Source organism: Neolamprologus multifasciatus, chromosome 9 (assembly GCF_963576455.1).
Source record: "Neolamprologus multifasciatus chromosome 9, fNeoMul1.2, whole genome shotgun sequence".
Taxonomy (NCBI): domain Eukaryota; kingdom Metazoa; phylum Chordata; class Actinopteri; order Cichliformes; family Cichlidae; genus Neolamprologus; species Neolamprologus multifasciatus.
In genome coordinates, this window is record NC_140447.1 from 2,450,642 (window position 1) to 2,577,179 (window position 126,538).

The 126,538-nt window shown below is 41.1% G+C and overlaps 2 protein-coding genes across 2 annotated transcripts in view; both read right to left on the minus strand.

Annotated features, from left to right (window-relative positions):
* LOC146510768 (C-C chemokine receptor type 3-like) overlaps positions 1 to 3,706 on the minus strand; it is a 16,099-nt gene extending 12,393 nt beyond the window's left edge. The window contains exons 1-2 of the mRNA XM_085173111.1: positions 3,594 to 3,706; positions 2,942 to 3,135 (exon numbers count right to left, since the gene is read on the minus strand). Coding sequence (XP_085029237.1) covers positions 2,942 to 3,108 — 167 coding nt within the window. The 5' untranslated portion in view covers positions 3,109 to 3,135; positions 3,594 to 3,706. The remainder of the gene's footprint in view (positions 1 to 2,941; positions 3,136 to 3,593) is intronic.
* Positions 3,707 to 19,261: 15,555 nt separating this feature from the next.
* Positions 19,262 to 118,080, minus strand: LOC146510769 (uncharacterized). Its single transcript, XM_085173117.1, has 32 exons — positions 116,831 to 118,080; positions 107,354 to 107,466; positions 107,106 to 107,242; positions 106,851 to 106,970; positions 104,294 to 104,410; positions 103,864 to 104,050; positions 103,594 to 103,759; positions 103,276 to 103,498; positions 100,210 to 100,383; positions 96,051 to 96,128; positions 95,903 to 95,914; positions 95,713 to 95,784; positions 94,707 to 94,760; positions 94,580 to 94,633; positions 93,425 to 93,478; positions 93,288 to 93,341; positions 92,115 to 92,168; positions 91,729 to 91,782; positions 69,849 to 69,902; positions 60,752 to 60,796; positions 60,614 to 60,667; positions 55,953 to 56,006; positions 53,832 to 53,885; positions 49,270 to 49,341; positions 48,802 to 48,837; positions 44,477 to 44,521; positions 39,177 to 39,209; positions 36,774 to 36,929; positions 36,458 to 36,512; positions 34,123 to 34,317; positions 31,487 to 31,564; positions 19,262 to 30,538 (listed from the first exon to the last, which is right to left on the minus strand). Exons 2-32 carry the CDS (start codon positions 107,430 to 107,432, stop codon positions 30,351 to 30,353), a joined length of 2,808 nt encoding a protein of 935 aa, XP_085029243.1. The 5' UTR covers positions 107,433 to 107,466; positions 116,831 to 118,080; the 3' UTR covers positions 19,262 to 30,350.
* Between the last annotated feature and the right edge of the window lie 8,458 nt (positions 118,081 to 126,538).

Here is a 126,538-nt window from a genome sequence, read left to right on the forward strand (position 1 = left end):
GAATCTTTTTCCTCCCCTGATATATTCCAACAATGTCATCATTCATTATCCCTGATAAGGATCAGCAGATGGATGGATCTGAAGAAGTGTTTCATGAGATGTTGTTGTCATGCATGGATGGTCCACCGTGTAGTCAAAGGTGCATCATCACCAACAAAAGATCTTGGCATAAATAAAGGTGACACTGCTGAAACGTATGGAAACAATACGACACCAAATACATGCCGACAGAGCTAAAGGTTGGCTAATACTCTAAGTTTTACTGATTTTGACTGAAAACATAAATTTAAAAGAAGAGCAAGGCACACTTATCACACATTTTTAAAGCTATTAAAATTATGACCGCTTAATTTGACTGGTTAATATATTTGGTTTGGTTGCTGTTGGATTCCACTGTAAGCCTCTACGACAAAGCAGGTAGGTGAAATCATTTTAGAGTTAATCTTGAGGTTTCAGTGTTACAAAGGCAGTTTGCTGTTTACTGGTGTCGAACACGTTTGGTCTGCAGGTGTTTGTTGACCTAATTTGAGATTTGCAAATAGTCTGCGTCTTTGAGTTTTGGTTTTACATTCATTAGTTTTTGCTGTCCAAATGTTAACCACCACTCGGGCTGCAGCTGAGCTCAACAATGCCAAAACGTTCTTACGTACACAATCAAATGTTAACTCAATGAAATAAGCAATGGTTATTTGGCACTGTGGCCTTATAGTGATAGAACTGTCCATCCATCCATTCACTTGCGCTTATCCTTTTCAGGGGGCGCTGGAGCCTATACCAGCTGTCATAGGGCGAGAGGCGGGGTACACCCTGGACAGGTCGCCAGTCTGTCGCAGGGCCAACACACAGGGACAGACAACCATTCACACTCGGGGAGAACCCACGCAAACACGGGGAGAACATGCAAACTCCACACAGAAAGACCTGATGGTGGAATTGAACTCAGGACCTTCTTGCTGTGCGGCAACAGTGCTAACCACCGTGCCACCGTGTTGCCCTGTAATACAGCACGGTGGCACGGTGTAATACTGGTTAATACTGGTTACTAGTTAATAGGCTTATTAACTAGTCTATTCTTGCTACCTTTCCTTTCTCGCTTCAGATACATTTAAATACTTTTCCACTCACACAAAGAGCTGCCGCTTTGCCTTTAAAGCCTCGTACAGCAAATACCTGCATTCTTGTTTAACATTGTATTTAGGCTTTGATTTACTGGGAGCTCTATTTTGTATTTTATGTTTAAGTCAGCTCCTTTTTAGTGTAAATCTTTCACTTTCCAAGATGTTTTGTACAATGTTATTGCATGAATAACATTGTGTATATATATATATATATATATATATATATATATATATATATATATACACAATGTTATTGCATGAATAACATTGTGTATATACATATACATACATATATATATATATATATATATATATACACAATGTTATTGCATGAATAACATTGTGTATATATATATATATATATATACACAATGTTATTGCATGAATAACATTGTGTATATACATATACATACATATATATATATATATATATATATGTATATATATATATATATATATATATATATATATATATATATATATATATATATATATATGTATATCTTATCTTACCGTCTTAAAATCAGTTACACTGCTAGATCTATTTATGTACCTAATTAGTCAGAATGTCCCACCTTTCATATGAACGTGTTCACAGATCAGGACTGATTAATTAAGCTGATGTTGAATTAGTTTTACTGTAGTACAGATCCGATATCTCCACTGGGTTCATTTTATTTTCACACCTATAACTTTCATGAAATGGTGCAAGAAGCCACTTTTAACTTGCACTGAAGCATAACCATCACAGACTTGTCATATTTTTACATTGTTGTTTTCATGAACTCACTCTACAGTACTGTGGCTGTACTCTAAGACACGGCAACTCTTTTCCCTCGTGCATATGAAGAACCCAATCGAGAACTTTACCAGAATAAACCACAGGTGTTGCTAAATCAGTCGGCATTACCATCTTAGGAATTACAGCTTAAATTTTCACCTAAAAGTAATGTGAGTCACAGCAGGGATGGGAATTCCAGCTCGTTTTAGAGCAGCGGTCCCCAACCCCCGGGCCTCGGACCGGTACCGGTCCGTGAGTCGTTTGGTACCGGGCCGCGAGAGTTGAGGTTCAGGTGTGAAATGTATAGTTTTCAGGGTTTTTATCGGTTTTCAGCGTTATTTTGTTATCGTTTTTATCGTTAACTCGGTCTTCCTGGGTCTTTTCACGTGTGTTATAAATAAATCTTCCTTTTTTCGGTACCAGTACTAGTTTTATTTTGTTGTATTTATCCGCGACACCTTAAAGGCCGGTCCGTGAAAATATAGTCGGGCATAAACCGGTCCGTGGCGCAAAAAAGGTTGTTTTAGAGAACCGGCTCTCTCGCTAAAAACAGCCGGCTCTTTCGGCTCCCAAGCGGCTCAATAAGTTGTTTTGTTGCTTGAATTAATTTATTATCAACAACAATATAAAATAGAATCCAGTGCACGAATAAACTTCCTGAATCCTTTATCATCCACAACTGAAAACGCTTGGATATCATTGGCGGGTCTTCATTCACTGAGTTCTCACAGAGTCTCATAGAGCTCTGGGTTGGTTTAGGTGGTCGTGGTGGTGTATGCATGATGCTGTAGATACTGCAGCAAAAGCAGCAGCAACGGTTGCAGTTCACACACTGGCACCTTCATTACTGACTGATTAACTGACTGTGTTTTATCGTCCCATTGCACTGACGGGTGGACAGTTCTCAGGTGCCTGTGCAGGTTGAGAGAGGGGGACCGACCCGTCACAAGTCTCAAGAGTTAAATCATTAGAAATTTCCATCTTTTATTTAATGCCAACACTGCAGAGAACAAAATAATCCAGCTTTGTTAGACTAACTTACCGATGGATGATGACGAGGACTACCCCGTTGCAAGTGACACTGAAGGCAAACATGAAGTAGTAAAGGATGGACAGCAGCGCTCCCAGTTTGTTGTCATTGTCCCTGGTGCATTGTTCAACTACTGTGTATTGGCTGTAGTCATATCCATATTCAGTCGTATTTTCCATCTTTGTGTCGAATGCTTGAAGGAAAGTCTGTGACAAACAGAAATGTAAGAAAACACCGTTTACAATACATTCAGCCAAAATGACGTGAAAATTAGAAAAAGTCTTAACCCTTGAAAAAAAAGCCAGAAAATCCTGATTTTTTTGGAACTGAGATGTTTATTAACCCTTATAACAAAATCCACAAACTTATTTTTGCTAGATCGTGTTATGTATGATATATTTTTATTATATATTTTTTGTATCGCATGTGAGACATTGGGGGGGGTTTGCAACTTTTATTTAGCATTGCTGTTAACAAAGTTTTGTCCGAAACATTTTGAAACAGTTTGATGAGATATATGTCTCAGAAACTCATGCACCAAATATGATACAGAGGGCATTACAGGGTTAACACTATTTGGAATGATACAAGAAGGTGAAGCTTTAAAAATAAAAAGACAGGAAGCCTGAAGAATGAAAGCAAATGTAAGCATGAACTGACTTACTGTCTGTCCTATTTCTTCTGCTGCTGTCTGACTCTGATGATAGATTTTGGTTATCTGTGTTTAAGTTACCAACACCAGAGGAAGTTACATCCTCTGCCTTCAGGGAGGAGCTGTTGTCAATTGTGCTCAAAGCAGCAAAGCAGGGTGTTCTGTTTATGACGTGACATGAAAGCCACAGCAGTGACTGAGAAACTTCAAAGCATCGGGTCATGAGGTGGTAAAATGATCAAGCTTGTTTGATATACAACTGGTGACCCACACAAGGTTGTGGCCTTGAGAGCAGAGCAGTGTTCTAATGAGACTCTGCTAATGTGTGTTCAAGAAGCTCCTGTACTTTGGAACAATTCCCATTGTTAGCACTTCTCCTGTGTTTAGACTAAGAACTGCACTGCAATAACACAATGCATGTGAGCTGCACTGGTGATGTAATTTTGCTTCAGGAACCTTGGAGTAAAGTACGATTAATTGTAACCCTGGTCCCACGTAGCTAGGGATGGGTATCGTTTAGGTTTTATCCGATACCGGTGCCGGTGCTTAAACGGTGCTCAAACCGGTGCTTAAAGAATGGAGAACACAAACTTTGTCCAAAAACCTCTCATGTTCAGCTGTTTTTTTGTAAAAAGATAACAATGTTAGCCTTTTCTGCAGCTATGGGGCATATATGGTATCACTCTTGGCTGGAAGCAGTGCTTAAACAATGGAAAAAACACAAACTTTGTCCAAAAACCTCTCATGTTTAACTGTTTTCCACTTTTTCTTTGGTCATTTTAGCCTTTTTGGCCAGGGTGAAGGGAGTATCTGACATCAAACAAGAAGACAGCCGCATGTAGCTATGATGGTGTTTGCTAGTTCACCTTACGTGCATTAATGTAATAACGTGGTTAGCCTACTCAACGTAAATTACACACGAACAACATTAAGCTACTCACGCAGAGAAGAACGGCTGCTGCTGCATCCTCATCCTCATCACTTCTGCTACACTGGCAGGTATCCGGTGCCATGATGGCACCGGATACCGGTACCCATCCCTACACGTAGCTATGGTCAAAGCTAGACTGCGACAATGAGACTGGGCCTGGGTTCGTTATACTACTATATATGAATACCAATCCCTTCTATAAATAAAGGCCACCACAGCTGTTTCTTACACAAATTGCTCCCCTATAAGCATTTATTTGGGAAAAGAAAAACACATAAACGTAATGTCAAAGCACACACTGTCCTTTACCTCTTGCAGATCACAAATATATAAGATCAGGACCACAGGTAGTCGACCTCAATCACGCAAACTTCTACCAGAGGTGTCACTCTCTCGTGGATGATGATGTGCTCTGGAGTGAACTCCAACCCAAGCTTCACTGGTCTGTTTCCCAACATGTGGATCCTTGCAGACGTATATGTTCAATCAAACCAAACTTAAACTCAACCAAGTAATTTTCTGTGCCTAAATCTGATCAAACAGTAAGTGAAAAGTGAGCGAAATAAAAATGTCATCTTTCACCTTTTTAAGAGGTTTCAATAAACTGTGATGTCAGGATATGTGAATGACAGCAATTTAAGTCAGGTGCAGCTGAGTAACCCCCATCAACCCACCCCCACCTGTTTTGTTTTTGCTTATTTTCCTGAAGTGGTTTGTGGTTTATTTTTATCCACCACATTTTCATTTTGCATGAAATGGAAACGTTATAATTTTAGAAATACTTCAAAGTCTTGCAAAGGTTTGCGCTGCGGAAGAACAACATGTGACAAAATGGAAACAGACTGTGAAGGGACATGTGCACAGCTAATAACAGACCTGAAACATGAAAATCACGTGTTCATTCAGCGATAAGGAGTGTTTTACACATTCTTTTTCATATCCTACTGTCTGCTAATTGCACTCAATCTCATTATAGCCTCTTCTCCTGCATTTTCTCTTCAGTCAGGTTTCGTCTGCACCAAAATTAGTCCCATCTGTGCTTTACTTCAATAAACCAGCTATAAATCTGCACAGAGATGGTTTGGGTGGACATATATAGATAGATATAGATCTATCTATCTATCTACATATATATTAGTATACATAATAGGTGCGTAGCTGTTGGTATGCAGTGTGTTTCTGCAGGTGCTTCTCACATATTTGTCGCAAACTTCCCACAACAACCACAGAACAACAACCACGGGAAATGCTGAGCTGGTTAGTATCATTTCAACTAAAATCTCCGGGTCTTTGTGACTAACTTTTTTCTTTACCAGGACCAAGTTTTTACTGTTGCTGTGAAATTCTTAGAAAGTCTCAAAGGTCTACAATAGTTTTTTCAGGATTTCAAAGCATCTAATTGTACGGAAACTCATGTACGGGTTCATCTACGTCAGAGTTTTTTTGTTTGTTTTTTTCAATCACCCATTAACCACAAGTGCGTTGCATGTCCTATGGAGGAGAAGAAGACAGTGTTTTACTCCAAGTATCTGTTGAACTGAAAATCTTTGACTAACACTTTGCAGCTTTGACTTTTAGTGGGCAGCACTGTGTGTAAATTTAAAATGACTGCAGCCGTCATGCGTCACATGTATTTAGAGTAAGCTGTCAAAATAGCACATGAATTATGAGCATATATAAAGTATATTTAAAGCTGTGATAGATCAGTGGAAGTAATATTCACAAAAAGAAGTCCAACAAAACGCAAAACACATTTAAAGAAGTCTTTAAAATGATTGTGTTTCGTGACACTGGTCGGCCCCTCGTTTGTACCCCAATCATTCTGACATCATTTCCTGTTGCTCGTGCTGTCTTTGACAGCAGCTGCACAGAGACCTGTAACATATTATTTATCCAACATATTGGATAAGAAGTGATCTCCAAGTGCTCTTAACCAATTTTGTACCACACAGTAGGACATATTATTATTTTTTATTAAAATATCACAAACAGTTGGAGAGATCGGCACTAATTAGTGGAGTTAAGCCCATATTGACCTGTTAATCAAAGTATGTCCCTAACTCCAGTCTACAATTCTCATAAAGGTGGCAGCTTTCCATAAACATGCCTGGATTACTAAGTTACTCAGTCCTGGATGCTTTTTAAACATGTAGGTCTAAGAGATTAACTTGCCTCAGTATTGGCCACAGTTGTGACCAAGTGACCAATACAGGAAATGACCTTTTTTTATTTGTGCACTGGCTTCACTTGCCCTGAGCATGGAGGAAACTGAGCTTATTTTTTATTATGGCACATCCTGTCAGACTGACTCAAACACACACAGTAAATTTGTGCTTTGTCAAGACAAGGAATAATTTAATTCAAGAAAACCTGTTTAAGCATAAGCACCTTATACTCTATGCTCCTTTAGTTTTTCATTTAAGCTCTCTTCAACTTTCAGATATTTATGATTAAATTTGATATTTAAAATGATCTAATCTTTACTGTAGGAGTAAATTCTTAGAAAAAAGCTTTGCCGTAGAATTTTGATTAATTTAATTTCATCCCAAACTGACCCAATAAAATACAGTTGGTACAAAATTGAAAAATCCTTCATTTTAAAAAGTAAATATTCTGTCTACCACCTGTGGCTGAGGTTGTAGACTTGTAGGTGAAGACAAACTGCACAGTGTCCATCCATTCATTCTCTTCTGCTTATCCAATTCAGGGTTACAGGGGTGCTGGAGCCTATCTGAGCTACCACAGGGCGAAAGGCAGAGTATACCCTAGAAAGGTTGCCAGTGTTTGTAGGGCAACAAACAAACAACTATTCACACTAACATTCACACCTACAGGTAACGTAGAATCACCAGCTTACCTGCCCCTACTAAGTGCATGACTTCCCAAAGAGAACCAATGCAAACAGGAGTAAACTCCACACAGAAAGATCCCAGTGGCTCCAATACCTTCTTGCTGTGAGGCAACAGTGCTAACCACCATGTGACCATGCTTCCCAAAATTGCACACTGTCACCAGAATATTCATTCAACAACAGAAGCAAACTAGAAAAAGTTGTGTTTCTTCTGAAAATGCCAGGTGAAAGCCGTGTAATGGAAATTCCGAAAACAGCTGAAGAAGCAGAACTATCTGCTAAAAAGAGGCAAAACCTGAAGGGTCACAGGTGGGATCCCGCACCGCCCGCTATTAGAGCACCTGCTCATCTGAACTTGTCTGCTGACAAATTTTTTGCTATGGGTAAAATTCGAACTCGCCTCCCGCTCTCAGAACGCCTGCTCATATCAGTGAGCTAAAATGCAACTCACCGCAGTGAGCTAAACTGGCGGCCACACTTGTAGTGTGGTCCAGTTCATTTCAATGGGACAAAAATATGGAAAAAGCGTAATATTTTAAAATGTATAAAAGTAATAAACACCGAAAGATATAGGTTGCAAGAGCAGAAATAGAGTATTTTAAAATTTGAATGGTGAAAATAGCACAAAAACTGTGGGAGTAGTTAACCCTTTAAGACCTACCATACAACCAAGTCCGCCAGAGCTTATATTATATCTTTACATGCTGTGGAGCCATTTTTGGGAGCATTTCAAGTTGCTGTACATCAATACAACCATTATAGCCTAAATCTTAATAATATGTCTGCATTAAGTTCATAGTAATTACATAAATTGCAAAAAAGTGCAATAAACTACAAAAAACTTGAAAATCGTTTTTGTTTTTTAACATATATTTCTAGTTAGAGAAATTTAAGAGGCTTATCCCTCAAAACTGTAAATACAAAAAAGTTGCACAAAATAGTTTCCCACCACAGGAAATTTATTTTGAGTGTCTTCATAGTTTTATTTTTGAAATACACCAATTTTTATACACTGCAGGAAAAACGAAAATAAATATTATAGTGCAAATTTGCAAAAAAGCAGCATATGCATCAAAATAAACTATTTCCAGCAGAGCAATATGAGTCCTAAGCATCCCAGAAACCACACAGAAAGTCATAAAGTCAAACATAACTTTTAAAAACACCAGTATAGGCTCATAAGGCACCGATGGTAAAAAAAACTACATTTCCGCAAAAATGACGTCACTTCCGGTTTCGGGCAGGTCATGTTGGACATGCGATAGTTCGTGCTGATGGACTGGAATATTATGTTTGTGTTCCTGCAAACGCTTTTTATGCAGTTTTTGCAAAGCTTTATGTGGAAGGAAACCGTGACCGAGGACAAGCTGATGGCATAAGATGTAAGTACAACTCCTTACGGAGAAAGAAACGGAGCAACTAGAGTAATAAGGTAGAAGAACAAATATTAAAGAGAAACAGGAACTCAATAGTGTGACGGCATTCACACCATTACACACTATTTATGTGAATGCCTACGGCATGCACACATACTGGACAGCTGCTTAGACTCAGTGTGAAAGCAACATGGAGCATACACCCATGGTGGATACTCAGTGTTGAGAAGGTTACTTTTAAAATGTATTCCACTACAGATTACAGATTACATGCCCCGAAATATATTGTGTAAGTATTTCATTACATTGCAGATTGAGACGCAGGCATTAGAGCATCTTAATGTGTGTTTTGTTTGGGTTTCCATGCAGGTGGAAATATAGAGAGAGAGGGCATAGCCGAACATATGAAACAGGAAAAGGCCGCCGTGTAATCCCTTTATTTCAACTATGTAACGGTAACAGAATACAGTCACTCGTATTTTTTATCTCAAATACGTAACGGCGGTACATGTACCCTGTTACTCCCCCAACGCTGTGGATACTGCAATATTATTTCACGCCCACTTGTCTGCATGAAGCCACGTGTGACAGGTTGTGGTTGATTATAAACTTTGTCAGTTTTGTTTAAGTGCTCAGACTAAATTCCCCATCCCTGCCACCCACAGATTTCACACACTGTGGTTTTTTAGTATTTAGTCAAAAATATAAATAAAATATAAATAAAATAAAATACATTCGTTCCATGTTTTCTAAACAGAATGATGACGGATCATGTTCACATAGGGTTTCTTCTTCATCATTTGTGGACAGCACAGTGAGCAGTCTTTGCAGACAGTGGTTTGTGGAGATGTTCTTGAGACTTCACAGTAATTTCCATGACATAATCACACCTTTTAAAAACCTTTTTTTGCGCCGAGAGCCCGAAGAACAAAAGCATCTAACTCTGATTTCTGCTCTTGCGCACAGAGATGTCTGCAGACAATTGGTGCAGAACCCAGGTGATATTATAAACTGAAATTGGTGAGATATTCACAGTCGTCAAACTTTTATATTGTGGATGATTTCTCTCAAATTGTTCTACAGTTTGTTGATGCACTTTTTATGCAGGTAAGTGAACCCCTCCTCATCTTCAGAGAAATCTTAGCTTCTCTACGATGATTTCTTTATAAATAAATTTTATTAACAAACTTTTTCCTTACATACAGTATTTCCACAAATGTTTCCTCATATCTCGATAAATCACTGCACCTATTTCACATTTTCTTGAAATAATGGAGGCTCAAGATTTTTGCACAATAATGTTTGTCTTTAGTTTTGCACCATTTCTTCTTTTCTTGAACAAGCCCTCTTATCTGTAGCAGGACCGTGTCTCTACTAAGTGAAGTTCTTAGACAGAAATCATCATAGTCAGAACTGACTACAGCACCACATCTGCCTCAGGTTTTAGCCTGATTGAATAAAATACACCTGGATTGGCTCAGGCTCAGACCTCAATCATCTTTTTTTTAAAAAAACAAAAAAAATAGATATAACAATAAAAAAATGCTCATGTATAGTATCTTCATGTTCTTATTATGGGAAAACCTCTGGTATTCTGCCTCTTTCCCCTAACTCACACAGCAGATGACTGCTCCTCCCTGAGTCTGGTCGTGCTGCATCATCCTAACATTCTGCTTCTGTCTAGTATTGCAGAGTTTTCACCTTAAAATATAAAATGGAACTCGGGATGGACCGTACCGAAGTACAGCCTGTTTTTCATTCAGCTTTATTGCATTCTGACACTCAGTGCTCCAAACATAGAAAGAAGACTTTTGATTCTTAGGGACGGCGTGAAAATACTCCGAATCTGTCACGGACCCGGCTCTGGAGGACTCAGGGGTCCGTGAGTAGGATGGATTATTATTATTATTATTATTATTATTATTATTATTATTATTATTATTATTATTAGTGTTGTTATTATTGTTGTTGTTATTTGGGGATGTGTGTTTTTCTGCACTATGCTGTGTTTGGTGTTCCACTCATATGTAGAGGCAGGGTGTGGGTGTGTACATGTGTGGCTGGAGGACAGCCACATGCAGGCCTGATGGGTGTGGCCCTGCAGGAGGACTGGCCACACCTGAAGTTCCTGCCACACACCTGTTGGTGATCAGGGCTCGTTGGGGGAGCTACTTAGGAGAGTGTTGGCGCTCCCACCGGCGCAGGATCATTAAGCCAAGACTCCAAGTCAGTGTGTGTAGTAGGAGGAAGTGCGGATCGTGTGTGCGCGTGGGTTCAGTGTTTAACGGCTGCTTCTGTTATTGACCTGCAGGTGGAACGAGGGACCAGAAGGGCAGCACGCACAGGGTGTGCAGAAACACGACTGCCGGGAGCACGAGCACGGACGTCGGAGGGGAACACACACACGGGAGTCTAGGGAGCAAAGGGGATTTATTGTGCATCTGTTACCTTCACTGTAAATAAAGTGCACTGTTTGCATCGCAGAACCATGCGTTTTGGGTCCTCATTCCCCCATATCCCCACGGTCTGCCAGCCAGACCGTGACAGAATGATTGACTCATTGAAACAGAATCACTGAGACAGCTCAGTTTGTGACGTGGGGTGTGATGTTCTATTTACTAGCTTGCTAGCCTGAGTTGCACACCCAGCGTCCCAGTACAGCTCCTCATGTTGAGCATGAAATCAATATACTGTAAGGCAATACATATGCCATGCAGCCTTACTAACCACTCACTGAAGGAGAAATGTTAGGAATAAGTTTACAAAGTAGAAACAGACTTATCACGCTGCTGCGTCCCCACTTAATCTTAAGTGTATGCAATAGCGGTTTTAATACTTCTAATAATAAAATTCACTGCTGTAGAATATCTTCATGATATTACAACCACTTGTCTATTGTTGGCAGATTACAGCACTCACTTGCTGACATTTCCCGTAGCATAGTTGGTACTTTAGCAACATTGTTACATTTGTACAAAAGTCATTATGCTGAATCAAATTCTAGATATGGGTACATAAAGTAAATGTTAGGCCCCACTTATATTCATGAAAGCTACGACTTTGTGCGAAAAGGGAAAAAGAAATTAGTCTTGACGACATATATGACACATACAGAAAAGATACCTTTCACCTACATACCAAAATCTTTGGTGGTGAGAGCGGTGGCAGGCTGGGATGGAATATAAACGAGGACTTCCTACAATAACTGAAAAAGAAATGATGTTGTAAAGCAGAAACAGACTTATCGCACTGCTTTGTCCCAACTTTATCAGAGTACGTTTAACAGTAGTTTGTTGTGGATTTACAGACAAAGTATCTACACTGACAGCAAATATCAGAGAAAAAAGAGGAAATCAATAGGGGATTTGTGTGTGTGTGTGTGTGTGTGTGTTATTGAAAAAGTTCTGTGGAGCAGGCCGACATTCGAGGGTTTCTTTGGCATGACAACATTGTCATTCTTTAAAAAAAGCACGTTATTCGTATTTGTAGTCCACAGGAACACACGAATGTTTTTCCACTTTTTCCAATAAGTTTTGAAAATGTTGGAGCTTGGTGTCCTGTAGTGCTGACCAACGTGTGTAATGTTAGTTTAACACAAAGAAAATTCAGGGGTGAAAATAACATTTCTAGCTTTTGAAAATGTTTGCTAATAAGAGAGAGCACCGCACCAACAGCTTTTTGTGGTCAAAAGCAGTTTTGCACTCTGTGCAGAATGTCTCGACAGCCAGTGTGCGTGCTACTTGAACTTAGTGTCATTTTTCACCATATTAATAAAACACACAGACGCAGATATATAACTCAAGCTTGCAGGAAAAAGGCCACCTGCAGGGTAAGTGGGGATTTTTTTAAACCACTTATTCATTAAGGTTTGAATGAAGGTTGAGTGTCAGTCTGACTTTTGATATATGAAACACTATTACTCTCGGCATCACTTACGGTAAATCCACAACTAACAACACTAGAGCAAACTATGATTAAGCTTGTGCAGTGCAGTGTGGTAAGGCTCTCTGATTTAGAGAGTTAGTGGGTGATTCCATGGAAAACCAGTGAGTGCCTCCCACCTCAGGTGTTTTTGGAGTTTGGGTTTTTTGGTTTTTTTTTTGTTAAACTGGTGATGAACATTACAAGGCCATTACGACACAACAAATTCTCTCACAAGCCCCAAAAGTAACAATGGCTGACAGCTGATTTCTTCCATTGGACTTGAAACCTACAAATAACACAAGCGAGCAAGACAGCTTAATCAATAGATTTGAGAAATGACTTATATATAGTTTGCACATGCTGAATATGATGTTCCTTAAGGAAGTGTTCACAATAAATCTTTCCTTCATTTTAATTCTCACTGCTTTGTAGACGCTACGAACAATTTTATAATAAAGTTTCACTTATTTAAAAACAAACGTCTTTTTATGGTTACAGAACATTTGTTTTCCAGGATAATTGTTACAATTTGGAATTATTGCCTAGATTAGAACATTTGTCTCGACTCTATTAACTTTTCAACAATATTACTTTACTACACATCTACTTTCAATTTCACAGTGCTGTTGAATTATTTGCCCAGAAAATTTTATGCAGAGCGGTGAAACCCCCACCCACCACCACTTCCACACAGAGATACACTCTTTATAATTAAATGTAATCTTCCATTGATGTGCACACCAACTCATTCAGGCCTTTCTTTAGTCATTTTATAAAGGATCTGAAACAAACAACAGGACAGAACAATTTCTTTGGGCCTTGATACACCAAAATAAATAGTTCAGGTTCAGGTTCCAGTTGCTAAGGATGCTACAGTATTTCTGATGCTACTGATTTTATTTTTGAGGTCTGACCATTCATTATTTTTATATACGGCATCCAGGTGTGAATGTTTGAGTTTCACCCGTCAGCTGTGCATTCACACCCTGACATTGTTGCATGCATTTACATCTTTGGGTGGTACGCTCTAGCGATGTGGTGCTGTCACAAAACAAAAAACACAGAATAAAGTACGTCTAATGACAGTTAATACACGCAATCACATGAATCCTATAAATAGAGTTCACAAAAATGTTCTGTTTCCTGTTGCTGCACAGCGCACGCAAGGGGGTTTAGACAGCAGTTTCCTCTGAGGAAATGGTGATGAAGTTTGACAGAAAGTTTCCCCAGCCTTCTACCTTATCTCACGACACAACATTGGCTTTGAATGATACAGATAAACAGCTGCAACAGGGAAATGGTTACTGTCGCTCACACAAGTAGTACATCTTTAGCTTCAGCTGGACTTCATATTAATGGCTGTTGTTTGAAAATGAAGGTTCATAATTATGTTTGATAACTGCTGAATTGAATGGTAAATGGACTGGTTCTTATAAAGTGCTTTTCTACTCAAAGCGCTTTACACAAGCACATTTTTCTAGGTGCGTTCTAAGTAACATTCACACTCCGATGGATGCATCGGAGAGCAACTTGGGGTTAGTATCTTCGCCAAGGATATTTGGCATGCAGACTAGGGGAAGCCAGGAATCGAACCACCAACCTTCCGATCAGTAGATGACCTGCTTTACCGCCTGAGCTACAGCCACCCCAAATTGAATGTTTATAAGTTGTGTCGAGAGAATCTATGAGTTCTTATCCCTCTGGGGTCCAGGGTATAATTGGCTGTTGTTGACTACTTTTGATTTTACCTCTATATTTCACCTTTAAAATGTGTTTTTCTTGTATTGTTTGGTATCATTGTTTTCAGCACAACCTCAAATATCTGAAATTTGAGCTATTTTTTCATTTTGGTATTCTATATTAGCACAGTTGATCTAAATTCAGACAAAAAATTCAAAATCCGAGTAGAAAAAAGTTATATTTTTTACTGTAAAACCCACAAACATGTTTAACAAATCATTTTCATAACTTGAAATGCAAATAGAAATTGTACATTTCTAAAAATTATGCACAAGTTTTGCAAACAACAAAGTTATATGGTACTATTTACTTAAAAATGCAGCCAAGACCTCAGGCGTTTTTTGTATAACCATTTAAATCTATTTACAGACAATCAGCTGTGCTGCATCAAATAAGAAAGCACACAAATTATTTGTGCCAGTCCAAAACTGTAGTTTGTGTTCAGTATAAGACAGAGGAGAACAGCACAGGCCTAAACCTGCAGGTCTGACAGCAGGAGGTGCATCAGTCCAGTTTTCCATGTGGGAACAGCGTTTACACTGGAATCTGCCTTTGACGGCTTTTTTAGAGCAAATATGAAATTCAGCAGTTTAACTGACACACAATACAAGACAATAACTACACAACAAACTAACTACAGCCTCCAAACACGCTAAACGTCACTAATGTCTCACATATGAAAACTCGCTCTCTCTCTTTCTTTCGCTCGCCCGCTTTCCGTCGCGGGTGTCACTCCTAAAAACTTCCCCTTCTCCCTAAACAACCAAATGTCACATGTTGCCATATCATTTTTTGATTGGCTGACATGGTAAACTCTAACACCAATAGGGAAGGGGTGTTTTTTCTTTTTCTTTTTTCACTGGCAAAGGGCGTGTTTGCTAGCGCTGTCTGTAGAAAACCGTTTTTACCACTGTTTGTTCAGAAAAAAACATCGCGTGTATTTTTAATCATAACTCTGGTTTTACGTGGCCCATCGACACAATTCAAAAACTGGTATAAGGTTTGAAGTCCGCACTTTCGACCAAAGTTAAAATGGAAACTCTGAATCGCTGCATCTTGTAGCTGTGTCCTCTTAAATTGGTCATGTGATTTTGACGAGGGTTAATGTTTGTCACGACCAGTCACGTGATGATTCTTTGTCCCCACAGAGCACAATCATGTTAGATGCAACAAGATTAAGAAGATTAAAATGATTCTTTTCAGTTTGAGGTGAACTATTGGGGGGATTAATTTGGGGCAATTCGAAGGAATTTGTAGTGGCATTAAATGTCACTACAAAAGTACATGAACTGTCTTAAATGGGGGCAAAAGAAATTCACGGGACTGAGACCAGCAGCCTTTCTCCATGTCACTACTCTTACTTAGATAAAACCTCCACATAATGGAATGAATAGTACACGATTGTGCTTTACTCATAGTGACTGCAGATATTACATGACCTGATTTCAGTTTTGATTGGTGTATCTCATACAAAAATCATTTTTATTGAAAAGCTCTATTGGACACAAATCCTGAGGCCCAAGAGCACTATAAGCATCCAAAGCCTGAAGCGATCTTTAACTGATCTTTGACATTGACCTTTAATTTTCAGTTGAACTTAAACATGCAAAAAGATTCACAATTGTTTCCAAGATTGGCAAAATATTTTTAGAGTCACAAATGACAACAGAATCATGAAAAATTGGGGTGATTTGGTGCTGTAAGGACTTCAAGATCAGATGTGGAAGGATTTTAAATTTGATTCAAGGATTCAAGGAGCTTTATTGTCATTCGCATCACATGTTTACATGAGGTGGAAGGAAATTATGTGCACACGGTCCCGGAGTGAAAGGAAACAGAATAAGGAAGAAACAGAATTTTAAAAAGGAAATACATAAATATTTTATGAAAAAACAAAACAGAATAACAAGTAATAAATTAATACAAATAAATAGAGTGCAACAACCTGAGTCCCAGTATGGAGTATGGATATAGAAAGCAGCAAAGGGCATGATGACCAGCACTGATAAAGTGACGTGTCAGTAAGTGTCAGTAGTGACAGAAGCAGTTCTTGTCCATTATGCACTGAGGAGTCTCACAGCTTCTGCAGTGAAGCTTTTTCTCAGTCTGCTGCTTTTGCATTTAATGCTCCTCAGCCTCCTGCCTGAGGGGAGCGGGACAAAGAGTGCTGGGTGAGTGGGGTCCTTCATGATACAGGTGGCCCTCTGCCTGCATCTGGAGGTGTATGTGTCTGTGACGGTTGGGAGGCTGCCTCCGACCACTCTCTGTGCAGCCTTCACCGCCCTCTGTAGAGCTTTCCTCTCTGCCACAGTGCAGTTTCTGTGCCACACGTTGATGCCAGAGTACAGAACACTCTCCACCGCACATCTGTAAAAGGAGATGAGGACTGAGCTCTCAAGTCCCGCACATCCGCCTCAAGAAGTAGAGCCTCTGGTGAGCCCTCCTGATCAGGCTGGAATTGTTTTTCCAGGTGAGGTTGCTATCCAGGTACATACCCAGGTACCTGTAGCTGGGTACTACTTCGACTGCAGAATCTCCGACGTGCATGGGTGTGTGTGTGTGTGTGTCTCTGTGTGTGTGTGTCTTCCCCTGCTAAAGTCCACAATCATCTCCTTCATCTTCTTCTCATTTAAACAGAGATTGTATTTTCTGCACCAGTCCTCCAAGTGTTCCACCTCCTTCCTGCAGCCGGTCTCATCATTGTTTGTGATGCATCCAACCACAGCTATGTTGTCGCCAAACTTCACAATATGACAGCCTGGATGGTTGGGTGAGCAGTCAATTCAATTCAATTTTATTTATATAGCGCCAAATCACAACAAAAGTCGCCTCAAGGCGCTTCATAGATACAGAGAAAAGCCCAACAATCATATGACCCCTATGAGCAGCACTTTGGCGACAGTGGGAAGGAAAAACTCCCTTTTAACAGGAAGAAACCTCCAGCAGAACCAGGCTCAGGGAGGGGCGGGGCCATCTGCTGCGACCGGTTGGGGTGAGTCATATGTAAGTAGCGTGAACAGGAGGGGCTTAGCACACAGCCCTGAGGGGAGCCAGTGCTGAGGACTCTGGAAGATGAGGAGACGTTGTGGATCCTCACAGACTGCGGTTTGTTGGTCAGGAAGTCCAGGACCCAGTTACAAAGAGAGGAGCTCAGTCCAAGAGTCGGTAATTTACCAACGAGTGTCTGGGGGATCGTTGTGTTGAGGGCAGAGTCCACGAAGAGCAAACGGACGTAAGAATTCTCGTGTCTCTTACTGTTAGTTGTCTATGTCCCATAGTCATTGCCACAGCAAAGGTCATAGTTTGATATCTCAGTGCGAGTCGAGTCACAGTTCAGTTTTGTTCCTGTAATCATTCAGCAGCTAAATAAAGGATTTGCTTTTGGTTCGTACCTCTGCTCCGTTTCCCTCTGCCTGCGTTCGGATCCACACCTCACTCTCATGACACTCATGACAGGGTTAGAAGAGAAGGAGAGAAGAAGGAGAGACCTAATGGTTAATAATCCACCTTTCACTGTTTCACTCTTTTATGTAGATGTGGATATTGTGTTGTTCTGACTTTGTGATTCTATTTTGAATGTTTAAATTGTTTTCTGCTGATTTTTGATTAGTTTTGTGTTGGTTTAGAAGCAGATGCACTCTCTAAGGCAGGAGTGTCAAACTCAAATACACAGTGGGCCAAAATTCAAAACTGGAACAAAGTCACGGGCTAACGTTAATATTTATTGAAATATATTTATTCCTCCAGATATAAGAATGAATCTTTTCTTATGGACTCAAACACGTTTTGCTGAAAAACTGAATATGGAACAAGCAAAGCTTAATACTAAACAATATATATATTAGCTGTATAATACCAGTAGGCCAGCTCTAATAATAATTTGGTATGGTATTACTTTTAAAATGTATTCCATTACAGATTACAGAATAAATGCCCCAAAATGTATTCTGTAACGTATTCCGTTACGTTACTCAATGAGAGTAACGTATTCTGAATACTTTGGATTACTTAATATATTATCATGCTGTTTACAACTACATGAATGTACTATTGCTGTGATTTATTACTGTTACTGAAGGTCCGCGGCTCCGAACCGTAGTAAAGGGACCTCTGGCTAATACGGTGGGTTCTGTGTCGGCTCGTAGCTGAAAACTAGCTTTACTTTGTTGTCTGGGTCAACTTTGCTAGCAGAGACAGAGAGAGGCGTTGAAAGGCTGCTCCAACAGAACTTATTGTTTTTGGAGGAAAACACGAACACGGTGTACAGTCGAGTCTTAATAGCTTACTTACAGCTGGGCTCGTCAGGCTCTCTTCTTGGCTGCAGTGGTTATTATTATATTTACATGCTTCCAGCTCCCGTTTTTGCTCGATGACAGCTCGTACTTTTCCTTTTTCTCCCTCCCTCGCTCACAGACACATAACGTGTATGGCAGTCCATTCTCCCTGCAGCACGGACTACACTGCCTATGATGCTACATTCTTTAGAGCTATACCTGTAGCATTCTGCCTGTTAGCTTAGCACAACAACAACAGGCGCTATCTCACCCAGGAAACACACAGAGAGAGCGTCACCCTGTAACCATGGCAACCGCAACGCTGCCGCCTGGAACAACAGAACGTAGCTGTCAAACAAAACCCAAACAGTCCTGACCCGCCACGATATGAAACAGGGAAGTACCGCCGTGTAATCCATTTATTTCAACAAAGTAACTGTATTCTAAATACCACCTTTTTAAACGGTAACTGTAACGGAATACAGTTACTCATATTTTGTATTTTAAATAGGTAACGGCGGTACATGTATTCCGTTACTCCCCAACACTGCTATTCAATATTAATTTTAGTGACCTCCGGTTCATGTAACCGAGTTTCATTACTGCTGATGTGAATTACTGTTTGGCAGAATTTATGCTTCTCTTTAGCCAGCAGTGCTTCAGTATTGACCTCTGCAAGACAATACACCATAGTTGTTGAAGTATCTCGCTTTCTCGCTGAATAAATACTGTGAATATAATTACAATATGACAATATGAAATAAGACATTTTCTAAAAGCTTTTAATGAAATGGGCTGTACAAAAAAGCTACACAAACACACCACTGTGTATTGCAACAGAAACAGGAAGTGATACTGCACCACAAAGAGTGCCAACACTAAGTGAGAGCATTCGTACAGGAATGTGAAAATGGTTTTTTGTTTCAAATCGGATTTCTCACACTGCAAACACATTTGTGGCACATTCTCCTGCAATATGCATTGTGTGGTCTGTGCACTGGCAATGTTGTTACATTGATACAATCAGCTGTTAGATGTTTTCACTAATCTATGACACACTTATATTAGGAGCCTCATCACCATAAAATAAAAAAGTACAACTTTATTTGAGCTTATCTTCTATATTTTATTACATTTATTCATTTATTTGCATATTTTCACAGATTTCTTTATTTACAGGATGCTTTAAGTGCAGTATCGATTCTCTTGTTAAACCGCATCTTACTAATGTCACAAATGGCATCCAGCACTTCTGAGGTAAATGCACTCATGCACAACAAACAAAACGTAAACATACTTTAATTAAGTTTGAACAGAGCTGTCTGATAAGGCTCTCTCTGCTTCAGAGAGTTAGTGGGGGGTTCCATGGAAAATCAGTAAATACCTCCCACATCATCTGGTGATAAACATCTCCTTTATGAAGCTTAAAAAATTTGTTGAAAACCCCAAACTAACAAACTAATTTGCATGAGACCAGCTTTTACTAGTTGTCTGTACCCACTTCACATCATTTTATAATTCTATCATTCATCTGATTTTAACAGTGCATCACTTACATGTGAGGCGAGTGAGCAGCTTAAATAAATAGATGTGAAATGGCTTGATTTGTTTTGTACATTCTGAAGGAAGTGTTTAAAGTCCTATTCACATTACATCGCTTCCTGGAAGGAACATTGTTGTCATTATGTCAAATCTCACTGCTTTGCAGATGATACACAACTTTATATTTGTCTTTTACCAAATATCTAATAATGAAATTCCTTTTTTAACAGGTTCAGGTCACAGTGTATGAAGCTGAAGCATTATCGGTACATCATGTGTTTCATAAACAAATAAGCTTTTACACATTTAGTGAAGATATGAAGGTAACACAATTTTATTAGGGTGTAAATTACCTTGTTTTTGCTGAAACAATGTAACACTTCCCCTCACTGACAGTGTTGCTGCACTGGGTGACATAAAGAACTGATCAGCATTATGTAGGTTAATGAGATTATTAGCATCACTTCATTATAAATCTGTCAAGTTACCTAAATGGAATCAATCACAGAATACCATGAAAAGTTTAGTTGATTTTAATGTCAATAAAAAAAATACAGCTGGGTTTGCAAGATATGCTGTTCAGGAAGTTAAGCAACCAAAACTCTTCGCAGGTTAAAACTAAGCAAGTGAGCTGGTAGTTAAACCACCGAGACTTTGAGCGGATGGTTTACATACTGTCACGATAAGGGCTCACTGTGTTTCCTGAGAAGGTGAGTTAACGTGAACAAAGCTCTCTCATACCTTCCTACCATTTGCTTACATGAGACAAGTCATTTTCCCGCATGCAAAGTCAAAGTGGGATAGGCAGATGATGTTCTTCCTAAACAGAGGAAATGAAAGGTGGGTGGGTGTTCCACAGTATAAACTCGAACAAACAGTCTGTAACTAAAGGCCTGAACAACCATCCTGCTAGAGCAGGTTAATGATCTGGCCATGAGCAATAGTGAAGTCGACGTTGATTGGTGGATGATAGGTGTGCTTGGTGTCCAAGGACCACACCCACGCTGGAAGAGACTGGTTGATATCCAGTCATGTCCAGAATGGCACAGACAGGGCGGAGAGAGAGAAAGGACAGCTGGTGCACCTGGAGGACAGGTGAACTATGAAAAAACAGCCTGGTTCATATGAATGATTATTATTTATAATTATTTATACATGAAAACAACTAATAATGGGTCAATAGTGTAGTATCCAGTTTATTGAAAATCACAGAACAAACAAATTTACAACAACAAAGTGAGAATAAAAGGGGTGGAGGAGCCTTTTTAGGGCCTTGCATTCTGGGTTTGGGCAGTGTGTATATTTATTTACTGTGTAGAGACACCAGTAGAAGCAGTTTCACAATTTCAAAAAAATAAAACAAATAAATACACCTAAAACAAACAACTTAAGTCAAATGGTAAAAAAGAAAAGCAGCAATATTCATAATACAGTTCACTCAAAGTCAGTGACGTTAAACAGAAACATGTTTCCTCACAGGCAGTTTGAGTGTTTCTTAGGCAGTGGTGACTTGACTTCATTCTGTCCTCAGGCTCTATAGAAACGTTGTGTGAAGCTCTAAAAAAAGGAGACATTTCATATTCCTGCCTGATTAATAATCCAGTCTAGTACTGATGATGAACAGACACATAATGTGCACTCACAGACTCAGATCTGCTACGTTTCTAAAAAGACAACACAAATGCTCACTTCTTCACATAAACAGAACTCTGCAAAGATGTTAAGTTCATCTAATTTAATGAATGTTTGGTTGTTGATACAAGTAATGGAAACCACGTCTGTTTAACAAGTGATATATGAAAATACAAGTATATGCGTAGTTGTTATTATTTTATTTCCAAAATAATAATATTGTCGTAACTATTAATTATATATTCTGGTTGAAAATATTTTCATAATTTATATATTTTATTTTATTGCTTACTTGTTTGTACACTAATTTGTAAAATATGTATACACACACACACGTAGAAAAACATATTTAGTATACACATCCAGTAATGCATGTACTATTATATATTGTACATATATTTATTAGTCTCAGATTTAACCATTCTTATATTTTGCTTGTTTTATGTTATTGTATTTTTGCACAACTCTGCTGCTTGTGAAGCTCGCACACAAGAATTTCACTCGCATGTGCTGTACCAGTGTACCTGCACATTTGATGTGACAATAAAAGTGATTTGATTTGATTTGATTTGAAAATACAGTAAAATGCAATATTATATACAACTGAAGATACTAGTTGTGTAACATGTGCACAGTTAAACCTTTTTAAAACACATTGTTATGTTTTATTTCAGCACGTGAAGATAATAAATAAGTCTTAGAACTGTCAGCTGTTGTCTTCGGCTCTAGCCAACTGTTTTGTGTAGCTAAGAAGATGATTTTTACATCATGAACAAAATGTTTCCTTCACAGGAATCAGAGTGCACTTCCGATACTGATAAGCACATTTGAAGATTTAAAATGATACCCACATGAATTTTATCATAATATTCTGTGGTTTACCACAAACACATAGTAGAGTTTATTTCATTTCCCAAATGGATTAAGAAACGGGGCAACCTGACAGTTGTCTTTGAAGCATCCAAACCTTCATTTTTAAAGTCAAAATAACAAATGAAAACGCAGATAAACAAGTCAGAGTGATAAAATCCAGAATTATTTTAATATATATTTGTTTTTTTACAAAAAATACAATATTGCCATTTGTAGATTTTATATATATATATGTGTGTGTGTGATACCATTGTAACATGATATTTTTCAGCATTTATGAATATTAACATTAGGTTACAAAATATATAATAAATACAGGGGAAAAAAAACATAATTCAAAATTGAACTACACAGTAAAACATACAGGTACCGGTGGTGATGTCACCGTATGCAGTGGAAAAGGTTTTCACACATACAGTACGTGCTGCACTTGCACTGAAGATGGTGAAATGATAAGACAACACTTTCAAGATAGCACCAGCAATGGTAAAAATAACCAACTCACTCATGTATAAGGTGAGAATCCTCAACACAATAACAGGAAGTTACCTATGAGCAAAAGCAAAAGTAGCATGACATTTAGGAGCCAGAGTGGGAAGTACAAAACTGGTGGCTTTTATGATAGACGTGCATCCTAACCTTAAACTTTTTTTTGCAACCTTAGTATCTTATTGCTAGATGTCAAGTTGTTTTGATCATTAAGAAGTATATTGCTATTCTTGTTTAGAGTTATAGGGTTTGGGCTATTATTAATTACATGAAGATTCGTTCTACAAAGTACACAGCCTTTCCATATTAAGGTGCTTTTTTGCGCCACGGACCGGTTTATGCCCGACAATATTTTCACGGACCGGCCTTTAAGGTGTCGCGGATAAATACAACAAAATAAAACTAGTACCGGTACCAAAAAAAGAAGATTTATTCATAACACACGTGAAAAGACCCAGGAAAACCAAGTAAACGATAAAAACGATAACAAAATAACACTGAAAACCGATAAAAACCCTGAAAACTATACATTTCACACCTGAGCCTCAACTCCAACTCAACCAAACGACTCACGGACCGGTAGTGGTCCAAGGCCCGGGGGTTGGGGACCGCTGATTAAGAGGACCCGAGGGAAGCTCGGAAAGCTCAGCTAAGACGTCGATCAAGTAGACACAGTGTGTAAACTTTGCTACAGTGTCGTAGCTGCACCACAGAGCAACACTGCAAAGTTCACTAAACATAGATGTTTACATTTATTTGTTATATTGCAAACATTTGCACTGTTATCAGTATTTGCACACTATTTTATATTATTTTTTAAAGTCATTATTCAACACATTGTTATTGTTAAATAAATATCGTCAAATAATCGAGATCTCAATTTCAGTGAAAATAATCGTGAATATTATTTTTGCCATAATCGAGCAGCCCTACTCTACACAGTTCAAAACACTGAAGCTTCTGAAGCCCCTCCCACTCTGAGACAAACCCGCCGAGGAATAACACTCTGGTTACAAGCAACTCAGGGAAACGTGAAAGTGGAGACACTAGTGAAAAGTTATAAATCACATCAGCAGTAATGATCCAGTTTGGTCAATTAGAGGTCACCAACATCAGTTTTGAGTCACTGTGCAACTTTACCAAAACAATGTTGGAGTTTGTGCCGGTTTCCTCTCAAGGTGTCTAGAAAGCTGACTGTCTATTGGGCAATTATAAGGACAAACAGCATCCACCCCGCTTTAGGGCGGAGCAGTTCTCCAGTCACAAACTGGCCAAATGTATTAAGCCCCCAAAATGTGACTATCGGGAGTTGAGACCAGGAAGCAGCGCTGCAGTCTTATACTCTCTCTAGTTATAAAACAGCTAATGTTGTCCATTTTAAAGGTACAGCACTGATACTGCTTTGAATCATATATATTCAACAGATTCAAATTTGTTTATGTAACTGGGGAGTCCTCTTCACACGTCAGGTGAATCATAGAGTTTACAAGGTTCTGTGCTGGGAGCAGTTTTTATTACTATGCAGATGATACCCAGCTTTATCCATCCAAAATTAAAGTTAATTAGAACCAAGAATGTCTTACAGACATAAAGTCCTGGATGATTTCTCATTTCTTGCTTCTAAATTCAAATAAAACTGATGTTATTGTACCCTGACCCTCAGAGGTTTTAGAAGTATGGTGCCTAACCAGATACTTACTCCGAATGGCATTACTTTGGACTACAGTAACACTGGGAGGAATCATGGAGTCCTTTTGGACCAGGATGACCTTCAATGCGTGTAGTAAACACATGCAGTAGTGTGAAAAAGCGTTTGAGCCCTTCATGATTTGTTATTTGCATTTGCACAGTATCCATAAAAACTGGAAACATTCTGTCTTGGAGTGGAAAAGCTAGTTCATGCATTTATTAGTTATAGACAGGACTATTACATCACTCTAAAAGCTCCCTGAAACGCCTTCAGCTGATATAGAACAGTGGTCCCCAACCCCCGGGCCACAGACCGGTACCGGTCCGTGAGTCATTTGGTGCCAGGCTGCGAGAGTTCAGGCTTGGGTGTGAAATTTATGGTTTTCAGGGTTTTTATCGTTAACTCGGTTTCCCTGGGTCTTTTCCCGTGTTGTAGTTGTGTGTCTTATTTTGAAAGTTTTGAAAGTTTACTGCCTCAATCTTCCCGCTCCACCACAATCAACCACACATGCAAGGCTTGGGGTGCAGGTGTTTCACCAGGGTCTGTCCTCTTCTGGCCGCCTGTGCCTCAATTTTATTCCGAAACCTAGACATCCACATGGGGGGTGGGCACGTTATACAGCGTCCAGAGGATGGTCTGTGTATTCAAACCCACCTCTGGCGCTGGTGCCTTACCCTCAATTTTAAATGCATATAGACACTGAAGGTTTTCGGGAGGAGCCGTGCTGCTCTCTGATAGGAAGCAAGTACCATGCTCTCCTGTGTTTTAAATGCACTTTAGAACAGCACGCAGCAACACTACATATGAGCGGGTGGAGGGGGGGTTGGGGTTCCTCACTCACCCCCGTTTTCTGTTAACCGTCGGGAGGTGTTGGCCGTCCGATTGGGGTCTGGGATGTGGGGCCTCTCTGCTACTGCAGATACGGGGGCGGTCTGCTTCGCTCCACCCAGGGAAAAGGGTAACATCTCCTGGGTCTAGGTGTGGTTTCCCCCTCTGGGGGCTAGGGTACCTGGACCTGGGGTATGTTTGGGGAGTGTGATTGTGTGTACAGTGTCTATTTGTGTCTTTCTCCACATCGGGTGATTGTCGAGTATTTGTATATGTGTGCATGAGGGTGGGAATGCACGTTTGTGTCTGTGTGCGCCTGTTCGTCTGTGTCTATGTGTCAGGTCGGGTCTTAGACTCCACCTCTCTGGGAACATCTCAGGCCCTCCAAGGTATGAGGGCTTATCTCCCCCCACCACACTCCCTGCCGGTGGCTTATGCCCTCAGACGTCAGTGCGTTGGTGGTTCTTGGTGTCTGGGGCTGGGTGCTCATGTATGTACTAGCTCACTCCAGGTGGCTGCTTGGCAGCACCTGGCGCCTGTGATTCAGCTGGGCCCTGGGGGGTGGGGGGCCCTCTGGCCTCTGGGCCTAGGGCTCGGTTCTCTCTGGCACAGCTGGCTGCTGGCAGAGCCCACAGGCACGTCACTGCAACCCCCTCTGGCCTCTGCTCCGTGGCTGCTGGGTGACCCCTCAACTGGGGCTCTCCTCAGCTCTTTCCAGGAGGGTGGCACGGTTGCCCCCCTGGTGGTGTCTAGATGTCTGGGGCCTGGATCTCTTTCATACCTGCTTCATGCCCTGGGGGACCGGGCTATGGCTCCCCACACTCCCTAGCAGAACGTTACATGGAGAAACCTTTTGAATACAAGTGCGCTGATCCACACGGGTGTGCACACAGGTGTCCACACAGGTGTGCACACAGGTGTCCACACAGGTGTGCACACAGGTGTGCACACAGGTGTGCACACAGGTGTTCACACAGGTGTGCACACAGGTGTTCACACAGGTGTGCACACAGGTGTTCACACAGGTGTGCACACAGGTGTCCACACAGGTGTGCACACAGGTGTCCACACAGGTGTTTACAGACACAAACTACACCCTTCTTGGCTGCTACCTCAAAGCACATTGTGTATAGCAACACAATGACAGGAAAGTTTTAGCATCTTTTTGACAGCATTGACTGCTGAAGAGAAACACACGCTTGTTAACACACATTTGTGCATTCGCATAAATACGACGGTGAAAACAGGAAATAAACTGACATTTCTGATTATACATATTCAACAATAATTACACTTTGAACAGGAACCAAACAAAGAAACAAATTCAGATGAGTGAACAGTTAATAACTATGCGCAATATAAACTTATTAACATTATGTTAATGTTTATGTCATATTACTCAGTGGAAACCAATGAATGCAAAATAGCTGCATTTAAATGTTCTAATCTGAGAAAGAGTTTCCTGATGAAAATCCCATTATTTCTACAAATAATGTTTTTCATTTTCAGGGAAATGAGGACAAACCACTTTCATATCTATTTATAGCATATACACATATTAATAGATATTGGACACTAATTTTTCTGCAAAAATGAATTTGGATGTTTTAAAAGCCGTTCATCATGGTGAAGGCACTGGTCAGAATTTTATTGCTGGGTTTTAGAAACTCAGTTTAACTGTACTCTATCCCCACTCGCAGCAGTCATATGAATCTTGCCAAGTTTATTCTGACAAGTGAAAAATTAAAAATCTTAAACAACAGACTTGTTGGGAAATTGGCTTCCTAAATTGTAAAGCCTTCCAGTCTACAAGTGATAACATGCCTTATCAATCCTAACCATACGTGGAATTGGGAATCTCTGGGAGCCGTTCCCAATGAAAACAAACACCTTGTACAAATGTTGTGTGAAAAAATAATTACCATATTGTGTCCCAGTACTTGCATTCATTGTTTCACTGATTATTCCTGTATGAGAATGCTCACTGAATTCTGTCTAGAACAGTTAGCAAGGATAAGCTGCATCATGCTAAGTCCGTCTACCTGGATCTGATAAAACTGCCCTATTAGGCTCCATCTTTCCACTCATTTCTGTACACAGCTAAGCAGAGTTGATTTTGTTAACTGTTAGCTTTCAGTTGGGTAAAGAATGGAGAGAATTTGTTAATTAAAAAACACAATAAAAGGAATATTTACATGTTAGCCTGTTAGCATTAAAATGCTATGTTTTGTACTGTATCGCAAAATCATTAACATATAATTGTAAAATGAATTTGTTCACATTGTGATCCTGCTGTAGGACGACTAAACATACTTACATTTAAGAAGGATGCCTAATTCAGTTCATTGTTCTGCACCGGGGCCTTTGTGGTGACAATTAACCAAGCGGCAGCCTGTGAACCCAAACTTGAAGTCCAAACAACTGCTGCTGCTCCAACTGAGCCTGGGACCAAAGGTTGGTCAGTTCACATATTTATAGATACTCTGCATAATGAGGTCACAGAGACATTTCCTCTTAATGCAGTATTCTGATTGTCTACAGCAGCGGTCCCCAACCCCCGGGCCTCGGACCAGTACCGGTCCGTGAGTCGTTTGGTACCGGGCCGCGAGAGCTGAGGCTCAGGTGTGAAATATATAGTTTTCAGGGTTTTTATCGGTTTTCAGCATTATTTTGTTAACGTTTTTATTGTTAACTCGGTTTTCCTGGGTCTTTTCACGTGTGTTATGAATAAATCTTCTTTTTTTCGGTACCGGTACTAGTTTTATTTTGTTGTATTTATCCGCGACACCTTAAAGGCCGGTCCGTGAAAATATTGTCGGGCATAAACCGGTCCGTGGCGCAAAAAAGGTTGGAGACTGCTGGTCTACAGTAAATGTGAGCGTTTTCTCCAAATATGAAGACATTTAAAAAAGGACATTGTATGCAGTGACAAAGTAAAACCTATTTAAAAATAACATGTTGTTTTGCTGTTTGTAAATCGCCTCCGTATCATAACTTTCTGTTCAAACGCTGTTACTCGTGTTTCATTTTTGTAAAAAAAATTCTAAATAGCAACATGTTACCAAATATATTCACTGCTGCAATAATATATCTTTGCAAACCACGATATAGACAGTACCCTGTTTTTATCAGTGCTAAATTTTGCTAACACAGTCAAGCACGACTTTCTCATTCTTAGCTTTATCATTAGGAATAGTTTGTTTTTAATTCCCAACTATAAGGGTGCGTTTGAATATTAATATTACTACAGTACTCACTACTCAGGCTCCCGTTTGTCTGAATCATATATCTGTTTTTAGTTTTTGTGTTTTCAGGTTGAAATTAATAAAACTCCACATTTCCTCCAGTAATTTCAAATTAAAAGGGGGTCTAGGATGTGATGGATTGTGCTCCGTGAGGTGTTTGGAGACTGTTAAGATAAGAAAAAAAGCTGTATAATTTTTAAAGCAGAATAAATGATTAAAAAAGGAAAGTGACTGGAGATAATTAATGATTTTAACAGTATTAAAATAGAGAATAGCAGAAACACGATGGATAATGTTGAAGACATGGATGACCTTTTCACTTGCAAGTGGCTTAAGCAGCAATATTACAATTAGAGTTTGTTTTTGAAATAAAATACACACCTGAAAGAAGAAGAAAGAACTTAATCTAAGCTTCAAATATAAAGGACTTGTTCATTGTGCAGATGAGGTTTTACAGTAATCCGCATGAACACAAAACGAATGCAAAGTGAATACATAATACTGGTAAACAAATATGACAGATTAAAAGCAGTAACAGGTTTCATGAAAACAAAAACATCTGTCACAGCTTTGGATTAGAACAAATTGTGATGCTCTGTGCACAAAACATGACATAAATATGTTTTTCCACCTTTAGTGATTACACGTACTCTGCACCTGAAGGAGGTCAAGATCTTTATCAGTCATGAACCTTTGAACTTTAGCGAACCACAACATAATCATGTGAAAATGGCGTGTTCCATTCAACAGATCCTAATTCATCATGGCGGCAGGTGCTGCACTTTTTCACCATTTGCAGATGGCATCATTTCTCAGAGGCAGAGCTGCACAGGCGACAGAAATAACCTCACCGGCTCATCCTCAGTAGAAAAGCAGAGGTTCCAAGCACAGCATACGAACTGATTCGTTTCTATTTCTTTAATATTTTAATATGCAGTTTATAGTAATTGTGCTTTTCTCACATTAGCCCACGATTTAATTAATACATGTTATACATATTTATGGAGGGTATTAATCATATTTGCCTTCTGTATCATTAACTTAAACAGTAATTCAGGTAAACGAGGAGGTAGACATATTTATTATTATTCAGATTCCTGGCCTTCTTGCCTCTTACACTGACAAAAACAATGCGACTCAGTTGCAGCTCTTGGTGTTCGTCTGACTCAATCAGGATTTAGGATTCACTATTTAAACTTCAGAAGTTTAAAGTATCTCGGACGCTAGCCAGCTTGATCCTCTTTGATCATATTCAGTGATCCTGAATCAATGCCCTCCCTATCTCTGTTCATACCAGCTCATGAGGTTACAACTGCCTTGGCTGCAGATAGCTCTGTCTTAAAGTCAAAAGCAACCTCTCTCACTCCCACGTCATCAGATGTGTGGTCCTTTGCTGTAGTGTTCCCTGAGATTGTAGGTCTGATAGCACATAGAGATGTCACAAACCCCTGGAAGTCCTGGACTACCCCTTTTACCAGGATCTCCCGGTGGACCCGGTTTGCCTGGGATTCCCTGGTTGCCCGGCTGGCCAATCCCATCAAAGCCACGGGGACCCTGAATCCCTGGAGGGAAAAGAAAAGATTGAAATAAGAACCACCTCTATTCAAGTCAGTTAGATCATAGGTTTACAAAATAATGCAACAAGTCCACAGTGGTATTATGACAGAGTGGGTGGGAACAACAAAATGAGAGAGCGGGGTCAGCAGATAGAATATCCCTTTATGTCATTGAACATGCAGTGAAATCATGGGTGCTCCAACTGTGCAGAAGTAAAACATGTATAAATATAAATAGGTACTGAAGTGCACAGTGTGCAGATGTGAACCTGCAGGTTAGCTCAAGATCACTGTAAAGAGAGCTTCATGGAGCTGGTTTCCATGGATGAGCAACTTCATCCAGCCTTACATCACCAAGCACGATGTTAGTGTTAGTGATGTAAACGATGCCGCCACTCAACTCTGGAGCAGTGGAACGGTTTCTCTGGAGTGACAAATCACAGTTTTCCGTCTGGCGAATCAATGGATGAGTCTGAGTTTGGAAGTTGCCAGGAGAGCAGTACTTGTCTGACTGCACTGTGCCATGTGGAACGTTTGGTTTTCAGGAGTTGGGCCTCTTAATTCCAGTGAAAGGAACTGTTAATGCCCACCATAACAAAACATTTTGGACAATTTCATCCTCCCAGCTTTGTGGGAACCGTTTGGGGATGGCCCACTTCCTGTTCCAACATAACTGAGCAGCAGTGAACAAAACAAGATACATAAAGACATGGAGTCCTGACCTCAGCATGACAGAGCAGAGAGTCAGGCCTTCCAGTCCAACATCAGTGTTTGACCTTATAAACGTACTTAAATGTACATTTATAAGTGTACATAAATGTGCACTATATTAAACTCCATCGATTAAGAATGGGATATCATTCAACTTCATATTCGTGGTATATTTGTGGCATTTATTAAACATCCACACTACTAAGAGCTACTAAGAGTTAATATGTGCACAATTAAACATACCTTGCTGTCCAGGTGGTCCTGGTGGTCCCTGGTCTCCATCTCCTTTTCTGCCTTTCAACCCTCTGGGTCCCATGTCACCTGGGGATATGATAGGTGTGTTTAAAAACTAACATTAGATTCAGACTGAGAGCTTCGGGAACAAAAATGCTTTCTGTAAATTTGAGTTTCGGGGACATTTTACGTCTGTTTTCCATGCAAACAAAAGGAAACGATACCAAAAGGTTTAGTGGGTCTCCTAGCAACTACAGGTTGCTAGGAGACTTCCCAGTTTTAAAAAGCTAAACTTTCTGAAATCGTTCCATCATGTTTTGTCCGACATAAAACTAACACAGCATATCAGAAAAACATCATATGAGTCCAGTATGGTGGCAGGAGTTTAATGGTCGGGTCGGCTGAATGACTGTGACATGTTGAACCCACAGGTACTGCAGCCAGGTAAGGCACTGGCTCAGATGGTGGCCGAGCATCAGCAGCAGGTGGTCGCAAATAAGCGGCAGCTGGACACCCAGGCTAAGTGACAGACTTCATCGCCTCCTGCTCTGGTGGTGCTACACCAAACAGGAAGGCAGATGACCCCCAGTCCTTCCTGGAGGTGTTTCAGGCTATGGCAGTGGGCTGCCTGCCATCTCAGGCCCAGAGAGCTTTGGCGTGACAGTATGAGCACAAAAGACAAATTACTCATAGGGCTGAAAGAGTCACACAGTGCACGGTCCATAGTTCCTGTGTATTGACTATCGCAAGGTGAACGAGGTGTCACAGTTTGATCTTTATCCCGAGGTGGTTCTCACATACCGACAACTTGTCACATCCCGAGGCGTCCCATGGGAACGCGAAAGGTGGCCGTTCCCATGATACGCGGCGGATTGTGAATGACATCGAATACAACGACACTCCCGCAGTAATACACGCTCCAGCCATGTATTCCAGCCCTAACCCTAACCTTATCCCTAATCTTAACCACCACCTTAATCGTGTTAGATAGTGTTTTCCAAAGCGATTTAAGTAAAATAAACCTACATGTGTGACTTACATATCCTGTCTTCCTTCTCTCACCCCAACCAATCACAGCAGATGGCCCCGCCCCTCCCTGAGCCTGGTTCTGCTGGAGGTTTCTTCCTGTTAAAAGGGAGTTTTTCCTTCCCACTGTCGCCAAAGTGCTGCTCATAGGGGGTCATATGATTGTTGGGTTTTTCTCTGTATCTATGAAGCGCCTTGAGGCGACTTTTGTTGTGATTTGGCGCTATATAAATAACATTGAACTGAACTGAATGTGTAGATTCATTCCAAACAGTTCTCACGTTTCCTCATTTTTCCAAACTCGTGATATAGGAAATGGACTGATTCTTATTCTTTTCTACTCTCCCGGAGTCGTCAAAGTGCTCTATAAAAAAATCTCTGAACTTACTGCTTTTTCTAACTGCATTCACACTCCAATGGACGCATCGGAGAACAACTGGGGGTTAGTATCTTGCACAAGGATACTTGACATGCAGACTGGAGGAGCCAGGGATTGAACCACCAACCTTGCGATCAGTAGGTGACCTGTCAGGTGGCCAAAGGCGTAATATACTGACGATTCGTCACCTAGCATGAAATATTACGCTTTGGGAGTGAGAACGTTTTGTTGTCCCATATCCCGGGTCAAGGAGTTCCTGGATTGGTTAGGCATAGCTGGCTTTTTTATCACTCTGCATTTAACAAAGGGCTACTGGCAGATTCAGATGTGTGCAGAGTTCAGAAGAAAAATGGCTTCTCCACTCAGTATGGTTCGTAGCAATTTGTCATACTTCTGTTTGGCTTGTTCGAAGTATTAAAATGTATTTGATGATCCGAAGTGTGCAACAAACTAGCAGAATAAACACACCGTAGCTTTGCCTCAGAAGTAATATCACACCTCCCTGTCAGAGGAACTAAACAGCTGTTTAAGTGCAAAGTGTCGCTCACACAAACTGATTCTGTGCAGGAACCCTGATTATGAACCACAGAAAAGGTTTCATCCACTACAAAGTGCCTTTGGATGACTACATTGTGAATGGGTGATACATAAATAAACTTAAAATGAATCAAACTATTACTGACAGTTGTACAATTACCTGGATATGTGCACATCCAGGGCGCAGAATTATTCAGCGTCTTCCCTTAATGTTCTCGACCAGCTCTGACTCCTCCAAAGTCGCTGCATGGCTGGCCTAACAAGCTAAAATGCTCCACAGCAGTGGAGTGGTATCTTCCACAGCTGATTAGCCGCTCTCTGTGTTGAAGTGGTGATAAATCACAGACAGCTCACTGAGATGGGTGTGGAGCATTTGTTGTCTTTTGCTCTGCTGACTTTCACTGATGTTCGCTTGTTTAATGATCTTGTTTTATGGGGTACAGTGAACATCAACACATCCAATTTGTTCATCATTGACACTGTTTTGATTTTAACTGTTGATGAAAGCGGTCGTAAATTTTGTCCCATCGCTTCTTTGTGATGCTGTGTTGTTACTTATTGCCTTGTTTTCATCAGAGTGAGGAGCCCGAATGGAGCTTTTTGTCACAGTGGGGCAGATATAACATTGGTGAGAGGAAGCTTTGTGTACAGACAACATAAACCTGTCTGAAGGTACTGGTTCATAAACTGTGTCATATCAAACCTTTGAGGCCTGCGGGGCCCTGTATTCCAGGAGGTCCTGGGTAACCGGGAGCGCCATTCCTGCCAGGGTAGCCTGGAGTTCCCATGGAGCCTTTGGGTCCCGGTGCTCCCGGCTCACCTGGAGGACCCTTCACACCCTGGCAGGGTTCACACGGAGAGTGAGGAGTCAGGCTCTGTAGCAATGCTGGCAGCTGGTCTGTAGGGCACAGCCACAACATGAGAAGAATCTGCTTTTGTTACACACTTTAACAATACACTGTATTTTGCGCACTATAAGGCGCACTTAAAATCCTTTAATCTTCTCAAAAATTAAAAATTAATCCGCCTTATGTATGAATTCTGGTTGTGCTCACTGACCTCAAACTGATTTTATGCTACACAGCGCTCAAAAATCTGTCAAAAATGTTTTAGTGCAACTTTGGTGAGTTACGCGCGAAGTAATCCATACTGTGCTTCAACTAGGGCTGCCACAAACGATTATTTTGATAGTCGACTAATCAGATCATCATCCATTGGACGTAAAACGTACAGCTTATTGCACCAGCAGCATCTGCTCTTATATAACTATCATTAGCTTACAGCTTTAAGTGTTTAAGGTAAAAGCTAAAAATAAAGACAAGATGATAGTTTATTAAATTTTAATGAAATTTGCAGATTGTTTCGGTGAAGTTTAATAAACTCCTTGCTATCTAAAATATAACAGGACACCGGAGTAAATTCTCGAGCATCTCTTTAATCTCAGCCAAACCGATTTACTCAGGAACAAATAAAATACTAAAAAAGAAAGCCAAACAATAACATTTTTAAGTTATCTAAGTGACTTATATATATTTAACCTGAGTAGCGAAAGACGGCGGTGGGTTTGAAAACGATTTGCCGGGAGTCCGGTGTGCTAGCTATCGAACTAGTGGGTAACAGACGTCTCCGAAAACGTCGGAGCGCTTTTGAAAATATGTGGTGTCTTGATAAACTGAGCAGATATTTGAGGTTTACACAGCTACATTCTCGCCTGAAAATATGTTAAACGTTTATTTTGTGACCCAGAAAGAATAATAAGAGTAATATTAAAACTAACTAGCTGCCACCATTGTTGGAGACTGAGCTGGGCCGCACTATGAATTCTGGGACACAGCTTCTTCTTCTTCGGGTTTAACGGCAGCTGGCATCCTTGTACATGCAGTGCTGCCATCTTCTGTTTCAGTCCGGTATTACACTCTTAAATCCTACTACTTATTCCTGCGTCTTTTGTGATCTTACAAAGCTTCAAACGACGCGTCGACTATTAAATCAGTCGTCGACGATTTTAATAGTCGACGTAATCGTGACAGCCCTAGCTTCAACATGATATTATAGTGTGTGTATAAGGACCATAAATGGCACCTGTTACGAGACATGCTTATGAAGCGGATTTCAAACTCAAGGCTGTTGGTCGCGCAGTAGAACATGGCAGCTGCAGAGAACTCAACATTAATGAATCTATGGTGCAGACATGGAGGAAGCACGAAGAATGAGCTGAGTAAAGTTTGACTTATCTGACTGTTTTGTTTTGCTTAATGCGTCTTATAATCTACGGCATGTAATTGCCAGCTTTGGACTCGTAGTTGCAGTTATTCAGTCTTATAATATGAATCTATAGGCAGTCTCTGTATTCTTTAGGTTTGTACTAAAAGCTTAGCCCAAAACAGCAGGACTGTGAGCAGCAGTTAAAAAGCCTGATACTACAGACAACATAAGACTTTATTCAGACAACGTGCTGAATTGTCTTAATTTTGCATTTTTGAAATGGCCACTAAGAGACAAAAAGCCTTTTGACCCTACAGAAGTCAGCAAAATACTGAAATACTCTTTTCGTTACACTGAATCCAACATTAAACCAGTTCTGAAACCTTTGGTCGTTGTGAGAGGCAGAAAAGAACATTATTGAGCTCGTGTCTATGAGTGTATGCTTTCACAGCAACATCCACGCCTCATTTGTCACATCCAGTTTCAAAACACTGACATGGCAACATTGGAAATGTCATCTCAAGGCTTCAGAACATTTTACAAACCAGCAGGTGACAGTACAGTATCCATCTTTTATATTATCTATGGGTGGGAAAAGGAGCTGCCAAAAAACATTCACTGGATTCTTCTTTACGTCGAAGGCTAAAAACAGGAAGGAGGTGATTTATTACGACTAACACGTTCATTCTGAGTTTAAGACACTTAAACTAGACTAAGCCCATTCGCCAATTTACTGCAACAAGTGGATATAGTTGAAAAGCTATTGTGTGAAATGCATGTTTGAGACAACTGCGGCTTTTTGCACCGCAGAGTGAAAACAAACAAATACTTACTACGCAGAACATCAGTGCAGAGCTTTACGAGATGTTCGTCGGAGGGAGGCTTACCCTGGAACACACAATTACACTGTGATTCAGCTGAAGCCGCTCTGGGACTTGGAAAACATGCTCTGGCTCTGCAGATTTAGAGGATCTTCTCAGCGCTCAGTTCTCCATCTTCACGTAGCTCACACACACTGACAGCAGTGTCACAGTAACTCCCAACCCTGACCTCTCCAGCTGTGGCAGCAAAGCGTCTTTTCTCCAACGTCCTTTTTTTATTCTCACTGCTATGGTTGTTGACATCAGATAAGAAAGCAGGTACACTTACAGGTTTGCCAGGATATCCCGGTTGGCCAGGTTGGCCCGGTTGACCCGGCGACCCCTCCTGTCCGGGAAATCCCCTGGGACCAATGACACCCATGTGGCCCATGTCGCCCTTCTTTCCATCGGGTCCTCTGGGGCCCGTATCACCTGTCACTCCTTTCTGCAGCAGCAACAAAAGAGCACAAAAAAGTCACACTCTACAGAGAGAAACAGTGAAACTGATGCGTATCTGCAGTTACTGACTGCTGAACACTTTGTCTTAACACTCCTGACAACTGCATAAGCAGATAAATAATAAGGCTTGTTGGAAGGTTGTGTAATAGCTAATAACAGTGGGATACTGTTACCTGTGTCAAACACAGGTTTGTCCTCATTCAAAAGCCTTTCTCTTGTAATGTAAGAATTTAAAACATCGTAGCATATCAACATTGGTGTTAGCTCGGCAGTCAGACACTGCAAACTCATCCTCAATCTACAATCATTTTTGGGGCGTCCATGAGTGACACGCGAGGTCTCTTTTGAGCTGGTGGCTTGACACACCTGTTCCAGCAGTAGTGAGGTGGGTATCCCAACTTGCCACATGTACACATGGGATGAGATTTTTTGATTTTTTTTAACATTCATGGTAGGGCTGCTCAATTAATCGAATTTTAATCTCGATTACGATCTGGGCTTTCAACGATCATTAAAAACGACTGAGCCGATTATTAGCCCCTCCCTCGTGCTTTACTCTCGCGCTGCTCCGTGTGGCAAATCGAGCGCACCTCTCTGCGTTTCGAACACGTGTCACAACAATTAAGAGCAGCGGTCTCCAACCTTTTTGCGCCACGGACCGGTTTATGCCCGACAATATTTTCACGGACCGGCCTTTAAGGTGTCGCGGATAAATACAACAAAATAAAACTAGTACTGGTACCGAAAAAAAGAAGATTTATTCATAACACACGTGAAAAGACCCAGGAAAACCGAGTAAACGATAAAAACGATAACAAAATAACGCTGAAAACCGATAAAACCCTGAAAACTATACATTTCACACCTGAGCCTCAACTCTCGCGGCCCGGTACCAAACGACTCACGGACCGGTACCGGTCCGAGGCCCGGGGGTTGGGGACCGCTGATTAAGAGGACCCGAGGGAAGCTCGGAAAGCTAAGCAGAAGTTATTTGGAGAGGAGAGTGACTGCTGTTGGTTGAAAAGAGGTAAAAAAAACTTCAGTGGTTGGAAACATTATGGGTTCATGAGTCAGACGTGGATCAAGTAGACACAGTGTGTAAACTTTGCTACAGTGTCGTAGCTGCACCACAGAGCAACACTGCAAAGTTCACTAAACACAGATGTTTACATTTATTTCTTATATTGCAAACATTTGCACTGTCATCAGTATTTGCACTATTTTATATTATTTTTGACAATCTTTAAAGTCATTATTCAACATTGTTATTGTTAAATAAATATCGTCAAATAATCGAGATGATCATTTTTGCCATAATCAAGCAGCCCTAATTCACGGTGCTGTGAGAAGACATTTGAACCAAAACCACAATATTTTGCAGAAGTTAAATAGCACTGGTGCTCTGTCATCCTTCACTCCTCTCTGCCTTGCTCCATTCAGTCCAATATTGCAGCAGCCGGTCTACGAAATCTTTGATACACCAGTGGCTCTGACAAAAACAGCCTGGGCGTGAAAACATGTTAATACAGCAACTTTCATCCACGTGGCTCGGACACACAGCTTTTACCTCAGTCTTCTGACATCTGCTATCCCAGGGTGTAATAAAACTTTTACAGCTTTCTTAGTTTAGATCAAGTCAGTTGGAAACAATAAAAGCCGAGGCGTGTTCAGCTAGCCAACTGAAACTGATCGAATCTGGTATTTCAACTGACAAAATTGGTGACAAATACAAATGCTTAGTCAGTCAAGAGAAGCTAGTTTCTGTAAACCTGCCTAAGAACAAGTACATTGACTTTATAGGCTGCTGTTGTTGTCGACCTGCAGGTGTGCCGCGCACGGGCGATAGCTTTGGCAGATACAGGTGTAGGGCAATGACAGTCTTAGTAAACAGTGAGAAACAGTGAAGCTTTGCGTATCTGCTTTTCTAATGATCAAAAAGCAGATATGTTTTGATGTCCTACAAATGGCAGCGACTGAGGGAAGTTGTATCTCCTTAAATTGTAATTCTGCAGACGGTAGAGTAAGTGTTTGATTTGCAGATGTGTGCATCTTAGAGAAAGAGCGCTTTTGTGATGTATATTTCTGCCAGGGGGCCCAGATTTCCACAGGCCTGAAGGTACTGGCTCTGTAAGTCTTTTATAGCAGCCATGCAGGCTTGACAGGCCTTCTCACTGTGGTGCAGAATAAGACAGAATGGATTATATCTAATACCGCAAAGTCTAATTCGACAAACCTCTCCTTTCCATCCCCTGGGTCCCACTTCGCCCTGACGGAAGAAGAAAAGAGAGTGGGGAGGGAGGGGAGGACGAGAGGAGGGGGGAATAGAGAAAGACAGTTAGAAACTTCTGCTTACATCAAAGACAGTATGTCAGAGAAACCACATGAGCTGCTCTGCATTGCTGATGCAGAACTGCTCTTTTCTGTCAAACCGATGACTTACAAAACATTTTAGATGGTTATTGTAAAGCATTTTATGCATTTGCACTTTCTTTTTGTTGTAATGTGATGAAAATGTGGATTTCTTAGCCCCTAAAAACACGATCCAGTGGTAACCACAGATCTATAAAGCTTCTACACTGCTGAGTACTAGGATACAGATCGGTTGGTTGTTCCATTTTCCATGAAATGCTTCCCTTTTTGCTCCAGACTTCCTCTTTCCTGACCAGGTAATTGATTTCAATCATTTTAGGAAAGAAACTCTAAGAAACCTCACTAAAGCCATAATGCCAGGAGCTTACAGCACAATCTGCCAAAGGAACTTTCTCAATCACCCGCACTGCTGATGTAACAGGAAGAAAATCAATGTGAAATTAAGGTCAAAAACCCTACAGACATCACTGCTACTCAAAGACTCGAGAATGCATCCAGCAGTGCGACACTGTTGGTGTTGGGAAATGTTCGTGCATGTTCAGCAGCCGTTTGAGTTTCTGCTCAAACAGCAGCTCTTTGTTGCTTTCTATTCAAGTCACTGTGTGGATGCACTTCACACAGAAACTGAGCTTTCCAGTCAAAGGACTCGCAGCATTTGTGGTTTCAGTTTTACAGAATTCAAGAGTTTCAGTTACCCTTCTTTGTCATTGGTCATCAATCAGTGTCCACGAGTGTTTCATAATTTTTTAGGTTAATAATATTAGACCAAACACACAAATCCATAAAGCTGATATGAACAGCCATGCAAGAGCTTGCAGCTTACATTTCTTAGAATAATTAAATTGCCTTCGATTGAATTATTCAATGAATTAATGAATAAACAGCCCATGTCTTGCGTTGTTAAAATTTAGTCCAGACGGAAGGTCTTGTTTTACGTAGGGAATGTTTTTGTAGCATGTTTAGAAGTTTAGAAAGACGGGATTGAAAACTGCAAAAAAAAAAAGCCTAACCCAACATCTTTAATTACCCCACATGTTGAGCAATGTCAAATGTTCAGCTCGGGAGACTCAATGTCCACTGCAGCGGTTAGTCAGCTCGGCAAACTGAGGTTAATGTGTTCAGGTTCCAGAAATTCTCAGCAGAATTAACCCTGTGGCTATCACGAAAACCACATACACATGTACACACATAAATATTGTGTGATTCTTTTCCTTTTTTACACTTTTGTATAATTATGGTTGCAGAAACCACTCCTGTGCATTTGTATTTTGACTTGAATCAATGCTCTAAACAAAGCTATTGAGAAATCTGACAGATAGCATTATTACTAATGTTTATTTTCTGTTGCAGTAACATCGTGTGTGTGTGTGTGTGTGTGTGTGTGTGTGTGTGCATGTGTGTGTGTGTGTGTGTGTGTGTGTGTGTGTGTGTGTGTGTGTGTGTGTAGGGTCTTACTAAAGAATTATAATTATGGATTCCAAGTAAAAAGCCAATGCTGTCAAGAGGGATAAAGGTTTTTAATTTTGCTGCTTTGTTACTTTACCTCATTGGTCTCCAGAGATGGGCAGTAACGCGTTACTTGTAATGCGTTACTGTAATCTGATTACTTTTTCAAGTAACGAGTAAAGGGATTACTATTGCAAAACGGTAATTAGATTACCGTTACTTTCCCGTAGGAACGCTGCGTTACTGCGTTACTAAAACCGTGATGTTTTTTGCGAGAATGTCTGATGACAGTGACGTAAGCGAGTGCGACGTTGGTGACAACAGCTGTGTGCAGATCAACAATGGATCATATATCGAGTGCAGAGAGAGTATGAGCGTGCAGCGTTTAAAGCGTGGAAGTACTGACCTTACTTTGAGTTTGATTCCATAAAAAGTGACAAAAACATTAGTGTCCGTTGTGCGTGGGAAGAAAACTTCTTTTTACAGCAAAAAAACCCCTAAACTTCCGAGCAAGCACCGAGTAGCTACGACGTAATGGGAAACTCACAGAGAAACTCGCGGATTCTTCCACTGACCGCTGCACACCTGCACCAGGGTAAACCTCCGCCTACCCCACTCCTGCTTTACAGGTGAAAATAGAGCAACAGGACCGCTAGTCTTTGACTTTATTTATTTTCTGCTGTGTTTTACTTGCATCTATTTGAAAGACTGAGTGTAAACACACAAAATATTTTATTTTATGTGCTGGAATGTGCAGAAAATAGGTTTAAATGTTAAACTAATTTCTTCCAGTCAGAGAATGTTGCAGATAATTAAATTTTTGCTTGATGCATAAAGTTAAAAGATTAAAACTAATAAAACAAGTTTTAAAAAGAGACTTTTCCATTTGATTACATTTTGTATGATGATTATGTAGAAAAAGTAGAATTGGGCTGAAAGATCTATCACTTTATCACCTATTCAGGTTGTAAATCGTGTTTTTAAAAAGTAACTAAGTAACTAAGTAATTAATTATCTTTGAAAATAAGTAATCAGTAAAGTAACGGGATTACTTTTTGGGGGAAGTAATCAGTAATTAGTTACTGATTACTTTTTTCAAGTAACTTGACCAACACTGCTGGTCTCTAAAAGCTTCCTCATAAATGCTAGCACTGAATGTGTGCAGTAAACTCCACAGACTGTGTGTGAAAGCTATTGTAGCCACCATGATGCCACCTGTTGGAGCATCAGTGATGGAGTTTTGGACGTCACCAGCTAACACTAGCAAGCTAATTTAGCAAGCTGTAGCCATAAAGTGCATGGGTGCAATACAGACATAATAAGGGTCAGTAACAGACTAATCAATGACATAGTGTGTTGCACAAGAAACATCCCTTAGGTACCAAAGTGACAGCTTCATCACTTCCTCTTGGGAAACAGAGGCACACCCACCCTCGTTCCCTCGAACTAAATTTATTTTAGCCAGCAGGAATTAGGAAGTGTGTCTGAAGACAAAAATGTCAAATTCATTTCAGAGGTGACACGCTTGTGATTCACCGCTGATGCATTTAGCCTACAGCGCACATCACATGGAGGCTGGGCTATTCTCGACACTAAGGAATTACAGAGTGTGAACATTAAGCTGCACGCTGAGACATTCATGCGTCTCCAGTGTGGCACGCATAACCACACAGCCGCGGCTCAGTGTGATGCAACATGGCTGCTGCAGCACACACACCTCCAAGTTTACTGTCAAATCCTTGTCTTGGAACGTGAGGGGCAATGCCTCAGGGATCAATGCCTACTGATAAACACTTCAATTACATAGATTAGGTGGAAACATTCTGATTTTTATGTTTTCTTATTGTGTTTATTGACATTCATTAAAGATGATAATTGCAATGTGCTAGTTCTATTATACTGCCCTGCTTCTCTATTCTCATTTCACCTTGTTGCCAGGAACAATCATTCCTCACTGCCAGCAGCTTGAAAATACTCCCCAACTTCAATAATTCCACCTATTCAGCATTAGTTGTTCTGTCATGTCTCTGCAGCTGTTTCTCGCCTCTCTGATGGATAACGGAGTGTTTCACAATTACATCTAATAGATTTCTTCTTATAGTAAATATCATGTAGAGCTCCGATTGTTTGTTTATTACAAACAGAGTCAGTTCTGCGTTCTTCAGCTCCTGTATCTAGCGAGCTAACACTAGCAGGCCTTCCTCTATGTCACAGCAACAAAGTAGCTAAATTATATTTATCTGCTTCAGCTTCCACATGCTGAAGTTGCTCATGTTATTAGTAATACTTCTGCTTTTTCTTCTTTGACAAGTCACAGCTGCCAACGCGAGTATGTGAACAAGCTATCTTGGTAATTAGTGACTTGTTTACATACACGTCAATATAAATTCACACGTTATTTTTGCTCGTGTGTTTTTTTAAAGATATATTTGTACATGTCGTTCTACATCTGCGGAGCATTTTACACAGAAACAAATGAACCTGAGAGAAAATAGCTGCTAACGGAGCAACGAGAGGTTTCTCCATGTATGACTGATGTTATCAGACATAGATAAAATTTAATTTAAAATTTAATTTGACCTCCCTGAGCAAATCACTCATGGCGTTATTAGACTGAGCTGTAAAATGTGTCTTTTTATTGCACTTCCAGCAGTCCCAGAGCTGCTGTCTGTCTCTCTAATCTTCACCTTCAGATTCGTTCGCCCGTTCACGCCATCGAAACCTGTAAACTGACCATTGATTTTCAGTTAAACGTCTGTATTTCAGCCTATTCTGACACGGCATCTCCTCTGGGCCCTCTTCGCTGTTGCCAAGAATCTGAACCGTGGCACTGTGATCCTCAATAATGTGGATCTTAGCTTGAGCCTGAACAACGAAGCTGGCTGGGGCTTTGCCACGAGGGCCCCTGGAGTTTGTCTCCAGGGTCCCTTATCAAGGCATATTAACTCAGCTTAGTCACCTCTCTCTGAGTGGCTGCTGAATATGTGCTTCCAGACTAGATTTTATGATTCTTTGTGTAAAGCACTGTTGCTGTTTCACTCCCCTCTTTTTCTTTTCTGTGTTTTTAACGAGTTTGATCACAAATCCATATAACACTGCTCTTACAGAGGCTTTTAAAGGTGCTTTATAAGATCACAATCAGGCAAGAAGTTTACAGCAACTCATGATGAGCATGAATGTTGTGATAATTCTCATTCTCGCCCCCTGCCGTGGTCTCTGACGCAGTATTTAGAGTTTGGTGGCTTGTTGGTGGCCAAATCAAACAATTCAAAAATCCAAAAACAATTTCAAACTTTGCACCCAATTGTTGTTTTCAGCAGCCACTAAGCATGTATGCTGTGCAATCACTCCACCGTTTGAACAGTTCAAAGAAAGCCTACAGTTACATTCATGATGGATGTGTGCAAACGTTTGACCTGATCTGTAATGACTGTAAAGGGCTCCAGTTTATTAGCTACAGATAGCTAAAGAAAAGATGCTGGTTTGGTCAAATTTCATCAATTCTCTATTTTTCCCCAACCTAAACTAGTTTAAAGTAACCTCATGATGTGAGCCTAAATTAGCTCCGTGTAAGTCCCATCCCTGTGTCCTTGTGGGGACATTTGGTTCAAGTAACTGTGCACACACACACACACAAGAAACACACATTTTGAACACAGCATTTGAAAACATAAGCTCCGCTGCCACCCAGTGGAAGCAGAAGGACTCTACACTCACCGGCACGCCGGGACTCCCCAGATCCCCGTCTCTGCCTCGCTCCCCCTGCAAAAGAGATACCTCATCATTGACTGGAGGATTGTGTGAATTTGTTTGCATGTGTGTGGGGCTGAATGTGTGTATGCACTGGTGTGTGCCTGTCAATGTCTTCATTTTATGTGTGTGTGTGTGTGTGTATGAGAGAGGGGCGGGGGGAGTGGAGAAAAGGTCATGATTACCACTAGCAGCCAATAAGGGAAAGCCAGAGTGAGCAAGGATAAGAATTGGCTGCTGGTGACCTTTAACAAACCTGACTTTTTTATCTCGTTTGTGTGGTTTTCCAACCACATCCTGCAGCAGAGGAAGCACCCAGAGGAGCTTTCTCTGTTCCTCTGGGCCATCACTCTGTCTGTCTGCCATTAGTGCATGGAAAAGCAACCAGTGCAGACAACAGTGGCTGCAGCAAAGCTGAGGTTTTACATTAAAGATCAGCTTATATTAGATGTCTTTGGCCTCTTACGCTTGCTCTAAGGAACTGGAGCTACTTAAATATACTACATACTCACTGCAGTCTAATGCAGTCATATTAGTGAAGTAATCGCTTGAATAGTTGCTGCAAACATCTTTGTCCGCTGTGTCATCCTGTCAGAACAGGGTGTTCAAAATGTTCTTATTAATATTAGAAGAACTGAGGAAACTCTACCAGTTAAAGCCTGTATCAGAGAACACTCAGTACTCATGATATTTAAAAAAGTGACAATTAGTTAATAAGCAAAAGCTCTGCTGTTGCTTGATTCAACTGCTTCAGCTCAACAAAGAACTGTCTTAACAAGTGTAGCGCTCGAAACATTAGTATAATGTCAAATATATCATCTGTAACACTGTATCTGATTTTCCTGCAGGTTCAAAATGAATTAAATTAGATGATGTCCACCTGTGTAAACCTCTGATGTCCACCTGTGTAAACCTTTGATGTCCACCTGCGTAAACCTCTGATGTCCACCTGTGTAAACCTCTGATGTCCACCTGCGTAAACCTCTGATGTCCACCTGTGTAAACCTCTGATGTCCACCTGTGTAAACCTTTGATGTCCACCTGCGTAAACCTCTGATGTCCACCTGTGTAAACCTCTGATGTCCACCTGTGTAAACCTCTGATGTCCACCTCTGTAAACCTTTGATGTCCACCTGTGTAAACCTCTGATGTCCACCTCTGTAAACCTCTGATGTCCACCTGTGTAAGCCTTTGATGTCCACCTCTGTAAACCTTTGATGTCCACCTCTGTAAACCTCTAATGTCCACCTGTGTAAACCTCTGATGTCCACCTCTGTAAACCTCTGATGTCCACCTGTGTAAACCTCTGATGTCCACCTCTGTAAACCTTTGATGTCCACCTGTGTAAACCTCTGATGTCCACCTGTGTAAACCTCTGATGTCCACCTGTGTAAACCTTTGATGTCCACCTGTGTAAACCTCTGATGTCCACCTGTGTAAACCTCTGATGTCCACCTGTGTAAACCTCTGACGTCCACCTGTGTAAACCTTTGATGTCCACCTGTGTAAACCTCTGATGTCCACCTCTGTAAACCTCTGATGTCCACCTGTGTAAACCTCTGATGTCCACCTGTGTAAACCTCTGATGTCCACCTCTGTAAACCTCTAATGTCCACCTGTGTAAACCTCTGATGTCCACCTCTGTAAACCTTTGATGTCCACCTGTGTAAACCTTTGATGTCCACCTGTGTAAACCTCTGATGTCCACCTCTGTAAACCTCTGATGTCCACCTGTGTAAACCTCTGATGTCCACCTGTGTAAACCTCTGACGTCCACCTGTGTAAACCTTTGATGTCCAGCTCTGTAAACCTCTGATGTCCACCTGTGTAAACCTCTGATGTCCACCTGTGTAAACCTCTGATGTCCACCTCTGTAAACCTCTAATGTCCACCTGTGTAAACCTCTGATGTCCACCTGTGTAAACCTCTGATGTCCACCTGTGTAAACCTCTAATGTCCACCTGTGTAAACCTCTGATGTCCACCTGTGTAAACCTCTGACGTCCACCTGTGTAAACCTTTGATGTCCAGCTCTGTAAACCTCTGATGTCCACCTGTGTAAACCTCTGACGTCCACCTGTGTAAACCTTTGATGTCCAGCTCTGTAAACCTCTGATGTCCACCTGTGTAAACCTCTGACGTCCACCTGTGTAAACCTTTGATGTCCAGCTCTGTAAACCTCTGATGTCCACCTGTGTAAACCTCTGATGTCCACCTGTGTAAACCTCTGATGTCCACCTCTGTAAACCTCTGATGTCCACCTGTGTAAATCTCTGATGTCCACCTCTGTAAACCTCTGATGTCCACCTGTGTAAACCTCTGATGTCCACCTGTGTAAACCTCTAATGTCCACCTGTGTAAACCTCTGATGTCCACCTGTGTAAACCTCTGACGTCCACCTGTGTAAACCTTTGATGTCCAGCTCTGTAAACCTCTGATGTCCACCTGTGTAAACCTCTGATGTCCACCTGTGTAAACCTCTGATGTCCACCTGTGTAAACCTTTGATGTCCACCTGTGTAAACCTCTGATGTCCACCTGTGTAAACCTTTGATGTCCACCTGTGTAAACCTTTGATGTCCACCTCTGTAAACCTCTGATGTCCACCTCTGTAAACCTCTAATCTCCACCTGTGTAAACCTCTGATGTCCACCTGTGTAAACCTCTGATGTCCACCTCTGTAAACCTCTGATGTCCTCCTGTGTAAACCTCTGACGTCCACCTGTGTAAACCTCTGATGTCCACCTGTGTAAACCTCTAATGTCCACCTGTGTAAACCTCTGACGTCCACCTGTGTAAACCTTTGATGTCCAGCTCTGTAAACCTCTGATGTCCACCTGTGTAAACCTCTGATGTCCACCTGTGTAAACCTCTGATGTCCACCTGTGTAAACCTTTGATGTCCACCTGTGTAAACCTCTGATGTCCACCTGTGTAAACCTTTGATGTCCACCTGTGTAAACCTTTGATGTCCACCTCTGTAAACCTCTGATGTCCACCTCTGTAAACCTCTAATCTCCACCTGTGTAAACCTCTGATGTCCACCTGTGTAAACCTCTGATGTCCACCTCTGTAAACCTCTGATGTCCACCTGTGTAAACCTCTGACGTCCACCTGTGTAAACCTTTGATGTCCAGCTCTGTAAACCTCTGATGTCCACCTGTGTAAACCTCTGATGTCCACCTCTGTAAACCTCTGATGTCCACCTCTGTAAACCTCTGATGTCCACCTGTGTAAACCTCTGATGTCCACCTCTGTAAACCTTTGATGTCCACCTGTGTAAACCTCTGATGTCCACCTCTGTAAACCTTTGATGTCCACCTGTGTAAACCTCTGATGTCCACCTCTGTAAACCTCTGATGTCCACCTGTGTAAACCTCTGATGTCCACCTGTGTAAACCTCTGCTAGTTGATGTTAAAAAGGAGTTTTTTCCTTGTCATCTACTGCTCAGTGGGCAAACTGTTGTTTCTCTCCAACAGTGTAAAGTCCTGACCCTGGTATGCAGCACCAGCAGTTTTCATCTGACATGATGCCACATAAGTAAAGCTGGAGATGTACCGCCGATCAACCAATCACGGGACTCACTGAGAGGTCAGGACCACTGACCAAAAACCTGACATTCCCCTTCCCAGGAACAACAGTATCACAACTGTTTGTTGTTCCCACTTCACAGCGATATGCCACGCCACAAACAAACACATGAAACCATTGTGCTAAAATCTTATTTTGAAACTGGTTTTATCATAATGCTAATGCTGTAGCCAGCGAGCTGTCGGGGTAACCTTTGCCTTTTCTCTAGTTTCATGTTTGTGGCCCCGAAGCAGAAGCAGAAGGCAGAGCGTCGCTCTCTTTGCTTTTATATTCATGTCTTGTTTAACATTTATTTGCTGAAACTCTGACTTCACATTCACATATTTGAATACTGCCCCTGGGTATTTAAGTTTGCTAAAAACTATGTTGTTATGAAACAGAATGATTAACAGGGTACCTCGCTTTTTCTGTATATTTTAATAACCCCACCGCTTCATGAATTAGCATGGCACATACAGATGTGTTTTTGTTGAAAATGATTCAAAAACATACCTCTAGGCTCTATAATGGTTGTTTGGACCTAGAACACGATCGATGGAGCGCTGCATCGCTAATGCTGTTCTTTAGTTAAGCTAAACCTACTTGTGCCGAGATGGAGCTTAGAGCCTGTGGAGTCATGATGGATCGTGTGTTCTCATGAAGCTGGTTAGTTTGGATGTGATTCCACACTGTGAATGAGTGTCGGGAAGAAAAGCCGCCGTACCTGTGCTCCTTTAGACCCAGGTTCACCTCTCTCCCCCTGATGACACAACACTGAGTGTTAGAGCACGTCCACGTTACACTGTGCTGACAGCGCGAAGACTTAACCAGAGAGAAACAACATATCCTGGGGATTGCACGCTGCGCATCAAACACAGCGGTATGTTCTGGATCAGGGCTGTTTATTGTGTCTTTATGCGTCTGGGCATCTGCTTTTGAAGTGTGAAGGACAACCTTCAGCACCATTAAAATTAATCATGTCATCTAAGCACAGTATGAATAATACATCAACAAGTATGTATTATGTTACGCTGTCAACATTTCCACAGTACAGCTTGTAAATCATGTAAGCTCCTGACAGTTAGAGTCATAAATCATTCATCAAGTGCTGCCTCTGCTGCCTTTTCAAGACTTCGTTATGGACAAATAAACCATGTTTTTTTTGTATGTAATTACAAGAGTTGACTCTCACCTTATGACCTTTGAACCCTGGCAGACCCATGGCCCCTGGCAGCCCTGGAACGCCTGGTTCTCCACTTGATCCCTGAGAGGGTGAACATTTCATTGATGTGGGAGAAAAGAAAAGTCTGTGATTGTTTGGTGTCCAGCACAGAGCCGACACGTTAAAGCCCGGATCTTTGGAAAGTGGTCAATAAATACCTCAACCTCCAGATAATCATCAGCGTAGGTAAACTTATAAAGATATCCGAGCAAAGACATTTCAAGTGTTCCTTTGCTTGTGAAATTATCATTTCTAAAATGCTGAAGCAAATTGTGCTTTGAAGGATGACACCTCGGAAATAACAAAGGTACCTGTAATTAAGCAGCGAAGACAACTTGGGTTCTTTTTTTAAACGGTTGACATTTGTGGGCGTAATTCTTCAGTAACATGTTGCTTAACGAACAAGCGACATAAAAAGTGCTGCTGTCACTCAGCAGGAAGATCCGGGCTAGTGAAATAAGTGCAGGCTGACAGCAGGAATCTGGGTTCATGCTGAATTATCAGACTGTCACCTTTATGTAGGCTGGAACTGCTGGAACTGGGAGATTGTGCAAATGTTGTAATGTTTGCTGTATCTCTGTGTTAGGCAAACACAGATGAAGCTTCACTTTATGTTGCTATTGTGTTTGAATGCTTGGGTTTAGGATTAGGAAGCAAAACGACTTGGTCAGGTTTGCTTCATGCTTCAAAAACACAAATATATTATAAACATTTTCTTGTGAATAGATTGGCCTGTTAAGTCCACAATGCTACAAGCAAAGCATGGACATGTGGATTGAGCCCTTGGTTAAAGAAAAACTGGTGAAGTCGATGTCTTGTTTTAATAATATATTCATGAACTGAATTCATTTAAACACTAAACTATTCATAGAAATGTGAGACTTAAACTGATGAAGTAATAAATACATTTAGCATTATTGTACAATTTTGAGTCCACTTGTGCCGCAGGACACACCAAAGCACATTGGAGTCCTGAACATCAGGCAGTGTGTTAATGTTTATACTCGTGCAGATCAACAGACGTCTCATCTATCATCACGTTTTTGTATTTAATCTCAGCAGGAGTCTGCAGAACAGGTCATGGGGACATGTCACGATAATAAAACAAGAAAAAGTGTTAATAGACCCAACAGCAACTAAAAAAACCAAAAAAAATAACAGAAAATGCTTAAAATGGCCTTTTTAGCAACACTAAGAATGACGTTATATGGCAGTGCTTAACAGATTTACCACCTGTCATAAAAACATTCAAGAAACCCCAAATATATTAGAAATAAAAAAGAATTGTTTAAAACTGAAAATGATATTATTTATCAGGCAAATAACAAAATGAAACAAGTAAGCAGTCCTTATTTACATATAATAACCATAAAGGTTCATATTTTACATGCCTTCCTTTGGCCTTGATAACAGCTGTCATTACTGCTGGCAGCGTTTTTATGGACTTTCGATAGTATCGTTTATTATTAAGGGCCAAATAGTTCCAGGCTGTTCCCGCACGCTGGCTTGTGTGCTATCTTTGAATCCATTGCATCTCAAATCTGTGGATTCAAGTCACACTTTGACTTGGACAGTCCATCATTTCCAGTGTTCCTTTTTATTGGTCAAATAGTACGGAGCCCCGCAGGGGACATGGGAGAAAAAAAAATTAAGACGGACTTTTGCGAGATCTCGCAAAACAAACTCGGGATCTCGCAAAAGTTTTAGCTGCATTCTTCGGGGGCCGCCAGCTCGAAGCCGACCGGGAGGTCGAGGCACGATGTGCCGGGAAAGCGGTGTTCCTCCCGGCTGTAGTAGGTCTTAACCTCCCGTTAGCTTCGAGATAGTGGGTGTCAGAGCTCCGAAAACGTCGGAGCACTTTTGCAAATATGTGATGTCTTGTTGACCGAGCAGGTATCTGACGTTTACACAACTACATTCACGCCTCAAACTATCTTAAAAGTGTATTTTGTGACCCAGAAAGAGGAAAATTACAACTAAGTAGCTGCCGCCATTGTTGGAATTCAACTTTTGCGAGATCCCGAGTTTGTTTTCCGAGATCTAGCAAAAGTCCGTCTTGATTTTTTTTCTCCCATGTCCCCTGTGGGGCTCCGTAAAATAGTCTTTGGAAAGCTTTGAAGTACGCTTGAGGTCATTGTCTTTTTGGTATATGTACCATGATGCACTGAGATGCTGTGGTAGACCTTCTGGTTCATTAACCTTCAGTTTTCACTCATTTGCTCTCACCGTTTACATAAACGGCTTTTTTGTCGACATAAGCGCGACAATGCTGACCACAGAGTTCAAACTTGAACTTGTCTATCCAGAGTACTTTCTTCCAGTCATCTACCCTCCGGTGTTGGTGCTCTCTGTTCTTCCCTTGAAGCCTTGTTCATTCAGTCATCTGCTTATGGTCATTCTGAAGACTTTCTCAGACTGATCCAGACACATTTATCTCTGCCTGAACATCAGCAGTGGTCTTCCTTCTGTCTCTGTTACTCACAGTCTTGATGGGCCTGACATCTGTTTCAGTCAGCTTTCATTTTCTGCCTCTTTCTTGGTGCATTTTCTAAGTACTTGTCTCCAAAGCATATTTGACCACACTGTGAGAACACTGTGTGTCAACGACAATCCAGGATCCAAAAGTGCTTCAGCGCAGACTTTCTCCCTTTCAGAGAGTTCTTCACACTTCCGAATAGAAAGAGAATATACTTTATTTTTACCATGATTTAGGTTTTTTCTTTCATTGTGTTTTACCAAACTGCAGTGTTTTGTCTTTAGCTCTTTGGATTTAAGCAAATCTGCCTTTCATTTGCATTAGTTTCCTTTCTTTTGGTGGAGTATTGCACTGAAATTGTGGACAAACCAAAAATAGAAACTGATTATAGGTTTGTACAATAGAAACAGCTTTACAGCTTTAGAGTCTGTACATGCATTACACTGTAAATGCAACACATGTATGAGAAGTAATCTAAGAAGGAAGAATTTAAACAGTAATTAGAGCATCCCATTGCCTGAATCTGACCTGTGATTTTGTGAGGAATTTCAAACTGAATTCACGTTTTTACTCTTGCATTTGAACGAATACACCAGACTTCTCTAAGAAGTCAGAAAATAATTTAGTATAACATTCAACAACTAACATTACTTTTTCCTTTTATGGAAAATGTAACGTTGCCCTTCACTATTTTTTACATTTCTTTTGTAAAACAGTAAATGTATTTATTTTTTCAATAAAAAAATATTTGGTAATTACGACCCTCTTGATTTAGGGCAGCTGTAATGGATAAACTTTACACTGGGTCCTGGTCCAATAAGTTTGTTAAGCACTGCAATTACATTCATGTGAATGTTTCTCCATATCCCATGAACACCACTGTTATCATCACGTGAGCTGAAGCAACTGAAAACGTTATGAGACACTCACACAACCACTGCAAACAGCTGGCAGACCAGTTTAGATACTGTATGCCTGACCTGAGCCCATAAGGACAATAAAGTTGTCACACAGATGATGAAGTAACCCATGCCTTAGTTAAGGAAGCTCCAAAACAAACTACTGGTTAACTGCTGGCTGTTAGTGTAGAAAGTAAATGTTGGTTAACTTTGGTTTGTGACGTCAAAGGAGCTTGCAAAGAAAAGCGTCTGGACTTCTTTAAGTTACTTGAAGACGTTTCACCTTCATCCAAGAAGCTTCTTCAGTTCTAAGGTCAAATGGTGGAGAGTCCCAGATATAAACCTAGTGGGAGTGTCCCCCCACAGAGGGACAAAAGGACCCCCTGATGATCCTCTAATCGCCTGAGCCAAGGTGTGAAACTGGGTGTGGGTTTATATCTGGGACTCTCCACCATTTGACCTTAGAACTGAAGAAGCTTCTTGGATGAAGGTGAAACGTCTTCAAGTAACTTAAAGAAGTCCAGACGCTTTTCTTTGCAAGCTCCTTAGACTACGATGACCTGGATGACTGAGAACCTTCACAGACATTTTGGTTTGTGTCATTACGTTGGTTTACTGTTAGCTAACATCAACATCATTAGCAATAATATGGTGATATAACATTGATATTAAATAAAATTGTGACTTTTAAAGAACCGTGAATATAACAAACTAAAGAGAAAATGTTAATATTGGTGATCAGCTCTGTTTTCTAGGATAATGTTGCTTACTGTTAAAGCTGGCACCAAAAACAGAGACTGACACATGTAACTGGGTCAAACGTCGTTGAGTTGCAGCATTACCAACTTTGTGCATATGTATGATCTCATGTCAGTAACATGCATCATGCATTCGTTGGCCTGGTTATTCTAACTTTAATGTTATAGCAGCGTCAGGGTAACGTTATTCTCTTAACTGTAACATTTTATTTAAAATATAAATGTAATGCATTTACAAAGCAATTCGGTCACTGCAGCATCTCGTGTTCTTCCATTAGTATCACATGATTAGAAAAGTTAAGCAGATGTAAGAGGAAGTAGCCACAATGCTGCCTCAGCGTTTTAATAACTGTTCAAATTGTATTAAAATGGTCAACACAAAGGTAGCCCCCCACTCACCGTCAGGCCTGGTGGACCAACAGGACCAACCACTCCTGGATCTCCACAGTTCCCCTAAATGAAACACACACAACATCCGTCTGAGCGTACTCCTGATGGTCATCTGTTACCCACATTCTCAGCTCTAGATCAAGACAGGCACAAGGGTCATGGAGGGCACATCAGTGCATGGCTGCTATTTGCATTCATTTAGCTGCAGCGCAGCACATGCTGCAAAGGAGACGAGTGAAGGTGAATATAAATCACACAGTACAGTGATTCATAATCCTCCCAGCCAGTCCCATTACTGTTCCCGTCCCTGTTAACCAGCTGTGCTAATCAGAGTAGCACATCACAAAAGTGTCTGACTAAATTTAGAGGACAGAGAGCTTTTCCAAGCACCAGCACGGCATCGCAGTCAGTGCCAATGTGGGAATTTGAGTATTGCAAACACCGAGCTGCTTGCGAGCACTATTTTAATGCTGCAGCTGGTCGATATGGAGTTGATTGCACTTACTTTTATGCCGTCTTCAATCGCAGAACTGAATTAGCTGAAAGCTTTTATGTGCTGCACCTTCTGTTTGGAAGCTTCACCAAGCAAAACTACAAAAGTCGCTTCCTTTTTAGGAGCCTTATGTGTTTTCTTAAGGATACAATGTGCATAATTTATAGGACTACATTTTCACATTGTCATCCTATGTTTAAAGAAACAGAGAGAAGTGTGATATCCAAACCTTTCTCAGAATCTTACAGTTTCCTGGTCATGTTTGTGCTTAAAATGTTGATGTATAAGAGGTGTGTGCTGTAGGCTAACAATAAAACTAGCTAACGCTAATATTGCTTACCCATTGTACCTCTACTATAGTAATCACTGCCACAACTGTGCTTGAGTACAGCACAGTAACAAATGAACTGTTTCGCTTGATTGATGAATTTAAACTTAATCTTAAACCTCGCGCTCACATCCACTGGCGCGGTTGAGAATTGCTCTGTTTTCAAGCAGAACAGTGATTTGGTTATAGTCGTCGAAGCGTTCATACTGTCACACTGTGACGAGTGAGAGACGCCTCAGACTTGTGCTGTTTGGCAGCGATTTCAAATAAAATTCAATCTTAACGTGTAAAAGTTTCTCTCAAGGATCAGTTACTACTTTAGAAACATGGCAGCGCAACATATCTGGCTTTGTGAAAGGAGAACTCAATAAATAGCTCATGCTATGCATACTTACATCTATAACAACATGGTTATGAATCTCAAACAATTTCTACTAACAGATGCCCCTGAATCAATGCAAATTAAGCAGACTGTCCAACCCCAGCTCCTCGTCTCTCATCACGTGTTCCTGGTATATTAAGAGGCAAGGAGGCCTTCACCTGCATTCACTGTGCACGTAAGCCTTTACAACAAATATACTGGGCTCAGTACAGACTGCTTTAATGATACAAGTCTAATCTCATTGACTAACGTCTATTTATGTTGCCTTACAGATAGGTTGGAATGACCACTTTATCAAGCAGCATTTTCCTGCTCAGCACAACAGCAAAGAGGCCACTTTCACCTTCATATGCATGAAATCATCTTCTACCCCTCCTTTCCTTCCATCTTTGTGCCACGCATGCTGTGCTGAGTATACAAATTCCAAAGGGCTAGGAAATATGCATTTCAAGGTCAGAGAAATATGAACGTGTCCTCGTGCCCCCTGTGCTGGTCTCTGAGAGGAGCCTCAGACTGATCTCATTTCTGAAGCTTTTTCACACAAGTTAAAAAAAAATGGTTTGTCTCTGTGAAATTATCCAACTTTACACAAGTGCAACAGCAATTAGGCTTGTGTAATTTGTGTTTAAGCACCTAAATGAGTTCATTGTGTGAAGCCTAATTTTGCACAAATGCTTTTGCTGTAAAGAAATTTGAGTATCTGCACATTAAGAGTCAAAAGTATGAACCATCTTTGGCATTTATTCAGAAACATCTACACACTGATTCCAAACAGTTTGACTCCTGCTTAGAAAAATGCACTTTTCTCCACGGGAACATCAAGAGGAGAGGAAGGGTGCAACATCAGAACGGGCTGAGACTAGCCAAGCGGCTGGGGAGTAGCAGCCCATTAGCATAATAACTAATTAAAACATTCAACACACAGACCTTGGGACCGTCTCGGCCAATCGCTCCAGGCGGCCCCCGGGGCCCTTGGGCTCCCTGGATGGAGACAAACATTAGGGGGAGGGGGAGCAGGATGGGGGTGAGGAGAGGGAGAGAGAGAGAGAATGAGATGAAAGAGACAGACACAGCGCTTTGGGCTGAATGTGACAGAGTGCGTGACGGCTTAGTCAGGAGGCACTGAGGGAGAAATGAGATGGCTCAGGTCCACTCACACCAGGAACACACACACACACAGACACACACACACACACACAGACACACACAGGGCATCTACATTTGGACAGTGGTGTGCGTAAACACACACAGAGTTTGCATATTCAACAAAGCATTCTGCTGTATCAAGAGCGCAGCTTGAAGCTGTGTGTTAGCTGCTCTATCTTCCCACATGCCTTCGCAACAGGAAATAAAAACACACAAATAAATTCTACCGTCCTGAAATATGCGAGACTGTAAGGGAGGAACAGGCAGCAGAGCTCTTTTATTAACAGTCGAGATAGGAAAAGGCAAAAAAAATACCCAATACACTTATCGCTGTTACTGCTGATTCGTGTGTGTCTGCAGATACAGGCTGCAGAAACGGAGCTGCAATTGATCTGTTCCCAACTCTGTTATGTGTTGTGCTATTCCAGTAAATATCTGTTTATTGTCAAAGAGAAATTTGATGTTTTACTTTGTATTATTTAAGTTTCTCCATATATTCTGGATCATCCACTGAATGTAAAAAGCAGCGATTGCACGTGGATATGCTGATGTCACAGGAGCAACACGTTCTCTCTCCCAAAGCGTAACATTTTACGCTAGGTGACAAATCGTCAACATATTACGTTTTCGGCTACCCACCACGTTCCTAAATGACGACGTCGGAAAAATGAGGAAATATGAGAACCGTATGGACTCAATCTACACATGTTCGCTCTTTTTCTTCAAATCACTTAGAAACACGCTATTTAACATCATTACAGTCATGGTTAAGGTCAGGAAAAAGGTTATGGTTAGGGCTAGGGATAAGGTTAGGTTTAGGACTGGAATACAGGGCTGGAACGTCTATTACCGAGGGAGCGTCATTGCACTGGATTTCAGCCATAACCCACCGCGTACCATAAGAACGCCGAAGGTCTCCTTTTGCGTTCATCAGGAACGCCGCGGGACGTGACAAAACGTCGGCATGTTACGCCTCGGGAGTGAGAACGGGCTCCACAGGAGATGGATTAAATTCACAAAACCAACTCCCAAAATGTGGGATACTTTGTAAAATGCAAACATAATGATGGGTGCATTGGGGGTGATTTTAGTTATGTCGCAATCTGCATCGGAGGGCCATCAGCTGTCAGCCCAGAGTTACTGTGTGTTTGCACACAAATATGAAAATCTAGTGTCAACCCTGCAACTCTGCTTGCAACCAGAACAAGGAGGTTTTTGGTGCAGCTCCTTCTGTGCAAAGATTTTCTCCAGCAAGCCAGCAACCTCCAAAACCAGTGCCCACCAGTCAGGGAATGACATTTTTCTTTTGGAACATCTCAAATATCATCCCCACCTGGCCAGTGGGAAAGAATGCAGGCTTAAGGTACTTCACCTGTCACAACCAGAGGCTACCTGAATGTATTTACTCATCCAGCAAGTTGGAGGAAACATGTGACTGTGCATGATATATAAGGAGCCGAAGCACAAACAGGCACATCGGAAATGCCAAATATAATGGGTGTCAGCTGGGTCAGCTAACAGTAAGCTTGAAATCTCTGTATATTTTATAATCACGAGAATGTATGTGGTTGCCTAGTTACAAGGGGTGGCTCATCCCGCCCACACACTTTCCTCCTCCCTCTTGACTCAGTGTGCGTGTATTTGTGTGTAAATGTGTTGTGCGTGTCAGATAAGTCAGAGGCCCACTGCAGGCATAACGTCATAGCTGGCTTCTGTTGCACTGACACGAATAGAAAGAGGAGGATGAAGACTCAAAGATGAAGCTGCTGCTTGTGGAAAGGTGACCTTTGTGCAGCCTCACGTTGTAGAGCAGTCTGCAAGAAACAGACCAATGCTGAACTGATACAGAAAATATCTGCCATTAATCTCATTTCTGTATCAGTTTTCTGTCCTTAGGTCTCAGCACGATTCACTGAGACCCTCCCTCACTCCAGCTGTACTGTCCCACTCTGGCCATAGGAGGGTGACAAAGCTGTGAACAACGTGTCCAGCCATCATCACTGAGCAGCGTGTGCTCTCCAGGCTCTGCTGTAATTGCATTTCTCTGTGTGTAATCTTGTTTACCAGAGGGGGGGGGGTCTCCAGGCTGTGTGTACAGCTATAACCCACAGCACATGCTGGTCTGACTTTTGGTCTACAGCAACAGGCACTTGCAGCCTTAATGATATTGCCAAATAAATCCGTGAATGGATTCATAAGGATCCGTGGCTAAATTAATGATCTCATTATGAGCTAACCGCAGGGACGGTAGTGTTCTGGAGATGGCACACATAAAACTGCACAAAGACTCATTCTGAGTCCGAAATGTTTTGTTTTGCAGACACATATGGTGAAGAAATGATGTCGGACACTGTGATTCTAAAAGCAGGAGCCCCTATAGACGAGAGAAAAGCTAAGACAAATGTTTTGCTGTGATTGCACTTTTACAAAATAAGGTCTTTTGTGTATGAATACTAAACAGCTGTTGATGTGCATCAGTTTAAATGATTAGAGCATTTATTCCCTAATTGCCAAAACTTTGGAGAACAATTTTATATATGGTGTATCTGACATCCTTGTGTTGGTGTTGTTCCTGCATCGTTTTATTAACCACCAGGGTCAACATTGCAACTAACCAATCATGTTGTTGTGTGTCGCAATTTTGCGTGAGGAAAAAAATGTGTTTATATAAAATTATCTTCTGCAACAAATGGTAAGCAATCAAGTTACTGTTGCAGGTTACATTTGTCATGCTGGTTTGCTAGTGATAGCTTTTAATAGCATTAGCTAGCTTCTTGGATAGCATTAGCTAGCTTCTTGGATAGCATTAGCTAGCTTCTGGGCTAATGCTAACTGAATACTCAGACATCTTGATTGATCAGTTGCAAAGTTGATCCAGTAGCCCATACGGAGAGGGTCATCACTGACCTTAACATGCATCAGGTTTCAAGTGAACATATTAAAGATAGCATTCAAGCTAACAGCTACCCCTTTATTTTTGTGTATTTGGCGTAGGGGTGGGCGATATAAACGATATACGATAGAAACGATATAAATTTGGCCAACGATAGAGATTTTCACTATATTGCTCTATTGCGATAGCGCATGTTGATAATGTCATCAAGCTGCGCCTGTTTTGGTCGAAAGCATCGCAGCGGCTAAAACCATCATCATCTGCAAATTATGGCAGGCGACAGTCATAGCAAAGAGATGAAGGACTTTTGAAATATGGGGAAAGCCAAAAACTGCGCTTCCTCCACTTCCGTAACATTGATTCATTAATGTTGAATTCTCTCGCAGCTGTTCTGTTCCCATGTTGCTGCACTATATTAATAACTAACCTCGTATTGTGGATGAATAATCTCATTTGTTCTCCTGACTGAAGTTTGCCCTGTGTATAGCATCCTGCCATGCGATTGCATTTGTCTCTAACCATCAGGAACCCTCACGTTAACTTTTATTGAGGGGAAAAAAAGTTAGCGTTCATCCTCCAGCTTCACTGTGCTAATGTTATGCTAACATAGCTGTGTCGCTAGCAATCACGTAGCACAACATTATATACCAGGTAGTCCAACTTCAGTAACCCTGCAAACGCCACTGCTGTTTAGTTTTCTGTCTTCATTTATGTTGAAGTGGTAGCAGAGCTGTATGTTTGAATTAGCTTCAAAAATCTCTCAGTCAGAACATGGTATGTCATATTTAGGTGGAAACTAGCGAGCTAACTTCCTGTTAACTTCTAACTCCGTTAAATTTAATAAATTCTGTTTTCATGGATGCATGGTTGTTAAACGTAATTGTTACACCTGGTAAAGCAGCAACGCTGATTATTTAATTAAAGATGAAAGAATTTAGACAGTTTTTAACTCTCATTGTTCGTTTGACTTTGGGACTTGAAACGGACGGAGTTTTGGACCCAGATTACTCCGTGAAGCTCCTCACTACGGCAGCCGTAATGCTCTGACAATCCATCAAGCAGTGCGGCTTACCAAAGCTGTACTAAAACATTTTTAACAGATTTCTGCAGCCAAAATCGGTTCGAGGTCAGTAAGGCACACTCTCGATTTTTGAGAAAATTAAAGGATTCTAAGTGTGCCTTATAGTGTGGAAAATACGTTATACAGAAGAAAATAATATATCGTGATATATATCGTTACCGCACGTGCTTCAAATTATATCGCGATATGAATTTTAGGCCATATCGCCCAGCCCTAATTTGGCGTATGCAATCAGAAATCTTAGAAGAGCTTTAACGGCAGAATGCATGCAAGGGACTTTATTTAAAAGGTAATGTGCTGTAGTCTCTGAAACCTTTTTATTTAACGTGGCTACCCTAATCATATCCCTCAGTGATTTACAGGGCGACCTGAGGGATGTTCATTAGTTAACAATGTCCTAATTTGCTGTGAATACTTGAAGAAACATTTTAAAAAGTGGAAGCAAATGAAAAGAGATGTCACACTAACCAGTGTTCCCTTTATTCCAGGGGGACCTTGTGGGCCAGGCAACCCCTTTTCACCCTAAATGCAAGAACACAAGAAATGAGTTAAGGTCACCAACTTGTGTCACCAACAGTTCTGACACAAGTTAGTTTCAGAGTTTACCAGAGGTACCTGTAGACCTGGTTCACCAGGAGGTCCCCGCGCCCCCTGTGGATCACAGTAACAGAAGGACATGATCACATAAAGCTGTATTTAGTCTTCAGCTCAGCTTCAGTGAACTGCATTTTATTTTTGTTCAAAACATTTACATGCAAAGGTAATGTGACAATGATGCAGTAACTGTCTACAGATGCCAAATAAAGATTGTTTATATTTGAAACTGTGAAACGGTGGGAGCCAGTGTCTGATGATGAAATATGGGCTTTGTTATGACAGTTTTCTAAATAATTCCACTGCTGCTTCACTAAATATGTAAATTGTATAGAGGACATATATATATTGCTCCAAATGTTCCTGTATTCTCACCATCTTAGTGCTTCATCATCACTGGCTTTGAAAGTTTAGCTAGAATATTCAGAAAGAGCAGCTGACAGGACGTTCGCCTTGAGCTCCGTCTGTTAGACTCTTTTTGTTAAAGCCTTTGCAGAATGAGTGAGAGCTCCAGACCGAGCAGGCGAACAGATCTTGAATAGAGAACTTTTTTTGTAAACTGCTGTTTCAGAGATCAAACGTAAGCTGTCCGGCTCAAATAAGGTTCTGCTGTTGTCACTACAGCTGTCTGCATATGCAGGAGGCAACTGTTCACGTTTCAGCATTCAAGCATTCAGCTCACGCCGGTGTTCATCTTCCACTACAGCTAACAGAAACAAAAGTGTGGGTCTTGGAAAAACTTTGCAGATATAATAATTTAACCTGATTGAGGTAATTATCACTTGGTGGTTACGTTACACAGTGCTCTGATTAAAGAGATGCAGAATTATTGAAGCATTGACTTCCCACCTGTTAAGTGTACACTGGTGTATCAGCACACTTTGGATTCCCAGTGTGACTCTTTACTGATGCAGATCAATTAGTTAAGTGTGTAATAGAGTCAGCTGTGTAAAATAAGGCTGATAAATGTGGACACAGGCAGGTGTGGGACATACAGGCTTTGATTCAGAGACAACATCAGGGCCATCTCATCAAAAACACATCCTGTTTGCTTCCTGTCGTCTTTCCTAATCTTTCTACGTGGAAGTGTTTTAGTATTTCAGCAACTGCTTTAACTCTTTCCCCGATAAAGACCACATTAGACAATAACTTTAACAGGCATTCAAGGGGGAAAGAGTTAAGGTACCAATAAGATGGCCAGGAAGACAACAAGTACTCTAACCTTAAATCCAATACATAAACACAAAGAGTGAAGCGGGTCCATCCATCATTCTCATCCATCTTTCAACAATGCCGCGAGCCTGAAACACCATCATACTTTCACCTTGAGGTGAGCAGAGGGCCAAACAGGGAAAGGGTGGAATGACAGATGGACTGAGAGACAAGAAAAGTGCTGCAGCGCAAACAGCTTTGATATATCGCAGGTGCAGAGATTAGATTCATATGTTAGTAACCACAGCTCTAATCTCACAGCTGGAACAGGAAAAACAAGCCGATACCACATAGAGACATGTGTTGGAGAATCACGCCTAGCTTGCAGCATGGTATCGCACTCGTCTCCTCAAGTACAGCATCGATTTCAGTGTCTGAGACTGTACCAAGTTCTGTTTCAGATGAACCTTTATGATAGAGACATTCATGTTTTTGTACTTGACAGGTCTTCCTTTGATTAACCCTTTAAGACCTACCATAGAACCAAGTCCGCCAAAGCTTATATTATATGTTTACATGCTGTGGAGCCATTTTTGGGAGCATTTCAAGTTGCTATACATCAATACAACCATTATAGCCCAAATTTTAATAATATGTCTGCATTAAGTGCATAGTAATTACATAAATTGCAAAAAAGTGCAATAAACTACAAAAAAATTTAAAATTGTTTTTGTTTTTTTAACATATATTTCTAGTTAGAGAAATTTAAGAGGTTTATCCCTCAAAACTGTAAATACAAAAAAGTTGCACAAAATAGTTTCCCACCACAGGAAATTTATTTTGAGTGTCTTCATAGTTTTATTTTTGAAATACACCAATTTTCATATACTGCAGGAAAAACGAAAATAAATATTATAATGCAAATTTGCAAAAAAGCAGCATATGCATCAAAATAAACTATTTCCAGCAGTGCAATATGAGTCCTAAGCATCCCAGAAACGACACAGAAAGTCATAAAGTCAAACATAACTTTTAAAAACACCAGTATAGGCTCATGAGGCCCTGATGGTAAAAAAAACTACATTTCCGCAAAATGACGTCACTTCCAGTTTCGGGCAGGTCATGGCGGACATGCAATAGTTCGAGCTGATGGACGTAGGAAGTGTTATGAACAGCTGATCGGATCGGCAAAGCGTGTTTCTGGAATATTATGTTTTTGTTGCTGCAAGTGCTTTTTATGCAGTTTTTGCAAAGTTATATGTGGAAGGAAACTGTGACCGAGGACAAGCTGATGGCATAAGATGTAAGTACAACTCCTCCGGTTTCATATGCAAAAAAAATTATTGCGCTAGCTCACGTGGTTGCAGAGCTACCGGGATTTAAAAATAGTTACGCAAAACAGAGCGTGCCCGCTCTGACCGGCTTTAAAGGGTTAAAGGTCAAACACTGGGTACAACAGTACTGCCTGTACTTGCATATCGCTCTGTAAATATATGAATAAAATGAATGAATATCATGTTAGAACAGACGTTGGCATCTAGAAAAGGACCTAAAGCTGACACTGACGGTCAGGTCACCAAACTGGCAGGAAGAGTTTGGTGAATCAGGAGGAGGAGAGTGAAGCACGTTACTCTTTAACTGTTGACCTGATGGTTGGTTAGCAGAACTATTTCTTATTAGGAGCCAGATTCATTTAAGCATGTGATAAATTACTTTGCTTTTGACTTCACATTCTGACCCCACAGAAGCTCAGAGAAGCTTTGTATGTCTAATATAGAGTTTTTAGCAAAGTTCCAATAAATTTTAATGACAGCATCCTATAACTCACAAACAATCCTATTTATTCAGCCAAAGGAGACTAAAGAAAATCTCCTTGAGCCCAGCTGTCATCACTAAAGATCTTATGTGTCTATAGCTAGGACTGTGTGGTAATCAGACAGCTTAACATGGACATGGAGACAGTTCTGTGCAGGACCTCTGTTACAAGGCCATAACTACTGGGACAACACAGCATGGTAAAACTACTTACAATAATAAAACCTACATTCACCAGCATTGCATGTGTAAACCAGCTTGATTAGGAAGGGAGGGTTTGGCTTTGGGAAGCAGTGGGGAGCTGTTCAGCACGCGATACTGCCTGCAGTGTGCGCTCACTTGTAAATGTGGGTATCCACTGCAATAGACTGCATCAGCAAAATGCTACTTGGTGTCTGGATATCAGCACGTGCAGCTGTGGAAAAACTAGCTTCACACTTTGTGTGTATGTGTGTCCTGTTAAAAAGTGGAAGTGAGTGTGTGGTTGTGGGGTGTGGCAGTGATGAGTTTTACCACTCATTTACATTTACAGACATGTAGAAGTGCAAACACGAGGAGCTACAGGATGTTACAGCAGCCTGAGATTGTTTTCCAAGTAAACTTGTAAACTTCCCATATAAATAAACCCGAGTGTATTTCTGTCTTCCTCACTGCCTCGTATAAAAGCATATTCAGGCTACAAACACGCCCAATTTGTAAATTAGTACTACATGGTAATCCATTACACCTAACTCTGCAATAAAGTCACTAAAGTCCATAAAACGGCAGTAAGATTGTTTGTATGTGTAAAATAAAAAGGGCTCACTCTGGTGTTTCGCTGTTGTGGAGCTGGAATTTATATTTAATACATGGATTTGAGCAAGTAGAAAAAAAACGATTAAAGAAAAAAGCTCAAAGGGCGATGCACGCCGGCTTTAATTCGGAAATATGGCTCAAGCTTCAAAAAAACTGGCTCCCATAGGAGACTGCTGCATGAAACAGACAGCAAACAACACAAGCACGCATGAAATATGCACTTTAGTAAGTATAAATCTAAATGACGTGTTATAAAACCAAACATGTATAAAAAGAATTTGGGGTGAAAATATGAATAAAGTGTAAACCAGCATTCTTTCTAATTAGCCAAAGGGGCCAAAGCAGCGGCTGAAAATGAACTTTTCATTTTTCATTTGTTCGTGAGAGATGACCCACAGCTCCATGGATCGCCGACCTCAGTGAACACTGTTCTGATGTCTTTCTGGGCTCAAGTACTAATTTCATGTTCTTTTTTACATCTAGGCCATTAGCAGAGCCAGAAAGGAGCAGACAGTTGTTTCGCGCCTTACTTCTCATGTCGAACAAATATATATATATATATATATATATATATATATATATATATATATATATATATATATATATATATATATATATATATATATCAACTTATAATTCAGCTTTACTTTAAAGGCTTTAATTCCAAATTAACAACTTTCCCTTTAATATTATCTTGATGTACCTTATGTAGTTAGCAGAGTCTTATTCTCTAAGATAACGGGCTTTTCTGCCAGTGATTGTTCTCTTCTTTCAGTTTCCTATATAATAAGAGAACAGCACCAAGGCTGGAGACGGAGCAATACTGGAAGAGCATATGGGAGAAGGACGCAAGCCATAACGGCAATGCTCAGTGGCTAGTGGATCTGAGGGCAGACCATAGCAACCTCCCTGAACAGGGTCCAGTAACCATCACAGTGGCAGATATCCAAGAAAGGGTCTCCAGTATAAAGAGTTGGACAGCACCAGGGCCCGACATGGTCCACGCCTACTGGCTAAAGAAGCACTCCACGAGCGTCTGGCATCACAAATGAACCAGCTGCTAGTTAACGAGGGACACCCGGAATGGCTAACCGAAGGTCGGACGGTCCTGATCCCCAAGGACCCCAAGAAGGGACCAGTCCCCTCCAACTACCGACCAATAACCTGCCTCAGTACTACATGGAAGCTCCTGTCAGGCATCATATCGGCTAAGATGAACAGGCACATGGGTCAATACATGAGCGGGACACAGAAAGGAATTGGCAAGAATACCAGAGGCGCAAAACACCAGCTACTCGTAGACAGAACAGTCAGCCGAGACTGCAAGACCAGACTAACCAACCTGTGCACTGCCTGGATTGATTACAAGAAGGCCTATGACTCAGTGCCCCACAGCTGGATACTGGAATGCCTAGAATTGTACAAGATCAATGGGACCCTAAGAGCCTTCATCAGGAACTCAATGGGGATGTGGCGTACAACACTAGAGGCCAACTCCAAGCCCATAGCACGAGTCACCATCAAGTGCGGGATCTACCAGGGAGATGCTCTGTCCCCACTGCTGTTCTGCATAGGCCTGAACCCCCTCAGTGAGATCATTAACAAGACTGGCTACGGATACTGGCTACGGATACCGACTACGGAACGGAGCAGTTGTCAGCCACCTCCTGTACATGGATGACATCAAGCTGTATGCCAAGAGTGAACGAGACATTGATTCACTGATCCACACTACCAGGCTATACAGCAATGACATTGGAATGTCGTTCGGGCTGGAGAAGTGTAGTCGGATGGTAACAAAGAGAGGGAAGGTAGTCAGAACTGAGGGGATTGAACTACCAGAAGGCAACATTGCAGACATAGAGGACAGTTACAAGTACCTGGGGATCCCGCAGGCGAATGGGAACCATGAAGAGGCCGCTAGGAAAGCTGCAACCACCAAGTACCTGCAGAGGGTCAGGCAAGTCCTGAGGAGTCAGTTGAACGGTAAGAACAAGATCTGGGCCATCAACACGTACGCCCTGCCCGTGATCAGGTACCCTGCTGGGGTAATAGGCTGGCCAAAGGAAGAGATAGAAGCCACTGACATCAAGACAAGAAAGCTCCTTACCATGCATGGAGGGTTTCACCCCAAGTCCAGCACCCTGAGGCTGTACGCTAAGCGGAAGGAAGGAGGCCGGGGACTGGTGAGTGTCAGCACCACAGTCCAGGATGAGACAACGAACATCCACGAATACATCATGAAGATGGCCCCAACTGACAGCGTGTTCAGTGAATACCTCAGGCAGCAGAAACCCAAGAAAGAGGAGGGAGACGAGGAACCATCATGGAAGGACAGGCCCCTGCACGGTATGTACCACCGGCAGATAGAGGAGGTGGCTGATATCCAGAAATCCTACCAGTGGCTGGACAAAGCTGGACTGAAAGATAGCACAGAGGCACTAATCATGGCAGCACAAGAACAAGCTCTGAGTACAAGATCCATAGAGGCTGGGGTCTATCACACCAGGCAAGACCCCAGGTGCAGGCTGTGTAAAGATGCCCCAGAGACAATCCAGCACATAACAGCAGGGTGCAAGATGCTAGCAGGCAAGGCATACATGGAACGCCATAACCAAGTGGCCGGCATAGTGTACAGGAACATCTGTGCCGAGTATAACCTGGAAGTCCCGAGGTCAAAATGGGAAATGCCCCCAAGGGTGATGGAGAATGACCGAGCTAAGATCCTGTGGGACTTCCAGATACAGACGGACAAAATGGTGGTGGCTAACCAACCGGACATAGTGGTGGTAGACAAACAGAAGAAGACGGCCGTAGTGATCGATGTAGCGGTTCCCAATGACAGCAATATCAGGAAGAAGGAACACGAGAAGCTGGAGAAATACCAAGGGCTCAGAGAAGAGCTCGAGAGGATGTGGAGGGTGAAGGTATCGGTGGTCCCCGTGGTAATCGGAGCACTAGGTGCGGTGACTCCCAAGCTAGGCGAGTGGCTCCAGCAGATCCCAGGAATAACATCGGAGATCTCTGTCCAGAAGAGCGCAGTCCTGGGAACAGCTAAGATACTGCGCAGGACCCTCAAGCTCCCAGGCCTCTGGTAGAGGACCCGAGCTTGAAGGACAAACCGCCCGCAGGGGTGTGCTGGGTGTTTTATATATATATATATACAGTGGGGCAAAAAAGTATTTAGTCAGCCACCGATTGTGCAAGTTCCCCCACTTAAAATGATGACAGAGGTCAGTAATTTGCACCAGAGGTACACTTCAACTGTGAGAGACAGAATGTGAAAAAAAAATCCATGAATTCACATGGTAGGATTTGTAAAGAATTTATTCGTAAATCAGGGTATAAAATAAGTATTTGGTCACCTCAAACAAGGAAAATCCCTGGCTCTCACAGACCTGTAACGTCTTCTGTAAGAAGCTTTTCTGTCCCCCACTCGTTACCTGTATGAATGGCACCTGTTTGACCTCATCATCTGTATAAAAGACACCTCTCCACAGCCTCAACCAGTCAGACTCCAAACTCCGCCATGGCCAAGACCAAAGAGCTTTCGAAGGACACCAGGAAAAGAATTGTAGACCTGCACCAGACTGGGAAGAGTGAATCTACAATAGGCAAGCAGCTTGGTGTGAAAAAATCAACTGTGGGAGCAATCATCAGAAAATGGAAGACATACAAGACCACTGATAATCTCCCTCGATCTGGGGCTCCACGCAAGATCTCATCCCGTGGGGTCAAAATGATCATGAGAACGGTGAGCAAAGATCCCAGAACCACACGGGGGGACCTGGTGAATGACCTGCAGAGAGCTGGGACCAAAGTAACAAAGGTCACCATCAGTAACACACTACAACGGCAGGGAATCAAATCCCGCAGTGCCAGACGTGTTCCGCTGCTGAAGCCAGTGCATGTCCAGGCCCGTCTGAAGTTTGCCAGAGAGCACATGGATGATACAGCAGAGGATTGGGAGAATGTCATGTGGTCAGATGAAACCAAAGTAGAACTTTTTGGTATAAACTCAACTCGTCGTGTTTGGAGGAAGAAGAATACTGAGTTGCATCCCAAGAACACCATACCTACTGTGAAGCATGGGTGTGGAAACATCATGCTATGGGGCTGTTTTTCTGCCAAGGGGACAGGACGACTGATCCGTGTTAAGGACAGAATGAATGGGGCCAAGTATCGTGAGATTTTGAGCCAAAACCTCCTTCCATCAGTGAGAACTTTGAAGATGAAACGAGGCTGGGTCTTCCAACATGACAATGATCCAAAACACACCGCCCGGGCAACAAAGGAGTGGCTCCGTAAGAAGCATTTGAAAGTCCTGGAGTGGCCTAGCCAGTCTCCAGACCTCAACCCCATAGAAAATCTGTGGCGGGAGTTGAAAGTCCGTGTTGCTCGGCGACAGCCCCAAAACATCACTGCTCTTGAGAAGATCTGCATGGAGGAATGGGCCAAAATACCAGCTACTGTGTGTGCAAACCTGGTAAAGACCTATAGTAAACGTTTGACCTCTGTTATTGCCAACAAAGGTTATGTTACAAAGTATTGAGTTGTATTTTTGTTATTGACCAAATACTTATTTTCCACCCTGATTTACGAATAAATTCTTTACAAATCCTACCATGTGAATTCATGGATTTTTTTTTCACACTCTGTCTCTCACAGTTGAAGTGTACCTCTGGTGCAAATTACTGACCTCTGTCATCATTTTAAGTGGGGGAACTTGCACAATCGGTGGCTGACTAAATACTTTTTTGCCCCACTGTGTATATATATATATATATATATATATATAAAATGCTGGAACACTTTTCTGACTCAGTTTGTGAGTGAAGCTCGAGGTATTTTCTGGAGCTGCGTCAAATCTAACCTTCAATTTGTTGTAAAAAATGATCGATTCTGTTGAGTTTAACTGATTCTTTTACACAAGAGTTTGTATCCAGGATGGACCACTCGATGAGAAATATAATCAACATTAATCAATGAGATGCAGTAAATCTGTTTGGTAAGTAGATAAAAGACTTTTTATTGGGAGAAAGTGACTTCCACGATGAAGCGACTGCCCCCGTAAAATAGATGAGTAACCTGACTGCTCCCTGTTCAAGCACAGAGCTTTAAAACAGCTTTTACCATCTCCTGTTTCCTGGTGTGTGTGTGTGTGTGTGTGTGTGTGTGTGTGTTTACTAGCAGCGTTTAAAAGCTGCAATTAATTTCAGCTCTTGTATCAATGTCCTGATTGCACTTTCCTTCAAACCTTTATGTGTCAGTTTAAAATCAACAACAGCACTGAGTTAACTGTTTGTGTACAAATACATATTAATGCATGAAATCGTTATCAACTCACCGGGGCACCTTGAGCTCCAGCAGCACCAGTTGGCCCAGTATCACCCTTCTCTCCCTGTGGACACAACAGACATGTCAGTACCTTCCAGCTTGGAAGTATCCAGACATTAACTGGATACTGCCTCATCCTGAACTCTACAGTCCTGACAGAAAATGCATCAAACTTGTAGCCTAAGCAAAAATAATGTATTCCAGGGCTTCCAGCCTGCAAACACAGGAGATCTACTGTTTCACCTAAACATCAGGACTTCACAGCACCTGGAAAAGTAACGTTGACGTGAAGAATCTGTGGAATCCCCGTTTAAGAAGAGCAACCAGTCATGAAAGATGTCTGTCTAGCTTGCATCTTCATAAAAGTATCTGCTTTTGTATTTTATGTAAGCGCCACAAAGAAAAATTATATGTATCTGTGCCACTTGAGTGTGAGTGTCGTGGTAGCGGCTCTGTATTGACGCACGGGCGCAGCTTGTGCAGCGTGTCCTGTGGTGAGATCTCGCACTGAGCCCACTTCTTGTTAAAACAAAAATATAAAGCAACAAACAAACACATTTGTAAACCACAACACAACGTGCATATAATGTTTAAGCCATCTGCAAGACAGCAAAGTCCGAGACCACTCTATACCGTGTTTGTTGACTGTGCGGTATGTGAACTGGTTCCAGCGTGGACCGCTCTAACACACTGGCAACGGCAATGAACATGCGAAACAAGCTGTAAAATGTATTCTGGTGCTGCAGGCCAGTCATTTGTGAAGATTTGACGCTGCTTTGCCTGCTGAGCAAATGTATGAGAAAAGAATTTTTCAGATTTTTAAAAGAGCAAAAAAAAGATTTAGAAACCCAAATGTACTCAAAGCTTTTCTCCAGCCTTTGGTTAGATGTTATGAGTGTGTTTGAGTGCTTTGATGTTACTTGAATCCAGTGAACATCGTATTAAAAACTGATGGTTTCCTCTTTCTCATACATATTCTCTTTTTTCCTGCACAATGTGTTTTGTTCATCTACACCCAAAGGTCATACTGTAGGCCTTCTTCTTTTGAAATTGGTTACAAATAAACACTTTTCTTTTATACAAGTGTGCACACTGTGAAGAAGGAGACCGGTGCATGTGTTGGGGAGGGCTCCAGCAGTGGATTGGTGCTCTAATACAGGACAGTGTGCAGAAACATAAACTGTACTTCGATGGTAGTTTTTCTCTTTTGTGTCACTGTTTCTGTCAGTGTGACTTTTTCTTCTTTGTATCCTGGGCTTGTGGTTTTGTTTCTTTCCTCTGTGGATTTCCTGTCGTGCATCTGCAGCACCTTTTGTTCACAAAGTAAAGATTTTTTTTAGGTTTTACTTGATAGAAAAAAATCTTAAACAGCAAAGGATAAACAAAAAGAGAAAATGATTGGCACCAACTATGTGAGTTTGAAAAATATGCACCTCCAGTCATGTTAAATAACAAAGCACCCTTCTTTAAACTTGTCACAACATAATAAGAAAAAGTAACCTGGCACTTGGCAGGTACAACCTCAGAAGAACTACAAAGTATGACATATTACTCCATGTCATTTTACTCTCTGCCAAAAATTAGACCACGATGTGGAAGCGCTGTGAAAAACTAAGTACATTATAGAAATGAAGAAGCAGCCAGGTGCCTCTAATCAGATCAAATCAGCGAGGAGGGCCACCTTTATAAAAGCACAAGTTTTGCTGTTTGCAGTATACAAAAAAAAAACCCATACTGACGATTCGTCACGGCCCGAGACGTCACAGTTAGGGCTGCCACGATTAGTCGACTAGTCACGATTACGTCGACTATTAAAATCGTCGACGACTGATTTAATAGTCGACGCGTCGTTTGAAGCTTTGTAAGATCCCAAAAGACGCAGGAATAAGTAGTAGGATTTAAGAGTGTAATAACGGACTGAAACAGAAGATGGCAGCACTGCATGTACAAGGATGCCAGCTGCCGTTAAACCCCGAAGAAGAAGTAGCTGTGTCCCAGAATTCATAGCGCAGCCCTGCTCAGTTTACAACAATGGCGGCAGCTAGTTAGTTTTAATATTACTCTTGTGGAGGTAAACACAGACGACACGAGAGCTCTCGATTGACACTGCTCGTTTATTACTTATCACCACACAACTGAACACTTTTCCCTCCAAAACACAGCAACAACACTTCCTGAGAACTGGGTGTGAGTGGAGCCCTCCAGTGGTCCACCACACTCTTATTATTCTTTCTGGGTCACAAAATAAACGTTTAACATATTTTCAGGCGAGAATGTAGCTGTGTAAACCTCAAATATCTGCTCAGTTTATCAAGACACCACATATTTTCAAAAAGCGCTCCGACGTTTTCGGAGACGTCTGTTACCCACTAGCTCGATAGCTAGCCGGGGGCTAGGCTCACTAGAGCCGTGAGAACACCGGACTCCCGCAAATCGTTTTCAAACCCACCGCCGTCTTTCGCTACTCAGGTTAAACATACATAAGTCACTTAGATAACTTAAAATGTTATTGTTTGGCTTTTTTTTTGTATTTTATTTGTTCCTGAGTAAATCGGTTTGGCTGAGATTAAAGTTATAGTTTTTACACAGCTGAATAAACATCAAGCAGACAGCTGATTATCAGAAGTGTGAGATGCTCGAGAATTTACTCCGGTGTCCTGTTATATTTTAGATAGCAAGGAGTTTATTAAACTTCACCGAAACAATCTGCAAATTTCATTAAAAGTTAATAAACTGTCATCTTGTCTTTATTTTTAGTTAGCACAGACCTTAAACACTTAAAGCTGTAAGCTAATGATAGTTATATAAGAGCAGATGCTGCTGGTGCAATAAGCTGTAGGTTTTACGTCCAATGGATGATGATCTGATTAGTCGACTAATCACAAAAATAATCGGTGACTAGTCGACTATCAAAATAATCGTTTGTGGCAGCCCTAGTCACAGTAACGCGAAAGGTGCCCTTCCACATTCTTAGGAGACGCTCCGGATTCTTAATTGAAGAATTTCCCTGTTATTCACTTAGCAGCTTTCTATTACAGCCCTAACCTTAATCATAACCTTACATTTATAGATCCCTTCTAATCCGCTCTCATGCCTCGGCTCATACCGACGATTTGTCACATCGCGTCGGTATGTTGCATGTTGGGATGAGAACGTGGGGAGAATTCAGGCATACCACAGAGGAAAGACGAGTCTGCGTGGGGATATAAGTCCATTTCCCAACAGTTTGATTTCCATCATTCGACAGTGAGAACGTGAGAACGTGGCAAACATCCTTGACAGCTGCCAGTCTTCTCAGGAGTGGATGTTCCAGTAAATTCACCCCAAGGCCAGACTGTGCAATGCTTGGAAAAACTGCAACAAACCCAAGAGCAAACTGAAGCACGAGTGACCTTTTCAAAAATACGTTAGCTATAAAGGAAAAGGATTTGATGTCAGCTGTCTGCTGCAGAAGAAGAAAACTATGTGTCTGCATCATCCGAACAGTGAAGGAAGGGCGAGCACTTAAAGTGAGCCTGACAGTAAATTGCAGCGCTCGCACTTAATAATAAATAAGCTAACAATAGCATTAGCATCCCCGGAGCAGCCTCAGTTGTCAGATTAGATTCTTGCTCTTGGAAATAAATGATAACGTCTTCGAATATTTATACCGATAAGCCAAAACCTTCTGAGCATTTTGTAACGAGGGCCCGTTTCAAAGTCTGGGATATATTAGATGGCAGCTGAAGGGTCGGCTCAGAAGAAACGAGCAGGTGTAAAACCAAAGTCATTTGGACAAGATCCAAAGTGATGTAGCCAGACGACTGAAACAGAGCATTTCAGAAGCGCTTGTGCGCTCAGCCTGATCCACAAAGGACACTGGGAGGTCTTGTAGTGTCAACAGATGTGTGACAACAGCAGCATATTAACAACAGTGGAAATCATTTACTGTACAGCATTCACTGTAGCTCTTAGCTGAAACAGCTAACAAATATCTATCTTTTTTATACAGACCTTTGTATTACCTTTAGTAACCAGCTGACCATCTAAACCAGCGGTCTCCAAACCTTTTTGCGCCACGGACCGGTTTATGCCCGACAATATTTTCACGGACCGGCCTTTAAGGTGTCGCGGATAAATACAACAAAATAAAACTAGTACCGGTACCGAAAAACGAAGATTTATTCACAACAGACGTGAAAAGACCCAGGAAAACCGAGGTAACGATAAAAACGATAATAAAATAACGCTGAAAACCGATAAAAACCCTGAAAACTATACATTTCACATCTGAGCCTCAACTCTCGCGGCCCGGTACCAAACGACTCATGGACCGGTCCGAGGCCCGGGGGTTGGGGACCGCTGATCTAAACTAATGGTAATTAAATAAATTTATTTCTACAAAGAGCTGCACAGGTGCCTAAAAATCATTTTGAGGATGTTTTGCTATATTCCATCATATTTATGCAACCTTTATTCAACCTTTTTTCAACCTTCTCACCTAGCAATTGTAATTGTTTGTTTGGTCCTAAAATATTTTCCTTTTCCAGTTACAAAGAAAGTCCTGTGCAGGAATGTTCGCTGACATATTAAGCCAGGCCTTCTTGTCAACCTCAGCTCAGCAGGTCTAACTTCAGACCTGGGTACTCCGCGGGGCTTCAAGTATGACAGTTTGAGGTGTGAAACATTTCTCTCGTGTTCGAGCTCTGTGCTGAACACAGAGGTCACCGGGTCCCTAAGATACAGTATATTTTGAGTGCACGGTTATGAAAGTTGGCAGTGAGGAAACAACTGAATTAGCTCTCTGTTGCATCTGTTTTCTTTTGAAGTGTCTCGCCGCACTACGCACATAAACCCATAAGAGCAGCAGACCTCATAATTACACAGCCAAGACGCCCACCACAGCCCAATAAATGACAAGATGACATAAATCTCTGGGTGTCTAGAACAAGAGAAAATAGACAACACACAGAAGCTGGCCTGACACGGTCCTTTTATGTAAGCACACTAATCCGGCACTTCACCCTGCCTCCCGCTGTTAAGGACTGAAGAGCCAGTGACAAGTTGATATCTCTGAGCTAAACCGAACTTAGACACATAATATTTGTAGATTTGAAAGAAAAAGTCTGTAAGAGATGAAGGCAGCAAGCACAAGAATGTAAGAACGCCGTGTCTGACCACATCTTTTTATAGGAGAGGGTCACTGAGGGCTGGGGGTGGGTAGAAGCCCAAAACGTAGTGGTGATGTAGTTCAAGCAACAACAAGAGCTGGTGAATAAATGAGGGAAAGATGTGACTGAAAAAGCAGATTTAAGTCTTGATTGGCCAGCTGATCTGCATGTCAAACATAACCAATGATCGTGAGCAGTTTGAGCATCTGACCAGCACCTTGGTACTGCATCAAAGTACGGAGCATAACCAGATTACAGCCACTCTGGCCTGAAACTCCTTCTGAAATCCACTAGGAAGGCCTGGGAGGAGCAGCTAGAAACAGTTTACCTGGAGGGTCAACTACTGCTCCTTTCTGTTAAAAGGTTCCAGTTGAAGTAATTTTATCTGATAAGGATTCCTCCTGACTTCCCTTTAGCGATTTCCTGAGCACATCCAACTGAATGGAGACCATGCAGCATAACCAGAAAATGCTGGTATGATTGCATATCCCGGGAATGCTCTGGGATCCCCCATGATGCTCTTGGGAAGCCTTTCATGTTGTATCAGATGCTCCCCTGCTGATGCATACAGTGGTAATAACAGATTTAGAGCTATCTGGATCTTTCTCCAGACCCTCAACCACTCGTTGTTGTAATGGAGAGAATTCAACACCGAGCAGCATCACCAGGTGCAGCTTGTTGGCTTTCCCTATCATACGTCTTACACTAAAAGGCAACTGTAGTTGTAAGGTAGCAGAGTATGTATGGAACTGTACTGACAGGAATCAAATCTGGACCAATAACAAAGCTAAAACTACTTGTATGGCCAGATACCAGTAGGTTAGCTAAGACAACAGTTGTGTAGCTGCAAACTGGAAAAAACCCAAGAGTTGGGATGAATAATTAGTGACTACTTTATTCCTGAAAGCATTTCCACTTGCATATTCTCAAAGTTGGTGGAGTCTAAATATTCTGTATAAGGGAAGCATCTCATTTTCCTTAAATGAGTAAACAGCAAACAGCATACTCCACATATTTACCACAATTAATCACCTCATTAAACAGCTTAATGTGTGAGCTACAACAGTTCGGTATCGTTGAGGACGTATTTAACTGTGTAGCAACATGTGAGGACTTCATTCAGTCACACTGGGGTAGTGTAGTTTGTTTCCTACAGACTTTGGTAGCTGACTGTTGTAAAGTAAACACTGATTAGCAAGCTGCACGGCCATTTCCCACAAACACAGATACTTGTTTATTAGTGTTAAGTAGTGCAGCAAACTTAGCAAATCTGAAGCAGACACTTCTTGGACAGTCTGTGAGATAATGTCATTAGAAATGCTCCAAAAGCCGCCAACCCAGCCAAGGCTTCGCTTATCTCATTCTATCCGCTTGGATGAAGTATTCCTGCCAACTCCATGCAGCACTGCCTTTGATGTTGCTGGATAAGTAGCTCTCATACTTTAGCTAAAAGTTGCTTCTTGTTGCATTTTTTGCTTAACTCTGAGCTGCTGCCTGCTTTGCTCTGTGTGTAGGTGGAGACACACACACATCTTTGAGAGGGTAATCACAGAGTATTCCAAATTTAGTCATAGCAAATAAGTGTCAGTCCTTTAACTGCATGTCAGCCCACTGCTTTTCATTCGGGCCCCCTGGTAACCTCTTTTTTTGATTAGGAAAACCAAACAAAAAAGTACCCTACATGCTGTTGGGATGCCTTTTCTTTAGGCTTCTCAAGTGGATTTCCTCTGAAAATTGTTACTAAAGCTGCAGTGAGCAACACGCCTGTTCCTCACAGCCACATTTTGCACGCACACACACATGTCAGGTGTTGCTATCCTAGTGGGGACATCTCATTGACATAATGCCCTAGCCCAGGGGTGGGCAACTCCAGGCCTCGAGGGCCGGTGTCCCTGCAGGTTTTAGATGTGTCCTTGAACCAACACAGCTGGTTTAAATGGCTAAATTAGCTCCTCAACATGTCCTGAAGTTCTCCAGAGGGCTGGTAACGAACTAATCATGTGATTCAGGTGTGTTGACCCAAGGTGAGATCTAAAACCTGCAGGACACCGGCCCTCGAGGCCTGGAATTGCCCATCCCTGCCCTAGCCGCTTACCCTAACCATCAAAAATGAATGCCTAACCCTGACCTTTACCCTAAACCTAACCATAACCTAATTGTAACCCTGACACTAAAACCACATTTTGAGTCTCAAAAATGCCTTTGCACTAGTGGGGACTGAGATGTTGGTCCCCAGAAGTATAGTAAACTCCCAATTTTTGGTCCCCGCAAAGATGTCTAAACAGGTACACACACACCTCCTCTTGTCAAACAGTAACTTTATGACCGCCTTTATGTGATGCATTTTGGGAATTGCTGGCATTAAAAAATAACACATCCTTCCCAGATGGACAATACATGCGCCCATTTAGTCAGAAAGAGAATGTGATGATTATATAATATTCCCAAGAAGGAACTGTCTTTGTTGCAGATGCTCAATCAAAATACAGAAAGAAAGAAAGAAAAGTAAATAATAAAATAAGTAAAAAGAAATATGCAAATCAATGTGCAATACGTTAAAATAAATACCTCAAAGTTAAATTGTACAACGCAAAATACAAACAGGACATGGTAATAAGAATTCATATGTGTAATAGTCAGCCTTATAGCCTTAAATAGAAGAATATCGATTTTATTGTAAGCAGCGCAGATACTCACAAACCCACTGAACTGACGAAAAGAAGAAATATTAATCAGAAGTATCTATCTGTGCTTCACAAATCATTTTTTTAAGTACAAAATATTTCAATCCGTGTTTTTAATTCTGACTAAAGTAGAAAATTATATCATGATAAAAGCGTATTTTGGATGAAATGTCTGATTTTCCTGTTATAGACAAAGAGCAGTTGATTTTACATATTCTCATATTAACTAACATTTTGTTGCAGTTTTCTTATCTGTTTCTTACAGTGTTGGGACTAACGCGTTATTAAGTAACGCGTTACAGTAACTACGTTATTATTGTGGTAACGAGCACGGTAACTAGTTATTATGCCAAAATCAGGAACGCGTTAGTCGTTACTGGGATTTAGATAGGGTCGTTACTCGTTACTTCGTGTGGTGGCTATCGCGGAGCTTCCACAGATTCTGTAACATTAGCAAGTGGTGGAGGCAGCAGGTGGATGAGGGAAAGGGGACGCAGAAGGAAAAGAGACCCGAGGCGGCCGCCGGTCCAAGTGTGAACTGAACTTCAGGTAAGAAGTTATGACCTGCAGTCTATCTGGGTCAGATATAAACCAAGTTTAGGTGGAGTTTATTTTCGTTATTCTGACTTTTTCCATACTGCGTGCTAGCTAGCATGACGGAGTTTCTATACAGCTGTGTGGGTGCTATGATGTTAATGATGTTGAACTTTATTTTGTTCATAAGTTATTAGAGTTGCCAACCGTCCCGTCTGGTATTCAGAGAAAATATTAGGCGTTTCTTATTGAGGTGAAAAGGAACAGTTTGTCCCGTAATTCAGCTACATTGAAAAAGACACAAAGCTGGAGTTATTCTGTCTTTACGCTGCACAGCTGCCTCTTCTTCTTTCATTCTCCCCCCCCCCCCATGAAAACTGATCAATGATCAGCTGATCGGCTCTCTTGTTTGTTTATCGCCCACTTTGCGCCAGAAAGAGGAAACCAGCCGATGTCGCGCTAAACAACAGCAGCACGTTTAAGCTTGATCAGCTGTTGTTAGAATTTATTTAATATTAATTTCTAGTATCAGCTGATGTTTGCTGGAGCCACAGCTGCAAAGCTGCTGGTCATGATGTCGGTTTGGATATGTGGTGAGAGGGAAACATGAAGATGAAACCAGGAGATGTCCTTACTGAATCATCAGAGCTGAACAGGTGATGGAGAAACAGGTTTACCTCTTAGGTGACATGAATGAGTTGAAGTTATGAACTGTTTCTGAGAGACAGATAACCCCAGGATCCTTTTTAGGTAGCTGACAGCTGGTAACATCACTGTCACAACAGCGTTTGTTTTCATTCAAAGGCTTTATGATTTTTCCTATAATGGTGGGCCGGTCTCTAGTCAAAATGCCCGGGCCGATTTTTTGTTCCCGTCCAGCCCTGTATGCAGCTCATCTGCAGTCTGGTGTTACCTACATCTTCCTATTCAGAAGGCAGAATTTCCGAGTTACAGTACAGTAAGTTGAGTACAATCAAAGCATCACGACTGCAGTTTTTGTGTTGGATGTAAAAAGCGCACATGATGCTGTGACGTAGGCTAGAATTATGGGAGCAGTCAATGACGGTCCAGGCGTGGGATTTCTCTCGTGGAAACATGCACATTATCTTTTCCTTTCTATTGGTAGGTGGCACAGTGCACTTGTGGCAAGTAAGCAAGCTAGAAGACTGGCAAAGTTATGGAAGCAACACATTAACAAGAGAATTCTGAGTAAAACCAAAGTTACTTTCCCTAGTAACTAGTTACTTTGAAAGTAACGAGTAACTTGAAGTAACTGAGTTACTTTTGATAGAAGTAACTAGTAATGTAACTAAGTTACTATTTTAAAGTAACTTACCCAACACTGGTTTCTTAAGAAGTCACGTGTGTAATGCCCCAAATGCCCAGCTGACCACTTTCATTCTCAACCAAGGACCCTCGAGTGGCTCTATACACAGTGTTGGGAAGGTTACTTTTAAAATGTATTCCATTACAGATTACAGATTACATGCCCCAAAATGTATTCTGTAACGTATTCCGTTACGTTACTCGATGAGAGTAACATATTCTGAATACTTTGGATTACTTAATATATTATCATGCTGTTTACAACTACATGAATGTACTATTGCTGTGATTTATTACTGTTACTGAAGGTCTGCGGCTCCGAACCGTAGTAAAGGGACCTCTGGCTAATACGGTGGGTTCTGTGTCGGGCTCGTAGCTGAAAACTAGCTTTACTTTGTTGTCTGGGTCAACTTTGCTAGCAGAGACAGAGAGAGGCGTTGAAAGGCTGCTCCAACAGAACTTATTGTTTTTGGAGGAAAACACGAACATGGTGTACAGTCGAGTCTTAATAGCTTACTTACAACTGGGCTCGTCAGGCTGCAGTGGTTATTATTATATTTACATGCTTCCAGCTCCCGTTTTTGCTCGATGACAGCTCGTACTTTTCCTTTTTCTCCCTCCCTCGCTCACAGACACATAACGGGTATGGCAGTCCATTCTCCCTGCAGCACGGACTACACTGCTAGTGATGGGTCGTTCGCGAACGAAATGGCTCTTAGAGCCGGTTCTTTGACGTGAACGACGCGAGCCGGCTCCTTATCGCGAGCCGTCACGCGGGTTTTTTTTCTTTCTTTCTCTCAGCCTCTCTCTCGCACTTTTTTTCTGCTTCACTCAGCAGGCGAGCCTTGTGCTTTACACTGGGAAGAGGGGGGAGGGGCGGTAGTTACACTCGCAGTAGCACAGGAACAGAGCAGGAGGGAGAGAAAGAGAGCCAGGGACAACAACGTCACATTAGAAAGGTATAGTAATCATCCACAACTATTTTCAGTTGCAGATGATAAAGGATTCAGAAAGTTTATTCATGCAGGTCCATATGACAGAGAATATGCATCTTCTTTTTGTTTTCATATTTTAATTTATATTTAATTGTGTTGTGGTTTGCAGTGTTTTGTGTTGTTTCACTTTAAATTTGTAAAAGGAAAACTGAAAATTTAAATAGTTAAAAGTTGAAATGTGAATAGTTGATTTTTGTATTATATGATTTATTTATTACATTTTATGTGGAGTGAATAAATAAAAGTATATTTACGGTGGCCCCTACAGACAAAGCACGTACAAACTTCAAATCACGTACAAACCCTGAAGCACGTACAAACTCCAAAACACTTAAAAACACGTACAAACTCCAAAACACGTAAAAACACGTACAAACTTCAAAACACATCCGAACTCTGAAGCACGTACAAACCCTAAAGCACTTAAAAACTCAGAAGCACGTAAAAACTCAAAACACGTACAAAAGACAACAGAAGTGCCCCAGGATGCTAGGGTGCAGTGTTGAGCTTTTGTTACCTAGTGGCTACACAAGCCAGCAAGTACCAACGACCGGATTTGGTGTGTGGTAGTAACAGGTAAATGAACATTGTTTTTAAATTATTTGAATATAAATGAGTGCCTGTGTATAAATACACAAACAATACACACATGCTTTCAATTGTGTAATTTAAGTGATCTAGTAGCTCTGTTTTGGAGGTTCAGTTAACGCTAGAAATGTGTTTTAGAGTTTGTACGTGCTTTTTGGAGTTTGTATATGCTTTAGAGTTTGTACGTGCTTTGTCTCTAGGGGCCATATATAAACATATATAAATAAAACCACTTTTTTTTACAATAGTAATTCCTTTTCTGCATAATTTTATATTATTGTTAATGATAAATTAATTAAAGCAACAAAAAAACCTGAAGAGCCAGTTCGGAGCCGAAAGAGCCGGATCTCTAAAAAGAGCCGGAAATCCCATCACTATACACTGCCTATGATGCTACATTCTTTAGAGCTATACCTGTAGCATTCTGCCTATTAGCTTAGCACAACAACAACAAAAAGGCCTCTCTCACCCAGGAAACACACAGAGAGAGAATGTCACCCTGTAACCATGGCAACCGTAACGCTGCCGCCTGGAACAACAGAACGTAGCTGTCAAACAAAACCCAAACAGTCCTGACCCGCCACAATATGAAACAGGGAAGTACCGCCGTGTAATCCATTTATTTCAACAAAGTAACTGTATTCTAAATACCACCTTTTTAAACGGTAACTGTAACGGAATACAGTTACTCATATTTTGTATTTTAACTCCCCAACACTGTCTATACATCTCTTACTTGTGGGTAACAACCGATGATTTGTGGGCCTGTCAGCCTGAGGCAGAGGGAAACTAAATGCATGTACTTAAGAGGTCTCTGAACTCGCTTCCAAATTACAAGAAACAGAGTTAAAAATAAACCCAACCTAAATGCTACCGGCTTCCTTTTGATCTGTGTAAGTAGACGATTGTCATTTGTTGGCTCATTTAAGCAACAACATTTAAAGGATCCTATGGTTTCGTTGGTCCCGAGAACATGCTTCTGCTAATATTAATGGGTTTTCAAATGTATATGGATAGCCTAGCCCCATTTGAAATCTCCCCATCCCTGTTTTCCAACAGATAACAGTTATACAGTTAGTAATTACAGGGCAGCACTGATTGGCATACAGTATCTTTATCTCTTTATCTCTCGTGACATGAAAACCTCACACAGCTGCATCTGAAATGTTATAATTTTGGGTGTAGAACACTCGGTATCTGGTAATAAGAGACCTACTGCCAGCACAGAGCTGATCATTTCTATCTGACTTCACTTGAGTGTGAAACATCAAATCCTAAACTCTTTGAAAGTGTGATGCTGAAAGATAGCAGCTTTATGAGTGTGATTAAAGGCCACAGTAGCAGCCTAAAGCCTTCTACAGTATATCTAACGTTAGGCATCATTAACATTCAATGGGGCTTCCACGGATGGGTGAAAAGAAATTCTTTACAGCCGATGAGGGAGACCACCTCAGGCAGTGACCACACTGAGAGCTTTTTTACTGCTATACATCGCTTTTTGTTAACTGCGTGGAAGTTGTTAGAACGGGGCTTTTACAGACTAAGTGCTGACTATTTATTCAGTAACGACTGCTCAGTTGTTCTCTGTGTATCTCTTTAAATGATGCTTCATGCTTTCCCATTAGACCGGCGTCCCCATTACAATGTTCTGTTTGGTTTTTCATTTTATCACCAGCAAGCAAACTAACATGTCTGAGGGTAGAAGCGTGTACACCTAAAACTGATCAGGGGTGTCAGTCATCCTTTAAATGAGCTACATGGTTGCTATTTGCAAAGGCAGGTGGAAACCTGAACGGGAAGGAGGCCAGACCAAGTGGAAAATGAAGCCAGTGCGGAAGTACGACAGCGCTATCCTACATGACACCTGAACAAATGTAGACCACAACACTCTATAGAAATCTTGGACCGCAGTTTATTGTCCAACATGAACCCCTGTGTGCTGAGGTCATGAGTCCCTCCCTGTGGCAGCACAAAGGCTGCTTTGCTCAGCTGACTTGTTGTGTCAGACCTGAAAGGAAGCTCTGTCCATCTCACCTGTGGTTGTGCTCCAAAATAAATGTTCTCATCAGACCTCAACAAATATTAGAGAAAGACTAAAAATAATTTTCTGTACATTTCTGTTTAAATTCCAGTTTGGTAAGAGGAGGGAGAATCGTGTCAAACATATACAGCGGTCAGAGGTTTATGTGGTCATTTTAGGCTTGGAATGACTTTCCTTGAACTGCTCTATTTCCAGGGTGGGTTGGTTGTGTATGCATGCATCTTTAATCATTTACAGGATGAATTTAATGTCTTTTATTTATTCTGCATTTTTTTAAGGTCAGAGTTAAACATACAGGCTCAAAGATGTACTTTGGTATTTGGTGTAATGTGTCATAATTCTGCTTGAAAATTTGACCACTTTTCTTAGTAATATTGGCGGAGTTCCTTTCAACTGATTGGCTTCCTAACATGGACACGGCTTTTAAGCATATTCCACAAATTTCCAAGACGGCTGACGTCAGAGATTTGGGAAGGCCATTCCAGTAGCTTACTGTAAGTTTGGATGTGTGTTTGGGATCATTGTCCTGGTGGAACACTCAGTTGTGTCCAACTTTCAACCATCTATGGATTTGAGTTCCACTTCTACTAGAGATGGCACGATACCACTTTTTTATGTCCGATACTGATACTGATATCATAAATTTGGATATCTGCCGATACCGATATGAATCCGATATAGTGTGTTTTTTAATCAATAAAATGTTTTTTTAATATCTTGCTGCTTTTTGTATAAGTTTAGACTCAAGTTTAAATAAATAACAACACTAAAGCTATTCTGTTATACCTGTATGTAAAAAATACACTGCGCCCAAAATATTTCATAGTTCAGCAAAACTGATCAATCTAATAAACTTAAACCTGCTCCATCCTCCCTGTTCTGGTATTTTAAAGAGTACTTATCAGAAATATTAAGCAACCTAACTAATAGGGTTGCAAACTCCCAGCAAAAAAAAATAGGGAACCCCCCACCCTCCACCTCATGATGCTTAATCGATGTAATCAACTTTAATTTGATGCAGGGTAAAAAAAAAAAAATCACAGAAAAAAATTATTTTTCAAGAATAACTAAATAGATTCAACATCTTTCTTCAACAGAACTGCACAGATGGTACCTTCCCAAAGGAAAAGTACTACAGCTTACTAGGGTATATTAGACTTCACAGTTACTATATACAGTAATGGACTTCTATATATTTTACATCAGATTAAAACTTTGGGTGTAAGATTCAGACAATTATTTATTAAAAGCTCGATATTTTAAATGAGAATAAGAAAGAAAAGTATGTCTTTGTGCCCCCTTTTCCCTGTTCATGCCCTATCGGCCCCCCTGGCTAAACTTTGCTAGATCCGCCCCTGCACAGTTACCAGCCGTCAGCTGTAGAAAGTAATATTAAATAAATTCTAACAACAGCTTATCAAGCTTAAACGTGCTGCTGTTGTTCAGCTGCTGGTTTCCTCTTTCTGGTGCAAAGTGAGACAAAAACAAAGAAGAGAGCCGATCAGCTGATCACTAATCAGTTTCACCATTGAAGTAGGAGCAGGAGAGAGAGAGGCAGTCATCCATATATCGGTTGTTAAGCTTTACAGACATTCAGAGATGAACTTACACACTTGCTTTACTTCTCTCTGAGATAACTTCCTCGGAGATGAAATTCTGGTTTGGTAGCGAGGCTACAAATACACACAGCTGCTCTATCACGTGACCACACTGCTCCAACGTGCTACGGTTATGAGCCGAGTTACGCCGTGTAGCAAGTTTTGTGAGGTGCTTTTTTGATATTTAATGGATCGGATTACATTTTTATTTCTTGCCGATATCCGATCCAGTAATTTACGTCAGTATCGGACCGATACCGATACGTAATATCAGATCGGTCCATCTCTAGTCTATTATTGATGCATTGGAGAAGTATGTTGGGATGATCCATTATGTTTTTAGGCCTTAATGTGTCTTCCCTCCATGATGATGTAAAACTTGCTTCTCTGAGGACAGTGACACTGATATTCCAACAGGTTCATGGCAGGCTCGCCTTGGTGGTTCCTGAACATCCTAATCATTTCCTCTCATCTGAGCGTGGCAGGTTTGATATTCTTCCAGACCTTGGCAAAGTGACGACACATCTGAATAACATGTAATTATATCTCATTGTTTGAACTGATTCTCTGTCTTATAGGTTCATCTAATTCTTTGGACTTGATCATGAGGATGAGTGAATAGAGCAAAGTCCTGCCGAGTCAAAGAACAATATAAAATATTTAACTCCACTTCTTCCAATATTTACGTGAGAATATGTATCAGGGATGAAGAACAATATAATTTCACAGTATTTCCAGATGTGAGCTTGTGAGTTTTTTTATAAACCTCTGTGGATTATAGAAAATACAAAATAAATGTAAACTTGTGCAGGTTTTTTTAGGTTGTTAAAGATGTATTCACTCAACAATCAGTCCTTCAAAGTATGTTGGTATGTTGTGCTTCCTGGTAGTCATTATGATGCTCAGTCTTCCCTGACTTTGCTGCAGGAAGAAACTGTATTTGTTTGTTAGGCTTCCTGCACCGGTGATGCAGCTCAAGTCACCAGTTTAGTTCATCTCAGCGGCTCTCTTTACTTCACTTTCTACTCAATTTACTTTACTTATAAATACTATAAATTAGGCATACAGAAATACAGAATTATACTTAATCTCTTTAGGGTAGGCTCATGTTCCCATCTGACCTTCATGTGGAATGTAAACATGTTTGTCAGACACAAATGGAAATCTTAACGGAAGAGCTCTAAGATCAAAGTGCATGCAGTAAACTCTGTTTGAAAGGGAAGATGTTATCGTTCCTGAAACGCTGCTCGTTTATACAAGACTACTACCACCATAATCCTTCTCCTAATGGTCCTAATGGTCACCTAGTAGATGTTATGAGAAAATAGCATATGGATTTAAAGGGCCATTACTATCTATTAATATTTACATCCTGTTTTCCTTTATTTAATTCCTATCTAACAGCCTGGTCTCTGGTAATGGTGCAGAGCTGGAAATGTATGCACTTACAAAGTGTTTATTAAGTAATTGTTCAACAATCACCTTGATGCTGGACAGATTGCAGAGACTGCTTCTGGTCTGATGCTAAGTTAAGCTAGTTAACGTGTGGATACGTTCCACAGGGAGTGCTCTGGAGACAGACCACATGTTCCCACACATGGACGCCAAATGTGTACCAGCATCCTCCACTTGGTAGAGAACACTTCCAGATCCTTGGAGAAAGTAGTTTATTGTGACAGCAGGAACAGGCCCAAATTACTGAGCAGAGTGGCCGAGAGTCAGCGTGGAGTTCAGAGAAAACTCAAAATAGCAGCACACTTGTAGCTGGTGGGTGTGGACACGCGCTTGCAGATGTGTGCATTTGCTCTTTCATTTAGCCACAGCCAGCTTGCCACAGCAGAACATCCCATGTAGTGTGTGGCTGTAGCCCACTACTAGTGTTAATTAACTGACAGGAATGGCGGTGCATGAGATCATAACAACATACAGCCCGACTCTATGACTCTATGACTCATATAAGAGCAGCGAGAAATAAAATCTGTCAAAGAGATTTGTTTACAAAATTCATTCATGGACTTTGCTAGTGTTACAGGTATTTCTTTCTTTGTGGCACTTTATTTTTACCCTGCATGAGTTTCCATTTGGTCACATTACTCCCATTAGCAGCATGCTGAAATAGCTATTAGCTGATCCTCTGTAATGCAGCCCGTGGCTTTATGGACGACTGTCGCTGGATTACTTTCCTAGGCTGCTAAAGAAAACTTGCAAATGTGCTGAGTCTTAGGTGGGGCCTAATGTCTTTTTTTAGTTTTTTTATATAAGAGTTTACCTTTATTTGTTTGTCCTGTCAATAACAATAATGTATACTTTATTGATCCCCGTGGGGAAATTACTTGGTTTTCTCTGCATTTGACCCATTCACTCAGTGAAGCAGTGGGCAGCCACTAAGCAGGCGCCCGGGGAGCAGTGTGTAGGGACGGTACCTTGCTCAGGGTTACCTCAGGGTAGCCGTTCAGTGGATTCGAACCCCTGACCTTCCGATCATGGGGCGACCACTCTACCTACTGAGCTATCCATGCCAAATGTCTGTCAGTAAAGTTTAAAATCCCATGAGTCAAATTACCAGGGAGCACAGGGAGTATCTTATTCCCTGCCTCCCATATAAAATATTTATCCCACCCAGATGTGTCTTTATAAACTATTTCACTTTCCAGAAGACAAAAAAGTAAGTAGGAAGTTGAATATCTTTATGTCTTTCTGCCAACTTTGCAGTTTTAAAACCTTTTGGGTTTTTTCAAGTCTGAGGCCACAGCAAGCTTTGCATTAACTTACGCTAAGACAATAAAACTGCTTTAAAATCTTCTTTTGTTTAATGTGTTTGCACTTCTCATTTGTTTTATGATCTCGTCTATACAAGCTTAAATTCTTATTCAAATTTAGCTGTGGTACATTATCCACATTCAACTCTTAAATCTAATTCCTTGACAGATCAGGATCATTCATGAAATGAAAAGGCTGAAAAGGGATTGGCCAGCTCTTGGATTTACGTAAGCATCTTGCGTGTATTTAACACAATTGCCTCATGCTTTAAAGTTAAGTGTAACTGTATAGTGTAGAAACTACATGATATGCAAAGAGGCTAGATTAAATTGTTCATATCATGTTCAAGTGAGGTAAGTCAATAATATAGCGATGTTAAATCCCGCGTCACTGCACGGGTTTCAGTCTCGCGCTATTTGGATCAGGGTTTCAGGAAGGCATCCATCTCAGTCAAGTCGAGCAGCCACCTCTACTTTTTTTGGTTTACCAAAAAAGTAAATTGGGTGTTTGTTACATTAAAAAAGTCTAACTTGTAATTTGAACACAATAATTTCATGTTTCTATGAACGTAATTAAGTCATGAAGGATCTGTATGAAATTCAACAACTAAAGTTATGTCCACACGTACCCGGGTATTTTTGAAAACGCAGATTTTTCTATGCGTTTGCACCTTTCGTGCACACGTAAACGGCGTTTTTGGTCACTGAAAACGGAGATTTTTAAGAACTCCTGCCAGGGTGGATATTTTTGAAAACTCTGTTTTTGCATTTACGTGTGGACGAGGAAAACGGAGAAAACGGAGAAAACGCAGCGTCAAAGGTGTGCGCATTTTTTGACGTCACACTGTGCGCCACGTTATTGTTTTGGTGAAATGAATTTCTACAATACTGTTACTGTTAATTGTTCTCTCTGCAGTGTTTAAATGCTTACATATACACACACAGTTACTGTCCCTCCACACATACGACTCGTTCTGCTTCTATGCCCCAGCTTTGTTTACTTTTTCCCACCGAGGCTTCTAGACTTCTGATTGGCCAACATTTCTACACGGTTAGGAATATAGCGCCACCTGCTGCTTTGGCATGTTCCTGGCAGCGTTTTCCTTCATTTCTGCCTTTACGTGTGGACGGGATTATTTTTTAAAATAAAATGGAAAATCTCCGTTTTCAAAAATACCCGTGTACGTGTGGACGTAGCCTTAATTTGTTCTTGTTGAGATGACAGGATACAATCTAGTCAGAGTGGTTAGTTGCTGAACTCATGAAATTCACAAGATCACATAAGATTTCAAACTGCAGGAAAATCACTGGAGTTATAAGAGGCAGACAACGACACACACACCACGTGCATGCTATTGCTATTTATTTTACCTGTCAAGGACAAAAACAAAAAACTTCTGCATCAAATACAGGAAATCATAGCTTTCCTGTATTTCCTAGATTGTTGGCATGCTGGTTAGTGCTGTTGCTCCACAGGTCCTGGGTTCAAATCCACATTCTGGCTAGTTTGCATTGTTTCCTCTCTGGGTATTCTGGTTTCCTCCCACAGTTAAAAGTCATGCAGTTAACTGGTGAGTCTAAATTACCCGTGAATGTAAGTGTAAATGGTTGTTTGTTTCTATGTGATAGACTGGTGAGCTGTCCAGGGTGCACCCTGCCTCGTAACCTACCACCTACCTACCACTGCAACCAGGATAAAGATAGGAGGATGGTAGTTGGTGTAGACCCATTCAATTTTTATGGTAACCAGGATCTAGACTTTGTTGAACATTATATAATATGAAGACAACATGTAGTATTTAAGTGAGCAAGTAGTATTGGGGTAAAAGTTATTTAATAGTGTTGAAATAAACTGACAAAATTGTGAAGGATTAAAATATTCCAAGAGCTCAACTTACTCCATCTGAACATGTTTTATGAACACAACATGCACAGGTTTATTGAATATGAAAAAGTTGTGTTGATTTAACTCAGTTGTTTAAGTTTCTGCCAAAGCAAACAATTTGTGTGCAACCAGTGTCCACTACTGAATCAAGTAAATCCAACATGGCCTTTTCTTCAGTGTACCGTCTGCTACTACTGTAGTAATGCTGTCACCTAATCTTACAAACACTTATGCTACATAGCCAAGTTACAGCTAGCTAGCTAACCTCCACACTAACATTAGTTTTATCAATGATTGTGCAATTAATGACATCATAAATGTTATTACTCATATAGCATATAAACATATTTACATTTAAATTTCTGTTAAAATGTGTCAAGAGGAAGATGAGAAAGACCTGAGCTACAAATACAGCAAAGCTCAGTGAGGCTGTGAAGTAACGGCTCAGCAGCGACACAGGCTGACTGTCTCCAGGCCACGGCACACTGAAGGAGTCATTTGTGATAAAGGAGTCCCAAAGAAGTACTCAGAGTGTGATATATTTCAGAAGTTGGATGTTTCTACATTGTACATTTTTCTTTGACTAATCATATGATTAACAAGTATCCAGTAGATAGTGGATTTCTCAGTTTCATGAGCCATAAATAAAATAATAATAAACAAAATAAAAAATAAAAAACTTCTCACTTGACTTGTAATAAATTTAAAATTGTCATTGTTACCTGTGTTAAATGAATAATGAAAAAACATTTCACAATATTCAAATGTCTTTGAGATGCACTGGTACTACTGCAAAGTTTAAACGAGGGCAGCTTACACAGAGGTCGGAAATGTTTTTAACATTTAATGTCCTGCTCAGCTATCAGTCAGCGTCTGAACTGTCACATAAAGTAAATGGCAGCCACTTGCTGGCATTCATTGCCTCCAGTTTCAGTATGAATATCCATAAAGACAAAAGTGCAGCTTTGTACCATCAGCTTAATAGTGATGGGATTTCTGGCTCTTTTTAGAGATCCGGCTCTTCAGGTTGTTTTGTTGCTTTAATTAATTTATTATTAACAATAATATAAAATTATGCACAAAAGGAATTACTAATGTAAAAAAAGTGTTTTTATTTATATATGTTTATATAAATATATACGGTGGCCCCTAGAGACAAAACACGTACAAACTCCAAAACACATTTCTAGCGTTTACTGAACTTCCAAAACAGAGCTACTAGATCACTTAAATTACACAATTGAAAGCATGTGTGTATTGTTTGTGTATTTATACACAGGCACTCATATATATTCAAATAATTTAAAAAAATGTTCATTTGCCTGTTACTACCACACACCAAATCCGGTCGTTGGTACTTCCTGGCTTGTGTAGCCACTAGGAAACAAAAGCTCAACACTGCACCTAGCATCCTGGAGCACTTCTGTTGTGTTTTGTACGTGCTTCAGGGTTTGTACGTGCTTCGGAGTTTTTACGTGGTTTGTCTGTAGGGGCCACCGTAAATATACTTTGATTTATTCACTCCACATAAAATGTAATAAATAAATCATATAATACAAAAATCAACTATTCACATTTCAACTTTTAACTATTTAAATTTTCAGCTTTTTCCTTTTCCAAATTTAAAGTGAAACAACACAAAACGCTGCAAACCACAACACAATTAAATATAAATTAAAATATGAAAACAAAAAGAAGATGCACATTCTCTGTCATATGGGCCTGCATGATTTCTGAATTCTTTATCATCTGCAACTGAAAATAGTTGTGGATGATTACTATACCTTTCTAATGTGACCTTGTTGTCCCTGGCTCTCTCTCTCTCTCTCTCCCTCCCGCTCTGTTCCTGTGCTACTGACTGTAACTACCGCCCCTCCCCCCTCTGCCCAGCGCAAAGCACAAGGCTCGCATGCGGAGTGAAGTGGGGAAAAAAGTGCGAGAGAGAGGGTGAGAGAGAAAAAAAACCCATGGCTTGCGTCGTTCACGTCAAAGATCCGGCTCTAAGAGCCATTTCGTTCGCGACCGACACATCACTACTACAAAACCACTGCTTTGCCAAACAAACTGTCCTGTATGCAGAGTGTGGTGCTTCCCAACACTTTGTGATGAAGCTGCAGACAGATGCTGGACCACAAATGCCACTGTGGTCAAATCAAATCAAACTGTTCAGACAGCTCACAGAAACACTGGCAGCTGTTAACAGCAGCACACGTGTTAATTGTAACAGAAATATTCTCTATAGTGTTGGCACGAGATGTTGACAATCACAGAGTGCAATGTTTGCAACGTGAAGCGGACTTGATGTCTCAGAAACTACAGTCTGCACTGACCTTTGGTCCCAGCGCGCCAACCAGTCCGACACGGCCCGGCGGTCCAGGCTCTCCCTAGGAGGATGAAAAACTCTGTGAGGCAATATGGAACAACAGGTTCCTGGAAATGGTACAGAAGGTGGGAGAAATGCCACCCACAAGCAAACTCGTCTCTGCACTACTGTTCAATTAGGAGAAGAAATAATATCATAAAAACACATTCAAGATATTTTTGATTTGTTACATTTTGAAATACTTTTGCTTGCCTTGTTTAAACTGCTTTTAACTTATCACAGCTTTCTTATCGAGTGTTTTGGAATAATCTGATGATCTCGTGACATCAGACAGACCCTACATTTGAAAGTTTAGCATCCTATGAGCATCAGCTAACTCCCTCTAGATCTTACCATCGGCCCAGCTTCTCCTGGAGGTCCTGGCTCTCCTCTCTCACCAGGGAGACCCTGCACATGAAGAATGTTGCTAACATTTAAATGTGATCACTTTTAAATAATAACTTCACCATCTTTTAATTTTAATTCTGTTGGTTGACATAGAAAATGTTTCTTTTGTTATTGTTTTGTTATTGTGCAGGAAAATTTGATTAAATTCAACAGGATGATCATTGTGAATGTTTTAAATGTCCGTGCTAAATGTGGCAGCATTTAAAGACTCGTGTCCCTGTTAGTTTGATCTACATGTAGACGCAGCAGATATGGAACCACTCTGTTTCAGAGCGTGGGTATACTGGCCCAAACTGGTCTGACTTCTTTTGTAAGACGCTGTTTGAACATTTGAATGTGCAGTAATGTTGATAAACATCACTACTCATGTTTTATATCAGATAAATGTTATTATTATATTCATGCGTTCCTTTAACACCTGCATATGTCTCACTGAGCAGGGTTTTTATGGGGTGAAATTATTCTGTGGGCAAAAAGGTCTAAGGCAGCGGTGTCAAACATAAGGCCTGGGGCCCAAAATCGGCCGGGCAGAGACTCCAGTGTGGCCCATTGGATGGGTTTGGAACATGTGAAGCAGGGCATACATTTTTATTTTTGTTTGTTTTACAGCTTTCACTACCGATAAAGAGCTCCCCCACAGCCAATCACACTTCAGTACGTAATAGTTTAAATGTCTGATTTAGCCATTTCTGTGATTGTTTTACAATAACAGCAAATTCTGAAAATGAGCTACCTGAACTTTTTTGAACATTTATTTCTTACAATTTAGGAGATTTAAGAGTGAATTTAAGAATCACGCAGAAAGATTTTGTTTTTATTTACTACAGCAGCATGAACAATGTTATAACATTATCTGTGGGGAAAAGAAGGAAAACAAATGCTTCTAATTTCAAATGTCATTTTGTTTTTAACAATTTGTTATACAAATCATTAAGTTGTCTAAAATATTGTAAAGCATCAGTGGCTTCTGGTGCCTTGCAGTACAGCGACACAAAGCAGCACTAAAACAAAAAAAGTGGCCAAGACACAATAAACGTTAAGAGAGAGCTGCAGAAATATATCTATAATATATATCATTCTTTTCAAAAGTCTGCGGGACTGTTGCTCTCCCAGTCTTACCTTAGGTCCTGGGAGACCTGGTTCTCCCGTTAAGCCTGGCTCGCCTCTGTCTCCCTGCAACACATTGAAGAACTGTCTATAAAACAACCAGTTTGAATAAGAACACACACTAATGCTCCTGGTTTTCTAACACTCACCTTTGCACCTTCAGGACCAGCTGCTCCCCTTGCTCCTGTCGGGCCTGCTTCACCCTGCAGAGGGAAGACAGGTCAGAAAAGTGTTCACCGAAACAAACAGCATAAAGTATTTTGAGCTGCCTGTTTCCTATAATACATTTAAAACCTAATACATTTGCAGGATATTCATAACTTGTTAGGCTTATAGTTTGATCACATCTGAACAAACATGTGTGATGTCACTATTTCAGACGTCCTGTATGAACAAAGGCATAAAGACTTTCCTCCACATTATGCATGACAGTAACCACATTTTAACTTATTTTAACACAATAATTATCGCTCTGCATTGAACTCCTCATCATGCAAATACTAATCTGCTGGTGAAACACAGACTTAAAAAGCGAGTTAAAGCCTATAGTGAATCGATGAGTCTCCAGAAACATTTCTGTCTTATAGCCACCAATGTAAAGTGCAGTTTTCTTCCTTGTGTCAGACATAATAATAATAATAATATTGCATTATTATTGTTATTGTTATTATTATTAATAATAATAATAACAACAATAATAATGTATTATTATTATTATCGTTATTAATAATAATAACAACAACAATAATAATAATACATTATTATTGTTGTTGTTATTGTTATTAATAATAACAATAATAATAATACAATATTATTATTATTATTATTATTATTATTAATAATAATAATAGTAATGTATTATTATTATTATCATTATTAATATAATAATAATAGTAATGTATTATTATTGTTCTTGTTATTATTATTAATAATGATAATAATAATAATAATAATACAATATTATTATTATTATTATCATTATTAATAATAATAATGTATTGTTATTATTAATAATAATAATGATAATAATAATAATGCATTATTATTATTATCATTATTAATAATAATAACAACAATAATAATAATGTATTAGTATTGTCGTTGTTATTATTATTATTATTATTAATGATAATCATCATCATCATCAAAGGGAAAGACAACCAAATTGATATATATAAAGGAGAACGGGTGAATAATAGAGGGAGGAGTGACTCTTTGAGGACGTGCAGCTCTGTACAACTCACACAGAAACAGAGAAGTGAAATGCGTCTATTCAAAGGTATTATCGTGGTGTTTCCTTTTACCTTCATCCCTGGAAATCCCTGGGGGCCAGGATCACCAGGTTTTCCTTCTTTACCCTGAGAACAATTGCATCCTGTTCAAACATGCATCCAAAGATAAAACAGAATGAAAAATGTTATCCGTACTTACAGGCTCGCCTTCAGGCCCTCGTGGCCCATGTGTCCCTTTCTCACCTGGTGAACCCTGTAATATAAAAATATTCCAATCAGAAACTTTCTTCTTATATTAAGACACAACAGCAGCTATGCCATTGGCTCTATGAATACCAAGCCTGTGGCTGCCCATCGCTTCAACCGTCCCAGAATATTGACAATGAACTGCCTTCAAATTTGGAACAACTGATCCTATAACATTTAATGGAAACTACTTTCAGATGCTCCGCCACAGTGGATGGAATCACAGGTATGATTTTTCCTGATGCGACCGTCCCATCTGGGTTTTGGACTGGCACTGGGAGTTCACCGGCTCACCACCCGCTGAAACGGTGCGACTTGAACCAGGGATCTTTTGGCTGCAAACATCTTTCATGAATTCATTTTTCAAATGCTTGTAAGTCAGAAACCTTAATGTTCCTAACGTGACTGTACATGGCTTTGGCTGCAGACACGATGGAGACTTTTCAGAAAACATAACAAGTTGTACTGCTGTCTGCATCGTGGACACGTTCCAGCACTTTCCTTACCAAACAAATACTATTGTGACTCATTAACTGGGAGTCATCACAACCACACATCATTAGAGGTAATTAGTAGAGGAGTCAAGTCTTGATATGTATGTTTTTTGAATGAGGCTCCAAATCCACATCAAATAAACGAGCAGTTTCCTAGTTTCCAATTGCCATGTTGTGGTCTCTTGTAGCATATACCATGTTAGATGGGTGTGTAATGACCTCCAATATAATGATACAGTAAAGAACTGATTATTATTGCATCAAAAAAGCAACAAAGAATGTTGCAGCACGTTCTATATGTGAACATCAAAATCAAAGAATAACCAAGCTGCTAAATGAGAATGATGATGAATCACACTCATCACTCTTTGTTGAGCAACAGGGATCAGTTGTATATTTGGACATCAGAGCCTGGAAAGGAAACAGACATGTAATCTATCAAATGTAGGTCTTTGTGTGTGTTACCGTGGGTCCTGGTGGGCCGACTACACAATCGCAGTCTTCTTCTTCCACTGTGGCGCTTCTATTCAGAGGGCACTGAAGATACACATACACAATTAAATTAACAGAGTGGGTCACAAACGGATTACCCTGACAACACCTCAGTGGTGATTATTAGCGACCTCAGATTAAATATGTGTGAATTCACCCTTACCCTCTCATCATCCTGCGTATCGGGAGAGACGAGAGAAAAAAAATAATGGTTATCGTCATCGCAGGCTCATACGTGCAGCCATACACAGCCTTTCAAGTACAAAGCCTTTGAAGTGGAAAGGAAGAGAGAGTGAGAGCAGAGATCTTACGACGGAGTAGATTTCACAAGCTGTTTCTCTCTCGCTCTGATGGGGATCACAGTAGAGACGCAGCTTCTGAATCTCCACCTGAATCGAAACAACACGGACGATCTGATTATTTCAAACGTGCTTTTTGTAAAAACAGAAACAAGTGTCGTCTTTGATGGGTGACACGATGCTTTGAAGGCTGAACGGGGATGATTTTGCAACATGTAAATGTTACAAATGTTGCAAACTGTGCTTCATATGATAATAGTAATGATATCTACTAGAGATGGCACGATACCACTTTTTTATGTCCGATACCGATATCATAAATTTGGATATCTGCCGATACCGATATGAATCCGATATAGTGTGTTTTTTAATCAATAAAACGTTTTTTTAATATCTTGCTGCTTTTTGTATAAGTTCATACTCAAGTTAAAAAACAACAACAACACTAAAGCTATTCTGTTATACCTGTATGTAAAAAAACAAACAAAAAAAAACACACTGCACCCAAAATATTTCATAGATCAGCAACACTGATCAATCTAATAAAGTTAAACCTACCCCATCCTCCCTGTTCTGGTATTTTAAAGAGTACTTAGCAGAAATATTAAGCAACCTAACTAATAGGGTTGCAAACTCCCAGCAAAAGAAAATAGGGAACCACCCTCTTCCTCATGATGCTTAATCGATGTAATCAACTTTAATTTGATGCAGGGTGAAAAAAATTCACAGAAATAAATTATTTTTCAAGAATAATTAAATAGATTCAACATCTTTCTTCAACAGAATTGCAGACTGCACAGATGGTACCTTCCCAAAGGAAAAAGTACTACTACTAAAAAGTACTAGGGTATATTAGACTTAACAGTTACTATATACAGTAATGGACTTCTATACATTTTACATCAGATTAAAACTTTGGGTGTAAGATTCAGATAATTATTAAATAATTAAAAGCTAGATATTTTAAATGAGAATAAGAAAGAAAAGTATATCTTTGTGCCCCCTTTTCCCTGTTCATGCCCTATTGGCCCCCCTGGCTAAACTTTGCTAGATCCGCCCCTGCACAGTTACCAGCCGTCAGCTGCATAGAAAAATATCCTGGTGTAGAAAGTAATATTAAATAAATTCTAACAACAGCTTATCAAGCTTAATAGTGCTGCTGTTGTTCAGCCGCTGGTTTCCTCTTTCTGGTGAGAAGTGGGCCAAAAACAAACAAGAGAGACGGACTCGCGACAGAAAAGCCGATCAGCTGATCATTAAGCAGTTTCACGATTGAAGTAGCAGGAAGAGAGAGAGAGAGAAAGGCAGTTGCTCTATATATCGGTTGTTAAGCTTAACGTGGGAATGCTTTACAAACATTCAGAGATGAACTTACACACTTGCTTTACTTCTCTCTGAGATAACTTCCTCGGAGATGAAATGTTTGCTAGCAGGCTACAAATACACACAGCCGCTCTATCACGTGACCACACTGCTCCGGCTCGCCATGTCGCCAAGTTTTGTGAGGTGCTTTTTTGATATTTAATGGATCGGATTACATTTTTTATTTCTCTCCGATATCCGATCCAGTAATTTAGGTCAGTATCGGACCGATACCGATACGTAATATCGGATCGGTCCATCTCTAATATCTACATCCATACATTAGAAATTTAAGAGGCTTATCCCTCAAAACTGTAAATACAAAAAAGTTGCACAAAATAGTTTCCCACCACAGGAAATTTATTTTGAGTGTCTTCATAGTTTTATTTTTGAAATACACCAATTTTTATACACTGCAGGAAAAACAAAAATAAATATTATAGTGCAAATTTGCAAAAAAGCAGCATATGCATCAAAATAAACTATTTCCAGCAGTGCAATATGAGTCCTAAGCATCCCAGAAACGACACAGAAAGTCATAAAGTCAAACATAACTTTTAAAAACACCAGTATAGGCTCATGAGGCCCTGATGGTAAAAAACAAACAAACTACATTTCTGCAAAATGACGTCACTTCCGGTTTCAGGCATGTCATGGCGAACATGCGATAGTTCGCGCTGATGGACGTAGGAAGTGTTACGAACAGCTGATCGGATCGGCAAAGCGTGTTTCTGGAATATTATGTTTTTGTTGCTGCAAGTGCTTTTTATGCAGTTTTTGCAAAGTTATATGTGGAAGGAAACTGTGACCGAGGACAAGCTGATGGCATAAGATGTAAGTACAACTCCTCCGGTTTCATATGCAAAAAAAATGATTGCGCTAGCTCACGTGGTTGCAGTGTTACCGGGATTTAAAAGTAGTTACGCAAAACGGAGCGTGCCCGCTCCAACCGGCTTTAAAGGGTTAAACAAAATATATCCAACCTACTGGCAATATTTTAAAGGGATGCTATTATTCAATTCAATTCAATTCAATTCAATTTTATTTATATAGCGCCAAATCACAACAAAAGTCGCCTCAAGGAGCTTCATAGATACAGAGAAAAACCCAACAATCATATGACCCCCTATGAGCAGCACTTTGGCGACAGTGGGAAGGAAAAACTCCCTTTTAACAGGAAGAAACCTCCGGCAGAACCAGGCTCAGGGAGGGGCGGGGCCATCTGCTGTGATTGGTTGGGGTGAGAGAAGGGTTTGAATGCTTTTCATATTTCTTTTTGTATATAAAGCGTTGAAGCAGTGAATGCTCATATCAGTCATGGCAAAATGAGTGAAAGCGTGGATTGTCTTCCGCAGGTTGGGGATGTGTTGCTGCTCTGATTGGATGAGCATCAGTATTTTGGGCTCTTGCTCAGGTAAAATAGTGCTCTGCCAGCTAACAATCCTCCCCTTGTGTAGACTCAAAGGTCTGGTTGTCATGTACAGTTGTGGTCAGAGGTTTACATACACTCATCATGGGCATGGCTGTCATGGTAGCTTTGAGCTTTCTTTGAAGTGTTCTTTTTCCAGGGTGGAATGATTATACAGCATACATCCTAAATTACTTCAATAAAAAGCATTGGTTGTGCAATTTTAATTTATTTACATACAGGCTAAAATATATACATACATGTTGAAAATATTTTGGGAAGTGGTTTTGAAGGTTCTGCAGTACATTTTAACTTGACAAGGCCTATTAACTTCCCATTGATGATCATGATTAACTATGACTGGTAGTTTGTCTGTGCCAGCATAAAACAATTCGTTTGGCTCGTTTGAATGACCAATACTTAAAAAATGATCATGTGCAAGAAGTCACAGAAAGTCTAAAAAGGAAATCTGTAGGTTTATATACTATAGACTGGGAGGGACTCTTGGAGCCATTTTTACGGCAGATTTCCTTTTTTTCCCCAAGTTTTTTTGGAAGGATACCCAGATGTCACCCTAAAATAATAAGAAATTGCTTAGAAAATCCAGGAACCACCCAGGCTAAGGGTTGCCATGAACTGGAAACTGCTGCAGCATCAGTGTCACTGTTCACATGGACAAGCCAAAGGATTTCTGGGAAAGTTTTATGGTCAGACAAGACAAAGATTGAGCTATTTGACAAGAGATATGTCTGGAGAAATAAGAACATTGCACCAGCTATGATGCTCTGGAGCTGTTTAGCTCCCGGTGCTACAGTACACTGCACAAAGTGGACGCAACAATGAAAACAAGAAGCTACCTCAAAATTCACCAAATTGACCACAGATGGTTAAACCCAGGACACGAGTGGATGTTCCACCAGGACAGTGATCCCAGAAACACATCAGAACTGGTTTGGGAATGTAAACCATTAAGCTTCTGGAATAGCTTTTCCAAAGCATGGTTGCTCAGGAACATCTCACTATCCTTCTAAAAGAGCTGGAGGAAGTAGCCTGGGATGGGGACATCTAAATATTCTGCTTAGGCTCCTCCCTCTGCAACTCAGGTAAGTGACAGGAAATTGATGGATGGAGTTAGAAATTATCACAGCTAATTTCTGGCTAGTCTTACCAGAAGCATTTCCTCTACTATATTTGGTCAGGTGTGGTGTAGCTCCCAGAATGAATGTACTGGACTGAAATAACGTATTGCTTTAAGAAAAAGGATCATCAGAGAGTAAGCTAAACATGCCAACGATCTAAACTCTTTCTGCATATAAAAACACTCCAATCTCCTCAAATCAACTCAAGTAAAAGACCAGCGTCAGGGCTCAAAGCTCCAGTGTGATTACACGTGTTACTCACAGGTACAGTGATGTCTGTTCCTCGCCTCTTAGACACCTGCGTCTCCCCATTGATGTAAATTGGCTCCACCGGTGTCAGCATTAGTTCCTGGATGTGCTGATCGTCAAGGAAACCGGTAACCTGGAGATGCCTCACTAGTACTTTAATCTGATGCCATTTTCCATCATAAAGAGTCTGAGAGAGATGATATAAATTTCATGAAAAAAATGCCTTTTGTCAGAACAGAAAGATGCTTTAATTAAGAGTTTAAAGCACATGTTTAGTCAAGCTTTCATTCATGAGTAAAACTGGATGTGAAAACAATTATTAACCTTCTTTCAGTCAGTCTTCTGTTTCTGTTGCCAGCCTTAACTGTGTGTTCATGCATTTCATTAAATATAATTTTGTGGGCAAGACCAAAAATGTGTGTTCACTAAATGCTCTGCAAATAGTTCTGACGCACCAGGTACTAAGACCGAGGACTCTTTCCTTTTTCCATCACAAACTGTTCAGGCCATAAGCAGAGAGAGAGACAGAGCTGCGATTGTTCCATTGGGGCTGAGAGCCACTTTTGAAAGGACAAATCACAAGCTCCTAGCTCGTGCCACATCAAACCAAATCAAACATATGCAAACACAAATTTAATATAATTACAACTCTGTTCAGGCCTACACATTGAACATTGCGTCTAAGGACGGAGGGTGGTGGGTGCTTTTAGACTGAACCTGGCGATTATTACCCAGAACTGCCTCGGAAATAGAGACATGCGTTCCAAGTTCTACACATCCACTAAATGGTTTCCACCAGGAAAATATGGTGGTTTAGAGTAGGAAACACTTTCTTTGGGCTTATCCTGGCATCACCTTGCATCTTCTCTGGTTCCACTGAAGTAAATGTGGAGTGATGTTTAAATAGCTGCCAAGACTCATTCACTAATATGAAGAGAAAGCTGAGGTAGGTGGAGATGCTCTAATAGCACAATGAGTCCTTTCAAGGCAGTACAGCAAACTACACTTCTTACATCCTGCTTAGATGTTTATGTTTCTCACATTCAGATTAATAATTTTATGACACTCACTCATATATATATATATATATATATATATATATATATATATATATTAATACCAATTCTAGTTCAGTCTGCTGCTTTAGCTACACTTATTAAAGCAGCATCAACAAATGTTTTACTTCTAGAGGGCAGAGTAGAGACACTGTTATTGCAATAAGTGTTGTTTTATTACGTTTTATGTACTGAGGTACTGATTTACTTTTACTTTTTCTGAACCAAATCAAGGTAAACTACTACTTTAAAATCTTCACTGTATATGCAACATGGAAAAGCTATTCTTTTTATTCAATCTGTCAAACTCAGTGGCCAGATGAAAAGTACAAGGCTATAGCTGTTAGTCTTCTTTTACATAAAATCCTATGGTTTATTTTTAGCTTCGGTGTGGTTAGAGAAACTGGTTGAGTTTGCATCTCTAAAATCAAAACATAAAGAATAAAACTGTACCGTATTTTCCGCACTATAAGGTGCACTTAAAATCCTTTAATTTTCGCAAAAATCGACAGTGCGCCTTATGTATGAATTCTGGTTGTGCTTACTGACCTCGAACCGATTTTATGTGGTACACGGCGTTCAAAAATCTGTCAAATGTTTTAGTATGAGTTTGGTAAACTAGCCTCACCGCTTAATGGATTACGGTGTTGTGCCAAAAAGTGATTTCCAATGTTTCTGTGTATTTTTTATTTGTAATATCTTTATGTATCTTCGTAAATAGACTTCGGTGAACAGAGTTTACAAAGGGGTTATATATAGAATTTTTCTGTTTTTCAAGTATCTTTACAGCTCTGTGTTATTGTACTTACATTATAACCAATCCGGTCTTTTATCCAAACTTAAAATATTTTTACTGAACTATTGTAATATTTGCTGCCATTTCTGCTGTCTTCTTGGCCAGCTTACGCTTAAAAAACACATTTTTAATGTTAATGAGATTTTTTTTAACTGCATAAATAAAGGTTATATAAAAGTCACTGCCAAAAACTGATTGCGGCTTCTACCTTGTTACATGAATGTTGTTTGTGGCTCAAGATGACTCTATGTCATCCATAAGGGATGCATTTGACCTATGTTTCACATATTATAGCCCAACAAGTTACTTATAGAAGTTTAAATATGAGCAATCAGTTTTTGGCAAATTCCGGAAATCACTTTTTGGCACAACAACGGCTACCGCGGAGTAATCTGGGTCCTAAACTCCGTCAACTTCAGGTCCCAAAGTCAAATGATCACTGCGCATCACTGACTGTTAAAAACTGTCTAAATTCTTTCATCTTTAATAAAATGATCAGCGTTGCTGCTTTACCAGGTCTAGCAATTAAGTTTAACATCCAGGCATCCATGAAAACAGGATTTATTAAATTTAACAGCGTTAGAAGTTAGCAGGAAGTTAGCTCGCTAGTTTCCACCTAAACATGATTTAGCATGTTCTGACTGAGAGATTTCTGCAAAAATTCAAACGTACAGCTCTGCTATCACTTCCAACATAAATGAAGACAGAAAACTAAACAGCAGTGACATTTGTAGGGTTACTGAAGTTGGACTACCTCGTATATAATGATGTGCTACGTGATTGCTAGCAACACAGCTATGTTAGCATAACATAAACAGTGAAGCTGGAGGATGAACGCTAACTTTTTTTCCACTTGATAAAAGTTAACGTGAGGGTTCCTGATGGTTAGAGACAAATGCAATCGCATGGTAAGATGCTGTAAACAGACCAAACTTCAGTCAGGAAACAACTGAGATAATCCATCCACAATATGAGGTTAGTCATTAATATACTGCAACAACATGGGAAAAGAGCAGCTGCAGAGAATTCAACATTAATGAATCAATGGTACGTAAGTGGAGGAAGCAAGAAGAATGAGTTGAGTAAAGTTTGACTTATCTGACTGTTTTGCTTCGCTTAATGCGCCTTATGGTCCGAAAAATACGGTACTTGTTTTTGTTGTTGTAGCTTTATCCTGAAGCCAAGGGGGTATCATTGGTCTCTATGGACACTCAATCCTAACACCAACCTGAAAGCCTGTTTTAAAGACAGCTTTCTGCTCTTTCTCTGTCGTACTGGTGGTGGTGAAGGTAACAGTTTTGTCTTTTCCGCTCAGTGTTACTGCAGCTTGGATCGCCTTATCCTTTGACAGCACCCTCCAAAGGTCAAAGGGCAGCTTGCTAGAGATCCCTTTCAGACGTAGAGTGGACACAAACACGTACGATGGAGGAAGGCCTTCTGGGAAAATCTCCCTAGTTTAAAGATTAAGGATAAAAAATGTAAATAGCTGTTGACCAAAGCCCAAAAGCTGTTTAGGATGAATGTAATGATAGCGATAGCATGTTACCTGGTGTTCTCAGTAATGTCTGTGGAGGCAGCAAGGGCATAGGCAGTCTCAGAAGCTAAAGAGCCAGGGATCTTCTTTGCCTTGGTCTGAATGTTCATGCCCACCATCAGCTCGAAGCCTTTCTCATCACGGGATGCCACTGGGATTCGTGTGGGACAAACAGACTCTGGAAGCACCAGGGTGATTCATTCAGTCAAGTGGTTATTGAGCTATATGCTATTTGGCAACACTCTAATTTGTGTTTTTGTAGATACACTTGAGTTGTCTGACCTTCACAAAGCTTCTGCTCCATGGAGTCTCGAATACGATCGATGGTGGTGTAATCTTCAGCATACAGGACATAGGTAGATGAAGGTTTATTGGCAATGGAGATCAGCTCTGAAGTGGTGATCTCAGTGCCAACTCCCACAGCAAATACAGTAATACTCTGTGCTCGAGCCTCCATGCTGGCGTCAACCTACAGATATGAAAGGTTATCTTTTGGTTTCAATTGTTTTCCCAGGTCTGGGGAAGAAGTGCTAGGGTCTCGGTTACAGTTAGGGGGTAAGTACTGGTTAGCTAGAGTATTAAAACCTCACAGTGTGGCTTTTCTATGCCGAAATTTCTTTCCATGTTGATGCTTCTTTTATGTTGCCTCTGTTATTAAAGGCCACCCAAAAACACTGACGTGGTTTTACCCATGAGGCAAAGGATCACTCACCACATCATCCTGTGATTTGCCATCTGTAACCACCACAGCGATGCGGTTCTTGACCAGATTGCTCCGCTGGGAGGAGGCAAACACGTGGTCCACTGCAAACTTGATAGCCCTGCCAGTCTACAAAAAGAAGTGAATTAAAAAAAAATAATTTTACACCAGACACTCTTCCTTACACAACCCCAAAGGTTATTTGTGTCCCTGACTGATCTGCCAAGTGAACATGTTAAAGACTACTCAATGAAACCACTAGCCATTCCCAGTCAAGCAGAGACATATTAACAGAGTTCTTTGGAAATGCAAAAGTTGAGTATTACAGCTGCAGAATTTACAGGGATGCATGTGCAAGTCTATTGGTGACCATTGGTGTGCTTGTGGCCTTGTTGTGTGGTCATCCTGCTGCAGATGCAGTGTTGGCAACTGGCACCAGTGAACATGCCTAAATGTGCAGTCTGCTTTTATGTGACGCTTTAAAGTTTGCATCATAGGAGTAAAGTCTGTTGATATTCTTTGTTTAACTTCGCTTCCAGTGGAGTCAAAAGTTTCATTCCTTTCCTCTCCACTCTGCTATTACAACCAAGCAGCGTTGCCTATAACTTGTGCAGTTTTTTCCTGTGTAATTGTTTATATTCCTATATCTAAGTTACTAATCCTTTTATTTATGTCAAGTCTTAATATTCTGCTTACATGTCCTGTGCACAATGTTGGGGAAGCTTCTTTAAAGACATAGTTTTGCAAAATACTTCATAACAGACAGGCTGGACAGCAGAGATACTCTGTTCTGTTTCCTAAAACAACTAAATTAGTTTGCAAAAACAAAAACTGATCACGTTTACAGCGTAGCTATGATAACGTGTAACATGTAATAACAATAGAACAATGGCAGCAATGCTTCACTGCTTATGGAAACAGTGCAGCACTGAGAAACGCCTGCCCTTTCGCTCATGCAATAAGCAAAGGTCGAGTGTGTGGAGACGGCTGCCTCACAACTGCACTGACTGAGCGTGTCGTAAGGATCGTACAGAAGAAGTAGGACGGCTTTGAGTAGGGAGGGCGTTCAGTTACAGTAGAAATGCAATGGTCCAATAAGTTATTTCAGTAACACACAAAGTTAACGCACATGTGTCACACAGTATTATCACTGTGGACATACAAATGCACAAGAATCACAGCTCATCACAATACAGTTTTAGCACATCACATTTCCCCTGTGCTAACCGACACATAAGTAGACAGTTAACTATTATCTAGTTATAGGTTTGTATTTTATGATGATTATTTAATGGGATATTAATAATGTGATGATTTGGTCACATAGCCCGACAGAACAGCTGGTGTCCACCTGGAAACCATCAATCAACAGGGAAAAATGAATATTCCCCCGTGGGTTGTGAGTGGGTACTGGGAGTTGCTAGCAGTCACTGTGAAATGAATTGCTGTACCTCAGTCATGAAGGCCTAAAGACTGGTCATTAACCAGGGAAAAGTGTGCATTTCCAACCAGTTGGTAAGGTGGTTGTCAGGGCTGCTGGCTGTCATCTGGTGTATTTGGCTGCAAATACATTGATACCTTCGTGACTGAGGTACAGCAATTCATTTCACAGTGACTGCAGGAAAAACACAACTGCTTTTGTTACTAGTAAGTTTGTCTGGTTGGTTAATATGTTAGATGTGTAACCACTCGCCAAGTACACAGTCAGGGTGTGTGGAACTGTGAAGAGTAGAAATATGAACCTCCAAAAGTTGATTCTGTTCATCTGGACGTAGCGTTTTGTGGGAGAAACGTTTCGTCTCATCCAAGTGACTTCTTCAGAAGTCACTTGGATGAGACTTACTTTCCTGGATGATTGAGAATGCATCAAGACAGAAATAATAATAATAATGGATTGCATTTATATAGCGCTTTACAATTCCACTATTCATTCACTCTCACATTCACACACTGGTGGAGGCAGCTACAGTTGTAGCCACAGCTGCCCTGGGGCAGACTGACAGAAGCAAGGCTGCCATATCGCGCCATCGGCCCTTCTGGCCAACACCAGTAGGCGGTAGGTGAAGTGTCTTGGCCAAGGACACAACGACCGAGACTGTCCGAGCCGGGGCTCGAACCGGCAACCTTCCAGTTACAAGACGAACTGCTAACTCTTTGAGCCACGATCGTAAATATGAACATTTCCCTTCAAAGTGAAAAATGTTGGTAACAAAGAGTTTGGAGACAAACACTCTGCTGTTTGTGTTGCTGGTTTGCAAGCAGGTGTTTGCATCTTCCATGCAGACTAAGGCGACTGCAGCAACCACAAAGCGCTTTTTGGATTTCCCCCATTGACACCAAAGCAACCTGCAGCAGCTAAAGCTACTTGCCGACCCCCCTGTGAGTTTCTCCTCCACCTCAGGTTAGCTCATTTCTATTCAGTCACTGAATAAGTCAAGAAATAGAAATATCGACATGTGTTACATACATGTCGATGCTGCTGCATCTGTTTATTCTAAACACATCCCCACGATACATGATTTTATATGTTCTTCTGCAAATGAGGACATTTAAGGAGAAAAGGTCCTGCCTGTGTGTTTCCTCCCAGGTAGCTGATGCTCCGTATGGCCTTGATGAGCTCTGCTACTCCCTGGTGTTTCCCAAGAGGAATCTCCAGCCGAGGTGTGTCACTGTATTGTATCACAGCCACCTACAGGTGACACAACAAAACGTATCTGTCGTGTGTAATGCACCAAATCACTCGAGTGAGCAAAACTGCTGTAAATCTGAAAGGAAACTGGAGGTTGTTCAAATCATTCTCATCATGCACAGCATGCAGCATTACCTGTGTGTAGTGGGAACTGACATCAAACTGGCTGGTGATGTTGATGAGCCACTGCTTGGCAGTGTCAAAGTCGGAGACGCCAACGCTCCATGAGCCATCAATGATGTAAACCAGGTCATTGACAGCCGTGCTGCAGCCTGTGCACATAAAGATATATACACGTCATTAAAGACAAGTCATTACACTCAGGAGACTTAACAGGTCAGCTTTATGATCTGCTTTCATCCAAAGGTGCATGTCATCAGTACCTGCTCTCACATCTTCCTCCTCTGCAGCGTCCACTGTCGTCAGTAGTAAAATTACACTCCACACTGACCACAGCAACATGGCTCTGTAGGAGAACACCGCAGACCAGCCCAACCTGCATAAAACAAAAAGAAAATTTCTTAGGCAAACATTCTTTCACACCTATGAACAGATTACCATTAAATTATGACCTAAAATATGACCACGCCCCCAAAACACGTGCCAAAACCTGCTGAGGTATTAGCTCTACGAGCACTCTGTACGGCACAGAGCTAAAACGTTTCTCGACACTTTTGATTCCTGATGCAATCAGACAGCAGTTACAGGAGTAAATGAGCTCCCCTGAGGTGCTGAGTTATGAGAAGTAAAAATAAGAAGTAAACAACTGCACGGCAAAGTGCTGCAGCAGTTAAATGCACATGTTTGTGTGTGGAATGTGCAGAATTTCCTTACACAGAAAAGTCTTTGCATGCACAGTTATGGTCACACGTTTATATTCACGCACCGTGGATGTGGCTCTTCTTGTTCTTGTTCCAGAGTGGGAGGATTGTACAACATCTTTAATAACTTCGAATAAAAAAGAAATTAGGTGGGCGGATCTTTACTGAATTCCCTGGACTTCCCGGTATTCACACAAAGCAGGTCCATTCGATCCGTGGATACATGTTTATTTAGATATAAAGTTATAGTCGGAAAATGATTGAGTTGTGAGCTGAGCTGAGCCGTAATGAAAGCCAGTAAGAATAACTCTGTGTTTGCTCTGTAATCCAATGCAGTTACACACAGAAGCAGAAATAAATGCTCATAAATCAGCCAATCACTGCCGGTTTGGCCATAACAGCCCTGCTTTCTCCTTTTCCATTCCTCGTGCCACATCAAACACAACGAGGACACAATGACTCTGACTCTGTCACATTGTTTCTTCCTGTGTGAAAATATACGACAGTCATTGATGCTGTTTTTCACTCTGTTATCAGTTTGAATATTGTTCACAGTTTCTCAGATGTGGTGGAAACACGAGGAGGAAATGAGACTTCCTGTGTAGCTGAGGAGCCCCGAGCCTTTGGCTTAAAGAGACTTTCAAACCATGAAGCTGCTCATAATTGTCATAACTCACAGAGGGATTTCCCAGCCCAGGAACTAGAAACTATCAAAGCTCTCAGAGCATTGATTTGGTCTCTTTTTATGATTGGCAACAGGTCATTAGCTGTGTTTCAGAAGCACAGATCGGGAGGAGCTCACCACTCTGTGAAACACTACGTGGGTTTTAACAGTTAATCAGTGCGAGTTATCATTTCTAAATGATTGAAACCATATTCTGCATGTGCTGAAACAATACGGCTCACTTACAGTGGGGCAAAAAAGTATTTAGTCAGCCACCGCTTGTGCAAGTTCCCCCACTTAAAATGATGACAGAGGTCAGTAATTTGCACCAGAGGTACACTTCAACTGTGAGAGACAGAATGTGAAAAAAAAATCCATGAATTCACATGGTAGGATTTGTAAAGAATTTATTCGTAAATCAGGGTGGAAAATAAGTATTTGGTCAATAACAAAAATACAACTCAATACTTTGTAACATAACCTTTGTTGGCAATAACAGAGGTCAAACGTTTACTATAGGTCTTTACCAGGTTTGCACACACAGTAGCTGGTATTTTGGCCCATTCCTCCATGCAGATCTTCTCAAGAGCAGTGATGTTTTGGGGCTGTCGCCGAGCAACACGGACTTTCAACTCCCGCCACAGATTTTCTATGGGGTTGAGGTCTGGAGACTGGCTAGGCCACTCCAGGACTTTCAAATGCTTCTTACGGAGCCACTCCTTTGTTGCCCGGGCGGTGTGTTTTGGATCATTGTCATGTTGGAAGACCCAGCCTCGTTTCATCTTCAAAGTTCTCACTGATGGAAGGAGGTTTTGGCTCAAAATCTCACGATACTTGGCCCCATTCATTCTGTCCTTAACACGGATCAGTCGTCCTGTCCCCTTGGCAGAAAAACAGCCCCATAGCATGATGTTTCCACCCCCATGCTTCACAGTAGGTATGGTGTTCTTGGGATGCAACTCAGTATTCTTCTTCCTCCAAACACGACGAGTTGAGTTTATACCAAAAAGTTCTACTTTGGTTTCATCTGACCACATGACATTCTCCCAATCCTCTGCTGTATCATCCATGTGCTCTCTGGCAAACTTCAGACGGGCCTGGACATGCACTGGCTTCAGCAGCGGAACACGTCTGGCACTGCGGGATTTGATTCCCTGCCGTTGTAGTGTGTTACTGATGGTGACCTTTGTTACTTTGGTCCCAGCTCTCTGCGGGTCATTCACCAGGTCCCCCCGTGTGGTTCTGGGATCTTTGCTCACCGTTCTCATGATCATTTTGACCCCACGGGATGAGATCTTGCGTGGAGCCCCAGATCGAGGGAGATTATCAGTGGTCTTGTATGTCTTCCATTTTCTGATGATTGCTCCCACAGTTGATTTTTTCACACCAAGCTGCTTGCCTATTGTAGATTCACTCTTCCCAGTCTGGTGCAGGTCTACAATTCTTTTCCTGGTGTCCTTCGAAAGCTCTTTGGTCTTGGCCATGGCGGAGTTTGGAGTCTGACTGGTTGAGGCTGTGGACAGGTGTCTTTTATACAGATGATGAGGTCAAACAGGTGCCATTCATACAGGTAACGAGTGGGGGACAGAAAAGCTTCTTACAGAAGACGTTACAGGTCTGTGAGAGCCAGGGATTTTCCTTGTTTGAGGTGACCAAATACTTATTTTCCACCCTGATTTACGAATAAATTCTTTACAAATCCTACCATGTGAATTCATGGATTTTTTTTTTTCACATTCTGTCTCTCACAGTTGAAGTGTACCTCTGGTGCAAATTACTGACCTCTGTCATCATTTTAAGTGGGGGAACTTGCACAATCGGTGGCTGACTAAATACTTTTTTGCCCCACTGTATATGTGCTAAACTGGCTCCCTGCACAAAAACAACACCATTTTTCTCAAAATGAAACGTAAATACACACATTTTTATCTCAACTTGCTACTTCAAAGTAAATCAGTGTAGAAAAGCATTTAAGTGTCTGTGTACGCTTCATCGTCAGCACTTTGCCCTTTCTGTGCCACACATAGTGCACCAGGGACATGTGCAGGTTAGCCGTCCCTCCTCAGGCCAGCTGAAGCCAGCAGGACTCTTGTGAAAGAAACCTTTTCCTTTCTTACCCCACTGTCATCACGAAACTCACGACAAACAAAAAAGTACAGCACTTCCATTATGACATCATGTTGTTGCAGCTGCTGCTATTCCAGCCATCAGCTGGCTGCAATGAACCCACCTTGGGGAGCTCCCTGGTGAGCAGTCACCCTGCAGCCCTGCAGCACATTTAGCCTTTAAGGAGTAACTTGTCACTAAGCTGAAAAACTCTGTTTCATATCCGCTTTCACCTGCGTGTAACTAAATGTTTCACTGCTGTCACCGAGGTCAGTGTGTAGTCAGTACAGCATGAACGCAGCTGAGAAGTCAAACAGCTGGAGGTCAGCTAGAAGATATAACTGCTTTAAATGCTTCAGGGTTATTACACTCACTGGCTTTGTGTTTTCAGCTCGAGCTAAATCTGCTACCAGAGAAAATATGTCTTGAATCCATAACAGACACTGAGCACTAAAACATGTATGCAAGGACTCAGCCCACGTCCAGTGGACACACTGTGTTGTAATATGCAGCTGGTACATACTGCATGTGATATATGATGTGAGAACGAGAGCAGAGCGACTACATCTCTGTCTCTCCCTCTCCTCTGTCCCCTCTCTCCTCCTCCTCCTTCTCTGTGTTGTAAAATTCTTTTGTGACTTTTTTATTTCGTGCCACACCATGCAACACATGATGGAGCTTTCCCTGTTCTCATTCGGCAGCACAAACATGGCTCCACCGACCACAAGGCAGGGCCAGAGAAAATAACAACGTGAGCATTGCTGGGATGGGAAAGCAGAAACAGGCATGGCAGAGAAGGCTGCACTGTGCTGGCACAGGCTTTAAAGACAGGGGAGGATCAGCGGGCTGCAGAGAGCCACCACAACCTTTCTTTGACATGCTCCTCTCCCTGTAATGCTTGTTCTCCGAAATATTTTTAAACCAGAAACATCGAAAGAATAGGCAGTGTGAGCAAAAACCTGATAGGAATCACTAAGAATTGTTATTAAGTAACTTTTTTGTATTACTGCTTACATATTCCTCTCTACAAGATCAAACTGGTGAATAAATTTAAGTTAAATGGACATTTAAATGTAATATAAGTTATATGTAGGTAACATGGGTAGTAAGTTTGCTACAAGCTTGAAATGGGGAAACTCTATGTTTACTATAAAAGACCTGTATGTGTTTAGGAGCATGGTTTCAATTAAGAGCCACAGAAAAGATGAGCTGGGTGCTGTTTTTATCACTCGTGAGTTAATCAGGTTCATACGTGGAGTCCTCGAGCCACATATGAGATGCAGGCAAACATTTGCTTTGTGTAGTTTGGGTCTGTTGCCACTTTCAGAGTCACTGGAGATCAATAAAGGTTGTTGTGAATCATTATTGTTAACGATCATGAAACGTTTCTATTGTGTTGGGGAGGATCTCTTCCAGAATAATAATGCCTTCTTGTCCATTCTTGGTTTTTGTTTACACGGCTGACTGAACCAGGTTTTGGGACAATATGTCATGGAAAGACTTTATTTTGTTGGACAACAAATGACAACGTACCAGGTAAAAATATACCGTATGTTGTACTTTTCCAGCAAGAAATTACTATATCATTACTTTTAAAAATACTCAAGCAGATTTTTTTACAGCTCTTATTTGTGTTTGTTGCCCATAGCAGTGCGACTGAAAGTGCCAGATTTTATTACTGTATAGTTTAGATTAAAGTTGGTTAGCTTTATAGCTTGCTTGCTCATTTTATCTAGTAGACCAGCTGGTAGCTAGCTTCTGACTGATCTGAATGGTTGAAAAATTGCTAATCTGAGATGCTAATGTTCTTGTGAGTGGGAGGGACCAAGATGGCGCCGGTGTGTGAAGCTTGCCGTCTGTCACTGCCAGTGTTATGTTTGTTTGTTTTGATTTTATTGACTATTGTAATAAATGCCAACTCTCTCTTGGTGTATGATCGCCAAACCCTACTGGATCTCCGACCTTCTGCCAAAGGCTGGGCAAAGTGGAACCAAGCTGTATATAAAACTTTGCCCCCGCTAAATTCGGAGATCCCGGCTCACCTGTGCCGTGTTCCAGATCCACCACTCCGCCATAAGTGCCGTCGCCGGGCTCGCCGGGCTGGCTTCCTGGTGAAGCTGAAAGCTTCTTTAAGGTATTCTCTTAAGCCCTGATCCAGAAAACAAGGAGCGGTGCCAAACTTCTGTTTCTCTCGGCGATCGTTGGAACCTGTCTGTGCCTGGCTGGTACCTGTCATCGGCCTGGATGGGATGTTCCAGTCCCGAAAACCCTGCTCTCCTCGCCCCCGTCGGCGTGGTGTGAATCTGCGGAACCTGTGGCCTCTGTGTCGGGCTTCTAGGACGGCTAGCAACGGGGATCCGCCGCTTACCGCCAGGATTGGCCTGGTAAATGCTAGGTCCCTAGCAAACAAAACGTTTATCCTGAAGGATTCTTTCACATCCCGAGGACTGGATTTTCTCTGTGTGCGAAACGTGGCTGAGCGCCGGTGAGTGCAGCATCTTCTCAGATCTTCTACCTGGAGATTGCTGCTATTTTAATTCCCCACGTATGTTGGGCCGAGGAGGAGGAATAGTTACGATCATTTTAAATGTAAGCAGCTATCAACCCCGTCGTTCACCAGCTTTGAACTGTCTGTGTTTGAGTTGGGCTGCTCTCACACAGTGTTGTGTGCGCTGGTTTATCGGCCTCCAAAATACAATAAGGACTTTGTGAGTGACTTTGCTGCCAAAATATGATCGTGTTCTTATTGTTGGGGATTTTAATATTCACGTGTGTTGTCCTGATATGCCGATGGTGAAGGGCTTTTTAAACCTTATTGATTTGTTTAATCTGGTGCAATGTGTGACAGGTCCCACACATGGACGTGGACACACACTTGATCTGGTTTTGTCTCATGGTTTTTCTGTTTTTAACATAGAGATTTGTGATGCTGTGTTTTCTGACCACAGTCCTGTGATGTTTGAAGTTCCTCTTGCCTGTGCCTCAGTTAAACCTCGCGCTGCTGCTCAACGCCGTCGTGTTTTTAACTCCTCCACTGCTGAACACTTTTCAACAGTCTTTGACCAGATCTGTAAGATCCCGGATTTTTTATGCAGCCAGACTGAGGAACTGAGCTCATGGTTTTATTCTACCTGTCGGACTGCTTTGGACACTGTGGCTCCATTAAAAACCAGACGGCCTAAAACTAAATCTGAGCCCTGGCTGAACGACATGACCCGAGCTGTCAGGCGCGACTGCCGTCGAGCTGAGCGCAAGTGGAAAAAGGACAAACTAGAAGTGTCGTTCCAGATGCTGAAGGACTGTTGGCGCCAATATCAAAGAACTGTAAAAGATGCCAAAAGAAAACACTTATCTGACATTATTTTGTCAAACTGTCACAACCCGCGTGTTTTATTTAAAACTATTGACTCTGTTCTTAATGCACCTTATACTGACTGTATCGAGCCCTCATCAGATGCCTGTGAAAATCTTTTACACTTTTTTATTGAGAAGGTCTCCTCCACAAGGGCTCAAATCTCTCCTTGTGCTCATGACCTCTCAGTCTCTGTTTCCTGCTCTGCTGTCTTTGACAGGTTTGAGCCTGTGACTCCTTTTTAAAGGAGACTGTTGGTCATCTTAAGCCTGCAGGGTCTCCAAATGATGCTGTCCCTCCTCGACTTTTAAAAGAGGTGTTACCTACAGTTGGTCCTTTGGTTCTTGAGCTGGTAAACCATAGTCTGATGTCAGGTGTTGTCCCTAAAGATTTTAAACATGCAGTAGTCAAACCCCTGATTAAAAAACCTGCTCTTGATCCTACGGTTCTTGCAAACTACAGGCCTATCTCCAAACTACCTTTTCTTTCCAAAATTCTGGAAAAGGTAGTTTACAGCCAAATAATGGCCTTCCTGGAAAAGCAAAATGTTTTAGAGGTTTTCCAATCTGGTTTTAAACCCTTTCATAGCACTGAATCAGCCCTTTTAAAAGTTTTTAATGACATATTTCTAGCGACTGATGCTGGGGACTGTGTTGTTCTTGTGCTTTTAGATTTGACAGCTGCGTTTGATACAGTGGATTATGCCATTTTATTCTCTCGTTTGGAGCACTGGGTGGGCATTAGGGGCACAGCACTGGAGTGGCTCAGGTCCTACTTGGCGGGGCGAACTTTTTGTGTCAGCCTTGGTGACTATGTGTCATCCTCCGCTCCCCTCTCGTGTGGTGTCCCACAGGGCTCAGTTCTAGGCCCCCTCCTCTTCTCTTTATATCTGCTTCCTCTTGGTTCTGTACTGAGAAAGCACGGCATTCCTTTCCACTTTTATGCTGATGACTGTCAGATCTATGTCCCTCTAAAGAAAAAAGGCAGATACCTTACACAGCCATTACTTCAGTGTCTCGATGACATTGAGGCTTGGATGTCTGTTAACTTTTTAAAATTCAATGATAAAAAGACAGAGGTGATGGTTTTTGGTAGCCCCACTGAGACCCCCAATGTGTATGTAGATTCCCTGGCACAGTATGTTAAGCCAACTGTCACAAACCTGGGGGTCAAAGTGGACTGTGATCTGAAGCTTGATAATCAGATAAAAGCAGTGGTAAAATCTAGCTTCTTTCACCTCAGGCAGCTGCAAAAAATAAAGCCAATTCTTTCACGGCAGCACTTTGAGACAGTGATCCACGCCTTCGTTAGCACTCGGCTGGATTACTGTAATGCACTTTATATTGGGGTCAGCACATTATATATTAGTCATCTACAGAGGGTGCAAAATGCCGCAGCTCGTCTTTTAACTGGCACTCGAAAGTTTGAGCACATTTCCCCTGTTTTAGCTTCACATCACTGGCTGCCCATTTCTTTTAGGATTCATTTTAAAATTACTTTATTTACTTTTAAAGCTCTCCATGGCCTAGCCCCATCTTATCTCTCTGAGCTAAGCACCGTAGCTTACCAAAGTCGTACTAAAACATTTTTTGACAGATTGCTGAGCGCTGTGTTCCACATAAAATCGGTTCGCGGCCATCAAGCACAACCAGAATTCATACATAAGGCGCGCTGTCAGCTTTTGAGAAAATGAAAGGATTTTAGGCTGTGCAGCGCCTCTGGGCTGCATGGCGTTAGCGTGGTTAGCTCGTTAGCGTGGTTAGCTAGCTAACACGTTGATGGCGTCCAGCCCCACACACGGGGCGATGCGCAGTAACTCGTTAACGGAGATTTGCCGTGTCCATCTTGTCTCTGCCTGCAGGTGAAGCGATGGGGGAGGAGGGGGAGTTGTGTTCAGTGAAGGAGAGGCGAGGCCGAGTAACGTTGTGTAAAGAGAAAAGTGGACGAAAGAGAGGCAAATTTGCGGCTCCACAAGTATAATTATAACGTAACATAGACTATATCGATATAAAGGATATTGTCACATCTTATATCTCGTATAAAAATATATCGATATTTTTAAAAACTCGATATATCGCCCAGCTCTAGTACCCAGGACTGGGCGTAAACTTAGAGGAGATCGTGCTTTTGCTGTAGCAGCTCCAAAACTGTGGAACGAGCTTCCTTTAGAGATTAGACAGGCCAGTTCTTTATCTGTTTTTAAGTCCCTCTTGAAAACCCACCTTTTTACCCTGGCCTTTGACACCACGTGAGATGTTGGTTTTTTATTTTTTTATTTTTAGTTGTTTTTAGGTGATTCAATGCTGTTTTATATTGTTTTTGTTTCAATATAGGGCTGTTTTAATTTTATGTTTTATGTGTTTTACTTATTTATTTTGCTGTTTTCTGTTATTCTATTGTTTTAACTTATTTTCTGTACAGCACTTTGTTCCTGTGCTGGGTATTTTAAAGTGCTCTATAAATAAAATTGGATTGGATTGGATTTTTATTGTGATAATTAAGATGTATAACCAGTGTTGGGAAGGTTACTTTTAAAATGTATTCCATTACAGATTACATGCCCCGAAATGTATTCTGTAACGTATTCTGTTACGTTACTCAATGAGAGTAACGTATTCTGAATACTTTGGATTACTTAATATATTATCATGCTGTTTACAACTACATGAATGTACTATTGCTGTGATTTATTACTGTTACTGAAGGTCCGCGGCTCCGAACCGTAGTAAAGGGACCTCTGGCTAATACGGCGGGTTCTGTGTTGGGCTCGTAGCTGAAAACTAGCTTTACTTTGTTGTCTGGGTCAACTTTGCTAGCAGAGACAGAGAGAGGCGTTGAAAGGCTGCTCCAACAGAACTTATTGTTTCAGAGGAAAACACGAACACGGTGTACAGTCGAGTCTTAATAGCTTACTTACAACTGGGCTCGTCAGGCTCTCTTCTTGGCTGCAGTGGTTATTATTATATTTACATGCTTCCAGCTCCCGTTTCTGCTCGATGACAGCTCGTACTTTTCCTTTTTCTCCCTCCCTCGCTCACAGACACATAACGTGTATGGCAGTCCATTCTCCCTGCAGCACGGACTACACTGCCCATGATGCTACATTCTTTAGAGCTATACCTGTAGCATTCTGCCTGTTAGCTTAGCACAACAACAACAAAAAGGCCTCTCTCACCCAGGAAACACAGAGAGAGAGAGTGTCACCCTGTAACCATGGCAACCATAACGCTGCTGCCTGGAACAACAGAACGTAGCTGTCAAACAAAACCCAAACAGTCCTGACCCGCCACAATATGAAACAGGGAAGTACCGCCGTGTAATCCATTTATTTCAACAAAGTAACTGTATTCTAAATACCACCTTTTTAAACGGTAACTGTAACGGAATACAGTTACTCATATTTTGTATTTTAAATAGGTAACGGCGGTACATGTATTCCGTTACTCCCCAACACTGTGTATAAGCAGACATAAGTAAAAATGTAAAAATTCAACACTGGTCTTAACTGGGATTTTGCACCCTGAATAGTAAATATATCGTGGCTTTCACAGATACTGACTCTGAATCGACTGAAGCTTTGAAGGGTGCTTATACTTTTCACCCACTACACAGTGAGCAGCTTTTATTTTCTGCAACATTATCAGGCCACGTTAGTAAAGAAAAAACATGCCCAATTGAATAATTGACCATGTTGATCATTTAAAGGCCCAAATATATTTATTCAGGTCTTCTCACTGTCCGCTATATCAGTGGTCCCCAACCCCCGGGCCTCGGACCGGTACCGGGCCGCAAGAGTTGAGGTTCAGGTGTGAAATGTATAGTTTTCAGGGTTTTTATCGGTTTTCAGCGTTATTTTGTTATCGTTTTTATCGTTAACTCGGTTTTCCTGGGTCTTTTCACGTGTGTTATGAATAAATCTTCTCTTTTTTGGTACCGGTACTAGTTTTATTTTGTTGTATTTATCCGCGACACCTTAAAGGCCGGTCCATGAAAATATTGTCGGGCATAAAAGGGTTGGAGACCGCTGCTCTATATGTGAAGGTGGGAGAGTTACCTCGTTATCACTTTTTATATCATGGAATTGTGTGAGTGCAGAGCTGTAAGCAAACACCGAATCTTTACTTAAGGAAAGGAAAAAGACATAATGTTACCTTAAAATGTTAAACTATTCAATATTAACTTTAATATTTACTATAATTCAATAGCACTTTCACAGGGAGAAAAAACCATAGTAATGTCAGCTACATTCCATTTAGTGCATGCTAATTCACTGTCATGTCTCATGAGGCTTAATGGAGACACTTAATGGGAATAAGTCTCTATTATACCTCTGCTTTCCCCATGCTGATGTGCAAAAATATGAAAAAGGTCTACAGAGTGAGGCTAGTTTATCTGTCCAAATGAGAGCTTCATCTGACCCGCAGACTGAAGCTACACACTGAGTTATGTGTGCATTATACTTGTAGTTATATTGTTTATTGTAACATTAGACATTGAGTCCTGGTAATTTTAACTGCAGCAATCATATTTTCTGTGAATGTGCTGATAAAACTGGAATTGATGGTTTGAATGCAAACACATAAAGTCTCACAGCTGCATCATGAATGTGTAAGCGTGTTCAGTTGTATAGCATCCTGGATAAAGATGGAAAACTGTGATTAATGTGGAGGCAGTGGCTGTAATAGTAGAAATGAGTCCTGCCTCTTTGAGCCTGTGCAGAAGCGTGTGCTAATTACAGCGTTAGTGCACCACATGCGCCGGAGTAGCTGCTGCTTTTAGCCTCATGTCAGGCTGCTGCTAGCCCCCTATGCTAACTGCTAACATGTTGAAAGTATAAAGTATCCTTTTTGTGGATGTTTCATCCTTATGTGTGAATACTAAGCATCTGCTGTACAAATTTCTTTTTCAGAAACACACACATATGCACACAGATGTATATTCATACCAACATCCTTCAATAAAACTACAGCTTTAGTCATGCTACATCATGTCATTCTACATGCTACAGCTACATCATGCTAGTCATGCTACAGCTACATCATGGATTCTACACATTTCTGAATAATTCACCAGCCTCAGTACCAAAGTGTTATTTAGCTTCCTATTATGAAAGCCTCTTTATTGAGAACCAGCGTATTCATTTATGTCCTCCTAGCTACCCTCCTAAGTCCTGATCTACTAAATAAAGGACATCCAGGGCCTTCCATAGATATCTCATTTGCTTGGGTGGCCTCTACTACGTCCAGAGAGGAAGGAAATCACAAACAAGTTCAATGGGAAGATTCTCGTTCCCTCGGTTCTCAGAAGGATCGAGCGCTTTTCTATTCAATTTGATCACTCACAACACTTTACTACGAGTCTCATTCACCCAGCCCCCCACACACACTCATACAATGCTCTCATCTGTACCTCTGCGCTCTCACTGCTGACACTCCGATGGACACATCACGAGCAACAGGAGGAGCCGGGGATTAAGCCACTGACCTTCTAACTCGTCGTCATCCTGCTCGACCATAAAAGAAACAACATTCCCACTTTAATGAGAAGCACCAAACAAGCCTGCATAAGCTGTGGGTTTCACATAAAAGCAGGCAATCGCTGCTAACGCTGGCAAGTATTTTTCAAGACACATTTTTGGTACAACTAACCCTTTCTTCTTCAGACATGCCGACTTGTCCAAAGCGCAAAGAGCTCATTGAAATGGCTTATTTGTACAACACAGTGCCCTAATTAAGGTTATTAGCCATGCCTGTGCTTTTCCTACTATAGCAAGTGGGAGTGTTTGAATTCAAACATCTCTTATATGACACATGGGAACGATCGGTCTGCAGAGTGGGCTAATTCACCTAAATGATAAATGTTTGCATCGCACGATGCTTGAGTTTTTCCGTGACTTTGCAAATTCTAATTTAAGCTAAGATGGAAGCTTTGCGACTGTTCCCCGAGCAGCCTCTGTCCAGTTAGATAACAGCGTATCTGAACTGGCTCCACCACAGCTGGATTCAAAAGTAGGCACTGCCTGCCTGCACAGATCAGTTCAACCTGTCCTCTTTCCTGGAGTGAAGCTGAGTCCCAAGCTGAGTGCAATAACTCAGCCTGGATGGGACAGGCTAAAACTTCGTACACACTCCTGATCAACACTTTAAAATACAAGTAATTATAAACATGTACAAATTACGTAAACACGCAATTCAGTTGATTTTATGTGAAATTTAAAGTTATGCTGTTTCCCCTTTATCTGTCTTCATGCTGCTCTAATGGCGGATGCTCATATCTGCCATTGGGGTGGCTGAAGGTCAGGAGGTAGAGCAGGTCACCTACTGATCGGAAGGTTGGAGGTTCGATCCCAGGCTCCTCCAGTCTGCATGCCAAGTATCCTTGTGCAAGATACTAACCCCAAGTTGCTCTCCGATGCGTCCATCGGAGTATGAATGTGTGTGAATGTAGTTAGATAGCACTAAGTATAGATAAAGTGCTTGTGAGAATGGGTGTGACTGGGTGAATGTGGCGTGTTGTATAGAGCGCTTTGAGTGCTCCGGGAGAGTAGAAAAGCGCTGTATAAGAATCAGTCCATATTAAACATGGACTGACTGTCTGAGAGTATTTGTCCAAGTACAAATCCTGAACAGCTCTGTCGTTATAGCAGCTGGATTCCTTTAGAGAGTAGTAGGACTTTTAACCCATCTTTAAAGGTGGAAAGGGTCGAAAAGGATAAAAGAAAATAAAAGATACAGATGTAAGACATCCAAAGACAGAACATCAACAGTAAAAGAGGGAAACAACACACCAGTGGAGATCATTCATAACCGTTCACTGTTTTTATCTTTACCAGGAAAAAGCCACACAGACTCTTTTTGCTTCCTCACTTCTTCTTCTCCACACATCAGTCAGTAGACATGGAGAGGTGTGTACTGAACCTGAATTCCTCCAAAACCTCACTCTTCTTCTGGCAAACCAGAAGTGCAGTTTACCAACCACACGAGCAGCCTCGGCTCGCTTCAGCATCCCAGAACATTCCTGGTGCAGAAATGTTGCTGGGATTGCTCAGCGCCTTTCACTGGTTCATGTAATATGATGACTGCGGCGAGCAGCGCTGCTACTGGATCCCAACCTGTTCAAGTACACTATAACTTTCTCAGTTAAAATAATAGGATTTATTTTAATACATTTTGAGTGGATAAATCTGGAAAGATATTATTTCAGCCGTGAAGTTAGACACATTGTATCCACTTTACAAAATGCTTTCAAATGCTGACGCCTGCTTTCTACACACACTTTACCTACTTGTAACTCATTTCCTTTGAAAGCTTAACAAACAATAAATGTGTCAAAAAAACCACATCATTTGCAACAAAGCCACCGCGTCTTACAAAAAGTACGACTCTCTGCCATGACTGAGCAAAGCAGGAGGCAACGTATCAAACAGAAGATACTCGTGCCCTAAAGCACTGCTTTACTGTCTATTTTACTAAAAGGTGGGCGTATGTTTGACAAACTAAATATCATTTTTATAATTATTGTGACTTGACACATGGGGATTGTTCCCACAGACTCAACAGGAAAGTGTTTCCTGATGTTAAAGAGCTCCTACATTTCTTTCTCATCACGCTGCTCGACATTAATTCACTTCAATCCATTCCACTTTTCATAGCGCCAAATCGCAACTACAGTCCCTGAAGGCACTTTGTGCTGTAAGGTAAATACCTGAGGGCAATACAGAGAAAACTCCAACAATTAGATCTCTCCCTATGAGTGAGTACCTGCCTACAGTAGGAAGGAAAACCTCCAACAGAAACAGGCTCAGCGAGGGGCGGGGCCATCTGCCGTGACCTGATGGTGACAGGACTAAAGACACGCGGTGGAAGAGAACTAATGATTAAATGCAAAGTGGAGTATATGAACACAGAGAGTGAAGAAGAAGCAGTGCATCATGGGAAGCTCCCAGTACCTAGTGCAGAACAACTAGGGGTGGATTCAGGGTCAGCAGAATAAGTACGAGCCTTGTCAAAAAGAAGAAAGAGGCTACGTGTGCTTCACCAGAGCTGATCTAGACAAGCGATTCCACTTCCTCTTCATGACCTTGTAGAGAAAATTGGATACAAGCCTAAAAAAAGTGAATTTTACACTTGCTTCAATACAAGAAACTTGCGAGATGTTCTTAAATTGAAATGAACTGATGATAACACACATAAAAAGCTAGCCTTCTACTCGTGCATGCTAATAGCTCAGTAATACGACAAACACTCGATGCAGGCTTTAACCAATGATAATGACACTTTATGAGTGTAATTGAAACCCAACAGAAACGTTAATGTGCCCGAACATGTACAATATTACTCACAAAACCAATATAAAACTCTGACAGTTGAAATATATCTATTGTCTCTTATTGTTTAGAGAAAAAGTTTTCTCTTTTTAACCCTTTAAGACCTACCATAGAACCAAGTCCGCCAGAGCTTATATTTTTACATGCTGTGGAGCCATTTTTGGGAGCATTTCAAGTTGCTATACATCAATACAACCGTTACAGCCTAGATTTTAATAATATTTATGCATTAAGTGCATAGTAATTACATACATTGCAAAAAAGTGCAATAAACTACAAAAAAATTGAAAATCGTTTTTGTTTTTTTAACATATATTTCTAGTTAGAGAAATTTAAGAGGCTTATCCCTCAAAACTGTAAATACAAAAAAGTTGCACAAACTAGTTTCCCACCACAGGAAATTTATTTTGAGTGTCTTCATAGTTTTATTTTTGAAATACACCAATTTTTATATACTGCAGGAAAAACGAAAATAAATATTATAATGCAAATTTGCAAAAAAGCAGCATATGCATCAAAATAAACTATTTCCAGCAGTGCAATATGAGTCCTAAGCATCCCAGAAACGACACAGAAAGTCATAAAGTCAAACATAACTTTTAAAAACACCAGTATAGGCTCATGAGGCCCTGAAGGTAAAAAACTACATTTCACTTCCGGTTTCGGGCAGGACATGGCGGACATGCGATAGTTCGCGCTGATGGACGTAGGAAGTGTTATGAACAGCTGATCGGATCGGCAAAGCGTGTTTCTGGAATATTATGTTTTTGTTGCTGCAAGTGCTTTTTATGCAGTTTTTGCAAAGCTATATGTGGAAGGAAACTGTGACCGAGGACAAGCTGATGGCATAAGATGTAAGTACAACTCCTCCGGTTTCATATGCAAAAAAAAATATTGCGCTAGGTCACGTGGTTGCAGAGCTACCGGGATTTAAAAATAGTTATGCAAAACAAAGCGTGCCTGCTCCAACCGGCTTTAAAGGGTTAAGACCCCAAAGCCGTGTCCATCTTTTATTTACAGTCTGTAGTTCTGCTAGGCCGCTTCGGTTTTCAGCTCATGCCGTCGGCTACATCCTGGCATTAATTCATCTCTATATTCTGAACACTGTCCAAAACATATTTCCTTCAATTTCACAGGTTGATCAGGGACTGATTCTTCAAATACACTTTGTTCAATTGCAGCCTGATTAACCCTGTTTATTGTCATGTAACACTTATACGCAGTAACAGACAAAAATAAATATAGATCCACATGTGAGGCTCTCTGTGATGAGAACTTCACATCTGGATTTAATCTCGTCGGATTAAATGCCTCCTGTTTAAAAGACGAGCAGAACACTTTTAATTTCACTAAAGAAAGTTTAGTAAATGAAATTCTCAATATTTATGTCACGTTTTCCAGTTACTTGAGATTTCACAGATGCTGTTTCAATTTCAAGTCACATTTTTGCTTCTTTTCTGCTCAGTTATTGCTTCTTTCTACGTAATATTTGTGCGTTTTCTAGATTGATGTTAGTTGTGTTACAGTTACATGAACTTGATTACTGCTCTGATTAGGGACTGACCTGAAGCTCTGAAGAGTGGAGAACATCCCAGTGAAGTAACATAATGCGATAAGGTTATGTTCGGACAATGAAGGGGTTCGATTTCATAGATTCATCTTGTCTGCCCACAGTGATGACAGCTTGTCCACAATGCTGCGGCTCGCCTTCTGACTGGCACTAGAAAGCCTCTATCACCGCAGTTCTTATTGAGTTGCATTGAATTTAAAATATTGTTGCTGACCTTTAAAATTATAAGTAATTTAGCCCCTCGTTATCGTGCAGATCTTTTAGTCTACATGTCCCTGGGCGAGCCCTCAGGTCTTCACCCCAGTTACTGTACTCCTGGCTCAGCCTGGATCTAGACTTAAATCTAGGGGTGACCGTGCTTTTGCCCTGGTTGCACCGAATCTGTGGAACAACCTTCCCATCGCTATCCGTGCGTCAGACTCCGTTTTATCTCTTAAATCCCGTTTAAAAGCTCATTTATTCAACATAGCTTTTCCATCTAGTTAGTGTCCCTGTTTTATATTTGGTTCAATTTCTTATTTATGTACTTTATCTTTTAGCTACATCTGTTCTTAGTAACTTTGTTCTTATATTCCCTTTTATTGTTGTGTAATTAGTGCCCTTAACCTGATGACATATGTGGTACTTTGTCAATAGTCTTTTATTTATTGTCTTAATTTTCCTGTTTTTATTGTAAAGCACTTTGGTGTACCGCTGGTCTTTTAAACGTGCTATACAAATAAAGTTGTATTGTATGTTGGCTCAGGGTAACCTGACGTTAAACCACTGTTTCTACAGACCTGCTCAACCAGCCACAGCTAGCACAGGTAAAGGTATAAAGACATCAGAGCTCTGTTTGCTACGCAGCCTTTACAAATACACTGCTGTGTATCTCCTGCTCGTCAAACCTGGTAACATTTTACCAGATCCGATCTTTCCTCTGTCAAAAACCAACGAGCAGCTGATGTCAAAAATAACTGCAGCAGAAGCAGAAGAGCAGAACTTTCACTGTCATCTCTTGTTCAAAGATAATTGGTGACTGCATCTGAAAACTGCACTTTTCTCCCACAACGATCTTAAAAACACCTTTTCCATCGTTTCCAATTCATTGTGTTGCTGTACAGTGGATACAGTAATTAGAAGTTATTTCAGGGAACAGACATAACTAACAGCGTAACTTAAACATGCCAAGAAACACACGGGGAGGCTGGTGCTTTCCAGTAAAGCTGAGGACCTCAACTCTCTGACCCATAATCACAGAGTTTGATGTACGACTTCTGCAGTATATTTAGCTTCTTGTTGTCCTGGTGGCTGGTCAGTTTTGGCCAAACCAAACCGACGCTTTTAGACAAGATGCATGCATATCGCAGATTAAGTAGTAAATGAAACAACAACCACCATCCTGAGCAGAGATGGGCAGAACAGAGAAGTCCAGGAAAGGAATTAAAGAGTAGCTGGCAATCTAATGGACAGCTACTCTGTCCAGGCTTCCTCCTCATAAAGCTACACTGTGTGAGAGCATGTGTAATGAAGAAGTGTTGACAGGTCCTTACCTTTCTCCTTTTCTCCTTCAGCTGCAACAAGCCAATGATGAATGCAACTCTGCTGAAGAGAGAGGACGCCTGGCTCGGCGGTGACAGTCCTCCTCCTGGTTGGCAGAGGGTGCAGTGGGAGTGTCGGGGCAGCCTTTAGAAACTGTGGCCAACTCCACCGCGGAATATGACACAACTAAGACCAACGTATATCCAGTGTGGATCTACTCACACACACTTACATGCACGGGGCTACTAGATGTGCGCACTGACCACGGTGTGAAAAAGGCTTACAAGTCTGACTACATAAACGACTCATTTAACATTCAATGTGAGATAAACAACAGTTAATAAACGTAACTGAGCTAAGTGAGAGTAGGAGCGTCATTCAGTGAAGGTTGTTAAGTTAAACAACGGTTTCTCTGAGTCTGAGATAAAGGGGATCAAGTGTTGAGCCTGTGATCAGCAGCACGGCAGCGCTGTGGTTTCACAGCACGCTGTTTTCTGCAGCTGTACAGGAGATGAGTTCGATTAAAGGGTTACAGAAGCTCTGCAGCGAGAGATGAAAAAGCAGCTGCGGCTCATGTTGAATCACTGCGATAAAGTCGCGGTCGCTGACAAACGGAAATGACACGTTACACTCCGTTTGCTCCTCACAGATCAACCCATGGGAATACTTGGATTTTAGCGTAATTTTCTACAATAACATTTGGATACATGTACATGTGCTGGACTTAAAAGTTAAGCTGAAGCAAAAGACTCAACTGTGTGTAACAGAGCCGACAGCAGAGCGGGGAAGGTTGAGGTTAGCTTTGCTCAATAAAAAAGTAGAATTATGTTTAACATGTTTCTGAGAGAAACGAATGTGTTGTCTCTCTGTAATCTCAGCCCATTATTTCTCAAAATAAAAATAAAATTGTGAACAGTGCAAAGTGGAGGCTGTTTATAATAGTTGACATAATTTTTTGTAGTATCATTTGTTTGTTTTCTTTATGTATGTGTATTCATATGAGCACAGCAGTGAAAAAATAATATGTTAATATATATATATATATACAAAACACATTATTAATGAGCTTGAGGTTCAAGATTCAACATACAGCATTAGTTACATGGATGCCACTGTCACACTTTTGTGCTGCTGGTAGTTACTGCACTCTTGTAATTTCCAGATGTTTCCTCCAGAGGGCAGTCTTGCCTCAATGAACAGCGCTGATG

Coding starts and splice junctions, on each gene's coding strand:
- LOC146510769 (XM_085173117.1), bottom strand. CDS start 107,432: ATGTTGCTGTGGTCAGTGTGGAGTGTAATTTTACTACTGACGACAGTG. Junction 93,479..94,579: donor AGGGATTTCCAGGGATGAAG/GTAAAAGGAAAC, acceptor TTCCCTCTGCAG/GGTGAAGCAGGCCCGACAGG. Junction 56,007..60,613: donor CTGGAATAAAGGGAACACTG/GTTAGTGTGACA, acceptor GTCTCCATCCAG/GGAGCCCAAGGGCCCCGGGG.